Below are 121,896 nucleotides of genomic sequence, written 5' to 3' on the forward strand. Positions count from 1 at the left end.
TAATACATCATATCTTGTTGTGAGACGGAATTGAATCATTGTCTAGGCCTAATTGATCAACAGTCGCCAATTTGTATTCTATGTTTAATTGGATTGAGTTGTTCAAGCTTTGAAAAAGCTAGTTGTCCTGCTTTTAAGCCCAACTGTAACCAACTTTTAAAATTGAGATTCCTGGGCTTAAATCTACTGGCCCCAGGCTAACAGGCAACCACTAAACCTGTAAGTTATAAATGATGTAAGATCTTTCAGTGTTTTAAACTTATTCAATTTGAAGTCTGAAAACATTAAAGGGACCTTTTCACGTTTTGGTAAATTGACAAAATTAAATGATTTAATAATTTGGAGAGTGCCGTTGTTGTCGTTATGTCTTTTCATACTATGATAACTGCTTATACATATAAAGTATAAAATACATCTCAATTTGTATGAGTAAGGATGGCCGATTGGGGTAACTTTTGTATGTTTCTTTAATTTTATTCTTGTTTTTTTATGGAGCTTTTAAGATCCAATGTTTACATTTATCAATATTAAGCATTTAAAGACACAAACTGTGAAAATGTCCCTTTTAGTTGTTCACTAAAAATGCCACAAGTAAACATTTAGAACTCGTTGATTGTTTATTTGATTAAAACGTGATTTTATTTGTTTTCCTTGTCAGCGAGGTAGGTGACTTTGACGTTATTATTACTTTTATCCTTTTTTCAAATCATTAATAAAAAAGATAATTTATCACATGTCACACCTTGTTTCCCATGTAATATAACCATTACGAACATGTTTATCTGACACATGTGTAATATACTTTGTAAGCGTTTTCATTGGCTTAGTTTTTGTTCGATTGACCAATCGCATTTTATTTTTTGCTGAAATGACGATGCAACGTCAAGTGACGTCACGAAATGTAAACAATATTCGGGAGTTATTATTATGTTTGCGTAAATATTTATTTAATTTGCTCATTTAAAATCATGTGATAAAAAAGATCTGACACTCGTTGTCATTTCATACCATAATTTATTAAACTCGTCCAGGAAATTCGTTAGTAAGCTCGCCAAAGGCTCGCTTACTAACAAAATTCCTGAATTCGTTTAATAAAATATGGTATGACATGACAACTCGTGCCAGATCCTATATTTATGCTTCATTTTGGGAAAACAGGACTTAATGCATATGCATTAATTGTCATCCTAGTACCAGAGACTCTCTTTAAACGAAAAACACCATTAAATCAGAAAGCGCGACCAACTAATAATGTTCAAACCAGAAAAACAACTTCGCCATAAAGTCATTTACCTGCAGATACACACCCGGTCTCGAGTTTAAACTTTGTAAAGTATCAGATATGTTTTTATTTAAGTTATTATACAGAAACCTGATTTCAAACACAATGTATTATTCTTGAAAAGAACTAAAATGCGGTCTCCAATTAAGTGACCGTAGAAAAGACCGCAAAATGAAATATCCAATTACGATAACTCAATACCCATAGGGACCAATCAAATGGCCTTTCTCGTGGATTTAAATGACAACAGGGGTGCATTGCTTCCACGCGTGAAATCCGCAATGAACACTAATGACAAGAAAAGGTCAGCTTCCTAGCGTATTAATTATTTCCTTAGCCGGACGACGAAAGTTACGTCCGAGTTTAAGCTTAGCATTTCATCCGCGCGCGAATTAACGGGTTACGAACAGATCTTATCAGAGACGCGAGTCTGTACTGTTGGAAACACAATGTCTCCTAGTAAAAATGTCCAATATATTTAATTGACGGATGTATGGTGTTTATATCATATACAAAAATATGTTAAGCTGTATTATATAGAAATAATGGCATTCCATAATAATTATCAGGACAGGATTTCTTGTAACAATTTTCACACCTTCATTTAGAGAAAAGTTACCGATTGCTTATACAAAACAGAACACTGCATACAACATGACCCTTCACTTACAAAAAGTATTTAAGTCGAGTTCACCGCCTCAGAACTGTCGTTGTTCAACATTTTCGACCACATGTATGTTAAAAAGCTTACCGAATCTTACATTTTACTCAACAATTTTAATATTCACACACACACAAATCATAAAGCGGACAGTGTTGCCCCTGATTAGTCTATGCGGACTATACAGGCAAATCTGTGACGGCACTTTACGCACATGCATCAAGCCTCGTTTTCCTAGGGTCGACTCATATGTATTCTATTTCGTTTCGGATAAATATAGTAAAATAAGTGGTCATTTTTAGTGGCTCAATAGAAAAGGAACAGTGTTTAATAGCTCAAACATGATAGAAAACAATTATTATTCACTCATTCACATATTTTGTATGATTTATATCGAAATATTAAATACCTTTGTTTGCACCATCGGTGGATTTAGAGGGGAGGGGCGGGAGCGACGTGTTGGATTTTAGTTGGTCGCGAAGCGACCAGCTAATGTTGTTACTCAAAATTTCAAGTCGGTTCGGGTTATCTACGGAGAGCCTACTACCTGCCACAACCGCGCGAGAAAGAGTTGTATAATTTATGCAACAGGTTTGACTTCTCCAACTATATTCATTCACAAATGGAAAAATGAATATCGTGTTAAATGTAATAGTTTAAAAAGGAGCTTATATAGAAAAGAATCAATAAACAATGATTGTATTATACATGTCGCGGAAGAGATTGTTTATGAATGATTAATATTGTTTATGAATTATTAAAATAGTCAACTTTCTGCTGCGTCTTCATGATGTAGTATTTTTGCTCAGCCCATTCATAATCTGAGGCTATTAATAGATGCGGCTGCTGATAAACAAGGGAGAGTCCAATTGCACGGGTGATAACAACACAGTTGTATAAGGTTACGCTTGTTAATCTGAGGCTATTAATAGATTCGGGAAAATAGCGCAATTGTATAAGGTTACGCTTGTTTATATTCTTAATTTATACAACGTTGAACAACAACAAAAATGCTTCATAATCGCTAAAACCGAATATAACAAACAATTCAATATTACACGAATGATCTGTTTCGTAACCTCGTTCATGCTTCTACAGCGGGGATTTCTGGGAAACGTTCTTTTGTTCTCAACAGATAGCGGCGATCTTTTGTATTTACGGGTGCTAGAAGAAGGTTAAGCTTGTTTATATTGACAGTTCTCAATTTATAAAACGTTGGACATGAGTTCACCAATTACTACAGGTATACTATAGACAACCTCAAAAATGCTTTATAATCGCTAAAACCGAAAACGACGAAATATAATAAGAAATATCTTTTTAGAACGTAGTCGGCGTAACCCTAACCCTAAATAAAGTTTGAAATTTACTTTTGCAAATAAACAAATAAAATGGAAACAAAAGTTTAACGATTGGTGGGTTATTTCACTTATAAGTTGCATATTCATCGCACGAAATGTGTGTTGTAAGTGTCAACCATACATTAGTGTAAGAAGATAAAAACTATATGGGAGTGCACATCATATGTGTCTTCACATGCCTTATTATAAGTATATTTCTTCAATATCGAAATATATCGTATGTTAATGTTTGATTTAAACGCAGTTTTCATTCGACAAATTTAAATCACACTTTCAGAGCCGCGTCATGCAAAAATGGGTCTTATGCGTTTCGACCAGCGTTTGCGAATTGTAAATGGCACATTTTAGCACAATGCTTTTCGATACAAAATTGAATTCAAAATAGCAAACTTGTAAATAAGGGCAGCCTATCCAGGCGTTTAGGAACGACTTCCAGACGTGCTGAAGGAGTACGGAAAACATTGTGGTTGGATAATTTAACGATTTTCTTCTTATCGTGACACTATACTATTTTGGTAATGATTGTTTTCTCATCTTGAAAGCAAAACTGAAATTCTGCGAAATAGATTTTAACGCGTAATTGTAACCGGGCCACAATTTGTGTCGTTTGAACATTCAGAAAGTTGTACGGAATTCCTTACACTAAACAGTGCTACATCCTTTGCGCTGAGCACAGACACAGTGATGTAGCCAAAGTTCAGAGGTTTTATATCGAATCAGCCTATGAAGTATTCGAAAATATTCATGCGTGTTTGCTGGCGTTATGTAAATGTCATTAAGATGAAAAGCTGAGTAAAACAGCAACGCCAAAAAAAAGCGCATGGGTGCTCTATACCTATGTTTAGGTAAGAGTTGTTGACACCGTGTGAACTGCTAGGGTTACTACAAGTAATGCAAAAACAACAATGTACGGGTCAACATGGCTGTCTGATGACTACCTAATTCGTGAGTAAAAAGTATTGCTCGAAGATTTATTATTTATTTATTTTCATTAAGATCTTCTTGTATCTTTTGAATTAGTATATGGTGTCAAAAATCAAAAGTTTTGTAACGTGAATTTTCATCATGAAATTATATTCTTAGTGAGATAGGTGTTCGATATTCCAACAATATTCATTTAATATGATGTTGCATGCAAATTGTCTTTATATTCCGTTCTCACTGCCATTTTCATCATACTTTCTATGCTTTCAGAACGTCCAAAAAAGGCCATGTTGTTTTTATTTTGCCTAAGTTATATCTATGAAATAAATAGGATGATAAAAAGTGCACAAAAAGCTCGACCCGTGCGTTATGACACACTCTTCATAAATGTGAATAGAGTGTGTTCATTTTAAACTTGCGATTAATTTTGAAAAATGAATTGCGTCTTAAATCATACATTTGCGAACAACTTCAGTGCCTTCAGCGCTTTGATTTAAAGAACTTATTGGTATAAGTGACCCCATTCCCATCCTAAAATCATGTAGCCGCGCATGTGCTCGCAGTTAATGTCAATGTCAAACAGGACCCCAAAGTCTTTGATGTCTTCACCATTCATACAGACATTGTAATATCGACTTTTAAGTCCAACGCATCGTTCTGTAAGTCATAACTTTTTTACGGTGCAAACACACATTTTAGAAAAACATAACACATTACAATTTGACAAATATTTTTTTTCCTTCCGAACCGGAGAGTTCAAGACGAACGCTTATTGGTCATAATAAAAATAGCACTAAACTACATGACATAAATTTATTGTGTTGACCTTCGAAGATTTATTGTTATGTGTATTGTCTACACAAAAATAAAATCTAGTCGTGGTTCTTGTAAATATAGTGGTCAACGTGACATTTGACGTGTACCTTTTTAAGTCCACGTACAAAGAATTGTATTCATTAACCAAATGCTCGTGAATGCATAGACATTTCTTGGTCAAATAATTCTGGTTTGAAGAGCAGACGGACCGGTATAGAAAAGAACATTTTCCTGCCGTTTTCATCGAGAAACACAATTATAAATGAAATGTACGATTTATTTCTAAAATGATCTAACTACAACGATTTTAATTGAGTGCACTTATAAATATGCTGGCCACACAAACCACATTCGCATGTTCTAAGCTGTGAACAATAAATCTGATATTCCACGTGTGCAGCACTAAAACAGTTCTGAATTTGAGAGGGATCGTAATACATGTACATCGAAATATATATACACCGCATTCAACACAGAGCATCAATACGCTGATTACGTTTACGATTATACTTGACCTTTGATCGTCGGATAGACGCGAGTCGAAGAAAACATCAAACAATCGTCGTACGAAAACTCTCAACCGCAGTTATGTTTGCGACGAAAACATCTGCAAAAAACATTTTTTTTTAACGAGTTTTGATAAATTTAAGATCAGTGCATTTGTATTGCGTTTGACATCTGTTCACGGTCCCGTATCGCGTTATTTCAGTGCTCAACCAACACGAAATATAAGAGTGACGCGACTAGCAATAATACTTACGTGACGTGGTACCTGTATGTGTTATTACACGCGAATTCCACAGCAGTACTGTCCGAACTTTTAGTGCCAAAATATTCGTCAAATAAGTGCAACACTTCATTCACTTCCGTGTTATAGGCAAAACATAATAAAAGCGTCTCATCCGATAGATATTTTAAATTAGCGATATATATGGCCAAAATTGTTCACAAAATGACTGTGAATGTGCCTAAATCCGTCATGCTTCTTAAAAACGTTCGTACTGATCAGACATGACTGTGTTTGTGTTATGTGTTTCGAAGTATTACATGTATTCATTAAAAAGCAGTCTATTATACGGAGTACATTTCATGGTTCTTTAAAGTTGTGTTGTGGTACGATCATTGACGGCGAACAGTGATACTAGTATATAGCATCTGACACGTGGTTACCGTTCATACTATAGTGTATTGAAGGGGATTTGCTAAAAAGTGAGCCTTTGGCGAGCTAACGCGAACATTTCCTGGACGAGTTTAATAAATCATGGCATGAAATGATCTGTTGTTTCAGGTATGTTTATGTCATGTGTATACATTGGCCAAAGAAAACACAAAGAATACGTAAAAAAAAATAAGATAAAACCAGGTTGATCAGATTGCGTGGTGTTACTTGACAGTGCAACGTCATTTCAGCAAAATAACGTCATTGGTCATTCAAACAAAATGAATCTAAATGAAAATCGATAAAAAAAAAGCTAACACATGCCTAGGATACACAAATATTTGTATTTTTTTATATAAACGCATCATACTGAAATGGGTTTATGCCATATGCGGCTAGCGTAGCTCCAGCAAAGTCTTCGCAACCGTGCAGTCTGGTCAGGACCTACGCTTTCCCCTATACAGTCGAGAAAGGTTTCGTGGTCTCAATAGCGTACACGGTAGATCCTAACCAAACTCGGGTCATATTAAATAGCGAACAAGGTGCAATGTGTTATAAAAGCTTATTATATTAGCCTCATATTTTAAATTAATAATTAAAAGCATCTGTTTGTTGCTATTTACATGGTGTTGCATTTTTTAAGAAGTGGAAAATAATTGAATAAGTTTTGGAACGAATTGATATAAATTCATGTATAAATAAAACGTGCGCTTGCATTCTTAATTTGCATTTTACATGTTTAAATGTAAGCATAAACAGCGTTAAATGGCATCGACATGTGTTTGCACAAAACACGATGATTATATTCTATCATGGCCATAATGTGGGTCTCAAATTTGCGCATACAAAGTATAATACATAGATTCGTCCATGCAATCTATTTTAGCCGTGCTCTGTGAAAATGGGGTTTAATTCATGTGCGTAAAGTGTTGTCCCAGATTAGCCTGTGCAGTCAGCACGCGCTGATCAGTTACGTCACTTTCCGCTTTAATGATATTTTTCGTTTCAAGAAAGTCTCTTCTAAGCAAAAATCAAGTTTAGGCGTAATGTGTCATTCCTGATAGCCCTGGCTAATCTGGGACGACAATTTCTGCAAATGTATTAAATCCCCTTTTTGTTTGTCATTGTGACCGTCGTGAGCACATGGCAGTAACATCTACTGCCCATAGTGTTTACCTTACCGAACAAACATGCGCAGGCATGTCTTATAAGCGCCGGTTAATTTTAGTATATCAAACTAGTATGGACAATCGCTCAAAGGCATATTCGGGAAACTTAACTAGATTTGTCATTCAGTCACTTTATACACTAATGTATTATAGGATGGGGCCAATTGGCTTCCGACTAGTTTTACTTTACACACATTATTTCACTTAAAAAATCGTGAAACCAAATCATGTTATTTTGCAAGTATCAAGCGTATTTACACATATCACTTACAGCATCAAAGTGAAAATAATGCATTAATAATTTAATATACATCGCAACATTTTTCCTTGGCTTGTTTCACATTTATCAAAAGATACTGAGATACACTACGTTATAACTTATGTTTTTGATGGAGTATAAAGTTTCATCTGTTTACTTAATTTCGAGTTAACTATTACTGAAATAAACGATAACCAACCAGCCTGTTGTGGATTTGATACAGACTGATGAAGGGTTTTTCGTTGCTTTGGTCAATTTGATGTTCTTTTCGTGCCGTGTGTTTGTGCTGAAAAAAATTCAAACAATACTTAAAGATGCTCACGTGCAAGGTATTTAAAATCAAGACAAATACATTAACTATAAATGCATACTCATGATCTCTGTTTAGTGTTGGAAATGCTTTAAATTTAAATATAGAATACTCCAACAAGGTTTTAAATTCAAATAATTATTGAAACAGAACGTTTCAGTCAATTAAGCGCATAAATTTTAAGTGACCCATCACCAAAGATCGATACCCTTAGAAACCAATCGAATGGCTCCTCTCGTGGATTTAAATGACACCAGGATGGCATTTTTGTCACCGTGTAAACGTTGTGTGTGCGTAAGTTTTTCCCGCTGCAACTCACACGTCACGTTTCAACTTTTATTTCATTCACATAAACAATGCCACCGAAGACGCCGACGTGAACAAACACAACGTCGACAATGACGTCTACGAAGGTTATAGCAACGGTGACAAATGTGAAGATGATAATACGTTAACTGACTTTGTGGCGATTACAATGTGCTTTCAAAGCTTTTGCGAACAAACGAATTCTTGTCGAAAGAATTCTTGTCGCATCTAAAATAAGAAATTATTGAAGTCGTCTTAAAATTAATATATTGTGCCTGACAAGCCGTCTGTTTGTTCATATATAACTGGTACCCGATTGATGTCGATGAATACCGAGTACCTATCTTCGGAGTTTTCCCTGACTGCGCATCTACGTCTTCAGAAATATTTCCGGCGATAATCGTCAGAGCTCGTGCTTAAAATTTAGATTGCTAGAAATGCTTCCTGCTTATATTTAAAAAGGTCTTTATCGATTTTTTAATTAAAATTTGAAAATATAGCCAAAAGGGTTCGAAATCGCGCACTAAATTATTATTTTTTGACACGAGAGATATAAACGAATTTCTTAAAAGATACAGAATCAACTACATTAACCCTTTGCATGCTGGGAAATTTGTCGTCTGCTAAAATGTCGTCTGCTGAATTTCTAAAATTAGCATTTTCTTCGATTTCTTTTCAAAGAATACTATCAGAATAGCAAACAGTTTGGATCCTGATGAGACGCCACGTTCTGTGGCGTCTCATCTGGATCTAAACTGTTTGCAAAGGCCTTTAAAATTCGGTTCCCGCACTGAAAGGGTTAAGGACAACGGGGTTTTAGTTCCAATGATCAAATGTAGTTTTTGATATTGTGTTAAACTTTCATTTTACCGAGATGTGTCAGCATTCGAATTTAAGAATTGTGTCAGAAATAATCATTATTACAGATATCAAATTAATCGTGGTAAATATTTGCTCGACGACTTTAATTTTAGTATCGCTACCTGGAATTATTATAGTACTAAGTATGCGAATGTCGCGCGGTCAGTTATGTTATATTTTACCTCAAACATAGCAAAACTCTTCGAATTCTTTAGCAATCATCTCGACATTGCGAAATCGACTTTGACGTCTACCGTACGGCTATTCTGGAAGTTGCAACATGTTCACCTTAACACACAATAATACATCCATCAAAACAGACAGGCATTTAACAGGATTCCAGAACGGAGGGTTCGACTAATTGGCCAACCATAACATTGCAGTTAAATTATCTACGGTATGCAAAAGAAATATATGACATTGGCCTCTGGAGATCCGTAGTTATTTTATGGTCTACTCTTTAACTACAATCTCGTTGTGTTGTTTTTTGTCATACATATTATCCGAACCGATAATTTTCCGTTGTAGTGCACGAAGCATTCATTCACCACGCAATTGTTCCTCATTCCGAATTGTTCACCGAATCACACGTTTCACATTCAAGATAAAGACGCTATTACTATGAAGGAATTTTTATTGAGTGCATAAGCCACTGTTCTAGTCATATCAACTTAATTAAATAACTTCGACAGTTAAAATAAAAGCTCCGTAAAGAAGCTAATGTTTCCCATATGTAGCATCGCGTTATTGTTACATGTTGATTCTTTAAAAAAGAGAATATAGAGGGATGATATGACATCCGAATATTCGCGACACCCAATCCCCACAGCAACAGGGCACTAGTAAGGCTGAGAGTCGAATACTTAATTTTCGATCCCAAGATATATTGAGTATTACAAAAACGGATTATCGGAGATGCGAAACTAAGAAAACTGCAAACAGTCTTCTTAAGAATACACTCAAGCAAGGCAAACCGAAAAAAGAAATGAAAGGTAAATGTTATATTAAATTTTAGCTCTAAAAATGTCCGCATTTTGGGTATTTGCTCATGCGTATTTGCCTAACAAAATATAGTAAATGTATGGCAAAACTTGGAACAAATAACTTTCCTATAAATTTTTCGTTCGCTGCACTATTTATCAATTCATGCCATTTGAACACCGCTAACGTAGACGTGCAAATGTCGATTTCGAATAACATGTGATCTGAAAAAAATGTTGAATATCATCTCAGTATAAAACTACCTCCGATTAAATAACGCATATATTTAGAGCCCATTAAATCGACCGCACATCGCAAAACGCCCATACATATAGATTCTATACAATAATAACATGTGCACACGTGCACCAGTTTATTTGAAAGCCAAACTTTAAAATATCAGCTTATATAGTATGTATGCATTACTTTTGACAAGCTTTCGTATATTTGATCTTTGTTAGACCATTATATGGAAATCATTCTTATTATACGACTATGCGAATCCGTTTTCAAATAAATGTATCGAGTACACACTATGGTTTATAATTAAATTCAACAGTTGTTATCAACCCGTGTTTGTAAAAAACAGAGCAAGGTTTTGAACATGTCGATTTATGGTTCCGTTGATTTTCTTACTTTTCCAAAGGTTTCCAACAAACTAAAGGCGTGTTTTTGCGATGCTGATATTGTGTGCATACATTTTCTAACACTTCTAATAAGATAATAGTAAATGGGGTTAAATGGTAACATTGCCTTTGTTTCCTAACGATGTATTATGCCATTCACATTCAACAAATGCATAAATCGAGTTATTTGAGCAAATTGAAAAAGCCAATCACAAATAGAATAATAATTTAACAAGCAAATTAGCAAACTACTAATGCAGAAAGAAAAAAGGCGTACACAATGTTCCACAAAGTCATTAATATTAAACATTAGTTCATGGTTTAAGACCTGAAGCAGATATTTACTCATGTTTCGACAGTCAAACGTGTGAATCTGATAGGTAATGTACGCGTGTTTCACACAGTAATATTCATAATACACCACATTTAATACTGTTACTAATCAATACGTCGTAAACATCTACGATCACATAATGTAGCGTGTTATTATCAAGCTGTATTTCATGAACTTCAAGTCCAAAACTCCGACTCAATTTTGCGCTCTATACATACACTACGATAATAAAATCGAAGATCTACTGTGCATCTGTTTTGCTTTCACCCAACAAACCAACAGCTGCCACGGAGTTCACCACGCGATCTTACAGCGAAACGCAACCTGTCAGTGGCCAGCCAGCACGATGTTTGATAGTGACGCTACTAAAAATCATATTGACGTTGACGCTACTAACAATAATACTGACGTTGACGCTACTAACAATAATACTGACGTTGACGCTACTAACAATAATACTGACGTCGCGTGGTGCCTGTAAGCATGATTACCCGTTATTTCTACAACAGCACTGTCTGAATTAATATTTCCCGAATATTGTTCAAATAAAGGTAACGCTTCATCCACTATTAAGTTATCTCCACCACATTTTATCATGGGCGTTTAGAAAGATATCGTCCTGTTCTTAGAAATGGCCATTGATAAGAAATCGAAATAAAGAAATCTTTTTTCGTACTCTGTTTTCAACGAGTTCGTGTCCCAGATATGGTAATTCAATCCCTAGTTGCACGAAGTCATCAGTTGACGTCACGTCCGGAGTCTAGCCAAGCGTCAAACTTCCGGCATTGTCACTTTTACCACCAGAATAATTATTCATGAACATGAGCATCTGGTAATCGTTCGGCGTTAGTTTGGTTGTCTTGAACACGAACTCACTCGCGGACGGAATGGCAGCAAAGGCGTCCGTCCGTGCATATGTCCCTTTGATAGCGATGCTGTAGCTGGACTCCTTACAGAGAGGATCCCGGAAGAACACGTACGCTCCCTGAAAGGAGCGCCACCCTAGGAACGATAGGTGGCGCGTCAAAAAATGGTCGTTGGGTCTGGTTTCGGAGCACTTTGACCATTTAAAATAATACACTACTCAAAATTTGCTAAAGATAATTTTTCATTTTCACATTATCATTTTGGATTACGTTCATTTTGAATTGATATTTTGCAGATTGTGATATAAGACTGTGTGTTTTTTATTTATTTTTTATGAATCGATTTATCATTGATGGGTGACGCTGGCTGAATCTAGCTAGGAGTGAACTTCAAATTACACATACAATAACAAGTGATCCTTAGCAAATTTTGAATAGTATATTATGTGTTCACAATCATACATGACCGGCATGCTGTATAACAAAATGCTGTTAAGGAATTCATACATCTCTTTATTTTGTTAGCAACTTAAATAGAGAAAATCCTATAAAGGTGTGCGTTTTTCAATCTCAAAATTAATATAGTATAAACTTAAATTGGTATAGTATCGCATTACATACAATCTGGAACGATATAAACAATTGAGCGTAAGAAATGAACACCTGCAACTATTCGGACATTCGCAACCTCTGTTAACCTGAAACGTCACTGAACACTCCAGCCGCCATTTAATTGAAATATTGGTAGATATTCGAGAGATCACATATTTCGTACTAATGAACGAACTGAGCTATGTCGCAACCATGTAAGGCGTGCTTAATATAGTTCTTGGTTTTAGAATACAAACGCCGTTGTGGCCTTTAACATACATGTAATTACGATGAATATTATAGCCTCAGGAATGGCTACACCGTAATTCAAAACTTTCAACAGCCACTCCGCTGGCATCTCGTAAACAGCACATATCTATGCACTGTCATGAATACCCGCTTTGTGCACCTTTGATGGTGGTTATGTTTACAATTAAATTACCCACAAGAAACTCATTACAACCCAATTTACATAATTGTTACCAAAGTCATTGCACTGTCACGCATTTCAAAGACTTGCGTAAGTATGGCGTGTCAAACGTTGCAAAATTCAAATGATATATTTGTTGGATAATTTTCATATACATTTTGGATAATTTTCATATATATTTTGGATAATTTTCATAAATATGTTGGATAATTTTCATATATATATATATATATATATATATATATATATATATATATATATATATATATATATATATATATATATATATATATATATATATATATATATATATATATATATATATATATATATATATATATATATATATAATCCCGCTTAAAGTGCTTTAAGTGGAACGAAAAGGCCTCATCAACATTAATGCTGAAATTTCAATAATGATGTATGAGTTCTTTATTTAGATTATTAGTACATTTCTTTTGTATCTATTGGAAAATATTCAAAATAAAATGAGACCCTTTCCGTTTATAGAAAACCCTGTCCTTGGAAAGGGGCACCTCTCGCTATTCAATCATACCGATTTGACGGAATCAGAATTAATTCAACCATTATGATAAATGACTTGAAAAAAATTAAATGGACTTCCTCTTTGATAAGGCTGGTGGAACAATGCCACGATTCGCCGCTCTATGTGCAGCAATGTACGTATTGTGAAATATCTATTCTACCATTATTAACGAATTCACTTGTTATATTCAATGTTATTTCGGATAAACTAAATTTCGGACAATATAAAGAACAGTAATTTCGGGCTCGGGACGTGAATAGTTTAAATGTATGCATCGAGTATTAACTATTGACAATTACCAATTAACCTATATCTTTTATTTATTGAATTAATAGTCGGAATTCATTAAATATAAAAACAATAAAGATGCTAAAGACTTTGCATCACCCAAAGGGGTGTACCCATACTCCCTTACATCTAAGGACCATGCTTAAGCCCTGTGATGTTAACATAGCCATGAAAACAAACATCTCAACTCAAGTTTGAGTTTTATTTGAATAATTATTGCAATTTTAATGGACACAGGGTTGTATTAGGGTCCTGGGTTGAAAATGCTCTGAACAAGTAATAAAGATTACTAAGCACAAAAGTCATAATTTAGTTTTAAGGTATTAATAAGCTTGACGTAATCAAAGCAATATAACAGGCTTTTAACTAAATCCGTTTAATATCTAGTAATTTGGTTTCTTTTCATCCGCAGAGATGATGTCCCGAAAGTGGCCAACTACGTTGAAGTCCCTGTACCTCAGTACCTCCCAGATGACTTTAAGACCTTTCGCATGACAAGGGGTACTTTTGAAAGAGTTCTGGAGATAATTTCAACTGATGATCAGCTTCGTAGAAGGATTGCAACTGGTGGTCGTGAACAAGTTCCATTGGATAAGGACTTACTAATGACGCTTTGGCATTTGGGTAATTTAGAGACAGTAAGGTCTATTGCAGATCTTTTAACGTATCAAAGTCAACTTTCTTAGACCATAACCGAAGAATGCTGACAGTTTTATGTGACAGTCTTCTTTAAACAGTAAAATGTTGGCCATCAAACAATTACAAGCAGACTGTGATTGATGAATTTCAAAATAAGAAAGGCTTCCCTGGAGTCTTGGGGGGCAATAGATGGGACGCACATAAAAATGTCGGCACCAAGGAAAAGGTCTCCAGACTACTTCAATAGAAAAGGACACTATTCAATAATCTTGCAAGCTGTTTGTCGAGAAGACAGGCGTTTCACAGATGTGAATTGAGGGTGGCCTAGAAAGGTGCATGATGAACGCGTTTTTCGTAACTCGCCTTTATATGCTGCACTTCCCGGAATGAATCACATAATAGGAGATGAAGCTTATCCGATTTCTAGATACTTGATGACACCATTTCGCGATAATGGTCACCTTTCAAGGGAACAGGTAAACTTCAACAAAGCCTTTCTGGCACTCGTGTCCTCATAGAAAATAGCTTTGGCATGTTAAAGCGTAGATTTTGCAGACTTATGTTTATTGATATGGTGATATAGTGTTCATTGTCAAAACAGTCATTGCAAGTTGCATGCTGCATAATTTATGCATTTTAAATGCAGATGAAATTGACATTCGTTTTGAAAATGACGATAATAACTTTTTATTATTTGTACCTCAAAATAATGTCGAAGGCGTTATGAAAAGAACAATTATAACCAGGCAGTTAACGATAAAATCAATTAATAAGCTTTCGGTTTCTGTTCTTCTTGTTGAGACAATTAAGTTTGGTTAACTTTTTATATTAAAAATAATGAAATATACCAAAACAAATTGTCATTGACCATTATTTTTGAAAAATGTTTGGTTTTCACTAATACTGCTCAGTAGTCATTGTTCCCTACCGGTTTCACCGGAGGGGACTTATGGTTTGCGCTCTGTGTGTCCGTCAGTCTGTCACACTTTTCTGGATCCTGTGATAACTTTATAAGTTCTTCATATTTTTTCATGAAACTTGAAACATGAACAGATGGCAATATGGATATTATGCACGTCATTTCGTTTTGTTCCTATGTCAAGAATTCTGGTTGCTATGGCAACAAATAGACTAGAAATACTGCTGAAAATGGTGGATCCTGCAAACTTTTCTGGATCCTGCGATAACTTTAAAAGTTCTTCATATTTTTTCATGAAACTTGAAACATGGATAGATGGCAATATGGACATTACGCACGTTATTTTATTATCTTGATACATCAAACATTCTGGTCGCTATGACAACAAATATATAAAATATATATATATATATTTCTGGCAATGGTGGAGCCGGTAGGGGACATATATTGCTTGGCAATAGTCTTGTTTACATTATTTTGTAATCAGACGGTTAGTTTTGAGTCCTGATCATGCATTTATCTTCATATATTTTAATTAAAAGTAATACAAAATTAAAGTGTCCATATGTCTGTTAAATGATAAGGTATTTTTGTATCCAACAGATTTGTTTTCACATGTATGCAATTTTATGTTTTTGAAAATATGTCTATTCCTTTTAAATAATTGACTAAAAAAATATTGCTGTTCCACTTTTATAGCAAATTACATTACAAACGATAAAATATCTTTAAACAACAACAGCACCACATAACGGTGCCACGCTCGGCTGCGGGTGAAGTTTTGAATAAATTAAAGCCTGTCAGAATTATTTTTTTTAGAGGTCACAGTGACCTTGACCTTTGACCTAGTGACCCCAAAATGGGTGTGGCGTGTAGAACTCATCAAGGTGCATCTAACATATGAAGTTTCAAAGTTGTAGGTGGAAGCACTTTGATTTTAGAGCCAACGTTAAGGTTTTAGCACGACGCATGACGGCGGACGACAAGCTGTCTATGACAATACCCCGGGGGTTTCTCCGAAAACAGCCGAGCTAAAAATTAACCACAATAATAATAATATCATCCATGATTTGGAATTTGACACTTATTTCATTAAAACTTTTGAGTCAATGCAACATGCTAAAGTGTTGGAAGCTTCTTACTGCAGTGTATAGAAAATTGTTTTAAAGTTGCAAAATATATTCAGAACTGCACACAAAGAATAATTGCCTAAACGTGCATGTATTTAGAAACAAGAGCTGTCAGAGGACAGCGCGCTCGACTATTCGAGTGCTTGACAGTATAACGTAAGTCATCATGGGGTAATTGTTCAAATTATTCAATAAGGTCAAGGTAATAGTTCAGGTATATTTTCCACAATCTATTGAACATTTGTAAAGACATAAAATAAACTAATAAGATTTTATTTCAAGTTTGATAGCAATAGCTTGGGTGGGAAGTGTGGACGGTCCTTCAAAAATAAAAAAGGAAAAAAAAATATTTTTTTTGGGGGGGGGGTAGATTTTTATTTAAAATCTGATCATAAATTAAGAAGTTATGGCAATGTAAGTAAAATTTACTCTTGACCTTGAGAGTCAAGGTCATTTAAAGGTCAAGGTAAAAATGAACTTGGCAGGTACAGTACACTCATGATAGTAAGAAAATATTTGAAGGTTGAAAGCAATAGCTGTGATACTTTAGAAGTCAAGTGGATCTAAACACAAAATTTAACAAAATATTCAGTTACTATGACAAAAAAGGACCATAATTCTTACAAAATGCTTGATAGAGTTGTCTGCTCGTGTTTATAGATTTGGGTCATGTTGGTAAAGAAGTTTGCAAAATATGAAAGCAATATGTCAAGGGACATTGACAATATTTGAGGTGGTACGCAAACTTTAACATAGATTTATCAATAATATGCATATTCTAAATGGTAAAAGGGCCATAATTCTTACAAAATGCTTGATACAGTTGTCTGCTCTTGTTTATTGATTGGGGTAATGTCGGTAAAGAAGTTTGCAAATTATTAAAGCAATATGTCTAGGGACATTAAAAATATTTGAGGTGGTACGCAAATTTTAACGTAGATTTATCAATAATATGCATATTCTAAGTGGAAAAAGAGCCATAATTATTGCAAAATGCTTGATAGAGTTGTCTGATCTTGTATATAGGTTGGGGTCATGCTTGTAAAGAATTTTGCAAAATATGAAAGCAATATGTCAAGGGACATCGAAAATATTTGGGGTAGTACGCAAACTTTAACATTTGCACGCTTACGGGAACGCTAACGCCGACGTCGGGGTGAGTAGGATAGCTCCACTATATATTTTTCATATATAACAGTCGAGCTTAAAACCATTGAAACATAATAGCATATGGTTGATCTTTGTTTAAGGTATTAAGTTCAAAATGTCTTTGATGATGACATAACATATCAATATTAAGGTATTGTGTTTGTTTTTATTGGTTTACTTTCATTGAAATCCATAGATCACTTCTAATCATCACAAAGTAATCATTCCATACTTGAGCTGATGATAGAATGTTATATCTATTTTTGCTTTAAGTGTCAAATTCCATCACAATCTGTTTTAGTATCACATTATGGCTCTTTGATCCCGTCGCTCTGTTGCTGTCTTTAGCTCGACGATAAGCTGCCAAGGTGGTTTTCCATCTCCCTTCAACCTGCTTGCTATTAAAAACATTTACTGTTAAGAGGTTCGCAAAGTTCTTCCCACAGAGTTTTTTTAACAGGGGGTTATTGAACTTATCTACATTTGCTTTGTACAGTTCAAGCAGAAGCAGGGTTTGTGATCTTGTCCATGTAGTACTGGAAGTATCTTTCTGGTCTTTGGTTCTCAGACACAGACTCTAAAAAAAACATTAAAACAAATATTTAATATAGCCTTTAGATAAAACACTGGTCTGTAAGGGAAACAACTAGAGCTTTGACACAGACGTGACGTATACCCCCACATGCTGCATTGGCACAGAATATTTTGCATGCTGTCTTCACAAAAAAAGCTATTTTTGGCGATTTTTAAGAATTATTATGCCTTTATCATTTATGGATATTTTGACCTTTGAACTCTTGAATTCTTTCGATTGACACGCCGTCCAATGACTTTGATAAAAAGTAATGTACAGAGTCATTTTAAAATCTCACAATGAATGATATAGTTATGGACGGACAAGCTCATGTATGGCCATTTTTGACTTTTAAACTCCAAGTGTAACCTTGACCTTGGAGATATCAACGTAATTCTTTCACATGACAAACCTTCCAATGATTGTGAACAAATGTACCAAGTAATTTTAAAATCTCACAATGAATGACATAGTTATGGCCCGGATAAGCTCATTTATGGCCATTTTTGACATTTGAACTCAAAGTGTGACCTTGACCTTGGTGATATCGACGAAATTTTTCGCGCAACACAATGTCCAATGATAGTGAACAAATGTGCCAAATGATTTTAAAATCTCACAATAATCGACATAGTTATGGCCTGGACAAGCTTATTTATGGCCATTTTTGACCTTGGAACTCAGAGTGTGACCTTGACCTTAGAGATATCGACATAATTCTTTTGAGCGACAAACCGACTTATGATGGTGAACAAATGTACCTAGTCATTTAAAAATCTAACGATAAATAGCATAGTTATGGTCCGGACAATCATTTTGATCTTTGAACTCCAATGTGACCTTGACCTTGGAGATATCGACGTACTTCTTTCGCATGACACACCGTCCCATGATGGTGAACAAATGTACCAAGTCATTTTAAAATCTAACGATAAATGACATAGTTATGGTCCGGAAAAACTTTCGGTTTAAAACGCACTAAGTGACCCCATGACCTAGTTTTTGACCAGGCATGACCTATATTCAAACTTGACCTACACATCATGTAGATACAACTTGTGACCAAGTTTGGTAAATATCAGATGAAATTTTGTGACAGACCGACAGACAGACAGACCGACAAAGTGACTCCTATATAGCCCCCATTACCATTGACAATTAACACACATCTATAAATAATGGCAAGACATAAACACTTATCATACAAATATCATAACCCTTTCCTACATAATTTTGATCACTTTTGAGCAGGCCTTGACCATTCCTTTAAGAATCATTGTGAAAGGGTGTGGTAACATTCACTGCATGATAAGCCAACTTCTATGTTGCTTTTTAGAAAGCTGCACTTTTGGAGGTTGGTCATAAGTGGGTCATTATGCATGAGTTTATTATGTTGTAACAATAAGATTTAATTTTTATCCCATTTTCAACGCGACATTGACGTTATAATACCTTATGGAATATACTAGCCTGTATTCAACACTGTGGGATATACCTGTCACTTGCACGGACTACTTTTTACTTTACGACTGAATGATTTTTCATAATTAATAAAGTCGTAAAAACTTTAGCTTCAATATTATACGACCTTCAACCTTTAAATCTAGTCATATGACATAATTTTCCGCCATCCGTATAATGAATCAGCTGATTGATGGCGTCATAAAATGACACTTATTGCGTCATTCCCCCCCCCCCCCAAAAAATGACGATTTATTATAAACGCGTCTTATTTCACATGTACATGTACTGTATATCGACATACGGTATTTGAATTGTCAATTAATCACATTTTCCTTATTTCTTGTAATGTGCATTGTTTAAAATCTATGCATATACTTTTGACATTAAAGAATGTACAAAAAGCCATACAAATATCGCACAATTCATAATTAATCTGCAATATTTGCTATCCGATTTAATTCACGTTAAGCATAGAGCTGTGTAAAGTATAAGATGGTAAAAATAGCACCACACATGAACATTACTGCTGTTTAAATGAACCGGAGCAGTTTATCAAATAATAGCCGTTGGTAAACTCGGATGCATTTGCAGGTTTCTGCATACAAACATAATTATGTTTAAACTTGCAAAATGTTATTTGTCTATGACAAATGCCCATATTGTGTACAAGAAAATAATTTAATATATAAATACACAAAGAATGGAAAACATTCCATTACACAACAGATAAATCAATGGATAATACCAGTGTACAAAATGGGACGTTCCGAATTCCAATAGAGTACATGACGTAGCGTGTGACGAATAAGAAAGTTTAACGAGTTCATAAATTCATTTGAAAATAGTGATAGGAGGGCATAAGGGTCTTTATTTAACTATGCTAAAATAATTATTAAAGACCCTAGATGCAAAATCGCCAATTATTGAGTTAAATAGATTATTAGATGGATTTTAAAGAATAATTTAAGGTAAGATACTAGTTCGAACGTGTTTTGGTTTTTGTTTGTACTTTTGTCGTTCCCTGTTCTCGGGACTGTTTTTAACATGGGGCCATTGATGCATTTGATCACACACGGCATACCCATAACATTATTTAAAAAAAAAAGTTCTGCGCGTCCTTAAATTCGTCGTCCGAATTCGGAAAACGTATTGCCCTGCATATTAAGTCAAATTAAGTGTCAGTCGCTACAATTGTCTGTTTACTCGTCGATAGTGTACATGTAGAATCTATGTTGGCATCGACATCATTTTGTCAGGAGCAATCGCCGCCATATTGGATTTTGATCATTTTCTTTCGAAAATAAAATGAATTATATTCAAGTAAAATCTTCTTTTCGCGGTCGTAATGTGTTACAATTCGCATGCTGCGTAAAATTGAATCGAGGCATATGGTGGTATTTTTACTAGTTATACAGTTTGTGTGTGATTTATTTTAAGACTATTTAGCGTACCAGAACAAATACATTTATATCACTACGCATGGTTACATTCGTTAGATTTTAAGCGATTTTTAAGAAATATTAAAATAATTTTTAGGCTAAGGTTATTAGATCTAGTTATGTTAAATGTCACGTTGAAAAAAAATCAAATGGGATAAATAGAATACTTGGATTAGCGTTGAATACAGAGACGTTTATGTTGCTCGCCTCGAACACTGGAAGCGCTCGCCAAGGCTCGCGCTCTCGTCGTTCTAAGCCTCGCAACATAAACTTCTCTGTATTTAACGCAACCCTAGTATTCTCTATATAACACAATACAGGTTAAATGTGTGATATAATGATCATTCCTAAAAATGTATTCGTGTTATAAATACGAAGAAGGAAATTAACTCAATGAATTTCATCATCACCATGATAAATTCTCATTTTTGTCAACATACACAGCGGCATCAATCATCATCCGCTCATGGTCACCCATATTCATCATTATAATGATCCTTGTCAGCAATACTCTTAATTCAACCACCAAATTATGCATAATCATAACTATCATCAACATTATCAATTAATCAATTATCACCATCATCATTACACCCCCCCCCCGACTGTTTGTCATCCTCATTTATCATCATTATTAAAATTGTCACAATCTTAAGCATAATTATCATTGCCATGATCATAATGACCACAATCACCATCATCATTGTCACCATATTCACCATCCTAACCATCACTATCATCTTCCTCACAACTATCCTAGACATCATAAACTAGAGCTTTGTCACAGACGTAATGAATACCCCCACATGCCGCATTGACACAGAATATTTTGCATGTTGTCTTCTCATAAAACAGCGGACACAATGCTCAATGTTAAAAACGCACCAAGTGACCCCATGACCTAGTTTTTGACCCGGCATGGCCTATGTTCTAACTTTACCTACACATCATCTAGATGCAACTTCTGACCAAGTGTGGTGAAGCTCGGATTAAAACTTCTTGAATTAGTGAGCGGACACCATGCTGAATGTTTAAAACGCACTAAGTGACCCCATGACCTACGGCATGACCCATATTCGAACTAGACCTAGACATCATCTTGATACAACATCTGACCAAGTTTTGTGAAGATCGGATGTAAACAACTTGAATTAGAGAGCGGACACTTAATACGGACCGACAGACAGACCGACCGACAAACAGACAAGCTCACTCCTATATACCCCCCTAAACTTCTTTAGTGGGCGTATAATTATCCACTCATGGTCACCATTATCATCATCAGAATTATCCGTATCAGCATTACAATCCTTGTCATAATCACAATCATCATCCCCCAATAGCCTTACCTCCCCCACCACCACCGCCACACCATAACTATGAGTGCCAGCAATTGTCTTCCCTGCAATACAAAATAAACAAGCAAATCCGTTGAATTGATATCCCCCGCCAATATGCTTCTGGAGACAAAAGTGTTATATTTGACATGAAAAAGCATTTTATAAAGATACAAAGGGTCACAACAGATGGTGTACAATGCCATTTGGCGTGCATCATCCTCTTACCCATATATATAGTATATATAGAACATGTCTACACCGACGGACATTCCATGGATGATTTCCAAATAATGGGACTCGAAAAACTCAGCGGGTCGGACGAGTACCGCAAAACCATGGAACAATTGTGGAAGTCAAAACTAAGGACATACCGACCATATGGCATCAACGTGCAAGAATAAACGTTAATAAAAGGGCGCGTAAACAACGTTGACGCCGGAAATGCACGACGCCATTTCCGTTCATAATAAAACATCTAAAAATAAAAAATGGCCGCTGATGAAGACCGTGAGGTCGAAAGCTTCGGCAAAAAATAATACAGCGTTTTTGTTTAAATACAACAAGGCTAATAGAGACTTTGTTATATAACATTTTCATGATGACAACTCAAATAACGGATAACGTTGCTTTTGCGCGACTGAAGAAACTGACTGAGAAGATATGCCGGTATGACAGTCATAGACATTTTTTGAAAGAATGCGACAATGGTGAGATAGTTCCAAAAGGATTTACATTGAAGTGGAAGATGGATCTTCACACAAATGAAGAGGAAAATGGTCGCGTTGCTAAAGTCCTGCATAGAACATCACTCCACTTAATGTCGGAGGGTATTGCTGTTTGTGACCGGGTTTTGCGTGAGGTTATCAACTTGAAAAAGGAATATTCAAATAAGATGTCTTCCTCAATTACTAAACATAAATTCGAAAAACTACAGAAAGAACTGGAACAATTTTCACTTGAAACACAAATTGAACAAAGAAAAAGAAATTGAGCGTCACACACACACATTCTAAAAACAGTTTAATACTTGAAGATAAGAATGTCGCTACTGACAAACCGGAAGTGCAGTGTTACCACACCGGAAAAGGTTTAATGACTGCAGAAAGCGTCCATGTCGGCGCAGAGGAACCGGAAGTGGGATCTATTGGTTCAGAAAGACTTTCCATGCCTAACAAAAACATGCATGTGTTGTTAGACAAGCCGGAAGTGCAACGCCGCTATACAGCAAACGGTTCAACGTCTTAAAATTGTGTTACCGTCACTGAGGGACCGTCGGTCCAACCGGATGTAGTGACTAACCTGTCTAAGAAGCAACTTACTGCCTCACAAATAAGAGTTCTATCTAAGGGATTTGGAATTTGTTCCAACAAGAAGAGTCGTTGACAAAGGCAGGTTGTTGACGGACCTCACTGCATGGGAACGTCGCATGCGTCTCAGAGAATATTTCTACTCTGAAGAGAGAGACGGACATCCTAATCAAGAGAAACCGTACAGGAACAAGACGCCGTCAACATGGACTCCAAAAGCAGGCCGCGATAAATGGTTGGATGCGTGTATCAAGGCTGTAAAGGATGACATCATCAAGGGTCTCAAAAGAAGGTTTAAGCTCAATATGAGTAAATCTGAAGAATACGCTCTGAAAGAACTTCTTAACGACGATGAAATTGTCATTCGGCCTGCTGATAAAGGTTCTGGTATAGTCGTACATGATAGCACAGATTACATACAAAAATTAAAAGGTGAAATTTCCGATAGCGACACATATGCGGAAGTTACCGACGACAAAACAAAATGCAGTGCAAAACAAGGTAAAAAAGGTGGTAGACAACCTGTACAAAAGAGGTTCCATAGACAGTGATCTCTGACAATACATGACAGGGAACGATGGCACTTCCGGTAAGCTTCAAGGGAACACAAAGTTACATAAGCCAGGAATGCCGTTACGCACCATTGTGAATAGTAGAAGCCACCCGACAGAGAAAATGGCGGTGTTGCAGACTAGCACCATTGTTCAAAATAGCAGAATGATGATTAAACAATAACGGTATTGCGGGACTGGGAGGGTCGACCACCCATATACTTTAATTGTTATGTCACATCTAATACTTATCAATTCTTTGAAGTTTCGACACTCCGAATATGGTTATGGCATTTCCGGAACTCCAAATTTGGTAAAAGATATATTTAGACCGGTTGATATGGCTATATTCTATATTTTCATTGGTTTACCATTATGAATATTAATTAATGTATGTAAATTTTTGCTGAACGTTCTCTTAGAAATCGCCCAAAGCATCAGTTTGGAAAAGGCTCTGAAACAAGTGGGTCGTATTGTTTGAATTTGTGTATGTTTGGGGGGAAATTGGCAATGTTCAGTAAGTTTTATTTGTTTTGCAGTGTCTTTGTGTGTGTGTCTTGTTTTCAGTACATGTATTGTATTGAGCTTATTTTACAAATAAGTTACAACGTACTTTTTATGGATTATTGGTCAATTTTTGAAGTCTCCTAGAAGTGTATTCATATTTATAAGTAACCCTTATTTAATATGAATGGAAGTTAAGTTTATTTTCAGAATGCGTAATTGATATTTATTGTTCATTTACATGTGTAAATGTGTAGATCAAGCATGGTATGTGTTTCTTTTCCTTTTGTTATTTCTTTATAATATTGTTTATTTCAGATAACCGCAATCTTAATCGTAATCGTAAACGCAAACGTTGTTTGAATTGATGTTGAATGATGAAGAATGATTAAACGATGTATGAACTGTAATGCGCGTTATTGAGTCTTTTGACCCTTAAACGTATATCAGGCCGACTTGCATGTGGCAACTGTTTGAAAGCAAGTCGAGGCCGTGACTTTTCGCAGGAAGTGCGAAACAGGCGGAAATTGTTGAGGATCAGTTGCGAAGCCATGTGACGTCACTTCCGTCGTTTGTAAGAGACACTATGGACTTCTTAAGCAAAATACAAAAATTAAAACAACCTCTTCCGGAAGGTACGCTAATATTCTGTTTAGATGTGAAGGCCCTGTATCCAAGTGTCCCGAGAGATGAGGCCCGTGCTGCTGCTATAGACGCTTTAAACTGGCGAACGGACCCGGAAATTCCTACAGAGGACGTCATCGTGACGATGGACACTGTTGGCAAACAACACCTTCTCATTCAACGACGAACACTGTATACAGACAGAAGGGACGGCTATTGGCTCACGCCTCGGGCTGAACTATGCATCAACCTACATGGGTGCTTGGGAAGAGGAACTGTTCCGGCGGTCAGAAAAGCAACCATTCGCATACTTCCGGTTGGTGGATGATGTGTGGGGCTTATGGACGCATGGTATCGAGGCACTTAAAACTTTCCACACGCAAGGAAATGGAATCAACCCTCGCATTAAAATCGAGCTCCGCTATTCTTCAGAAAAACTAGAGTTCCTGGACACGGTGACATCAATACGGAACGGGCGCCTTCAAACCGACAAATATACTAAGCCTACCGATAAACACCTGTACCTACACAGGGATTCTTCGCACCCGGAGTCTACAAAAAAAGCTATACCGCATGGTCTGGGTGTGCGTGCGAAAAGAATCTGTTCATAGAGGTTGCCTACCGGAAGCACAGACAGGCGGTGAAAACACAGCTCGTGAACCGTGGATATGACGGGGCGTTTGTAGAGACCGAATTGATAAAGGATTACAATAAAAAGAGAGAGGACCTTTTGCGCGAAAAGACAAACTCGGAGCATAATACAAGGATTCCGCTGGTGATAACGTTTTCGCGCGCACTACCCAACATCGGCCGTATCATCCGTAGACACCTACACACGCTGCACACGACTGATAGAATGAAGGAAGTGTTCTCTGAGCCCCCATTAGTAGCCTTCAGACGGGATTGCAACCTGCAAAACATCCTAGTGCACAAAAAACACAATAGGATGTTCTTCCGAAAACCCAATATGAGCGGGCCCTGTGGGACGCAGAGATGCGCCATTTGCCCGTACATGATGAAGGCGGAATATTTCACAGATCCAAGCGGCAGGAAGTACAGCGTCAGAAACAATGTTGATTGCAAATCATCCAATGTTGTGTACGCGGTCAACTGTCGTCGCTGTCGCAGGTTCGTGTATGTGGGAGAGACCGGCGGAACTCTGTACCAGCGACATCTATTGAATCTGTCGCGTATTCGCACACAGCACAGTGACCCGGTAGCTGAACATTTTTACACCGACGGACATTCCATGTATGATTTCCAAATAATGGGACTCGAAAAACTCAGCGGGTCGGACGAGTACCGCAAAACCATGGAACAATTGTGGAAGTCAAAACTAAGGACATACCGACCATATGGCATCAACGTGCAAGAATAAACGTTAATAAAAGGGCGCGTAAACAACGTTGACGCCGGAAATGCACGACGTCATTTCCGTTCATAATAAAACATCTGAAAATAAAAAATGGCCGCTGATGAAGACCGTGAGGTCGAAAGCTTCGGCAAAAAATAATAATTTTAAATGTAGAGGATTGTCTTTAAAATGAACAAACATAAATGAACTTAGTTCAAAATCAATTCATGTACAGTATTGGTAAACATTGTTTACACAATCTGTAATTATAGTCATAAAAAAAGGTCCGCAAATAATTGTATGCATTAGATGCCTCCTGACCTCTGTGCTTCTTGAGACAGAAAGTAAAGCAAGTTTTTGTGATATATGAGCATGTCCGGCTACCCAATATTTTACCAATTACAAAACATTCAGTATTTTAAGAAGTGACCACATCACAATGTTTACTTTGAAATTAAAACAAATCAATCACTTTCTTTGCAATAAACAACTGGGAAAAAATACAAGCACATGAACATTTTTGTATTATTTGAATCCCTAATCATTAAACGTGTAATCAATCACCTTTGCAGGTTTCATTTGAAAGTAAGGAGATAAGAAAAAATGTGAATTTTGCCTCAGCACAGATAAAATGTACTCATAGGCATGTTGCCTGGTTGAATGGTCTGAAATACAAAATGTCACCACATCTTTAATCAATTATAATGATGAAATCATTTCAATGTTTAAAGAGGCTTTAAGAGCGTAAATAAGGAATTGGATGGTCAGTAAGGCTCGATTGGTCATTGTCGGCTAGGGTACTAGTTACATGTACCCCATGTTCACTTAGGCATACTTACATGTACCCCGGGTACGGTAAATATACTCATACATACCCGGTAACTTAAGCGCTTAATCGGTCGTTGTCAGCAATTATTTTTTAAATTAATTATTTTCATATTTATGTCAATTTTCTGTTAAAATGGCATCTATAATATCGAAACTCATACTCAACAAGCATGTTGATGCATTTTTTAAATAGCAGTTTGTTTCGTGTTATTACTGTAATCGGTAGCGTGTTTTTGGGGCGGGAATAAACGGGAGGCGGAAAACTACAACGGACGAGGCATGGTCAGGGGTCATAACCCCAAAAAAGGGTTAGGGTAAGGGTTAGGGTTAGGGGTCGGGTTAGGGTTAGGGTTGGGTTTAGGCTAACCCAAACCCTAACCCGACCCCTAACACTTACCCTAACCCTAACCCAAGCCCTCTAACCCCCCCCCCCCCCCCCTTGTGCAATACCATACCATGCCTCGCCCGTTGTAGTTTTCCGCCTCCCGGAATAAACAGTCGGGTACAGTCTAAAATCGGCTGGGTACGTTTGAGTATATTTACCGTACCCGGGGTATATGTAAGAATACTTTCATGTACCCGAGGTACATGTAACTAGTAACCGAGCGGACAATGACCAATCGAGCATCAGTTAGGTGGTAAGGTATATTTTATTTGACATGAATAAAATGGAAATTGAAATATTGGTAACTGATTGACAATAATCACACTTATTTATTCCAAATTTGACATAATAATTGTGTTGCTTTTTTCTAAGGTTAAGCATACCATCTGAATTCAGGGCCTCTACAAGGGCTGCAGATGCTATGATGTGATGCTACTCTCCATCAATACTGACAACAAATGTACTGAAAATACAGTTTAGCTTAAAGGGACTTCTTTAACAAATGGCAAAATCATGCTTTAAAATCGATGATACTCCAGATAAAATCAATAAAATATTGGAAGAAGATGAAATTACAGGAAATTGCATTTGAAAAACCACCGTCTTTCATGATAGAAAAATAAGCCGAAGTGTGCATATCCGAATTAATAGATACTGCTCAAACAAAATAAAAGAACACCATAATGTTACAAATAATTGCAGGATAATAAATGTACACATTCATTCTGTAGTAATGCTCCAAAACATAATATTTGTTTGCCTTTTGAGACTCAGAATTTGAAACCAAATGCGTAATCATTTTACTCACATGTCTTTGTCGGCTATGATGTTTGATGAACGCACTTAACGCTCGAAAAAGCCATATCCGTTGTTAAGTCATACCCGTTAAAATATTTCCCAGCATGCATATATATATATATATATATATATATATATATATATATATATATATATATATATATATATATATGTGAAAATTATCCAACATATATATGAAAATTATCCAACATATATATGAAAATTATCCAACATATATATGAAAATTATCCAACATATATATGAAAATTATCCAACATATATATGCAGTTTTACCACACACAAATGGAAATATAGAACATATAAATTCAAATATACCACATATATATGGATTTTACCATATATGAATTTATACAACGTATATATGCAATAATACCACACACAAATTGAAATATACAACATATATATTCAAATATACCACATATATATGGATTTTACCATATATATATGAATTTATACAACATATATATCGATGGTCACAATTTAAAATGCCGATCCTACATTTTTAGGCATTTCGCGATTTTGATACTGTGCAAAACGAAAAATCAATGCGCATATACTCCCAAAATAACGAATTAGTTAACCAATCGCAACAGCTCAAAAAAGTCATGTGATGTAATGACGAACCGCAATTGGTTGAAGTCAAAATGACGAAGCTGCAAAAAAAAGTAACCTCGGCATTTTGAGCGCTAATTGATACATACAAGTATCAATATAGCCATGTATTTTTAAGGCAAATTGACGAAACGTAAACGTTTGCTGATAGAATAATTCAATGATGTACATTTTATAGCATTGGTGAACGCAAAAAGAGATCAAAAGAATATAAAATGTTGAGGCCTTAACTTAGTAACTTGTGGCCACAACTCATAGCTTGTTCCTACAACTTATTAAGTTGCGGTCTCAACATAATAAGTTGTTCCTTCAACTTAATAACTTCTGAACGCAAGTTACTAAGCTGTGACCACAATTTAATTAGTTTTGGAAACAACTTACTAAGTTTGGACCACAACATAGTTTAACCAATCAGATAGGCCGTTTCATCTTTACCGTTTTATCACTGTTAGTACCCTTATACTCGAACTATTGTGTGTTCGGGTTCAAGCGCCGGTTTGAGCAATATCCATGTAAGCTATGGATCCCGGGATTGAGCCCCTGTCTGAGCACTTGCCTTGTTAGCGCCTGGGTTCAGGGTTCCATCCCCGGTCTGAGCACTAGCAACGTAAGCGTCGGATCCCGGTTTCCAGACCAGAAGCACTCGCTTCATAAGAGAGTGGTCCATGATTTTGGGATTCTAACCCGGGACCCTCCTTGTAAAGGGCGATTACTCTGACCGGAACTTGATTCCGGGAACCATTGCTTACGAGGCGAATGCTAGATGCCTAAGTTTTCGACGGTCCCTGGGTTCGAATCACGGTAAGAGCACTAGTCCTTAAAGCTAATTTGAAGTTTACGACGGTCCCGGGGTCCGAATCACTGTACGAGCACTAGCCATGAAAGAAGCTTTGGGTCTCTAGATCGAGCCTCGATTTGAGGACATACCCTATAAGCGAATGTTTGAATTCCTATGTGCGAATTTGTACCAACAGTGACTGGTCCCGGAATCGAGCCCCATTCTAAGTACTAGCCCTGAAAGCTATGGAACCCGGGTTCAAGCCTGTGTCTTACCACTCGCCCAGTAAGGGAAGGATCCCGGTTGCGACCCTCAGTCCGAGCGTTCGCACCGGAAGCTACGGGTTCACACAGGGACTCGAACCAAACAGCCGTCGCTAACATACAATATTGAGCACTCGCCTTCTAAGCGACCGGTTGCCGAAATAAGCACTTGCTCCGTAAGCAACATTTCCTTGTTTCGAGTCCCGGAATGAGAGCTCGCCTCGCAAGCTATAGGTGTTCGGGATCGAACGCCGGTCTGAGCACTAGCCATGTCAGCTATAAATCCCGCATTTGTTTTGTCCGGCGCTAAGACAAGGACTTGGATCAGGGTCCGTTCACTTAAATGGTAAGTACTTAAACCTGGATTTGAGCCCGGGGCACATTGCATACAGGGTGACATCTCAGGCAGGGCCTCCAAATCGGGACGCGTTACGTATGTTGCGAATGCTCAGACTGGGGTCCCAGTCGCTTACAGGGCAAGTCCTAAGACTTGGGCTAAAACCCAAAGAACCATCGTTTAAGAAAGAGCTCTCCGGCCTGGATTCGAAACCGGGAGCTCTCGCTTATGTGGCTAGTTTTCACACGAGGGTTCGAAACCTGAACCCAGTCGCTAATTTGGCGATTGCTCAGATAGGGGCTCAAATCTGGAATCCATGGCTCACATGGCAAGTGATCCGACAGGGCTCAAACTGCGGATCTATAGCTAACAGAGAAAGTGCTCAGACCGGAGCTCGAACCCGAGCACCAAGTAGTATAAGAGGTACTAATTGTGATAAAACGGTAATAATGAAACGGCCGATCTGATTGGTTAAACTTTAAGTAGTGACCTTAACTTAGTTAGTTTGTCCCACAGGTTATTTAGTTGAAGCAATAACTAGTAAGTTGTGGGGACAAGTTATGAAGTTGTCGCCACAAGTTTCTAAGCTGAGGTCTCAATTTAATAAGTTGTTCCCGCAAGTTATTAAGTTGAAGTTATAACTTAAATGAACAAATTACTAAGTTGTGGCCACATCTTAATAAGTTTTTGGAACAAGTTATGAAGTTGTAGCGTTACTACACGTTACTAAGCTGAGGCCTGACTTTTTAGCTGTCCAATTGGCCGAAGCATCACATAAATGCAAGTCTAAATGACGAAGATACATTTTACAGATGATTTATTAACTTAACGTCAAAATAATTTCATACGAACATGCTCCATCATGAGACACTTTTAAAAATGTTAAAATAATATTTATTCGATTTTGTGTAAGAAACGTTTAACCAAAATACGTCTCCTGAAAACTTGCGTTTTTGTAGGTTCGGCATTTTAAATTATGACCATCGATATGCAAATATACCACATACATATGGAAACATTGAATGTTTCAACGTTTGACACGCCATACGTAAGGACTTCTAGGACAATATTTGAGTAGATTATTACACGCATGTTGAATCGCAATCATTTCCATAATATCCTCGTTCAGGGTTATCATGAGTTTTCGTATCAAGTACTCGAATAAAATCAGATGGTCTGGTATACTGATTGGTGATCATTTTTCTGATAGAACGGAAAAACGCCCCTCGCTGAGTGTACTTTATTAATTCGTGACTGTATAACACAATCATTAAAGTTTCATTGTGTACATTGTTATAAATACATAAATTAAATTCAAATTATAGATTTCTCTTATAATTACGCATTTTTATTAAGCTATGTGCCAAAGACTATTTATGGTTTTAATGATTTTTGATACTGTATACAAAATGCGCTTAAATCTCAATTGTGCTTTTTGCGTGATTAATTCGAAAGTATAAGTGGAAAAAAATCATTCATTTCAGAAAGTGTGTGAATCATTATTATGAAGCCGGTCAATGCTAACCTAGGGTTTCATGGGCAGTGTATGTTAATGCATTCGCACCTACTGACGTCTTTGCGTCATATCCGTGCTGACGTCACCAAGAGCTCGCAGCGTTTCACATAGCCGGAAATAAATTTATCGATTCTCCTCCCTACCTTCGAAAGCTGGAGTTGGTTCATGGTGAAAGTAAACAGATTTGATTTTCGCAAGCGATCTCCTCCGCCTTTTTGCCGCCGTCTTCACGAGAATTGCGTTTCCTTGGAAACTTTAAAATGTAAAATGTACGGAAGGTTTCCACAAAGTTCACACTATATTCACTACAGTATCTCCGCATCAATATTCAGAATTCCTCCGCATTTGTATCGGTGTATGGTATGACCCTAACCTCTGTGAATTTATACCGGAACTCGAACACGCCCGGGGTTCTCCAAGACCATGTCACGCGCATTTACGTAGTGTGTCAAGTGAGTGAGGTGACTGCAGTCCACGTCGGCGTAGTAGAACAGCTGGCCGATGAAACCTGACTTCCGGAACGCGTATTTTCGAATAACAAACTCGGGTCCCGGTCGGCTCTCAACACCTTAAACAAGCATTAAAGCATTAGGTATAAATTGTTTGGGGTATTGTATTAAAAAGATATTATGGTCATTTTTCACTGTTGAATTGAGCTGAAAAGAATTTCTTTATTTATTTACTTACATTTAAGGTCAATAGCACATACACATATATGACACATAAGACACAGAAATTATCACAGATTAACATAGAATATATCACAGATATCAAGGAATTAAGACTAGGTTCTTTTTAAAAGATCACAATTTAAAAGCAACAAATAAATCGCTGTTACAGTATGCATACTTTAAAAAATATATGATTTTTTTTAACAGTAGTACATTAATATGAGCATGAATGCTGAGGACCAATGGATAACCATGATTAACAGGTCAAAAGAGTAAGTTAAAATGTGGTTACTGACCAATTATCTGCAACTCATCTTTCTCCAAGTTGTTTATAAAAATATATTTTATATTCGATACTTTACGTGACTCACCCAGTCCAATAAGCCGAAATGATGCGTAAAACAAAATTGTGTCTTTGTGTCGTATAAACGAATCTGCACTAAAACTAAATTTAGGTTCACATTGTACATGCGTGATCAGTTGTCAAACGAAAGTACGGTTGATATTCAAATGCATTATTTTTCTCTTTCCGGGATATTGTTTTAATATGTTGATGCTGCATTAACAAATTTAAGTGTATATGAAGTGAAAACACCAAAAATAAACAACGGTAGCGATAGAAAACCTATAAACTGTTAGATGCCCATAATATCACTTAAACTAACATCAGCATATTACTCCTTGTTAAATACTATCATAGCCGAACGAAAACTAATTATGACCGCTTTTACAAGCGTGGGTAAAATCGAAAAAACATTCGCGAAAATAAACATTATTTAAACAAAAATGCTACGATTTTGAAGTAATTCTTTAATAATTGTAATCGACAAGATGCAGTTCAAAACAATAAATGGAAAAGTAAATATGGTAACCTAAGCGAAGTTCACACAATTTGTTCTTGGAATCTGCGTTTTACTTTAAAAGTAGACCTGTTGCCACAACGTTATGTCAAGAAGTCGTTCTGTATGTCTGAGGGTCGTGTTGCCACAATGTCATGTCAAGACAGTGTTTCTGTATGTCTGAGGGTCGTGTTGCCACAACGTCATGTCAAGACAGTGTTTCTGTATGTCTGAGGGTTGTGTTGCCACAACGTCATGCCAAGAAGTCGTTGCTGACTGGCAGTCTAAGTTGCTATTAAACTTTGTAGGAAATCAGTACACATGAAAAAGAATTCAATTTTTGAGTCGTGTTCTTAGAAAACTGGGCATAATGCATGTGCGTAAAGTGTCGTCCCAGATTAGCCTGTGCAGTCCTCACAGGCTAATCAGGGACGACACTTTCCGCTTAAATTGGATTTTTGCTAAGAAGAGACTTCATTTAAACGAAAAATGTCATAAAAGCGTAAAGTGTCGTCCCTGATAAGCCTGTGCGGACTGCCTGTCTGCACAGGCGTATCTGGGACGACACTTTGCGCACATGCATTATGCCTAGTTTTCTCAGAACGCGACTCATATTATGACCCGCGTGGTGCAGACATGAGAAATATGCTATATGCGTCCGGCGTAACTCCAGACCAGTCCGACGTAGCTCCAGACCACATTGCTCATGTCCGGCGTAGCTCCAGACCATATTGCTCATGCGTCCGGCGTAGCTCCAGACCACATTGCTCATCCGCGCAGTCTACTCAGGAGCTACCCTGTCCGTAACCATTTGAGATTTTTCAGCGGACTATTACACTGACAACCTTTGGCATAATACCCATTTTCGCATGACACGACTCTGATTAGATTGATGTTGCTTATTGCCACAGAATTTGACATTGTCAAGTTGTGATGTGTAATTTATCCGCGCTAATGCTTGACATCGTACGTATGATTAAGCACGGCGGTTTCGAAGTTCGATAAATTGCGCAATCGTTAAACTATTCTTTTTGAACAGTTTTTATTATGTGATTCTTTAATTTAAAAGTGGGGCGGTTGAGTGACATTTTGAATGTTGCAGTATTGTAAGAATCGGAGACCAAAGTGTTTAATTTTCAATTACGCAACCCATCTCTAAAAGGTGTTCAATAGAAGGTGGGATCGGTGTTAAAAGTCTTTTAGAGGATAATTATTCAAGATTGTACTGCGTTTGAGCGGACGTTTTGTGATCGTTCAACAATTACATTTCGATGTAAAAGAGTTTAACCCATTTAAGCCTAGTGGACTCTCCCATCCATTTATTGGATCAATTTATTTCCAAAATTAGGGATGTGTATTATATTTATTTCTATATTTAGAATATTTCTTACAGAAATTCCTTTAAGCAAACAGCGCAGACCCTGGTGAGACGCCGCATGATTTTCCTAGACGCTAGGCATAACTGGGTTAAGGACCGCCAATTGCTGTCCTTGTTGCGATAAAATAATTTATACCGATAATAACCGCAAGTTACATTGGAGACTGACTACAGTCTTCTTAACTTTCGTAAGAATGGTGTGTCTGCAATGAAGAAGGCACAATACAACATGGTTCAAAGAACGAATATTTTGAACACGTGAAATGGGGACAAGTTCTGATTTTGTATCAATGCATATGTGGAGCATATTTTTAACGAAGCTAAGAGAATATTAGAGCATTGCTTACACTTGGTCCTGTATGTAAACACCGCAAAATCTGCGCGTTGTCGAGAATGTTTGTTTGTAAGTTTGTTTATTCAATGCCTTTCGTAATTGTTTACGTTAATAATCAAAAACAAACCGTACGCAACACTGGCAAAACCATTCTTAGTATGTCCGTGCACATGACAGGTGGCCATTTGTCAGTGATTTCTATTCGGACTCCGTATATCACAGAGCTAATGTGAATACTGCATGTGACAGCAACACACCTCATTAATTAGACATGTCATACACACTCATGACTATTTCATACGGTACACAATTCCGCATGTTTCGGTGTACGCATACAATCCCTAGTGTAATCGATTGTGATTAGCCTTTATAATAATGATAGTAAATTTAATGGTATACCAAAAATTCTACCTCATGAAGGGACCAAACTTAAAGACCTTACCTGTAATTAAGGCGGCTTTAATTAATTGAATTGATCATGACGTTGTTAACTTGACGTCACTCACGTTGTCGTCAGTACCCTCTACAGTAATATGTTTAAGCGTGTCGTTATAAATTCAGAGGGATCACTCAAATGTAGTGGGTAATGTGCTCTCAGTATTACTATCGTTTATTCATTAAATACATGTTTTACTACCATGAGACATGTAAAATACTTCATGCAACTTATCTGCCTAAGATATAAATCGAATATTAGTACTTACTTTGTTCAAATTTAAAACGTTGAATATTCTAATAATTCAATCATTATTATTTCAATTTGTGAAATGTTTTTGTTCTATACTACAACTTGACTTGACGTGGGTACTCAATACATTTAAAAAAATCTCATCTGGTGATTTCATTGGGTTAGCATTTGTATGCATTAATAAGTTTAGCGCATTAAACATGGAATCCAACGCAACCGCAGTAGATTGCACAGGTCACACACGGTGTTTGGTGCGCATGCCATAATTTGCTATTATTGCCAACGTTGAAGCCAAAACAATACAATTCGAACACATTATATAATAAATCAAACATTATATTCTATAATAGTCATGTTTAGTGCATAATTATTTTTCGGAAATTTATCACGCAATGAGGGGGTCTAAACGTTTTCCGTAAACACTTTTAGTAATATTGTTTCTTATGATTGTTTTGAGGGCGGGTGATGTTTTGGGCGTTGTCGTCGTGTCCTTCTTTTTAAAAATACCTGAGGCTCGTTACATGTACATCTCAAATTTGGAATGCTGGGCTTTATAGGGTTAGTTGTATATGTTTTACTTTTTTGTACATTTTTGTAACATGAATTTACGTATAGTATTAACAGTATACGACAAAACTAGTGAGTTCGTTTATTTGTGAAACATTTAAAAATATGCCTATTTATTGTAAACTAATAATACATAAATATAATGTTTAGTTATTGGGTCAGATATCATATAATCTTCATGGAGCACTAAACATATTTAAGATGTTAGATATATCTCTAAAACCACCAGAACACAACGTTACCACACACACAATATCTTTAAAGCGAGATTATACGATTTTGTCAAATATATATTAACTTATATAAAATGTCTAAAAAAAAAACTTATTAAACATATATTTCAATATTAATTAAAATAAAAGTTAAGAAGAACATGTGTCGGAAAATGCGAAATAAGCCAGATATTTATTCTGAAATCGAAAATGTCTGTACAGTCAAATTCGCCAGCATGTAAATCATGCATGTACGATGTGAATCTAAATTTAGTTTAATGGTTCATTTTAAATTCCTGCAACGATATCTATTCTAACGACACACGAACACTAACTAAAAAGACGAATGCTTCGGTTATTGTAGGAAATTATATACTAAATATCTTCGTTTCAATCGGCTCGGTGCGCTCATTTGCCTTTGCTGCATTTTATTAAATTCGTCTTCACTGTTTATTTTTTCTTGCCTTTTATGTGTTATTGTAACATATTTTATCAATATATTACAATTTAACACATATAAAAATCGTATAATCTCGCTTTAAGATCGAATACTTATGTTTGACATTTATTTCCTTTTGTCACGGATGCGGAAATGCAAAATGCTTGGAATTTTGATATCTGAAATTGTAGTTGCCTTTATTTGCCTTTGTCACAGATTTGGCAATGGAAAATGCTTGGGCGTTGTAAAGGCTGGCTCCTATGTGTCGTGACAAAACATGGGATGTATTTAAACACCATCGTATCATCCGTAAAGTACACGTTGGCATACAACCTGATGCGGTTTCCGCAACGAGTTTCTGCTGGAAGGCCATGGGAAGACCAGCTTCTTTGCAATTGAGAATAAAAGACCCAGCCAGACGTGAGGGGGTCAACCATATACTGTGCAACTACAAACGGAAAGTTTGTGATTAATTTCAAGAAAGAAAAAACAACAATATGAAAATATATACTAGGGAAGTCATGCCCTTAACAAATACTCCGAATTACATCATGTAATGAGCTTGGTACACGGATAGGTGATATACGGACACAGGGATAATCTGCTCGAGTGGCCATACGGACTTGCTAACATCTGGCTTATGCCACTTGTCGATCACTAGTCCTTTCTTAATACATCTTAGACGAGGCCTTGATATGTATTACAGATGTTTTAAAGTATAAGAATGTTAACACGTCATGTTTTATATTGCTGAACAAGCAACAGGCCTGTGTTGTAAAAGCGAATGTTGTAATATTTGATAGTTTCACATCGAAAAGTTTCGTGGATTTCTATGATAATATTATTCTTTTAATTGTTTTAGTTTTCATATGGTATTTTTATCTCAATGTTACTAATTGGGAGTGCTTGTTTAAATATATCTCTAATTGGGCAAATAATTAAGTACCTAACTAGTATTTTCTAGCATTACTTATAGATTCTATCATCGCGAGTATTTTATTAGTCTACATGCTGAGATACTTTTGTATTTTATACGAAAAATAAACCAGAAGGAATCTACGACTTCATTATATTTAAGTGTGTGATATTTCAGAAAGTTTTGCGACTGAACATTGTCTTGTTATGAAGTAAATGTTGATTTTAACTGAGATAAGGAGCTCATTGTCTTTTTTCTCGTTCCATGCATCCCAAATAACCCGTCCGATGAAACCACGACAATAAAAACCGTAAGAAGTTGAACTTTTGTATGCCTTGTGATACTTATATCAAACCATATGCGAGTTAATACATATACATTTATTAAGCTAATTCGTGCAAAAAATGGTTCTAGTGTCATATGCGGCCAGCGAGGCTTAAGACAAGCCTGCGAATTCGCCCAGTCTGGACAGGAGCTCCACAGTAAGCTTATGAGACCATGAAACCGCGCGTGAATCATGTTGCTTTATTATTAAATGTTTCTTGAAGTGTCCATTTTAATTATTTTCTTTACATTATTGAGCTTTTCTCCTAAGTTTATCGGTTAACAATTAATAAAATAATGACACTACTTACGTACACACACCACAAATATTATGTAAACTGTTTTAACATAAAAATACCTTCATATTCGCATAAGAATTAAACAGTTTACATTTCATCGATGGGCTCGTGGTCCCGAAGCTTGCAACTTGTGCGTGAGCTGTATCGAATATTTTGTTACTAGTTGCATTAAAGCGCGTGAGAACTGTTTATGCGGTATTGTTCTTTAATAGTTGACAAGGTGTAATGACTTCAACAGGTGTCCCCGGCTTAATGCGAATTCTATTCTAATTACTCGAGTCAATCACCGTGTTTCGCCGCATGTTGTCCACATTTTGCATGTCTCGTTTGTGTTCCTTTTAAAACATTTGGGTGTTTCTCGGTGTGAAGTACGGACACACGAGAGTTCATACAAGCACTTTAGGACGCATTCTATTTGAACGTTAAATAATGGCATATTAAAGTTTTACACAAATAATATAATGTTTCAATGACTCAGACCTACCACACAATGTTTGCACAGGTGAGTCGACCTTAAATGTCACGCGACAGAATCTGTTTTGTGATAATAAATTGTGGTCAGCGGTCAACTTTGGCGTGTCCACTGACGGTTTAAAAACAGCCACACACTGTTAGCGGAATTAGAATTAATATGAGACTGATATCCGAAGCTCAATACAGTGAAACGCAAACAATTCTCGAGCTGAATGGACAAACATGTACCGACATCATTTACCGTCGCCAACTAATCGCTGGCAAGTCTGTATAGTCACTGGGAAAAGCATAGGAAACGGAGTTGAGGAAACAGGTAGCGTGTCAATTCCGCAAACATTCATTTCACAACACAATGTTCTGTTTACGAATATTACTATTTGATTGTCTACATTGAAAATGCACACAGAAATCGATTTAGGATTGTTATCAATTATAACACACCAGGTATGTGAACATTGTTATGCGGATAACAATCGAGGTGTTTCAAAAAACATGTATACTTATTGTATAACAAACAGAGAAACCATCAAATTGTGTGTCCCTTACAATATACACATAAAGGAACATATCCAAAGCGCTATCAATGTGCTGGACCATATTTTTGTTATACTCAAGATACCTTTCGCCTCCACCCCCCGCCCCCTAAACCTACATCCCTATCTAACCAACCCCCTACCCTACCCTCACCCCAGTGGTTGATTAACAATGAAATGAAATGTTGAATACCGTGTTTTATTAGATTTAATAAAAATGTGTGTGTGTGTTTGCAAATCGCTTCCGAAATCTTGTCTTCTGTCGGTGTCTACATTCTCTCGGGATTGTATTAACATCATTAACACGATTAAACAGTTGTTTTGCAACTTTTGTGAGACGACTTTTCAATTTTTTAATTAATATCATGCTGCAAAAATCGGAAATGGAGGAAGACGAAGAAAAACGCACTGCATGTTGGCCGTTTATATTTGGACCATATAGGCATTTGATTCAATAAATCGTACAATAAACTTATGACAACCCAATTTACAACTATTGGATAAATAAGGGCACATAAAGGGTTTCGCAAATAACAAGAAAATATCGACATTTCCTTCTAGCTTATATGGTCCCAGATTTAGCCCTACTAATTGCAAAAAAACTAAATGATACAAATGCTACGGCGGCCGTTGGTCAACGAGTGCGTTAGGTCTTCTTGGCGCATACACGGTGGCTAAGGGCACACGTGAAGCTTTGTTTCTCTGAATTAGTCCTGGAATTGAATAACTTGACAGCAAGATACCAATTTTTATTATATGGGTTCGGAATAACGTAAAATACGATTTTATGTTAAATGGAAAAAAAATCAAGTTTGCATATGTTTAGAAACCATCTGGAAATGTTCGTAAAAATGTTTGTGTAGGGAAAACGATATCGGTACATTTTGAATATGCTTTTATGATTTGAGTTTTATCACATGTCATACCCTGTTTCCCATGTAATATAACCATCATATTACCAATGTGTAATATACTTTTTCAGCGTGTTTGATTGGCTTATTTTCGTTCGATTGACCAATCTCATTTTGTTAGTTTGCTGAAATGACGTTGCAACGTCAAATGACGTCACGAAATGTAAACAACATTCGGGATTTGTCATTATGTTTGCTCATTTAAAAGCATATGATAAAAAAGATCTGACACTCGTTGTCAGTGCATACCATATTTTATGGAACTCGTCCAGCAAATTCGTTAGTAAGCACGGCAAAGGCTCGCTTACTTACACAATTCCTGAACTCGTTTAATAAAATATGGTATGATATGACAACTCGTGCCAGATCCTATATATCACAAATATCAATTATTAGGTCGATAATATGTTTGATGCAAATGAGAAATACCTTAACTGTTGACAAATCATACAAATTCATTGCAAAACGTTGGCCTTTTCATCATTATAGGCGATAAGGCCATGTCAAAACGCTGTTAAAAAAATAGTGTTAAATAAAGTGGAATTAAATACCATGCTTATGATTGGCGTGATCACACCGAGTGATATGGTGGCAAATATTGACCGAATCATCAGAAGTATATCTCTGTTGTGTTGGGTTCAGATAATTCACTTGGAATGGGGCAATGTTCGAAATGCTTTATAAATAGTATTGTCGACGGGTTACATATCGCTATGTCACTATTAAAGGGATTTTTTCACGGTTTGGTAAATTGACAAAATTGAAAAAAAGTTGTTTCAGATTCGCAAATTTTCGTTTAAGTTTTGATATTTGTGAGGAAACAGTATTACTGAACATTTACCATGGTCTAATATAGCCAATATATGCATCTTTTGACGATTTAAAAACCTAAAAATTATAAAGCGTTGCAACGCGAAACGATTGAATAATTTGGAGAGTTCTGTTGTCGTTAAATTTTGTGAAACTATGAAGATTGCTCGTATAATGCATAAAATACTTTAACCATGTATGCGTGGCAGAATAGCCGAGCGGGCTAATGCGTTTTTACTCCAGGTTACTCCTGGACTCCGGGGGTCACTGGTTCGAGTCCAGCTGCGGCTCCTTTTTTTTCCTATTTTAAATTTAATTCTTGATATTTTAATGGAGCTTTTAAGATCCAATGTTTACATTTATCAATATAAAGCATTTAATGACTTATTTCAAAACAGGCCAAAACTGTGAAAAGGCGCCATTTAGATCACGTCTTGGATTGGATTAAACGTCAATTGTAATGATGAGACTAATTAAATACTTGGGCCGATTTTCAATGATATTTTTGTTTGATGTGTCCAACTTAAACGTAATCACATTTCAGTATAATCAATTCGCCATAAAAGAGTAAATAAGTCATGTTTTGTCTTGATATATAAGTGTTTGGATGATGTTTCATGGAATATTTAATATATTTCAAAATATAATAATTAAAAGAATGTCGGAACTGAAATATCGGACTTTAAAATAACTTCTTCGTTTTATCGTGTGATTGTTTCATTTTAATAATTGTATGATTTTAACTAATGTATGAACGAAATCAATACATACACAATAATTGTCACAACTATCATGTATATATCCGATATTTAATATATTGAAAATGACCGCTTTGACTCCTTTGACGCCCTCAGTTTAATGACATGCCTCAGTGATGGATCCACAATTTCGGGTTGTAAGGCGTAACTCATATCAAGAATACGTAATGATCATTTATGGTATAAGTTTACGTTTAACAAAACATACGCGAACTAAGACAGATGTTAGCATATTTCTAATGCTGTACATCTTTTTATTATATATCCAATAAATTTACCCAATGGGCATTCTTCATATGTACCACGTGACCGTCCAATACATTCCGGTATTGGATCCAAAAAGTCTGTATTTTTTCATAATGGACAGTTGATTACAAGTGCACTAAGCAATTGTTTTATAACGTTAAAAGCCGTTACCGAGAAAATCAAAATTAAAATCAAACAAGGAGCTTAAAAAAGGGATATAGAATAAAAAAGCTTATTAATTAGACGTTTAAACTGTACAATGCGTGAAATATTTGGACTCGAACAAAATTGAATTCATATTGGACGAGCCGATAGACTTCAAACTGTGTGTTCGTCCAAATATATCACCGTATTGTGCAGTAACACGTCTAATAACCTATACATATTTACCCGTATTTAACCTTCAAGTTCCAATAGAAGGGCGATCGAGGTAGGAAATGTAAGTGTTAATTAAGTCATAAACAATAATAAATCTGTTTTACACAATTGAGAGGGCAACGAAAATGCAAAAGCATGCATAATTCGGATATTTTATGTTTGCTGCCACCACAGATCCGTGAGTGGTCTTAAAATGCCAAAGTGCGTTCACGCAATCTGAAGAGCCTGGTCGTGTTAGATTAACGCTATCGCCGTATTAAACATTTCTCTACCTTTAAAACGGGCTCTCCGTATAACGAGCTTTCTCGTGCTGTTTAATCAAGTACTAATCCCAAAAGCACACCATAATCTTTTCAGAGATACTAACATTTTAGCATTCGCAAAACCAGAACATTGTTTACTATTACGTTTCTTTGGCTAAAACTAATTTACACCTTGGTCTGAAACCTGTCTTATATTCGGGGTAGGGACAAAATTTTACGTATAAAGCGACATTCAACTTTTTCACACATTTCGGTCCCATTTTTTCTTAAATAGTTTCAGCATGAGTTTCAATTTACGAAATAAAACAAAATGAATGTTTGTTCGGAATAAATGTTTTGTCAAGTAATTTAGAGTGGAATCTCGTGAAAACAATGTTTGTTTGACATCTCCACATTTAAAGGTGGTAACCAGATATAAACTAAATATATGTCTTTTCACACCCTGCATTAGATTTCACATTATAGATCCACTGCCTTGAGAACGAAACAAAAGTATGTCGAAACGACTGTTCCACAAACTTTGATAAAATAAAGGCAAACACGTAAGATTTAACGGCAAAAGTGTCATGCATGTACTCGAGTAAAAAAGAAACAGAATTTTTCTATCCTATAACAATTAACATATTTAATAAATAATAAGCAAACTTCTTTGCGCCCTGTATACAAAATGGTTTGTACGTGTAAAACGAAACGTATATTAATCATGTAAAGAAGTAATATCGACGTATAATTATATATTACCCTTATATAGTCTCGTACATGTTAACAATGAGACCTTTAAGTAAACTCAATCTTTAAAGAGACTGGAAGCTAAAGCTTTGATGATGACAAAGGCGTCACGAACATACCACAATGCGTTTAATAGAATGAGGCGGCTTTAGTCCCCTTTCGTATTCGTTTCGTAAGTAATGCACGAAATTAGGTTCGCATAATTGCCATACGTCACTTCATCACCTTCATAAACCTTCAGTGACGATAATCTTTAGTGCGCACCAACACGGTTGTTAACACGCCTGTTTTGTTTGAGAATATTAATTTGATACCATTTGTTGCCATACCGAACTACCGGATGGTTGCGCCGGTGACGTTCATTCGGTGGAAGTATTTTCCTATTTTATCTTGCAGGTTGATAAATGAACTGTTTGCATAAAACTACCACTTTTGTTACAAATATCGGAATAAATACGAAAATTGTTAATGCAAATGTGCCGTAAATCGCAAGAATAAATTTCGTGCAAATCGCGAATCATAAATATTTAACGGACTAATGAAGATATTTCTTCTCTAATTTTAAACGTGCATTTTTTTCCCATTTAGAAACTAACTTTTTTATCACAATTTGATTTATTTTGTTTTAACGGAATAACATTTACATCAATATGCACATCAACGAGAAAAAACGTATTAACGGAAAAAATAATCTATTAAATGTCATATTGCTAAATTTAATAATGATGGAACTGAAATCCAGAACGCCGCACAATTAAACAGCCATTGTTTACACAAAAACAACGTATAAGTATGTTCATTCGTATATAGTTCTGCAGGTATTATTTTGCGCTTTCTTCATATACAGTTTTAAAAAACTGATTTCCTAAAACTCCGATTACGGCTTTTCGAATACCTTATTTGGGAAGCAATAAGTCATTGTACCTTAAGCTGAAAATTGAAATAAATTATCTTCGAAATGGTCCTGTAATAGTGATCATTAAAGTCGAGCAAATCAATCGTTAAAGCCGTATTGTAAGACTTCCAGTCAAGTACGTTTCATGGGCTTGCGTGTGATCGACAATGGCCCAGTCCCATTCGGGTTATCGTTAGAGGCCGCGTCAATTTTTCTGCTTAATTAAATCTATGCAACTGGCCAATTAACTTTTAATTTGATTAATACGAAAGGTGTTCTTTCATACAACCTGTCTCTCTAAAGTAAATGTATTCTTCACATGTTGAACATTTCGAAAAATGTGCTTGGTTGTATGTTTTCTGTTCTATAGATATATAAAGGCCATCTTAAAAGAAATTACAACAATGTGTTTATAACACGAATCCTTTATTGTGATTTGCGTTGTTTCATTTTTCTAATACTTCCACCTATTAGCCATAATATTAAGAATGGTGCTGACAACGTCATCTATCCGGGTAAAGTTGTTGACGTATTATTCTTCTGTCAGAGGAAGTGCGTAACCAGTTCAATTAATTTGCCGAATCAATATGAGGCTAGAACCATTGCTGTTGTAAGATAATTAGTAGTTATATGTAATTGATAAATTCAGTTCTTGAATTTTTACATCTGTAAAGTGTTGGTTTTAAACGATAACAAGTGCAAATTCGTCGTTTAATTATCATAATCTTTAATGAATGGTTTTGATTTAAAAATATATTGCTTATCAATGATTAACTAGTATCCCCTTTTTATATATGATCCGTGTAATTGGCTTTGAAATGTATATGTTTAAATTAAAATTCTGGAGTGTTCGGTTGCATATCATAATTAATATAAATAGCTTTAAAGTTTTGTTATGAAATAACTGGATACATGATAAAGGAATCGCTATCAGCAGTTTACTTCAAGAGAATTAATAACATCTCACACACATAACATGTCTGAAGCTGGGGCCAAAGATATTCTTAATGCGCTACTTCAAACGCCCTTATCGTCTATTGTATCATAAAATATTCTTTCTGTGCAACCGGAAAACATCTAATTGTGAATTAAGCTATTTATTATTTCGGCCTTATCTTCATGTTATCGCGGAGACTTTAATCATCAAATTGGCCGTATCTTTGCGCCACGAAACCGATCTGTGTTTGGTGCCAAGTTTTTTTCAATTGGCCTCTTGTTTCCGTGCCTAATGAGCGTTTGGTAAAGTACATGTATCGGCGTTCTACGAGACCTAATAGCGACACACGGGCGTCCGAATGACGTATCCGTGGAAGGGTACACATGCAGATTTCCGTTAAAGAATAAGACATAAATTTATAAGATAAAAAAACACATTTATATTTTCATTTGATAACGAATAAAATACGTGCATGTTATTTGTATAAAATAGTACGGGAATGTGTGAATCTTATTTTTGAAGAACTAAAATTTTTACCATTTTAAGTTTGATGGGTTAATTTACTGCTGTCGGAGGAATTCGTTATAATCACATTATCATAGCAGAGCTTTCATAGCAACATCTATCAAACAAATCAGAACGTACATCGTGACAACTAACAAGATGATTATGAGTCTAATACATCGCAATACACGTGTAAATGGGAGAGTGATCCGGAGTAATTGAGAAACTGAACTGTGTTAATGGGCTTACGTCGGTGCACGTGCTTTAAATGACGTCGACGTATTGTGCTCGAATATTCACTCAACTGTAAAAAGTGCTAGTTTGTTATAGTTTGTGTTTGTGTTGTTGTTTGACTGTGGCAAGACAATGTCTAGGTCCGACAATATAAATCTTTCGGGGAGAACACTGCAATGCACACTTCGTTTCAACTTTTATTTCATCCACATAAACAATGCCGCAGACGACAGCGACGTGAACAAACACAACGTCGACAATGCAGTCTACGACGGTTATTGAAACGATGACAACTGCGAAGATGATACGTTAACTGGCTATGTGACGATTACTATGTGTCGTCCACGAATATATCCTATGTGACGTACCACCTTTCTGACGGTTATCTGTAATTAGCAATACTAATGAAAAAGCATAATAAACAAACGACAATCTATCATGCATGATCTAAATACATGTGAGTAATAGTAACATGTGATATCATTAAAATCACGTGACATTGATTTCAACTGATTCAAATAAAACATAATTTAAATGAAAAATAAATTCCATTCCCAAATGACTGTGTGGTTTTCTGTTACCCTTATTACAGAGTTAATTAACCAGACTTTAATATTCACCGAAACAATGAGTTTAGCAAAGTAGAACTTTTAGAAAAAAAAGTCAAAAATAATAACACAAAAAATAACCATAGAATACAAAAACAACTCACTGTACAATGCCGACTTAAATTCTCCCTCCCCCCAAAATATATATATTTCGATAATCTGAGACCACGAACCACTTGTGTCAGAGTCTTAATGTGTTCTGTGGGCTGAGCGCGTCGTTCCAATCGGACGTTAAAATAATTCCAAATAAAACCATGAACATGACTTATTTTTTTACCAATCGAATTATGGTGTAAGCCCCAGCATCAAGTTCTAAATATAACCCTTGCCAACTTTGGAGATTTCCGGGAACGCCATCACCATTTTCGGAGACTGCTTGCACACCATCGAACGATATGAAACACATGTTTTCCTATCGAAACCTCAAAGAATGGCTGATTTTTAGATTTAACATTACAATAAAGATATACATGTGTACGAGTTTCCCTTCCAACTTACCAAGCTTGGATTCTTAACGCAAATTGGTCTGGTCCGAACGCTGTAAACATCCCGAGTCCCGAAACACCGTTATATCAACATTCTGCTGGTTTGATAAATGCTGCTTGTCTTCAACGAGAGATTACAACATCGTGTAGCATCTTGAATTTCTGCAAATCGCCATATTAGAAAGTATGAACATGTAAACGAATTTTTATCATTTTGATTTATACAGCGACACATATATTTTAAAATGAAGCCATTACATTAACATGTTGGCCTATGCACAAACAATAATGTTCGTCAAACATATTAGCTTTTTAATAAAATCACCGTACCTATCGTTCAAACATATAAATAAATGTTCATGTTTAAAAATGTGATATCACTTATCATTATAAAATCCAAGAAAATGTTTAAGATTAAAATACATAGAAAGCTGCATAGAATGCGCTGTATGCAATTTTTAATGATTCATGACCCGTAGTTATTTTAAATGAACATTCTCCTTTTCTGGTTACACCCTTTATCGCGATTATTTAATCGTTTATTTCTAGTGAACCATCTGTGAAAGATACATTTCCAGAATGCAAGACTGTGTGATTCTCGACACTGTGTTACGTTTTATGTTACGAATGCAAGAAATGTTGTACTAAAAATAAGCAGAAAAAAATAGGGTGTAATTAAATACTAAAATCTAAACATTTACAATTGTGATAAAAATTATGAAGTATTTTACTATTTTCTGATTCCCTCATACCATTAATCGGCGTATTGGTCTAATTGGCACATGTGGTAATTGACATTGATATAACTGGTTTACGTGACATTCATTCTAAACAAATCATCTAACGCCATTGAGTTTAGCGTGTCAATAGACTACGTGGATAACCAAACGACGACAGCTAATTCTAATGATATAAATTATACATACATTGATTTTGTTGTAATTTCCTTTCATGAGTCGTAACTAGGCATGATTATATGATTTTCATGCAATGTATCCTAAAGTGATATGTTTTGGGACATGTTTACGTTCTTACGACTCTTTTGTTAGTCCGTACATGGTGCGTTTTGACGCTATTACTAGAAGGGAATTTAAATTAAGTGAGTGCAACAGCCACTGTTCCAGTAGTATCAACTACATGAAACAACTTCGGATTATATCATCAAAGCTCCGCAAAGATTATGATATATCCCCCTTCGTATTATTGCATGCTTCTTATTCATTTTGAAAATTAGAATAAAGAGAGCTTGCATAACATCCGAAAAGGCACGTCGCCTACTTCTCATGGCCACACGGCGCTAGTTACGGCTAATAATTTACTTAATCTTTGATCCTCGGATATATTGAGTGATATACACACGGATTATCAGAGACGCCAATCTTAAAAACAGCTTAAAACCAACTGCAAACAATTGTCTTACAAATTCGCTCAATCAAGTCAAACGGAAATACATTTAAATGAACGTTAAATGTTGCATGGTCGAGGTAGATGAAAAAGGCCGCTTTGAGTATTTGAAGATGCGAATGTTCATATCAAAATATTACTGAGAGGTGGAAAAACGTTGCATAGATAAAGTTTGTGAAAATATAAAAATACGACACTTCTCATTCAGTGCGTTATACATTATTTCTTGTCATTTGAACGCCGCTATCGTAGATATTCAAGTGTCAATTTTGAACTAATTTTAAAAAAGCTGAAACAACCCATGTCATGTCCTTAAACGATCTTCTCAACGCAGGGACGACACTTTCCGCTTTTATGATATTTTTCGTTTAAATAAAGTCTCTTCTTAGCAAAATTCTAGTATAGACGGAACGTGTTGTCCCTGATTAGCCTGTGATGACTGCATAGGTTAATCTGGGACGACACTTTACGCACATGCATATGCATTAAACCCCCTTTTCACAGAGCACCGCTCAACTGTATCAGGTTAGAAAATTCAAAACAACCGTACATGTTATTACATCCTCGAATTTGGCATATATGCAATTGATACTTTCCGCTTTAACCCTTTGCATGCTGGGAAATTTGTCGTATGCTAAAATGTCGTCTGCTGAATTTCTAAAATCATCATTTTCTTCATTTTTTTAAAAAGACCATTATCAAAATAGCAAACAGTTTGGATCATGATCAGACGCCACGTTTTGGCGTCTGATCTTGATCCAAACTGTTTGCAAAGGCCTTTAAAATTCGGTTCCAGCGCTAAAAGGGTGAACGTTTTGTTTATGTTTTAACCGATTGCAGCAAATGTAGGTGATGTTTCACAATGAAACACATTAAATATGTACAATTTATTAAAACTGTTTTTTCAACGTTCTCGTTAACAAAGCGTATACAAAGGAGGTATCTCTAGTAAACAAAACAAACAAAAATTACATCGTATAAACTGCTAATGGCGACTTACAGACTACAAAGTGATATGACGTCTTAATGACATTTTACAGATGTATGCCTATTTTGATATCTTCAACCAGTCTTCATTTTACAGCGTATTGTAGAATATAGCAGAATTGACGCAATAGCACAATTCATGTTATAACATATGTGCAGGTAAATATAAGTTGTTGTAACATGCATGGCATTATTGATAACTTAGAGACAATGACACGAACACAAAATAAGTATATGGAGATGAAAGGAAATCATTTTTTTATTGCAGTGGATCCATTAGCAATTTTAAATTGAATTTATTCCAACTTTAGTGTCTTTATCTGCTGATTATTTTAAATATTTTAAATAATATGGGCACCACTCTAGAAATATAGGGCTTGTGTGTGCTTAATTTTTCATCCTAGATAAGCATTTGCGGACTTCTTTTGGCGGGGTTTCTTGCTTTTGGCGGGGTTTCTTGGGGTGCGGCGTCATTCATCAAAGCATAAATACATTGGAAAACTCCTACTTAGCAGTAACAATAAATAGGAAATAGCTAAGACTTTGTATGAACATTTTGAATTCAAATTTGATATCCGCTAAATGGATTTCTTACACTACCCGGTAATTACAACGAAGATAGAAGCACACTTTTTAGCCTAAAAATGATTTGTGGATTCAAATAGTAACACGTCTTTTATTTAATTATGATGTTTGATGCCATTTACTTTCCACTTAATGCAAAGATCTAGTTATCTAGCGAATTGTTTAAGGCGGAAGACAAATAGAAAACACATTCACGCATAGAAAAAGTGTTACAAAATGTTCTACAAAGTCTTAAACATCAAATATTCGTTTATGCTATTAGACCAGAGTTACGATTTTACAAATATTTTGACTATCAAACGAGTCAACCTGATAGGTAAGATAAGAGAGTTTTACAAAATAATGTTCAAAATACACGTCATCTAATACTGTTACTTATCAATACGTCCGTATACAACTACGATAACAGAATGTGCCGTGTTTTTATATAGCTGTATTATGTTAACCTCAATGCCATAACTTCGAATCGATTTGTCGCACTCGTTATCCAATATACGATTATACAATTTATTTCGAGTTTGGATGATCTTCTAAAATCCCGGAATAAGTTTAAGATAGCTGTGCATCTGTATTGTGTTAATCCATCAAACAAACAACTTCCACGAAGTTCAACGCAAGATCCTTCAACGAAACGTATCATGTCAGTGCCCAACCAACACGAAATGTGAGAGTAACGTAATGAACAATAATACTGATGCGTGGTGCCTGTAAGCGGAGCTATTACCCGTAATTTCTACTACAGCACTGTCCGATTAATATTGCCCGAATATTGTTGAAATAAAGGTAATACTTCATCCACTATTAAGTTATCTCCACCACATTTTATCATTTTTTAAAAGATGTCGGCCTGTTCTTAGAAATGGCCATCGACACGAAATCACTAGGTCTTTGTCCGGTGTAAAGATAACTCTTGCTGTTGGCGAACTCTGTTTTCACGAGTTGGTGCTCCACATGAGATAAGGTTATCCCTAGTAGCACGCAGCCATCAGTTGACGTCACGTCCTGGGTCACCCCAAGCTTCCAGCTTCCTGCATCGCCACATTTACTTCCGAAATAACTGTTCATGAACACAAGCATCTGATAATCGTTCGGCGTTAGTTTGGTTGTCTTGAACGCGAACTCACTCGCGGACGGTATGACCGCCGAGGCTCCCGTCTGTGCATACGTTCCTTTGATAGCGATGCTGTAGCTGGACTCCTTACAGAGCGGATCCCGGTAGAACTCGTACACTCCTTGAAAGGAGCGCCACCCTAGGAACGATAGGTGGCGTTTCAAAAATTGGCCGTTGGGTCTGGTTTCGCAACGCTGACTGATCCACCCCCCCCCCCGGAAGTGCCACGGCGCTGTGCTGGCGACGCGGAAGTACCGGGGGATGCCTGTGTGACGCTTGTGATATCATCCTGCACACATCACATCCCTGGACCTGCAGCGATAATAAAATACTCTGTGTTGTGTTATTTAGCAAAATATTTTTAAGACGAGCATTTGTGTAATGCATAAAGTTTATTACGAATGCTTAGTTCCGGAACTGTTGTAAACGTTAAATGTGAAATGACTTGACAATGTCGATGTTAAAAGTTAACACTTATAATTATATTAAGTGTTCAACTTCATACAAAACAGTCGAGTTTAGGAAGAAAATGTCTTGCCGTTTTGCATAAATGTTGTTTAGTGTTTACTTCGTGTTCGGCAGCTGCTTTACGGAAGTAATTCATCGCTTTATGATATTAGCAACTTGTCAAAGAGTAACACATACTGAATGTGTTAACATTGATGAACTTATTAGGATGTGCGTTTTAATTCTTAATAGTAGAATAATAACAACTTAAATTGATATCATATCGCATAACGTACTATCGGACACGATATAAACAATTATAAAAGGATTAGGTATGAACATTGGCAACATTTCGAAACCTCAATTAACCCGAAACTTTACTGAACACTCCAGCGGCCATGTTATTGAATTATAGGTCGAAACTCGAGCGAGCAAATATATTGTAACATTTAGTGATCCGAGCTTTGCCGCAGCCCTTTAAAGCGTTCTAAATATATGTCTTGGTTTCCGAATACAAACGCCGTTGTCACCTTTACCATTATTACGATGAAAATTATAGCCTCGGTATAAGCTACAAGGTAATTCGAAACTTTCAACGGCCACTCCGCTAACATCTCTTAAACAGCACATATCTATGTACTGTCATGAATATCCGGTTTGTACACCTTTGATGGCGGTTAAGTTTACAATTAAATTACCCACAAGAAACTAATTACAACCCAATTTACATAATTGTTACCAAAGTAATTGCACTGTTATGCATTTCAAGGGCTGGCTTAAGGAATTTTGGTACAATGTGTGAGTTGATTATAACATGCGTGTTAAATCGAAATCAATAATTTCCATTATATTGTCGTCCCAGACATTTCATAAGATTTCGTATTAAGTACTCGAATACAATCAAAAGGTGTGTAATACCGGTTGGTGAACAGTTAACTGATAGAACGGAAAATCGCCGCCCTTGATTATACTCCATTGATTGGCGATTAACAACATAATCATAGAATTAACAATGCTTACATTGTGGTAAATACAGAAATTAAATATGTTAGTTAAACATGATTACGCCTTTCAATTAAGCTCTTTGCCACAGACCATTCATGCTTTTAATTTTTTTATATTATTCATAAAGAAATGCGCTCCGATGCCAATTGCTTTATCAATTCGAAATCATACGAGGAATAAATAATTCATTAATAATATGCCGGTATTTGTTATGTTTAAAGTTGGGATATACTAACCCACGGTTTCACGAGCGGTGCTTGGTAATGCGTTGGCACATACTGACGTCTTCGCGTCACATCCGTGCTGACGTCACCAAGATGAAGCTCGCGGGGGGTCACAGCGCCGGAAATGGATTTCTCGATTCTCCTTTCTACCCGTATTAGCTGGATTTCGTTCATCGTGAAATTAAATAGTTTTGTGCAATCGAAGTCCTCCGCTCTTGCGCCGCCGTCTTCACGAGCATTCCGTTTCCGTGGAAACTTAAAAATGTCAAATTTTCGGAAGGTTTTCACAGAGTTCACACTAGACTCACTACAGTATCTCCGCATCAATTTTCCGAATTCCTTCGCCTTTGTATCGGTATATGGTATAATTTGGACCTCTGTGAGTTTATACCGGAACTCGAACCCGCCAGGGGTTCTCCAAGACTCGTGCACGAGCCGTACCGTGCCGCGCGCAATGACGTAGTGAGTCACGTGACTGCAGTCCTCGTCGGCGTAGTAGAACAGTTGTGCGGTGAAACCTGACTTCCGGAACGCGTGTTTTCGAATAACAAGCTCGGGTCCTGGTCGGTTCTCACACCTAAAGCATGCACCAATAACAGAATTATAAATGGTTTCGGATATAGAATTAACCATCCTCAGCATGACATTTCTTGTTTATGACTGAACAAAACAAATTAAAAAAACTACTGTGTTCAATAAAATCGTCAACATTCGCGAAAATATGCATCTCTTTAATGCATACTAGTCTGGATATGACTTTGAAATAATTGTTCAATTCTTGAAATCGTTACGATGCAGTTCCAAGCAATAAGTGACAAAGCAAATATATTAACCCAGAGCGAAGTACACAACATGTGTTCATGGAATCTTCGTATTGCTCGTATGGAAATACAAATAAGTAATATGTACACGAACAGTGTTTCTGTATATCTGATTATCGCATAAAGGCGTCGTCAAATAATACATGTATAATTTAAACAGTTTTGTTGCAATTTAACTGTGTTGGGAATCAGTAAAAACTAAATTCAATTCAATATGTTATTACACGGTGCATGCGAAAATGGGAATAGTGCCATATGCGACCAGGGAAGCTCCAGACCAGTCTGCGCATCCGCGCAGTTTGGCAGGGAGCTACACTGTTCATTAATGAGAACACGAAACCATGTGTGACTTAACTGCGGACACCGTAGTTTCTAATCAGACCGGGCGATTGTGCAAGCTGGTTTTGAGCTCCGCTGGCCGCAAGCTACATTTGCCCCATTTTCGCATGAAGCGCCTATTGAAAAATATATCCTCTATATTGCCACATAACAATAAATTTCGAAACCCTTGATATTTTAGATATTTGCGCGAATACTTGAAATCGTACGTATGATACAGCACCGCGGAATATTGCTGTTCGATAAATTGCGCGAGCACTTATAACATTCACTTTGAACAGTGTTTTATCATGTGATTCTTTAATTGAAAAGTGGTGAGTTTGAGTGACATTTTAAATGATGCAGTATTGTCAGAGTCGGACACCAACGTGATTTATTTTCAATTACGCAACCTAGCTCTGAAAGGTGTCACATTGAAGGAGGGTTTGGTGTTAATGGTCTTTGGTCGGATAATAATTCCAGATTTGCCCTCGTTTCAACGGACATTTTGTTATCGTTCAAAAATTACAATTCGATGTAGAAACGTTTATGGACTTAAATTGCTGTCCTTAATGTGGTAAATGAATACATGCCAAACAATATTAAAATATTAAAGCCATGGTCAAATGGACAAATAGATCTAGTTCCGATTCGTGAACCGTAGTTCTGATTGTGTATATGTCATCAATGTATGTTTAGAGCATATTGTTAACGAACCTTAGAAAATAGTAGTGAATTTGCTAATACTTCAGTGTGTATGTAAACACAACCAAATCTGTGCGTTGTCAAGTGTGCTGGTGTGTGTTAGATTATTCAAACCATTCTGGAAAAGCAATTCTTAGCGTGCTCGTGACAGGTGGTCATTTGTCAGTGATTTCTGTTCGGACTCCGTATATCACAGAGCTAACGTGAATACTGAATGTCCAGCAACGCACCCCATTTAGACATGCCATAAACATTCATGCCTATTTTGTATATTAAACAATTCATAAATCTTTGTTTCCGCATGTTTTGATGTACGTATAAAAACGTAGTTTAATTCTTTGTTATTATTCTTTATTATAATATAAACAGTTAATGGTTTACCAAAAACACCGAGTAGTTTACTTCATGTGGGGTCCTTGCTTTAAAGCAGTCCCGTAATTAAGGCGCCTTTAGTTAATTTAATTGATCTTGACCTTCTTCACTTGACGTCACTAGCATTGTGACCCACTACATCAATATGTGTTTGTTATTAATATAGAGGAATCACTTGAATATAGTGGGTAATGTGCCGTCATTTTAATTATTGTTATTTAATTAATTGTTACTAGTACATTCACCAATGCAGGGAAAAGCGGCGTATTTTCCAAACTTCAATGGGACGACGCGACCTCTGTAAGATACTTAATTCATTTCAGCTGCCTAAGATTTAAATCAAATGCTCAGTGTGTTCGAATTTAAAATCACGGAACATTTCTAATCATGTAATCGTTGTTATGTCAACGTGTGAACTGTTTTGTTCTAATCTACAACTTGACTGACATGTGGGTACTCAATACATTCGATAATCGCACCTGTAGATTTTAATCAGTAAGCATTTGTATGCATTAATAAATTGAGCGCAGCTGGATGAAACATGGCATCGTACGCCACCGTAGAAGATTGCACGGTGAATAGGTCACACACGGTGTTTGGTGCGCATGCCATAATTAAATATGTTTGCCAACGTTGAAGCCAAAATGAACATTACTTAATACCAGGACTAAACTCGTAATTAAACGCGAAGCAGCAATAACATTGCACTCGTGAATTTTTTAATTATTGCTGTGTTCGGGCCGTTACGGAAAACGGCGAGCGATTCCCGTAGCGTCCGTCTGCAGTCGTCCTCTGCCCACGGAGCATGGTGAAGGTCACGTTATTTGACAGCCTGTGTCGAGAGACAGCCTGAAAGTATGCATTTGTTTTTGTTGACTGTTACGCAATAATACGCAAACAGTTTTGATTCTTAAATGTTATGTCAAATGTTCTGCCACTGAGCATATTACTTTTAACCCATTTGCCAGAGTAGACTTTCCCATCCTTATAAATTGAATCAATTTATTTCAAAAATTAGGGATGTCAAGTATATTTATTTCTATGTTTAGAATATTTCTTACAGAAATTCCTTTAAGCAAACAGCGCAGACCCAGATGAAACGCCGCATTATGCGGCGTCTCATCTGGGTCTACGCTGTTTGCAATGTCCTTTTTTTCAGGACGCTAGACATAAATGGGTTAATAACTATTAATATTAAGCAAACGTTTTGTTGGATGCTGATAGTAACTGATCAGTATTTACATTTGATGGCTTCTGTGGTATATAGAAAAACATAATTAAGTCAACACCAAACCGGCTAATAAGCTTTGATCCGACAATTTTCTCGGAATTTGATACAGACGTTTAACTGAAACCGTTAAGAAGATGTGATTTTTGAACTGGAATCAAATACGTTAATTTTAGTATAATTGACTGAACAAATTATTCGGTGCATCTGTATTGAAATGTGATTTTTGTACGATATTAATGCTAATATATAGCAACGAAACTATGTGTATAAATAAGTCTGTTTATTTTTATTTTTGAAGCACTTCAACAAATTGGAGGATGACAACAATCCAAGTGCACATGTATTTCTAAAACCGGCAGAAGACACCATGAGCACATACAGAATAACAAAGATCAAAGAAATTTGGGTTAATTTTTTCACAGTTGTGGCTTTATAATTCTTGGACTTTGTACAAGCATATGATCTCTTAAAATTCGACCGCAACATATGCAAAGTATATGTTAACATAATACATAATGAGCTTTTCGCAAAGGAACTGCTAGAAGGCCCATTGGAACACAAGGATCTTTGACTTTGAGAAAGCAAGACGTGTCAGTCAAATGTGAACGGGTCAAACGTTGATTTTGCCAAGACAAGCTGCGTGCACAGGGTTAAACAGAATTTAAAAAGAAAATCAACTCTCATCTGTACAGAGTGTCAAGAAGAAATTGATGTTAAATGCCTTGCAGTTGCTTTGATATCGAACGTTTTAATAACGCTAATTGATGTATTGAGCCAACATCCTTAAATATAGAGTTATGTTACAAGACTCGCCACTATAATTAATATTATAATGTAAGTCGAAAAAGTAGTCAAAGCCCCATTACTACTCAAAATTAACGAACATTTCGTACAATATTTCGTAAAATTAAGTATAACAATTAAAAATCAGTGTTCCTTATGGCAAATGTCGAAATTTCAACGCCAGATGTGGTCTGGTAAAAAAGATGTTTGTAGATACAAAATGCTCGTTTTTATTATTGTTTTGTATATCCCACAACGAGATCTATTGATATGACAAATGAACACTTTGAGTGTTCGCGTGTCGTATGAATATATATATTCGCGAAAAAAAAGATTGTGTCGCAAGTAAATAATAACGAGAATTTTGTATCTGCAATTGTGGCTATTGCTATAAGGAACACTGATTGTTGAGGTGTTAACTTTATTTTACGAAATACTTTACGAAATTTTCGTTGATTTTGAGCATTATAGAGGCTTTAATGGCACACTTATTAAGTTAAAGTTGCTGTTAGCTGTAAAAACATTAGCTAAATTAAATTGTAGTACCAAGTTTGCTTTACATCATGTTTTAAATAACAGCACCCACTCGTGCATAGAATCCCATTTAAGGACGGGACAATACAGTATCAAACTTAGTTATTATAAATGTTAAAATTAAAATAAATCTCAAGTCTTTCTTTCTTCGCTCATACTTTTGGACTAGTCGTAAAAATGAGAAATTGCTGGGATATGTATGCTGTGGTCAAAAGGTCTTTTAGCGTTTGGTGGCGTATAAAAGGAGATGGAAAGCCAGTGTGTCTATCATGTTAAAATATGTATAAATGTATAAGACAACTTACTATTCTGCCGTGTGGACAGAGCATTTTATATTTGCGAAAGCTGTTGGTATTGTTGTTATTGTTTTGTTTGTGTTGTTGTGTTTGTATTATTTGTTGTTGTTATTTGCTCCTGCGGTTTTGGAGCTATTTTTTTAAAGTGTTAAAGCATCGATGAATTGTTGAGATTTTTACCTCAGTTTATTGTATATCTAACGGCAAACATTATTTTGATTGTCATGTAATTATGCAATTAGGTAACCCCGTTTGTCTATACGAATAGTGATAAATTTCAAGAAGGAAAAACAGCTGTAAGAAAATGTATAATCATGCCCATAACAAATGCTCCCAGTAATATCATGTAATGAGCTTGGTACACGGGTAGGCGATATACGGACACAGGGATAATCTGGTCAAGAGGCCATACGGACTTGCTAACATCTGGCTAATGCCACTTGTCGAACACTGGTCCTATTTTAATGCCCCTTAGACGAGGCCTTGATATTTGTTACATATGTTTATATTACAAGAATGTTAACAATTATTTTTATATTGCTGAAGAAAGCAACAGGTCTGTGTTGTCAAAGCGAATTTTTCATTATTTACTGGTTTTAAATAGAACAGTGTTGCGTATTTATATGATAATAATATTATCTGAGTTTTCACAGAGACGTATGAGCTGTATCGAATATTTTGTTACTTTTTTGCATTAAAGCGCGTGAGAACTTTTTTTGCGGTATTGTTCTTTAATAGTTGACAAGGTTTAATGACTTCAACAGGTGTCCCGGGCTTAATGCGAATTCTATTCTAATTACTCCAGTCTATCACCGTGTTTGGCCGCATGATGTCCACATTTTGCACGTATCGTTTGTGTTCTTTTGATAACATTTGTGTGTTTCTCGGTGTGAACTACGGCCAATCGAGAGTTCACACCAGCACTAGAAGACGGTTTCTATTTGAACGTCAAATTACGGCACTTTACTGTTTGACAAAAATAATATTATGTTTCAATGACTCAGACCTACCACACAATGTTTGCACAGGTGAGTCGACCTTCAACGTCACGCGGCGGCTTAAAAAATCTGTTTCGTGATAATAAATTGTGGTCAGCGGTCAATTTTGGCGTGTCCACTGACTGTTTAAAAACAGCCACACGCTGTTTTAGGAATTAGAATTAATCTGATACTGACATCCGAAGCTCAATACAGTGAAACGCAATCAGACTCGAGCTGACCGGACGAACGTGTAACATCATTTACCGACGCAAACTGACCGCTGGTCAGTTTAAACAGTCGCTGGTTAACAGCATGGGTACCGGATAAATGATACAGATAGCGTATCAGTTTGGCAAATATTAATTTAACAACAAAATTTTCTGTACACATATATTTATATTTGAGTGTGTGCATTGAAAGTGAACTTATCAAAAAATGATTTGAGATTGTTATCATTTACAACATACAGGTGCGAGCAAACACCCAGGTGTTGCTGTATATACTTACTATAAAAAAATTATAACAAACAGAGAAATCAACTGTAGGACGATCGGAACGACGCCTAACTTATATATAATCTTTCATTTAGTTTTCGGCAGACGAATTATTCATGTTTAAAATGATGTCAGGCAGCACTATCAGAAAAAGGGGAAATGAAAAACAATGCAATTTGACCGCTTCATTATGGGAACATATTCGTCTGGGATTTAATGGAACTATAAACGTCTGATAACCTTATTTACAAGTTCTTGACTGATAATGACACTTATATAGTTAAGCAAATTACTAGAAAATATAAACATTTACGTTAAGCGGCACACTGTACCTTATATGGTCATTGATTTGTCCATTCTTATTGCAAACCATTGCCTTATGCAAATGTTGCTCCGGCTGTAAGTCAACGGGTAGGGTAGTTAATCTTCGCGCATAAATGATGACATAGGGATTTCGTGAAGCGTTGTTTCTCTGAATTAGTCCTGGTATTGACAAGCTTGACAGCGAAATGCTTATGTCTGTCTTCTGAGTTCGGAATAACGTATGAAACGATTGAATGCTAAATGGGAAGGAAAAATCAAGCTTGCATGTGATTAGAAACCATCCTTGAAATGTTCGTAAAAATGTGTGTGTAGGGAAAACAATATCGGTACATTTTGAATATGCTTATCACAAATACCAATTATTAGGTCGATAATATTTTGAAGCAAATGAGAAACACCTTTACCATTGAAAAATCTTACAAATTCATTTTAATACGGTGGCCTATTAATCATTATAGGCGATAAGGATTTGTCAAGATGCTGTTAAATAAAATGGAATTAAATACCATGCTTATGATTGGTGTGATGAAACCGAGTGATATGAGGTCAAATATTGACCAAATCATCTCTTTTGGGTTCAGATAATACATTTGGAATAGGGCAAGGATCGAAACTCTTCAAAAAGGCATTGTCGACAGGTTACACATCACTATGACAATATTAAGATCACATATTGGTCTCGATTAAACGTCAATTGTTCTAATGAGACTAATTAAATAATTGGGCCGATTTTCAAAGATATTTTTTGTTTGATGTGTCCCACTGAAACGTTATCAAATTTCATTATAGCCAATACGCCATGAAAGGGTTAACAAGTTGTGATTTGTCTTAAAATAAAAGTATTATGATGTTGATTATGGAAAATTTAATATATTTGTAAACATACATATAAAAGAATATCGGAAATGCAATATCGGACTTTATAATAACATCTTCGTTTTATCGTGTTAATATTGTTTCATTTTAACAACTGTATGATTTTAATCAATGTATGCACGAAATTAATACATTAACCATAATTATCGCAATTATCATTTACATATCTCAATATTTAATATATTGAAAATGACCGCTTTGACTCACTTGCCGCCTTCAGTTTATTGAGATGCCTCAGTGATGGATCAAGAATTTCGGGTCGGAGTGCGTAACTGATATCAAGAATACGTAATCATCCTTTATGTTATCAGTTAACGTTTAAAATAAATAGAATGGCGAGCTAAGACAAATGTAAACATATGTTTGCATTTTTTTACTTCTTTATATTTACCCGTTGTTTACCTCATAAGTTCCAATAGTGTAGCGGTCGGGTAGGTGTAGGTAGGTATGTAAGTGTTAGTTAAGTTATACACAAGAATGCATCTGTTGTTTTTTTTTACAAACTTGAGATTGCAAATAAAATATAAAAGCATGCATGGTTCGGACATTTTATGTTTGTTGCCACCACAGATCTGCTAGTGGTCTTAAAATCCAAAGTGCGTTCACGCATTCAGAAGACCTTTGTCGTGTTAGATTAACGCTATCGCCGTATTAAACATCTGTCTACCTTATAAACGGGCTCTCCACACATCGAGCATTCTCGTGTTGTTGAATTAAGTACTAATCCCAAAAGCACACCATAATCTTTCAGAGATACTAACAGTTCGACATTCTCAAAACCAGGACAGTGTTTGCTATTATGTTACTTTGACAAAAAATAATTTACACCTTGGTCTTAAACCTGCCTTGTATTTGGGATAGGGACACAATTTTGCGTAAGCGATATATAACTTTTTAGCACATCGGTGTTCGGTCTCCTTTTTTCCTAAATAGTTTTAGCATGAGTTTCAATTTACGAAATAAAACTAAATACAAGTTTGTTGTGAGTAAATGTTTTGTGAAGTAATTTAGAGCGGAATCTCGTAAAAACAAATGTTTGTTTGACATCTTCACATGAAATGTGATAACCAGATATAAGCTAAATATATGCCTTTTCACACCCTGTATTAGATTTCACATTATAAATCCACTGCCTTATGTACGAACCAAAAGTATTTCGAAACAAATCTTTTCCCACAAACTTTGATTAAAAAAAAGGCAATCACGTTGGATTAAAAGGCGCAATTATCATGCATGTACTAGCATTAAAAGAAACATAATATGGAAAATAGAATTTTAATATCACATAACAATTTACAAATTTAATCAAATCAAGTCAAATAGTAAGCATAATTCTTTGCGCCCTGTATACGAATTGGTTTGTACGTGTTAAACGAAATGTATATTAATCATGTAAAGCAGTAATATCGAAGTATAATTATATTCCCTTATAATTATGGTCTAAAACATGTTTACAATAAAACCTGTAAGTAAACTCAATCTTTAATGAGACCGGAAGCTAAAGGTTTGTTGATAACAAAGGCATGATGAACATACCTTAATGCATTAAATAGAATGAGGCGGCTTTAGTCCCCTTTCGTATTCGTTTCGTAAGGAATGCACGAAATTAGGTTCGCATAATTGCCATACGTCACTTCGTTACCTTCCGCGACCTTCAGTTACGATAATCTTTAGTGCGCACAAACACGGTTGTTAACACGCCTGTTTTGTTTGAGAATATTAATTTGATACCAATTGTTGCCATACCGAACTACCGGATATTTGCGCCGGTGACGGTCATTCGGTGGGAGTATTTTCGTATTTTATCTTGCAGGTTTGAACATGAACTGTTCGCAGTTGACTACCACTTTTTTTACAAATTTCGAAATAAATACATTTAATGAAAATGTGCCGTAAATCGCAATAACAAATTAAATGCAAATCGCGATTCATAAATAGTTAACGGAATAATCAAGATATTTCTTCTCTAATTTTATACGTACATTTTTTACCGTTGCGCAACACATTTTGTATCACATTGTGCTGTTTTGAATAGTGTTACCACGGAATAACATTTTCATCAATATTGTACATCAACGAGATAAGGCGTATTAACGGAAAAAAATAATCTATAAAATGTCATGTTGCAAATAAATGAACTGAAACCGCGTAACCCAGAACGCCGCACAATGTTCATTCGTATATAGTTTTTGCAGTTATATTTTTAAACTGATTTCTATAACTCCGATTACGGATAATTGTCTATACCAATTGCAAAGCAATAAGGCATCGTACATTAAGATGAAAGTTGCCAGAAATCATCTTCCTGTAATAGTGAAACCCAATCTTCACAAAGTCGAGCTGTTTAAGCGTTTTAATCCGTATTGTAAGACGTCCAGTCTAGTACGTTTCACGGGGTTGTGTGTGACGACAATGGCCCAGTTCCATTCGGGCTATCGTACGGGACCGTGCCAAATTTTCTGCTTAATTAAATCTATGCAACTGGTCAATTAACCTTGATTAATACGAAATGTGTTGTTTCATTGAACCTTCTTCTCTAAAGTTAAGGTATGCTCCACATTTTAAACATTTGAACATGTATTTGATATTATGTATTCTGTAATATTATTCTATAAAGGTCATTTTAATACAGATTACAACAATGTATTTATAACACGAACCATTTAATTTGATTTGCGTTATTTCATAGGTTTGCCATTTTCATAATTGTTCTACCTATTAGCCATAACATTAAGAATAGTGCTGACAACTTCATCTATCTGGGTAACGTGTGCATGTTCTTCTGTCAGAGGACATGAGTAACCAGTTCAATTAATCTACCGAATAAATATTATGCTAGAACCATTGCTGTTGTAAGATAATAAGTAGCTATGTGTATTTGATAATTTGAGTTCTCGCATTTTTAAATCTGTAAAGAGTTGATTTTAAACATTAACAATTGCAAATTCGTCGTATAATTATCATAATCTTTAATGAATGGTTTTGATTTCAAAATATATTGCTTATCAATGATTAACTAGTATCCCCTTTTTATATATGATCCGTGTAATTGGCGTTGAAATTAATACGTTTAAATTAAAATTCTGAAGTGTTCGGTTGCATAAATTAAAATTCTGGAGTATTCGGTTGCATATCATAATTAATATACACGAACATAGCTTTTAAAGTTTTGTTATGAAATAACTGGATACATGATAAAGGAATCGCTATCAGCAGTTTACTTCAAGAGAATTTACAACATGCTACACACAAAACAAGTCCGAAGCTGGGGCCAAAGATATTCTTTATACGCGACTTCAAACGCCCTTATCGTCTATTGTATCATAAAATATTATTTCTGTGCAACCAGAAAACATCTTATTGTGAATTAAGCTATTAATTCTGTCGGCCTTATCTACATGTTATCACGGAGACTTTAACCATGGCCGTATCTTTGCGCCACGAAACTGATCTGTTTTACGGTGCCAAATGTTTTCCATTGGCCTCATGTTCTCGTGCCTAATGAGCGTCGGATAGCGTACATCGGCGTTCTACGATCGCTAATAGCGACAAGCGGGCGTCCGAATGATGTATCCCTGGGTGGGTACCCATGCAGATTTCCGCCAAAGAATAAGACATGATAAATTTATATAAAAAAAACAACGTGGTTATAGTTTGCTTCGATAACAGAAAAAAATATGTGCATGCTATTTGTATAAAATAGAACGGGAATGTGTGAATCTTATTTTTAAAGAACTTAATGTTCTACCATTTTTAGTTTGATGGCTTAATTTACTGCTGTCCGAGGAATTCAGTATAATCACATAATCATAGTAGAGCTTTGATAGCAACATCTATCAAACAAATCAGAACGTACATCGTGACAACTAGCAAGATGATAATGAGTCTAATACATCAACATACACGTGTAAATGGGAGAGTGAACCTGAGAAATTGAGAATTGAACTCGGCTAATGGGCTTACGTCGGTGCACGTGCGTTAAATGACGTCGACGTATTGTGCTCGAATATTCAGTCAACTATAATAAGTGCTAGTTTGTTATAGTTTGTGTTGTTGTTGTTTTTCTTTTAAAAAGACTCTGGCAAGACTATGTCTCGGTTCGACAATACACATCTTTTGGGGAGAACACTGCAATTTACACGACACGTTTCAACTTTTAATTCATGAACACTGGTGCTAGTCTGCAACTAGACATTACAACCTCGTGTAGCATCTTAATTCTGCAAATCGCCACCTTAATAAGTATTTTTTTATCATTTTGGATTACAATGCGATGCATATATATATATATATATATATATATATATATATATAGGGAGAAAGAGGTGTGAACAACCAGATACACAGACATACAAACAGACATATATCTTCCCATTTGAGACTTCGGCGTGTGCGCCTAGCTACGGTGCAGAACGAGACATACATACTATGAAATCCCTATCCCCCAAAAAAGGATGGTTCATTCACAGTTATATATCTCGCACTTACAACGCAACACATCTCGACGTGGAAACAATTTTTACATACACAGAATGGACAATGTAACATACATGAACACTTATTTACAAACATGAAACCATAGATTTATTAGGGCAAGATCCGATAAGGATTCTAAACTACCCTCACACTATGTTAGAAACACCGCGGAAATCCGTTGGATCTAGAAGATACAGTGAAATCATGAATATATTTGTGTATTAACATGGAGATAATTATGTCACAACAACGTGATTTCCTATTTCCGGGATCTATTAATATTTACTCGTTCACAGTCTATATATACATATATATATATATATATATATATATATATATATATATATATATATATATATATATATATATATTAAAACGAAGCCATTACATTTAACTTGTTGGCCTCTGCACAAACAATAATTGTCGTCAAACACATTCGCTCTGTAAGAAAATCAACGTACATATCTTTCACATATATAAATAAATGTGCATAGTCAATAAATGTGATATCAATTATCTTTATAACATCCAAGAAAATGTTAAGGTAGCGCACCTCTAATGGGCACATATCCAAATATAATTTAATTAATTATTTTCCTAATCAGCATCATTTCACTGAACTACATGCAAATTTGTAGGTAGGCTTTCCATGCTTTTAAAAAAATATACCGATTTTTTCAAAACCACCCTCACGCTCGGCTTTTGTCCAGTTTATTTTCACCGCTGGGGTATATACAAGTTACATAATTTATTTAAATGTCCAAATATGGGCATGCAGTTGGTGTGTACAGATGCAGTAAAGGTGTTTGAAGTTTAAACAAGATGAAATAAGTATTATTTTACAGACATTTATTTTTTACAAATTTTAATCTATGGAAAAGCGCCATGAAATGTAAGTGATTTCAGCCAAGTAAAAATTGGGTCGGTTAAAAACAAAGTGTCATAAAATTCAAAATAGTATCATTTAAGTTATATTTTAAACTTAGTTTTTATAGAAACACTATATACAGCAAAAATACCAAAAACATAGACAGATTTACTTTTTGAAATAAAAATGCAACATGCATCATTCGTATTTTCAGCAGTAAATTAATCAATTTAGCCATAACGTTGTTTTAATTTTAAAATTGAAGGATGTGCATACAATTTACAACATATTTAACAATAAACATAGCTTATGTGCTATATTAAATCAAATTACGTTAGAAAAGAAATAAAACGCGTCGCAAAAAGTATGCGATGTCGGCAGGAATCGAACCTGCGCGGGAAGATCCAAAAAAAATTCTAGTCCATCGCCTTAACCACTAGGCCACGACAACTTCACATCAGTGCCACCTTAAATTAGATATCAATAAGTAAACAGGTAAAAAAGGCTTGTCAACTTTGCAGAAATCGCGAAATCGTATTTTTCAGATGATAATTGGATCAAAGTCAATATTTATAGTGAAAATAATGTATTCTAAATGAATAACTTAAACATATATCAAAATTCGAAGTTTGAAAAAAATAAAATGCATCTCTCGGAAATAAGCGATCATTGAAGATCGGCAATGATCGTAAAATAAATCGCAGAAAATCATTAGAGGTGCGCTACCTTAAAGATTTAAATTATAGAGAAAGCTAACAGAATGTGTTGTATGCATATTTAATGATTCATGACCCGTAGTTATTTTAGAGAACACTCTCCTTGTCTGGTTATACCATTTATCGTGATTATTTATTCGTTTATTCCAAGTGAACCATTTGTGAAAGATACAATGCCAGAATGCGAGACTGTGTAGTTCTCGACATTGTGTCACGTTTCGCTTTATCATTCGCCAGTAATGGTGGCTTTAACGTTATTGTAAATTTGTGGGAGGTTTTACGTTTATCTGTTCTCAAATCTCGAAATCGGTTTCGTTAATTTTTATACTAGCCTTGTATGTTTGGAGTGCATACAAATGGTGTACTTATATAAATAGAGAGAAAAATAGGGTATTATTTAAAACTAAAAACTAAACATTTATAATTGTGATGAAAATTATGATGTATTTCACTATTTTCTGATTACCACATACCATTATCACTGGTGGGTTGGTTTAATAGGAACATTTGGTAATTGAGGTTGTGATAATGGTTTACGTGACATTCATTCTGAGCAAATTATCTTACACAATTGAGTTTAGCGTGTCAATAAGATACGTGGATGAAAAAACACGAAAGCTAATTCTAATGACATAAATTATAAATACGTTGATTTTATTGTAATTTCCTATCATGAGTCGTAACTAGTCATGGTTATATGATTTTCATGCAAAGTATCCCAAAGAGATATGTTTTGTGCATGTTGACGTTCTAACGACTCTTTTGTTAGTCCGCTCATGGTGCGTTTTGTGTTATTAAAAAAATCAGCTGCTCGTGTAAGCTTCTAAGACGCTATTACTACAAGAGAAATAAAATTAAATGAGTGCATCAGCCACTGTTCCAGAAGAATCAACTACATTAAACAACTTCGGAATTATATCATCCGTAAAGAAACTAATATTTCCCCCTTCGTATTATTATATGCTTCTAATGTATTCTGAAAAAAATAGAATAAAGAGAGATTGCATAACATCCGAAAAGGCACGTCGCCTATTTCTCATTGCCACATGGCGCTAGTTACGGCTAATAATTTACTAAATCTTTGATCCCCGGATACCAAAGGATTATCAGAGACGCAAATCTTAAAAAAAACTGCAAACAACTGTCTCACGAATTCGCTCAATCAAGGTTAACGGAAATACATGCAAATGAACGTTGAATGTTGCATGATCGAGGACGCTGAAAACGGCCGCTTTGAGTATTTGAACATGAACATGTTCATATCAAAATATTACTGAGACGTGTAAACGTGGCATAGATAAAGTACGTCAAAATATAAAATACGGCACTTCTCATTCATGGGTTAAATATTATGACACGTGAACACCAGTATCGTAGATATTCAAGTGCCAATTTAGAATTGATTTTACAATATGTTGAAACAACCCATGTCATGTACTTAAAAATCTTTATTAAGGATAATATGTAGAACTCAACAATTAAAGCGACCGCACCCTGCAACAAGCTCATAAACATGTGCAGACCGCACCCTGCAACAAGCTCATAAACATGTGCAAGTCTAGAAGACGCACACATGCATCCGTGTATTTAAAAGCTAAATTTAGAAATAACAGCATAAATGATATGTATGACTTATTTTTGACAAGCGTTTGTATACTTGATCTTTATTTGACCGCTACATGGAAACAAAACTTATATGATTATGTCAAACCGTTATCCAATAAGTTTTCTTAAATATATATTTAATAGCAACATCTTTTTTTTTCACCCCGTGTTTTTTTTTAAGAAAAAAGACCCATTGTTCGGAATTTGCAAATGACTGTTCCCGTGCGTAGATTAACTAATTTATCCAAATGTGTTCTGAAAACAAAAGGCGTACAATTGCAGACGTTGTCAACACAAAATCTGTCCGCCAAGGATAACACAAAAGCCATATATCGTTTAGTTTAGATCGGATGTATAAATGGGCCTTGCTCTGTGAAAAAGGGGTTTAATGCATGTGCGTTAAGTGTCGTCACAGATTAGCCTGCGAATTCCGCACAGGCTAATCAGGGACGACACTATCCGCTTGTATGACATTTTTCGTTTAAAGAAAGTCTCTTCTAAGCAAAAATCTAGTTAAGGCGAAAGTGTCGTCCTTGATAAGCCTGTTCGCACATGCATTAAACACCCTTTTCACAGAGCCCGTCTCAAATGCATCAGGCAAGAAAATTCAGAACTACCGTACATGTTATAACATCCTCGAGTTTGGCATAAATGCAATTAATGCCTTGCGCTTTATCGTTTTCTTTAATGTTTTTTACCGATTGCAGCAAACGTACGTGGCGTTAAACAAATAAACACATTGAATGTGTACAATTTATTGAAAACTATTTTTAACGTTCTCGTTAACACAGCTTTTACAATGGAGGTAACTGTAGTAAACGGGAACAAACAAAAATTACATCGTATAAACTGCTTATGGCGACTTACAGACTACAAAATAGTATGACGTCTTAATGACATTTTACAGATGTATGTCTATTTTGACATCGTCAACCCGTCTTCATTTTACACAATTAATGTTATAACATATGTGCAGGCAAATATAAGTTGTTGTAACATCCATTGCATTATTGATAACTTAGAAACAATGACACGAACACAAAATAAATACATGGATATGAAAAGAAATCATTTTTATTGCAGTGGATCAATTTGCAATTTTAAATTGAATGTGTTTCTACTTTAGTGTCTTTTTCTACTCATTATTTTAAATTTTTAAATTATATAAGCACCACTCTAGAAACATTGGGCTCGTGTGTGCGTAATGTATCGTCATAGATTAGCCTATGCGGCCTGCTTTTGACGGGGCTTGTTGGGGTGCGGCGTCATTCATCTAAGCATAAATAGATAGGAAAACTCCTACTTAGCAGAAACAGTAAATATGCAATAGTCAAATGTATACATGTATGAACATATTGATTTCAAATTTGATATTCGCTAAATGCGTTTCCTTGCACTACCCGGTAATTACTACTAAGATATGAGTAAACGTTTGAGCTCAAACTGATATGTGGTTTTAAATAGTAACACGTCCTTTATTTAATTACCGGTATGATGTTTGATGCTATTTACTTTCAATTAAATGCATGCATCTTCAGTAGTTATCTAGCAAATTGTTAAGGAGGAAGACAAATAGAACACAAATTTACACATAGAAAGTCTTGTTCTACAAAGTCTTAAACATCAACTATTCGTTTATGTTTTAAGACCAGAGGTACGATTTTACTAATATTTGGACTGTCAAATTTGTCAACCTGATAGGTAAGACAAGCGAGTTTTACAAATTAATGTGCAAATGAACGATATTTAATACTGTTACTTATCAATACGTCCGTATAAACTACGATAACAGGATGTGACGTATTTTTCTTTAGCTGTATTCTATTAACCTCAATGCCAGAACTCCGAATCCATTTGTCGCACTCGTTATCCAAAATACAATTTATTTCGATTGTGGATGGTCTTCTAAAATACCGGAATAATTTGAAGATCTCCTGTGCATCTGTATTTCGTTAATCCATCAAACAAACAACTTCCACGAAGTTCAACGCAAGATCCCACAACAAAACTTATCATGTCAGTGCCCAACCAACACGAAATGTGAGAGTAACGTAACGAACAATAAAAGTGATGCCGCGTGGTGCCTGTAAGCAGAGCTATTACCCGTAATTTCTACTACAGCACTGTCCGAATAATATTGCCCGAATATTGTTCAAATAAAGTTAACACTTCGTCCACTATTAAGTTATCTCCATCACATTTTGGAAAATGTCGGCCTGTTCTTAGAAATGGCCATTGACACGAAATCACTAGGTCTTTGTCCGGTATACAGATAACTCTTGCTGTTATCGTACTCTGTTTTCACGATTTCGTGCTCCACATGAGGTAAGGTCATCCCTAGTAGCACGCAGCCATCAGTTGATGTCACGTCCTGGGTCACCCACGACCTGGGTCACCCCAAGCTTCCAACTTCCTGCATCGCCACATTTACTTCCGGAATAACTGTTCATGAACATAAGCATCTGGTGATCGTTCGGCGTTATTTTCAGTTGGGTTGTCTTAAACACGAAATCACTCGCGGACGGAATGACCGCCGAGGCGCCCGTCCTTGCATATGGCCCTTAAATAGCGATGCTGTAGCTGGACTCCTTACAGAGCGGATCCCGGAAGAACTCGTACACTCCTTGAAAGGAGCGCCACCCTAGGAACGATAGGTGGCGCGTCAAAAATTGGCCGTTGGGTCTTGTTTCGCACCGCTGACTGATCCACTCCCCCGGAAGTGCCACGGCGCTGTTCTGGCGACGCGGAAGTACCGGGGATGCCTGTGTGACGCTTGTGATATCATCCGGCACACATCACATCCCTGTACCTGCAGATATAATAAAATACTCGTTTGGTGTTATTAACCAAAATATTTTAAAGAATAGCATATGTGTAATGCATAAAGGTTATTACGTTTGCTTAGTTCCAGAACGGTTGTATGAGCTAAACGTCAAATGGCTTGACAAAGTCAGTGTTAAAGCACGATTCGAACATTTAAAATTATATAAAGTGTTTAACTGCATACAAGACATGCAGCAAGAAAATGTCTTGCAGTTTTACATCAATGCTGTTTACTTCTCGCTCGGCAGCTGCTATACAGAAGTAATTGATCGCTTTATGATATTAGCAACTTGTCAAAGAGTAACACACAGTGAATGTGTAAACATAGATGAACTTATTAAGATGCGCTTTTTTATTCTTAATAGTAGAATAATAACAAATTGATATCATATCGCATAACCATCGGACACGATATAAACAATTCTATAAGCAAAAAGAATGAACATTGGCAACATTTCGAAACCTCAATTAACCCGAAACTTCAATGAACACTCCAGCGGCCATGTAATTGAATTATAGGTCAAAACACAAGAGAGCAAATATATTGTAACATTAAGTGATCCGAGCTATGTCGCAGCCATTTAAAAAGTTCTTAATATATGTCTTGGTTTCCGAATAAAAAACCGTTGACGCCTTTACCATTATTACGATGAAAATTATAGCCTCGGTAAAGGCTACAAGGTAATTCGAAACTTTCAACGGCCACTCCGCTGACATCTCTTAAACAGCACATATCTATGTACTGTCATGAATACCCGCTTTGTGCACCTTTGATGGTGGTTATGTTTACAATTAAATTACCCACAAGAAACTCATTACAAGCCAATTTGCATAGTTGTTAACAAAGTCATTGCACTGTCACACATTTCAGGGGCTGGCTTTAGGACTTTTCGTACAATTTGTATTAATTACGTGATGAGCCGAAATAAATCATTCCCATAATATTGTCGTCCCAGACATTTCATAACATTTCGTATCAAGTACTCGAATACAATCAAAAGGTGTGTGATACTGGTTGGTGAACATTTACTTCATAGAACGGAAAATGGCCTCTCCTTGATTATTCTCCATTGATTGGCGATTTACAACACAATTATAGAAGTAGCAATGCATACATTGTGGTAACTACAGAAAATGAAATATGTTGATTTAACATGATTACGCCTGTCAATAAAGCTCTTTGCCACAGACCATTTATGTTTTAAATAATTTTATATTTTTAATAGAGAAATGCGCCCCAATGCCAATTGTCCGTTTGGCTTGATCAATTCGAAATCATACGATGAATAAATAATTCTTTAATATTATGCCGGTAATTGTTATGTTTGAAGGTGGAATATACGAACCCATGGTTTCACGAGCGGTGCTTAGTAGTGCGTTGGCACGTACTGACGTCTTTGCGTCACATCCGTACTGACGTCACCAAGATGAAGCTCGCGGCGGATTACAGCGCCGGAAATGGATTTCTCGATTCTCCTTTCTACCCGTATCAACTGGATTTCGTTCATCGTGAAATTAAATAGTTTTGTGCAATCGCAGTCCTCCGCTGTTGCGCCGCCGTCTTCACGAGCATTGCGTTTCCTTGGAAACTTAAAATGTCAAATTAACGGAAGTTTTCACAAAGTTCACACTAGACTCACTGCAATATCTCTGCATCAATTTTACGAATTCCTTCGCCTTTGTATCGGTATATGGTATAACTTTGACCTCTGTGAGTTGATACCGAAACTCGAACCCGCCAGGGGTTCTCCAAGACTCGTGCACGAGCCGCACCGTGCCGCACGCATTAACGTAGTGTGTCACGTGACTGCAATCCTCGTCGGCGTAGTAGAACAGTTGTGCGGTGAAACATGATTTCCGGAACGCGTATTTTCGAATAACAGACTCGGGTCCTGGTCGGTTCTTACACCTAAAAGATGCACAATACCTGAGTTATAAATTGTTTTGGATATAGAATTAACCATCCTCAGCATGTCATTTCTTGTTTATGACTAGTTTCATGACTGACCTAAACAGATTTTCAAATGTGAGTCATACTATGTGTCCAATAAAATCGCCAACATTCGCTAAAATAGTTATCACTTTTAATACATAACATTCATGATATGATTTTGAAATAATTTTCAATTATTGAAATCGTTACGATGCAGTTCCAAGCAATATCTAAAAAAGTAAATATAGTAACCTAAAGCGAAGTACACAACATGTGTTTTTGGAATCTTCGTATTGCTTGTATGGAAAATGAAACACTTTCTTGACAAATAAGTCATATTTTCACGAGCAGTGTTTCCGTATATCTGATTATCGCACAAAGGCGTTGCCATATAATACGTACATGTATATCATATACAGTTTTGTTGCAATTTAACATAGTTGGGAATCAGTAAAAACACAATTCCATTCAACATATTATTACACGCATCGTGCGAAAATTGGTATTATGCCATATGCGACCAGGGAAGCTCCAGACCAGTCCGAGCATCCGCGCAGTTTGGAAAGGAGCTATCCTGCCCGTTAATGAGAACACGAAACCATGTGTGACTTTACAGCGGGCAGCGTAGTTTCTAATCAGACCGGGTGAGTGTGCCAGCTGGATTTGAGCTACGCTGGCCACAGGCAACATTAACCCCATTTTCGCATGAAGCGGCTTTTAAAAAATATATACTCTGTATTGCCAAAAAACTAAATTTCGAAACTCTTGACTTTCAATTACGCAACTCAGCTCTGAAAGGTCTCAAACTGAAGGAGGGTTGGGTGTTAACGGTCTTTGGTCGGATAATAATTCCAGATTTGCCCTCGTTTCAACGGACCTTTTGTTATCGTTCAAAAATAACAATTCGATGTATAAACGTTTATGTACTTATAATTGCTGTCCTTAATGTGATAAATGAATACATGCCAAAAATAATAAAATATTAAAGCCATGGACACTAAATGGACAAATAGAGCTAGTTCCGATTACTGAACCGGATTTCTGATTTTTAGCTCGGCTGTTTTTGGAGAAAACCCGAGGTATTGTCATAGCAAGCTCGTCGTGTCCGCCGTCCGCGTCGTGCTAAAACCTTAACATTTTGTCAATGTTTGGAACATTGGCTCTAAAATCAAAGTGCTTCAACATTCAACTTTGAAACTTCATATGTAGCTGCACCTTGATGAGTGCTACATGCCACACCCATTTTTGGGTCACTAGGTCAAAGGTCAAGGTCGCTGTGACTTCTAAAAAAAATCTGTCATTTATTTAAAACTGCACCCGCAGCCGAGCGTGGAACCCGTAATGCGATGCCCTTGTTTTGTATATGTTATCAATGTATGTTAACGAACCTTAGAAAATAGTAGTGAATTTGCTAATACTTCAGTGTGTATGTAAACACAACCAAATCTGTGCGTTGTCAAGTGTGCTTGTGTGTGTTAGTTAATTCAAACTATTCTGGAAAAGCAATTCTTAGCATGTCCGTGCTCGTGACAGGTGGTCATTTGTCAGTGATTTCTGTTCGGACTCCGTATATCACAGAGCTAACGTGAATATTGAATGAACAGCAACGTACCCCATTAATTAGACATGCCATAAACATTCATGCCTATTTTATATATTAAACAATTCATAAATCTTTGTTTCCGCATGTTTCGATGTACGTAGTTTAATTCTGTGTTATAATTCTTTATTATAATGATAAACAGTTAATGGTTTACTAAAAACACTGAGTATTTTACTCCATGTGGGGTCTTTACTTAAAACAGTCCCGTAATTAAGGCGCCTTTAGTTAATTTAATTGATCTCGACCTTCTTCACTTGACGTCACTAGCATTGTGAACCACTACATCAATATGTATGAGTGTTTCGTTATTAATCTAGAGGATTCACTTGAATGTAGTGGGCAATGTGCCATCATTTTATTTATTGTTATTTAATTAATTGTTACTAGTACATTCACCAATTCAGGGAACAGCGGTGTAGTCATGTTAAGTACATCGTTTGTGATCATTTGTGACATTCATGCTATTAGAGGGTCCGACGTTTTCCGTTCACACTCGAGTTTTAGAAGGCTTTGGTTGTTTGTTGCGTTTTTGTTTTCCGCTGATACAAATTTTGGCTACTTGATGACTTTTTAATACGATTGATTAGATCTAAGTGGCTATCAGTGCCCTTATTATGCACATCGTTTTAATCGTTATAATTAGCATTATCATCATCCACATATAAGCATCACCATAATCAACAACAACAAAAACGTCACATAATTTTGATTTACGAAGTCTCATATTGACTATTGAAAACCTTTTTAGTTTTTAATGATAATTTCTCATTTTTATTTGTTAGCGTTAGCAGACGCAATTTTGCAAATCAGTGTGGGCTTAGCTACGGCAGGAACCGTAACCCGTGACCCTGTGTGGATAACTGCAGTAAAATTAAGCAGACGAATGCTAAAAGCATCTGCTCTGACCACCGCATCTGCCTGTTCTCACTGGTACGGTACATAGTGTGTATATAACAGCTTGTAAGACAACGTTGGCCAGTCTAGTTTTTATCATAGAAATCTGTACATTTTGGCTGCTTTCAGGGAAAACGGGGCTTATTGCAGTCAGTCGGAAGTGTAGGCTCCATTATGTCCTTCTTTTCTATCTTCCAACTGGCCTCGTGTTTGGCTAGGGAACTTCCCGGATTTGTTAAGCGGACTGTGCCCCTTGCGTCTGGCTGCGTCTTACTGCAGCTCAAGTGTGCTCAGGCGCTTGCTGCCCTTCTCTCTAGGGGGACTTTCCACCTTGGCAGCATCAAATAAGATTAGCCTGTGCACACTGATTAGCTGTATCAATGATTTGGAAGAAAACATCTCGACCTGTGTTTTAAGACACACTCTTTATACATTTGAACGGGTTGTGGTCATTTCAAACTTGCTATATATAAAACTATAACATAATTTTGAAACTTTTAAAAAATTTACAGTTTACACAACGGGCAGTTACTCTAGCACTAAGTAATGCTGGTTTGAGTGTCACTCACACTGAAGAGATTCACTTTCCGTTGAATTTCAGCGGCGTTCGGGCGTTTACGGGAACGGCGAGCGATTCCCGTAGCGTCCGTCGGCAGTCGTCCTCTGCCCACGGTGCATGGTGAAGGTCACGTGATTTGACAGCCTGTGTCGGGACACAGGCTGGACGTATACAATTGTTTTTGTTGACTGTTACGCAATTATACGCAGAGCGTTTTGATTCTAAAATGTTATGTCAAATGTTCTGCCACTGAGCATATTACTTTTAATAACGATTCATATTAAGCATACGTTTTGTTGGATGCTGATAATAACTGATCAGTATTTACATTTGAGGGCTTCTGTGGTATATAGAAAAACATAAGTAAGCCAACCCCAAACCAGCTAAAAAGTTTTGATCTGACTATTTTCTCGGAATTTGATAAAGACGTTTAACTGGTAAAATAGATGTTTATAGATACAAATTGCCCGTTTTTATTATTGTTTTGTATATTTAATTCCATTTTAATTTCCCGCAACGAGATCTATTCATATGACAAATGAACACTTTTAGTGTTCGCGTATCGTATGTATATATATATATATATATATATATATATATATATATATATATATATATATATATATATATATATATATATATATATATATATTCGCGAGAAATTTAAATGGAATTTATTGTGTCGCAAATAAATAATAACGAGAATTTTGTATCTTCAAAAATCTATGTAATCATACCACATCTAGCGTTGCAATTATGGCTATTGCTATAAGGAACACTGATTGTTTAGGTGTTTACTTTATTTTACGAAATACTTTACGTAATTTTCGTTGATTTTGAGCGTTATAGAGGCGTTAATGGAACACTTATCAAAGTTGCTGTTAGCTTTGAAAACATTAGGTAAATTAAATTGTAGTAACAAGTATGCATTACATCATGTTTTAAATAACAGCACCCACTCGTGCATAGAATCCCATTTAAGGACGGGACAAAACAGTATCAAAACTAAGTTATTATAAATGTTTAAAATAAAATAAAACTCAAGTCTTTCTTTCTTCGCTCATACTTTTTGACTAGTCGTAAACATGAGAAATTGCTGGGATAGGTATGCTGTGGTCAAAAGGTCTTTTTCGCGTTGGGTGGCGTATAAAAGGAGACGGAAAAGCCAGTGTGTCTATCATGTTAAAATATGTATAAGACAACTAACTATTCTGCCGTGTGGACAGAGCATTTTATTTAAGCGAAAGCTGCAGGTATTGTTGTTATTGTATTCGCATAAGAATTAAATAGTTTACATTCCATCTATGGACTCGTGGTCCCGAAACTTGCAACTTGTGCGTGAGCTGTATCGAATATTTTGTTACTTGTTGAATTGAAGCGCGTGAGAACTATTTGTGCGGTATTGTTCTTTAATAGTTGACAAGGTGTAATGACTTCAACAGGTGTCCCCGGCTTAATGCGAATTCTATTCTAATTACTCCAGTCAATCGCCGTGTTTCGCAGCATGTTGTCAACATTTTGCATGTATCCTCAGTGTTCTTTTCAAAACATTTGGGTGTTTCTTGGTGTGAACTACGGCCACACGAGAGTTCATACAAGCACCTGTGGACGCTTTTTATTTGGAAATCAAATAATGGCATATTACAGTTTTGCACCAATAATATTATGTTTCAATGACTCAAACCTACCACACAATGTTTGCACAGGTGAGTCGACCTTCAATGTCACGCGGCGGCTTAAAGAATATGTTTTGTGATATTAAAATGTGGTCAGCGGTCAACTTTGGCGTGTCCACTGACGGTTTAAAAAGGGCCACATACTGTTAGCGGAATTAGAATTAATCTGATACTGATATCCGAAGCTCAATACAGTGAAACGCAAACAAACTCGAGCTGACTGGACAAACATGTACCGACATCGTTTACCGTCGCCAACTGACCGCTTGCAAGTCTGTATAGTCACTGGGCAAAAGCATAGAAAACGGAGAGATGAAACAGGTAGCGTATCAATTCCGCAAAAAAATCATTTCACAACACAATGTTCTGTTTACGAATATTACTAATTGCTTGTCTACATTGAAAATGCGCTCAGAAATCGATTTAGGATTGTAATCAATTACAACACACCAGGTATGTGAACAGGTGCCCATAACCACCGTGGTGTTTCTAAATACATGTATACTTATTGTATAACAAACAGAGAAAACATCTATTGTGCGTCCCTTACAATATACACATAAAGGAACATATCCAAAGCGCTATCGGTGTACTGGACCATATTTCTTGTATACTCAAAATACCTTTAGCCGCCACCCCCTAAACCTCCACCCCCTCCCCTACCCCCACCTCGTTGGCTGATTAACAATGAAATGATGAATACCGTGTCTTGTTAGATTAAATAAAAATGTGTGTATGTATGCAAATATTCTATGAAACACTAACCGGGTTACTAAATCATGGTACTGTGCTTTTGACAATATTTCACTTCCGAAATCTGGTTTTCTGTCTACATTCGCTCGGGATGCATTTTCTTGAAAGTAACATGGTCGCGCCATTGTTTTGCAATTGTTGGGAGACTATTTTCATTTTAAATTAGTATCATGCTGCAAAAATCGGAAATGAAGAAAGAGGAAGAAAAATGCACTGCATGTTGGCCGTTTTATATCTGGACCATATAGGCATTTGATTCAATGAATCGTACAATAAACTTTTGAGAACCTAATTAACAAGTACTGTATTAATAAGGACACACACATGGTTTCGCAAATTACAAGAACATGTCGACATTTCCTTCTAGATTATATGATACCAGATTTAGTCCTACTTATTGCATAGAACTAAATGATACAAATGCTACGGCAGCCGTAGGTCAACGAGTGCGTTAGGTCTTCTTGGCGCATACATGATGACTAAGGACACACGTGAAGCTTTATTTCTCTGAATTAGTCCTGGAATTGAATAACTTGACAGCAAAATACAAATTTTTATCATATGGGTTCGGAATAACGTAAATTACGATTTTATGTTAAATGGGAAGAAAATCAAGTTTGCATATGTTTAGAAACCATCTGGAAATGTTCGTAAATATGTTTGTGTAGGGAAAACAATATCGGTACATTTTGAATATGCTTATCACAAATATCAATTATTAGGTCGATAATATTTTGAAGCAAACGAGCAACACCTTTACTATAAAAAAAATCTTACAAATTCATTGCAATACGGTGGCCTATTATTCATTATAGGCGATAAGGGCATGTCAAAATTCTGTTAAATAAATAGTGTTAAATAAAATGGAATTAAATACCATGCTAATGATTGGCGTGATCACAGCGAGTGATATGGTGGCAAATATTGACCGAATCATCAGAAGTATATCTCATTTGGGTTCAGATAATACATTTGGAATAGGGCAAGGTTCGAAACACTTTGAACAGGACATTGTCGACAGGTTACACATCACTATGACACTATTAAGGTCACATCTTGGTCTGGATTAAACGTCAATTGTGCTGATGAGACCAATTAAATTATTGGGCCGATTTTCAAAGATATTTTTTGTTTGATTGTCCCACTGAAACGTTATCACATTTCAGTATAGTCAATACGCCATGAAAGGGTTAACAAGTTTTGTTTTGTATTGATATAAAGTATTTGGACGATGTATCATGGAATATTTAATATATTTATAAACATAAATATAAAAGAATTCCGGAAATGCAATATCGGACTTTACACTAACTTCTTCGTGTTATAGTGTGATTGTTTCATTTTAATGACTGTATGATTTTAACCAATGTATGCATGAAATCAATACATAAACCATAATAATCGCAATTATCATTTACATATCTCAATATTTAATATATTGAAAATGACCGCTTTGCCTCACTTGCCGCCTTCAGTTTATTGAGATGCCTCAGTGATGGATCCAGAATTTCGGGTCGGAGTGCGTAACTGATATCAAGAATACGTAATCATCCTTTATGTTTTCAGTTTACGCTTAAAATAAACAGAGTGGCGAGCTAAGAAAAATGTAAACATATGTTCGCAATTTTTCTACATGTTTATATTTACCCGTATTTTAACCTTCAAGTTTCGATAGTGGGTTGGTCGGGGTAGGTTATGTCAGTGTTAATTAAGTTATACACAATAATGCATCAGTTTTTTACAAACTTGAGACTACAAATAAAATATAAAAGCATGCATAGTTCGGACATTTTATGTTTGCTGCCACCACATATCCGCTAGTGGTCTTAAAATTCCATGTGCGTTTACGCATTCTGAAGAGCCCGGTCGTGTTAGATTAACGCTCTCATCGTTTTAAACATTTGACTACCTTTAAACGGGCTCTCCGTATAACGAGCATTCTCGTGTTGTTTAATAAAGTACTAATCCCAAAAGCACACCATAATATTTTCAGAGATATTAACAGTTCAACATTCGCAAAACCAGAGCATTGTTTACTATTACGTTACTTTGGCTAAATTTAATTTACACCTTGATCTAAAACCTGTCTTATATTCGGGGTAGGGGCAAAATTTTAATTTAATTGTTTTTCACACATCGGTGTTCGGTCCCCATTTTTCCAAAATAGGTTCATCATGATTTTCAAATTACGAAATAAAACAAAATGAAGGTTTGTTCGGAATAAATGTTTTGTGAAGTAATTTAGAGAGGAATCTCTTGAAAACAAATGTTTGTTTGACATCTTCACATGAAATGTGGTAACTCGATATAAACTAAATATGTGCCTTTTCACACCCTGTATTAGATTTCGCACTATAGATCCACTGCCTTAAGTACGAAATGAAAGTATTTCGAAACAAATCTTTTTCCACAAACTTTCATAAAATAACACGTAGGATAAAAAAGACACAATTGCATGCATGTACTCGAGTTAAAAAAATCATAATATGGGAAACAGAATTTTACTTCCAAATAGCAATTAATAAATTAAATAAATAATAATCAAATATGTGCGGCCTGTATACGAATTGGTTTGTACGTGTTAAACGAAATGCATATTAGTCATGTAAAGAAGTATCCTTATATGGTCTCATACATGTTAACAATGCCAAATGTAAGTAAATTCAATCTTAAGACCGAAAGCTAAAGCTTTAATAGTGAAAAAGGCATCACGAACAAACCACAATGCGTCCTTTTTCGTTTTCGTTTCGTAAGAAATGCACGAAATTAGGTTCGCATAATTGCCACACGTCACTTCGTTACCTTCATAAACCTTCAGTTACGATAATCTTTAGTGCGCAATAACACGTTTGTTAACACGCCTGTTTTGTTTGAAAATATTAATTTGATACCAATTGTTGCCATATCGATCTACCGGATGGTTGCGCCGGTGACGTTCATTCGGTGGAAGTATTTTTGTATTTTATCTTGCATGTTGGAATATGAACTGTTTGCAGTTGACTACCACATTTGTTACAAATATCGGAATAAATACGAAAAATTGAATCAAAATGTGCCGTAAATCGCAAGAATAAATTACATGCAAATTGCGATTCATTGATATTGAACGGACTAATGAAGATACGTCTTCACTAATTTTATACGTATATTTTTACCATTTCCCAACACACTTTTTGATCACATTGGCTTTATTTAATAGTGTTTTCAAGGAATTACATTTTCATCAATATGTACATCAACGAGAAACATGTTGGAAATAATGATGGTACTGAAACCCAGAACGCCGCACAATTAAACAGCCATTATTTACAAAAAAAATCAACGTATTATTGTGTTAATTAGTATATAACTCTGCAGTTATTCTTTTGCGCTTTCTTCATATACAGTTTAAAAAAACTGATTTATTTAAAATCCGATTACGGATAATTGGCTAGCCCAATGATAAAGCAATAAGGCATCGTACATTAAGATGAAAGTTCCCATAAATCATCTTCATGTAAAAGTGAACCCCGATCTTCATAAAGTCGAGCAAATCAATCGTTAAAGCCGTATTGTAAGACTTCCAGTCTAGTACGTTTCACGGGCTTGTGTGTGATCGACAATGGCCCAGTCCCATTCGGGTTATCGTTAGGGGCCGTGCCAATTTTTCTGCTTAATTAAATCTATGCAACTGGTCAATTAACTTTAAATTTGATAAATACCAAATTTGTTCTTTCATAGAACATTCCTCTCTAAAGTCAATCTATGCTCCACATTTTTAACATTTTGAACATGCGCTTGAGTTTATGGATTCTGTACTATAATTATATAAAGGCCATTTTATTTTAGATTACAACAATGTATTTATAACACAAATCCTTTAATGGGATTTGCGTTATTCCATAGGTTTGCAATTGTTCTAATACCCCCACGGTGACCTGCCCCCCCCCCCCCCCTATTAGCCATCACATTAAGAATGTTGCTTGCAACTTCATCTATCCGGGTAAAGGTGTGTGCGGGTTCTTCTTCTGTCAGAGGAAGTGCGGAACAAGTTCAATTAATTTTCCGAATCAATAAGAGGATAGAACCATTGCTGTTGTAAGATAATAAGTAGTTTTATCACATGCCATACCCTGTTTCCCATGTAATAGAACCATTACATATATGTGTATCTTACACATGTGTAATATACTTTTTAAGCATTTTCATTGGCTTAGTTTACGTTTATTGACCAATCGTATTTTGTTGTTTTGCTGAAATGACGTTCCAACGTAAATGACGTCAGGAAATGTAAACAACATTCGGGATTTATCATTATGTTTGCGTAAATATTTATTTTATTTGCTCATTTAAAAGAATGTGATAAAACTATCTCATACTCGTTGTCATATCTACCGAATCAATAAGAGGCTAGAGCCATTGCTGATGTAAGATAATAAGTAGTTATATGTATTTGATAAATTGAGTTCTCGCATTTTTACATCTGTAAAGCGTTGGTTTTAAACGATAACAAGTGCACATTCGTCGTATAATTATCTTAATCTAAAATGAATGGTTTTGATTTCAAAATATACTGCTTATCAATGATTTACTAGTATCCCGTTTTATTTGATATGATCCGTGTAATAGGCTTTGAAATAAATATATTTTAATTAAAATTCTGGAGTGTTCGGTTGCATATCATAATTAATATAAATAGCTTTAAAGTTTTGTTATAAAATAACTGGATACGTGATAAAGGAATCTCTATCAGCAGTTTAATTCTAGAGAATTAATAACATTTCACACACAAAACATGTCTGAAGCTGGGGCCAAAGATATTCTTAATGCGCGACTTCAAACGCCCTTATGACCTATTGTATCATAGTATTTCTGTGCAACAGAAAACATTGTAGCGCCGTTAAATGTCGCATCGACGTTATATGTCGCAGGCTACGAGATTTGTCGCAACGTTGACGATAAATGTCGCAAGGAACGATAAATGTCGCAAATCCTACTGACGATATATGTCGCAACTTTAACGATAAATGTCGCAAAAATTTCAACTGCCGATATATGTCGCAACATTAACGATAAATGTCGCACACCTTTGTAAGTCATGTTAAAAACGAAAACTTGAAGTAAAATGACTAAAACTTTAAGGTAAGATTTAGATTACCCGACGAGGTTCTTTGAGCCGACTTCCACTAGGATGGTCAGTTTTTAGTTAGTATTGTACGAAATGGTCAATTGTGGTCAGTATTTTCCATAATTGTCAGTTGCGGTCGGTATTGTCCGAAATGGTCAGTTGTGATCAATATTGACCCAATCAATTCTTATAATTCTTGGCTCGAGTAGCCAGTTGTTGATTTCCCTGTGCTAAATGGACTGCTGTTATCAAGATTGGCCAAATGTTGTAAGATATAATAAAACTGTAACATTATTACAGCAACACAAATTACGATAAAATTGTATTGAATATTGTATGTCATCTCCGCCAGCGCTCAGGTTATCACCGCCAGCGTTAAGGTCATCACCGCCAGCGCTCAGGTCATCACCGCCAGCGCTCAGGTCATCACCGCCATCGCTCATGTCATCACCGCCGACGTTCAGGTCATCATCGCTCGTAGGTGGATCAGTTTCCCACGTTACTTGTGCTGATGTGTCTACAATTCTTTCTAATACATGTCTATTATAACCAAGGGCAACGTAATGCTCACCGGCGCCCTTTGGGTAATGTCCAAGTATTATTAGAGGGTAACGGCTTGACAGACATGAACTCCCATCCGGACAGCTCCAAACTGACAGTTTCCGTTCCAACTAGGATCCATTACGACGGGCAATCTGAATTCCGATCTCAAGTTTTCAAGCAGAGACGATTTTGTTGTAGCTATGCAATACTGTTTTCGATGTAACCGTTTCTTGTTGGATGCACCAGTTGATGTACACGTATATTGTGCGAGGTTGCTTACGTGGTACCATTTTTCTTCCGAACGGGTAGATTGTCCTGCTCGAGCAGATTCGGGGACACGATATTTAATTTTGTGCATGTTTGTTTTCATAGATCGCTTCTGTATCACCCCATCTACTTCCCATATTCTCCTATTTAATAAACCTTTTTTCTTATAGCGTAACAGCACTGAGTCTCCAATATTATAAATCGGTGTTTTGTTTGCCTTCTCTTGAGCTCTGTCGTTTCGCCTATTACACTGTAGTGTTGCGACTTTTGCGGCATCTCTTAGTTTGTTTATTAGCAGTTTGCGATATAGCTTTGAATTGTCATTATAAGGATCCCTTCCATTGTAAACTTCATGCGGTGACTTCCATGCTAGACATTCTTTTGGGTCATTGTTAAGTATACGTTGATACTCTGGTAGCTGTTTTGCCCAGTTTATACCAAAGCTATTCGCATGCGTCAAATCGTATGCAATCTTTTGCTTCAATGTTTTTATGCATCCTTTCAACTTTACCCTGACTTTGAGGGTGATAAGGGCGACTTTTGATATTCTTTATATTGAGAACTTTCAACAACCGTTTTACTTCCCCATCGAATTCACGTCCTCTATCATGCTGAATTATTTTTGGTTTACCATAGTCTGCAAATATGCGACTGAAATGTTTAGTGATTACATCGGCTGATTTGCTAGGTATAGCTCGTAACCGCACAAACCGACTAAATATATCCATTACGCTTAGAATGAATTTACACTTTTCTTTATTGTATATAACTGCATGTCTCTGCATATCGACGAGATCGATTTGAAGTATATCGTGCACAGAACTGCTGCACACATGCTTTAGAGAGGCATTGTTCGAAAACTTTGCATTTCCCTTCTGATAATCCGGCAGTTAAGAAATAACTTGCTTTATCTTTGCCTCTGAAACTCCAGTATATCTTCGTTTTAACAGATGATATAACCTTCTCACACCAATGCCTTTACTTTTATGGTAATTATGAGTTATAACTTTGCTGCATTTTGATTCACACAAAAGTTCTTTTCCCTTATAGTACAGTCGATTATTTTCAATCGAATAAAACTCTTTGTTTCTGTGAAATCTTCGCAGTGTAGATCGTTCTTAGGGTGTCCTTTCTGCAACCGGTACATGATAGGTCCCTTCCGATACCGCTTCGAACATGATCCTATACTCTGTATCGGACATTAGCCCGCACGTCCTCCAGCCCTTTGCTAGCGCCATCATAATCTGCAACAGCAAACATATCAACCTGAAATAAAGCATTAATATTATGTTAGTTAACAGCAATAAACTAAAACTATGTTAACGGTTCTATTATCTTATTGCTTTAACTAATAATTATGTTTTATCAACGTTAAACTGTTGTAATATTTTTAGAATACTTTTTTTTCGAAAAATCGCACAATACGGGAATTTGAATCTTTATTATAAGACCTTGATCAACAAGCAATAGAGCTCACTGTTTACCAAGCTTGACATAAAAGTACACTGCTGACATTATTCCAATTGAAACGTTATGGTTACGACGTCATTTCCCCTGACCTGCACCGGCCGATTATATGAGACCTTAATTGTGCGTTCCCTGATTCCATAGCAAGCGAAACGTATTTTCCCCATGCGATCGCACATGTAATAAGCATTTGGTAATACGATGGATGGACAAAGTGTCAAGTAAATTCGGCAAGTACTTTGATAATGATTGAAACACTCTAGATGCTTTGGGGCTGACCCTCGTATCCCCTTATCTCAACATTTTACAGTATTGTTTAAATTAATGTATCGCGAGACGAGCGCACTGAGTTAAAGGGCGAATACTCTTATGATTTTGTCGGAGCAGAAGTCAAAATCTGCCTCCGGGGTGAATACTATCGATTGTTTCCATTGGCTAATTTAATACAGAGCGCGTGATAACGAATTGCGACGGCACGTGGGCCAATATCCACGCAGAGTTGTCGTTCCTTGCTCTCACATACAACTCTGCGAAAGGCTCAGCCCTCCATTTTGTCTATAAAATAGATAAAACCGAACAAACGCATCCAACGTATATTTGATTGTATATTTAAGATCGCATGCATTAAATTAAGAAATATGACTTTTAAATGTACGATAAATCGTGCAAAAACTTGCAAGTTTTAATGCAACTCTTTGAAACTAATTTATTGCCCATTTACGCAGATGGAATCATTCCACGCACTTCACAAATGTAAACAATTGAACATATTTTTTTGAGTGACGTTAGGAATTGCTTCGACGTGTGTATGTATGTTGGTTTCTTAACATAAAAAACATATCAATTTTATAATAATGAATTAAGACTGATAAAAGATATCTTTTTTTTTTCTCATTTATTTTTCCATATATGTTATTTACATTGATACCAGTTACATGTTTATACATAAAACATACAACATAAAAGGCATATTCATTCAGGATTATTTTCGAGTTGTACATAAGTATATAGACATATACTACAATGTATTCATTCATTAAAGTTGTTACATATACAACATATATTTGTCAGAGTTATACAAAACACACACACGCACACGCACACACGCACACGCACACGCACACACAAACACACACACACACACACACACACACACACACACACACACACACACACACACACACACACACAATACACAATGTGTTTAGACGGTTCTTGAAAAAATAACAACATTTTAAAACATGTTCAGAGCATAATAAAAAAGTTTTTAATTATTAATTGGGATATACTTTTGGTTGACGTTTTTTTTTTAAAAATATAAAAAAATAAAACATACTATTATTGATACTATGGGCACATATGTATTCAAAGAGGTTATCTAAGTTGTATTGGTTGCAAAATATCTCACGAAGTGGATCCATTTTTGGTTATGTTTTTCAAGTTTGTTTTTAGAAAGGGCAATTTCTGCTTCTGTCTGTATTTTTATCTTAAGATAATTAAGAAAAATGTTGAAGTTTGGGATACATTTTTTTATTTTCATATTAAATATGAATGTTTTTATTAAGATTAATATAAAATTTAAAACATCGCTGTAAACCTTTTTGTCGATAATACCAAAAAAAGCCATTTCTTTGTTTAATTTTATTTCAATATTCACTTGTTTTAGAAAGTACTGCAGTTTTGTCCATAATTCTTGAATGTAAGCGCATTCCCAAAATAAGTGGTCAATTGTTTCAATATCTGATTGGCAAAACTCGCACAAACTACACTCTTTCAGTCCGCATTTTGTTAAAAATTTATTTGTTGGTATTATTCGAGATAAGAATTTATATTGAAAGTTACGCAGATATGTATCAATGGTTGACTTAAATGGAATTATATATATTATTCTCCAGTCGGTATTTTCATTTACATTCAATTGTTTTTTCCATTTCATTTCAGTAGAGTTGTCATTTGTATTTTGTGATTTTTGTTGTTTACTATAAAGTGTTTTGTTTATTTGCTTGGAATTCTCTATTACATTCCAAAACGTTTTTTCTGGCATTGTACATGTATTTATCCCTTGTGTTTGCAATATTGTTTTATATTCGTTTGGAATCGCGGATAATAGTGAATAATAATTTAAAAATTCTTGTGGATTTATGTTATATAAGTATTGCATTTCACTAAACGTATAATATGTATTTATTTGATAATTGTAAAAATGGCCAATTGTTTTTACACCCTTATTATACCAGTTTACTAGGAATATAGATTTGTTATTGATTTTTATATCTTTGTTGTTCCATATAACATGATGACATAAGGGGATATTTTTTTGTGAATTATTATATTGGTTTTTGATGTTTTGCCATGCGGTAAGCATCTCTTTTAAGAATACATTTTCTTTACTTACTTTATTTATTATTGCTTCATCTAAGTTACATTCAAATATAAGACTTGTTCCAACGTTTTTTAGTTTTTCGTGTAGCAGGAGTTTCCATTTACCATGATTATTTTTATCTAGGAATCTTTTAACCCAGCCCGCTTTTATGGCGTTCAAAAAACAATTAATGTCTGTAAGCTTAAGGCCTCCATTTTCATAAGGTTGAGTTAATCGTTTTCTTTTGATTTTGTCTGGCTTATCATCCCAAATAAATTTAAACATAGATGTTGTTAATCCATCTAATACTTCCTTTGTTGGGTTTGGGAGAACTGAAAAAGGATATATTAATTTTGGTAATGCAAAAGTTTTTATTACAGTAAATTTTCCCATTAAAGTGAGTTTTCGATGTTGCCATTGCTTTAAGCAGGCTTCAAATTCCTTAATCTTCGGCATTAGGTTTTTTTCAACATTAAGTTTGTGTTGATTGTAAAAATTCATTCCTAGCGTTTTAGCTCCATCAGATGTCCAAATAAATTTACATTCAATACAATATTCAAATTTTGAGTTTTTAAGAGATCCAATTCTCATTACTGTAGATTTTGATGAGTTGAGGTTTAGTCCTGATATTTTGCTAAAGTTTTGAAGGGTTTCCACTAGGGTTTCAAATGACTTTGCTGATCCATCATTAAAAAAAGATGCATCGTCAGCAAAAAAAGTTTGCTTAATTTCCTCGTCGTTAATTGTTATTCCTCTGATCATTTTATTGGCATTTATATAATTTGATAGTATTTCTATACATAAAATAAATAAGTATGATGATAGTGGACAACCTTGTCGAACACCTTTTTCTATTTTAAAACTTCTAGAAAGGTTACCATTGTTTATAATGATACTATTTATATCTTTGTAAAATACCTTTATCCACTGAATTAGCTGTGGTCCAAAATTGAGGTGTTCAAGACAATGTGTGATAAAAGAGTGATTTAAACTATCAAATGCTTTTTCGAAGTCTGCAAAGAATAACAGTCCAGGTTTATTGTTAATTTCAAGATATTCAATTACATCGAATATTAATCTTACATTTTCACCTATATATCGGTCTTTCATGAAACCAGTTTGGTCATAACTTATTATTTGATTCAAGACTTGTTTTAGGCGGTTAGCTATAGACTTAGTTGCGATTTTGTAATCGATATTCAATAAACTAATTGGTCTCCAATTTGCTATGTAATCCAAGTTTTTATCAGGTTTTGGGATAAGTGTTATGATGCCCTGTTTTTGTAGACCAGTTAATTCGCCATTGTCAAAAGAATAATTTATTGATTTGGTGTAGTATTCTTTTAATGTGGGCCAAAATATTTTATAGAATTCAACAGTAAGTCCGTCAGAGCCAGGACTTTTATTATTTGCCATTCCTAATAATGCACATCCACATTCATAATCCGTAAGTTTTCCTTCACATTTTGATTTGTTTTCTTCACTTAGTTTATTAATAGGAACTGCGAAGAAATCCGAAGCATTTTCTTCAATGCGATTTTGTTTATAAAGAGATTCAAAATAGTTTGCTTCTGCTTCTAATATTATGTCTTTATCTTTTAGTATTGTGTTATCTACAATCAGTTTATGAATAGTTTTCTTTTCAGCTTTCCTTTTTTCTAGGTTGGCAAAATATGCTGAATTCTTTTCATTTCCTTCGACTTGAGTAGCTTTTGATCTTAGAATGTATCCATTAATCTTTTTGTCATATATTTGTTCTAGTTCTTGTTGTTTTGTTTTTATTTGCTGCGTTATATTTTCTGTTAAGTTAGTAGGATTACATTTTATTAAATTCTGTTCTAATTCCTTAATTTCTGCAATTAAGATTTCTTCTTCCTTTTTTGATTGTTTATTCTTTATTGAACAGTATTGTATTGTTTCATTACGGATTGTACTTTTAATTAGTTCCCACATTGTGTTTGGATTACATTCTTTATTTAAATTTGTTATGTCGTTGATACTTTGTTTGATTTTGTTTTGGTATTCGACATCTAGTAAAATAGAATTGTTAAGTTTAAAGTATCCTCTTCCTTTTCCTAAAAGTAAATTATCTATATTTAACTGTACATATGAGTGATCCGTTTTATATCCAGGTTTTATGTTACATTTTGATATAAGGTTACATAAGTTATTAGATATCAAGAAAAAGTCAAGCCTGCAGAATATATGCAATTTGCAGGTAGAATGCCATGTGAATTGGGGTTTGTCTGGATGTTTTATTCTCCAAATGTCACTGAGTTCATTGGTTGCCATTAATTCATTTAGAATTTTTCTGCATTTTGTATGGGTATTAAAATTACCGTTTTTCTTATCCAGTCCTGTTAAGACGGTATTAAAATCACCACCTATAATAACATTTTTATCGGCGTTTGACAATAAATAGTTGTTAAGTTTTTGGAAAACATATGTGTCATCTTTATTTGGCCCGTAAATGTTAATAAGTGTGATGTCAATATCTTGGATTTTGATGTCTACAGCTATTAACCTGCCATTAATTATTTCAGTGAAGTTAGATAGTTCCATGTCACTGTTGGGATGTAAAAATATCCCTACACCTTCGCTATTTGACTTACATCCACTATAAACAAAACGACCGGGCCAGTCATGTTTCCATTGTTGAAAATTTGATTCAGTTAAATGTGTCTCTTGCAACATGAATATCGAGTAATTTAAACCTTTAAGCCATTCAAACACATGCATTCTTTTATCTTTGTTACCTAAACCCCTCACGTTCAACGTTAATATTGTAGTTTCCATTTATGTATTAGATAGCCCATGTTAAAGCATGAATTTTTAGTCAAGTATGTATATATTTTTTTGTCAACTGTTAATTTAATAGTATGATTATCTGTGTAATTCATAGTGTATGGTTTGTCATAAAGGAATCTTAAAAGGTAGGTTAAATGTTCAAGAGTGTTATATTACTTTATTTGACTTTATAATATAGATATCAACATTTTACTTTAGTTTTTTGTCGGTTGGGTGTCGAAAGCAAAATTTGACAAAAAACACTGGGATGATGCATCAAAAAAAAAATGTTTTGTTTTAAATATTATTTTTTCCTATTTCGTTATAAACATTTGTTTTATTAACGAAAAAGGATTTGTAATTATCTTCACTATGTAGACAGATGAATAACGTTTTAAGTGGCTATGTTTTTTTCAGATACTCTTGTGTGTATATGATGAACAACTTATAAATTAATGAAAACATAACAATAATTGAGCATTATACAGATTAAGGATTTAAAACATATTTGTCTGTGATGACTACTGTACGCGTTGCAGTCATGTTTTAGATGTTAAATGTATTGTTACTTAAGCGTATAATAAGAGCTAGCATTTTGATTAATAAAATACAAATTTATGCATTCTATAGGCTACAAGTTTAAAAGTTATGATTGTGAAAACTGCTGTACGAAAATGCATGCTTGTTTTAATTGTTACCTGTAGTTTTTAATTTTACACAGAACAAAACAAAAAAAAAAAAAGCATTTGAAAGAACAAAAAATATACAATGATTCATACCAAAATTGTGTATGCATATGTAATATGCGTACCTTTGTCTTTCAAACAATGACACGTATAAGGTTATACATATATACATAATTTTACAAGTTACACGTGCAGAGATATATGCAGTATAAAGGACAATAATGACAACGCCTTTTAAAATACGCATGCACAAGGAAAATTGACAATGACCTCATAATAAGTGTATATAATTATATGTTGTGTTATGTCTATAAACGTTTACACACGTGACAATTACATAACAATGTAAAATTACACAAAGAGTGCTTATAATACAATGTGATTTTTTTTCAGGTTTTATAACGGTTTATGCCTGATCAAGTTTATGGAATATAATAACACATATACCTTATAATTTGTATATATAGTTTTCAAAAAGTATATGTATATATTGTTTGCACATGTACTATGCGTAGATTTGTATTTTAAACAATGACACGTATACGGTTATACATATATAAATACATTTTCAAACAAGTTATACATGCAGAGACATATACAGTGTAAATGACAATAATGACAACGCCTACTAACGTGCGCATGCACTAAAAAGACTGTCAATTACTTTATAATAAGTATATATAATTATCTAGTTTTTTATGTCTATTAACGTTAACTTGTGGCAATTGCATAATGAAATTATTATTATTATCAGTTGTTATAACCGTTTATGCCTGATCAAACTTATGGAATATAATAACACATATACCTTATTATTTGTATATATAGTTTTTTTTAAAAGTATATGTATATATTGTATGCACATGTAATATTCGTACCTTTGTATTTTAAACAATGACACGTATACGGTTATACATATATAAATACATTTTCAAACTATTTACACATTCAGAGACATTATACAGATTAAGGATTTAAAACATATTTGTCTGTGAATGACACGTATACGGTTATACATATATAAATACATTTTCACACTATTTACACATTCAGAGACATTATACAGATTAAGGATTTAAAACATATTTGTCTGTGATGACTACTGACTACTGTACGCGTTGCAGTCATGTTTTAGATGTTAAATGTATTGTTACTTAAGCGTATAATAAGAGCTAGCATTTTGATTAATAAAATACAAATTTATGCATTCTATAGGCTACAAGTTTAAAAGTTATGATTGTGAAACTGCTGTACGAAATGCATGCTTGTTTTAAATGTTACCTCTAAATTTTAATTTTACACAGAACAAACCAAAAAAAAAAATTTGAAAGAACAAAAAATATACACTGATTCATACCAAAATTGTGTATGCATATGTAATATGCGTACCTTTGTCTTTCAAACAATGACACGTATAAGGTTATACATATATACATAATTTTACAAGTTACACGTGCAAAGATATATGCAGTATAAAGGACAATAATGACAACGCCTTTTAAAATAAGCATGCACAAGGAAAATTGACAATGACCTCATAATAAGTGTATATAATTATATGTTGTGTTATGTCCATAAACGTTTACACACGTGACAATTACATAACAATGTAAAATTACACAAAGAGTGCTTATAATACAATGTGATTTTTTTTCCAGGTGTTATAACGGTTTATGCCTGATCAATTTTATGGGATATAATAACACATATACCTAATTATTTGTATATATAGTTTTCAAAAAGTATATGTATATATTGTTTGCACATGTACTATGCGTACATTTGTATTTTAAACAATGACACGTATACGGTTATACATATATAAAAACATTTTCAAACAAGTTACACATGCAGAGACATATACAGTGTAAATGACAATAATGACAACGCCTACTAACGTGCGCATGCACTAAAAAGACTGTCAATTACTTTATAATAAGTATATATAATTATCTAGTTGTTTATGTCTATTAACGTTAACTTGTGGCAATTGTATAATGAAATTATTATTATTATCAGGTGTTATAACCGTTTATGCCTAATCAAACTTATGGAATATAATAACACATATACCTTATTATTTGTATATATAGTTTTTTTTAAAGTATATGTATATATTGTATGCACATGTAATATTCGTACCTTTGTATTTTAAACAATGACACGTATACGGTTATACATTTATAAATACATTTTCAAACTAGTTACAGATAAAAAGATATCATGGTATGAGACGGTTTTCTTTAATGCAGTGAATGCAATGTAACCGTCGTGCAAGAGAGTGTTTAGTATTCTGTAACCTCAATGATGAACGCTTGGAATGATCATGACATAAATGAGACGCTTTCATAACAATAGTCCGTTCTGAGCCCAACACAGAGAAATGAATGTAATGTAACCGTCGTGCAATAGATTGCACGTGGGCTTCATTAAATTAGCCAATGAAAAAACTCGAAGTATTCAGTCCGGTGGCAGCATTATACTTCTGCTCCGACAAATTCATTTAGAGTAGTCGCCCTTTAACGCTCGCGATACGTTAATTGGCGACGTCGACGGCTTTTGATTTGACGTCATAGATTTTGCAAAATTTCCGCTAGAAAATTGAATAATTACAATATATGCATTCATTAATTAAAATATATTTCGCCATAGAAAAGTAATATTTCACCGTGGAGAAGGCAGGCGATGCAAAGACGTTCCTTTTCTGAATTTAAGATTTCTAATTTTCGCATATAAATTTTATTAAAGTATGTTGAATCCAAATAGAAAATAGATAATAAAATCGGTCCTGGTCTCGATGCTTTAAGGAAAATACTAGTTGCGACAATAATACGTTTTTCTTATACATATACTTTTCATGTTAAATGCATTTTATAATAATAGTTAAACAATTTAGTAAATAAACAGTATTTATGTACCAATTTGAATATTTCGTTAAAAGACTATTGGCAAAGTCTTTATGATACAAGAAAATGAACAACCAATAATATTGCACCCGTGTTCTACGTTTTGAAGGAATTTAATGTGCGCCTCCGACAATAACAAGTAATTGTAAGCGTCATGTTTTTTCATAATCGCCATTCAAAATTAAAATATCTTTTTTAACATTAAAAATAGTCAAAATGCACCAACAAATTTCATGCAAATCACATTTACTTTATGTATATGACTTTGCAAAGCTTTTTATGAAATCAAGGTATATAAAGGTATGTTATAGTTACCATGGTTTAATCACACGAGCAATCGTGGTATATTCATGCCCAACTAAAATCAAACATAAACAATAATTACCTAAAAATCAGCATCGCTGTCTTCATGGTTCTTTCTCCAGTAAGCGTGCCAAAATGAAATCCCAGATAATTCAACTGTTGGATAAGAATACTTCATCCAATTAAATTTTATAATCGCGAATCGTGTTTGCATCTTGTAGAAACATGTCTAAACTAAATGTCAACCAGATGGACGATCTCATTTTTCTGCCATTTATTTAAGTTAATTGATTTCTCTGTTAAAATGATTGTTAGCAATAAGACTTTCGTACTGTGGCTGTCATCTGAACATCTGTAAATTTGTGATATCATTTTTGTGACATCAAAGCAGGTGCGGATCCAGGGTTTTCGAATACGGGGAGGGGCGTAGGTCAAGTTTTACATAGGGCGGGTACTTTAATGAAAAATTGTTAACCCTAAAACGTTTGATAGTAGTTTGTGCTATCTAATTCCATCGCCGAAGGCATTTTTTTTTGTTAAGCAACCTTTGGCATTCGATTTTAAGGCCCAAATATGCATATTTTAATTTTTTTTAAATCTTGGCTGATTTAAGGGGGGGGGGCGCACGCCGCTTCCGCCCTTCTTGAACCGCCCTTGCAAAGATCCGAAAACGTTCAGCGGTGCACATAAACGAAATATTTGTTTGACAACTATGAAGATTTGAATATAATCTGGTGAAATTAACATATTCAATAAATGCCATAAATATATTCCGATTTCTATGAAGAATTGTCGTTTGTATCTTATTTTTGTCAATGACAACAGTAATGTATGTGTCGTTAAAGAGACTTTTGTCAGCTACTGAACTTATCTTATCGCCGTACAAAAATATTGAATTGACACAGACCTTAGTGCAAGCCTTTATTCATATTTAGGTTGGAAAATCGTACAGCTTGTTCAGTTTACTGGTAATTACGACCGACACGGAGTCCTTGTCATTTGAGACTGATTACTGACGTTGGGTGTAAAGCCGTTCACACAGTAAAGTTAGCTGTAATCGGCGATAATTTGATTATGGGTTTAGTATCTAATGCATTACGCAGCTGCACCCGCACGACCAACCGTTTCAGAAGAGAACCGCTATTTCCTGACAGTTTTCATATAAAGGCATTGTCCTTTGCCGGCCCCACAATGAGCCAAAGAGCTGAGCAGGTACCGGTGCGATTGACGATTCTACCCAAGAATATTCGTCTTTTATCGCTGTTTTCAAAGATGGCAAAGTTGTCAGTCTCCAGCAGATAAACCGAGGGATTCACATTTTGTTTTACCCAGACGGTTCCTGTAAGACTGACCTTATATAACCAAACTTGTCGAAACGGCCTCAAACCCAAAGAAAACTTACGGGTACCTCGTTTTTCCGATTTCCGATAAATTCAAAACAAGGATTTTTTTTCATTTTGAATAAAACTTAACGTTTTTGGTCGAAAATGAATAAATATGACCGCTTCGGTCGATCTTCACCGCAGCTGACATTTATGGACAATACTGACCACAACTGACCATTTCGGACAATACTTACTAAAAACTGAGCATTCTGGTGGAAATCGACTTAAAGAACCCCGTCGGGTAATCTAGATCTAACCTTTAAGTTTTAGTCATTTTTACTTCACCATTTCATTTTTAACATGACTTACAATAGTGTGCGACATTTGTCGTTAATGTTGCGACATATATCGGCAGTTGAAACTTTTGCGACATTTATCGTTAAAGTTGCGACAAATATCGTCAGTAGGATTTGCGACATATATCGGTCCTTGCGACATTTATCGTCAACGTTGCGACAAATCTCGTAGCCTGCGACATATAACGGCGATGCGACATTTAACGGCGCTACAAACATCTTATTGTGAATTAAGCTATTAATTCTGTCGGCCTTATCAACATGTTATCACGGAGACTTTAACCATGAAATTGGCCGTATCCACGCGCAACGAAACCGATCTGTGCGCGGTGCCAAATGTTTTCCATTGGCCTCGTGTTTTCGTGCCTAATGAGCGTCGGATAGCGTACATCGGCGCTCTACGATCGCTTATAGCGACACGGGCGTCCGAATGATGTATCCGTGGGCGTGTGCCCATGCAGATTTCCGTCAAAGAATAAGACATTATACATTTATAAGAAAACAGCACGGTTATAGTTTACTTCGATAACAGAAAAAATGTGTGCATGTCATTTGTATAAAGAAACAAAACAGGTTTATAAAATAGTACATGAATGTGTGAATCTTATTTTTGAAGAACTTACAGTTTTACCATTTTGTTCATTTACTGCTGTCCGAGAAATTCGTTATTATCACATTATCATAGCAGAGCTTTCATAGCAACATCTATCAAACAAATCAGAACGTACATCGTGACAACTAACAAGATGATAATGAGTCTAATACATCGCCATACACGTGTAAATGAGAGAGTGACCCGGAGTAATTGAGAAACTTAACTGTGTTAATGGGCTTACGTCGGTGCTTTAAATGACGTCGACGTATTGTGCTCGAATATTCACTCAACTGTAATAAGTGCTAGTTTGTTATAGTTTGTTTTTGTTGGTTTTCTTTGAAAAAAATTCTGGCAAGACTATGTCTCGGTCCGACAATATAAATCCTTTGGGGAGAACACTGCAATTTACACGACACGTTTCAACTTTTAATTCATGAACACTGGTGCTAGTCTGCAACTAGACATTACAACCTCGTGTAGCATCTTTAATTTCTGAATAATAAGTACGAACATGTATTCTTATTATTTTGATTTACACTGCGATACACACACACACACACACACACACACACACACACACACACACACACACACACACACACACACACACACACACACACACACACACACACACACACAAACACACACACACACACACACACACACACACACACACACACACACACACACACACACACACACACACACACACACACACACACACACACACACACACACACACCCTCACACACACACTCACACACACACACACACACACACACATATATATATATATATATATATATATATATATATATATATATATATATATATATATATATATATATATATATATATATATATATATATATATATATATATATAATTTAAAACACGAAGGCATTACATTTAACGTGCTGGCCTATGCACAAATAATAATTTTCGTCAAACATATCTGCTCTGTAAGAAAATCACTGTAGATCTACATATCTTTCAAATATGTAAATAAATTTGCATAATTAATAAATGTGATATTAATAATCTTTATAACATCCAAGAAAATGTTTAAGATTTAAATTATAGAGAGCGCTCACAGAATGTGTTGTATGCAATTTTTAATGATTCATGTCCCGTGGTTATTTGAGAGAACATTCTCCTTGTCTAGTTTCTACATTTATCGCGTTTATTTATTCGTTTATTCCAAGTGAACCATTTGTGAAAGATACAATGCCAGAATGCGAGACTGTGTAGTTCTCGACATTGTGTCACGTTTTCCTTTATCATTGGCCAGTAATGGTGGATTTAACGTCTTTGTAAAATTGTGGGAGTTGTTACGTGTGTCTGTTCTAAAATCTTGAAATCGGGTGCGTTTATATTTATACTACCCCTTTATGTTTCGAATGCATACAAATGGTGTACTTATAAATAGAGAGAAAAATATGGTATAATTTAATACTAAACACTAAACATGTATAACTGTGATGAAAATTATGATGTATTTCGCTATTTTCTGATTACCTCATACCAGTATCACCGTTGTGTTGGTTTAATGGGCACATATGGTAATTGACATTGTGATAACTGGTTTACGTGACATTCATTCTGAGCAAATCATCTTACGCCATTGAGTTTAGCGTGTCCATAAGATACGTGGATAAATAAACGCTAAAAGCTACTTATAATGACATAAATTATAAATACGTTGATTTTGTTGTAATTTCGTTCCATTATTCGTAACTAGGCATGATTATATGATTTTCATGTAAAGTATCCCAAAGTGATATGTTTGTGTGCATGTTTACGTTCTTACGACTCTTTTGTTAGTCCGTTCATGGTGCGTTTTGTGTTATTAAAAAATGTCAGCTGCTCGTATAAGCTTCTAAGACGCTATTACTACAAGAGAAATAAAATTAAATTAGTGCATCAGCCACTGTTCCAGTAGTATCACCTACATTAAACAACTTCGGAATATATCCTCAAAGCTTCGTAAAGAAGATAATATTTGCCCCTACGTATTATTGCATGCTTCTAATTCATTCTGAAAAATAGAAAAGAGAGATTACATAACATCCGAATAAGCACGTCGCCTACTTCTCATGGCTACACGGCGCTAGTTACGGCAATTTACTTAATCTTTGATCCCCGGATATATTGAGTGATATACAAACGGATTATCAGAGACGCGAATCTTAGAAACAAATGCAAACAATTGTCTCACGAATTCGCTCAATCAAGGTTAACGGAAATACGTGCGAATGAATGTTATATGTTGCATGATCGAGGAAGCTGAAAAGGGACGCTTTGGGTATTTGAACATGCACATGTTGATATCAAAATATTACTAAGACGTGGAAAAACGTGGCATAAATAAAGAGCGTTGAAATATCACATACGACACTTTTCATTCGGTGCGTTAAATATTATTACTTGTTAATTAAACACTGCTATCGTAGATATTCAAGTTCCAATTTAGAATTAATTTTAGAATATGTTGCAACAACCCATGTCATTCACTTAAAAATCTTCTCAATGTACATGTAGCATCGTTTTTATTAAGGAATATTTGTAGAACTCAACAGTTAAAGAGACCGCACCCCGTAAAAAGCTGATACACATGTGCAATAATAGTAGACGCACACATTCATCCGTTTATTTAAAAGCTTAACTTGAAAAAAAAACAGCATAAATATTATGCATTACTTATTTTTGAGAAGCGTTTGTATACGTGATCTTTATTTGCCCGCTACATAGAAACAAAACTTATTATATGAGTATGTCAATCGGTTATCAAAAAAAGTTTTCTTACTGTATTTTATAATTAATACCAACATCTTTTTTCACCCGGTGGTTTTTTTTTAGAAAAAGACCCGTTGTTCGGAATTTGCAAATGACTGTTCACGTGTGTAGATTAACTAATTCACACACATGTGTCCTTAAAACAAAAGGCGTAAAATTGCCGACGTTGTCAACACAAAATCTGTCCGCCGAGGATAACACAAAAGCCCTATTTCGTTTAGTTTAGATCGGATGTATACATGGTCCGTGCTCTGTTAAAAAGGGGTTTAATGCATGTGCGTTAAGTGTCGTCCCAGATTATCCTGTGCAGTCCGCACATTGTCGTCCCAGATTATCCTGTGCAGTCCGCACATTGTCGTCCCAGATTATCCTGTGCAGTCCGCACATTGTCGTCCCAGATTATCCTGTGCAGTCCGCACATTGTCGTCCCAGATTATCCTGTGCAGTCCGCACATGTCGTCCCAGATTATCCTGTGCAGTCCGCACGTGTCGTCCCAGATTATCCTGTGCAGTCCGCACATTGTCGTCCCAGATTATCCTGTGCAGTCCGCACATTGTCGTCCCAGATTATCCTGTGCAGTCCGCACATGTCGTCCCAGATTATCCTGTGCAGTCCGCACATGTCGTCCCAGATTATCCTGTGCAGTCCGCACATGTCGTCCCAGATTATCCTGTGCAGTCCGCACATGTCGTCCCAGATTATCCTGTGCAGTCCGCACATGTCGTCCCAGATTATCCTGTGCAGTCCGCACATGTCGTCCCAGATTATCCTGTGCAGTCCGCACATGTCGTCCCAGATTATCCTGTGCAGTCCGCACATGTCGTCCCAGATTATCCTGTGCAGTCCGCACATGTCGTCCCAGATTATCCTGTGCAGTCCGCACATGCATTAACCCCCCTTTTCCTAAAGCATGGCCTTATTATAATTGTATCATGTTAGTACTTATATCTAGAACTACAGTACAATTAATTACATCCTCGAGTTTGGCATAGATTTAATTGATGCTTTCCGCTTTAACGGTTTGTTTAAAGTTTTAACCGATTGCAGCAAATGTAGGTTATGTTTCACAAATAAACACATTAAATATGTACAATTTATTGAAACTATTTTTTCAACGTTCTCGTTAACAGAGCGTATACAATGGAGGTAACTGTAGTAAACGGGAACAAACAAAAATTACATCGTATAAACTGCTAATGGCGACTTACAGACTACAAAGTGATATGACGTCTTAATGACATTTTACCGATGTTTGCCTATTTTGACATCTTCAACCAGTCTTCATTTTACAGCGTATTGCAGAATATAGATAGATAGATTCTTTATTTCCTCCATTCATGGAGAGCAGAGTTGATGTAATAACACAATTAATGTTATAACATATGTGCAGGCAAATATAAGTTGGTGTAACATGAATTTCATTATTGATAACTGAGAAACAATGACACGAACACAAAATAAATACATATAAATAAAAGAAATCATTTTTGTATTGCAGTGGATCCATTATCAATTTTAAATGGAATGTGTTTCTACTATAGTGTCTTTTTCTGCTCATTATTTTTAATGTTTTAAATAATATGAGCACCACTCTAGAAACATTGGGCTTGTGTGTGCGTAATGTATCGTCCTAGATTAGCCTTTGCGGCCTGCTTTTGACGGGGCTTTGCGGGCGCGGCGTCATTCATCTAAGCATAAATAGATAGGAAAACACCTACTTAGCAAAAACAGTAAATATGAAATAGTCAAATGTATACATGTATGAACATATTGATTTCAATTTTGATATTCGCTAAATGCATTTCCTTACACTTCCCGGTAATTACTACTAAGATACGAGTAAACGTTTTAGGCTAAAACTGATTTGTGGTTTTAAATAGTAAACACTTCCTTTATTTCATAATGATGTTTGATGCCATTTACTTTCAATTAAATGCATACATCTTCAGTAGTTATCTAGCAAATTGTTAAGGACGAAGACAAATAGAACACAAATTCACACAGAAAAAGTCTTACAAAATGTTCTAGAAAGTCTTAAACATCAATCATTCGTCTATTCTTTTAGACCAGAGGTACGATTTTACTAATATTTTGACTATCAAACGTGTCAACCTGATAGGTAATATAAGAGAGTTTTACAAAATAATGTTAAAAATAAACGACATTTAATACTGTTACTTATCAATACGTCCGTATACAACTACGCTAATAGGATGTGACGTATTTTTCTTTAGCTGTATTCTATTAACCACAATGCCATAACTCCGAATCCATTTGTCGCACTCGTTATCCAATAAACGACTGTGGATAATCCTCTAAAATCCCGGAATAATTTGAAGATCAACTGTGCATCTGTATTACGTTAATCCATCAAACAAACGACTTCCACGAAGTTCAACGCACGATTGTACAACGAAACGTATCATGCTAGTGCCCAACCAACACACAATGTGAGAGTAAAGCGACGAACAATAATACTGATGTCGCGTGGTGCCTGTAAGCAGAGCTATTACCCGTAATTTCTACAACAGCACTGTCCGAATTAATATTGCCCGAATATTGTTCAAATAAAGGTAACACTTCTTCCACTATTAAGTTATCTCCACCACATTTTATCATGGGCATTTGGAAAGATGTCGGCCTGTTCTTTGAAATGGCCATTGACACGAAATCACTAGGTCTTTGTCCGGTATACAGATAACTCTTGCTGTTGTCGTACTCTGTTTTCACGATTTCGTGCTCCACATGAGGTAAGGTTATCCCTAGTAGCACGCAGCCATCAGTTGACGTCACGTCCTGGGTCACCCCAAGCTTCCAGCTGCCTGCATCGCCACATTTACTTCCGGAATAACTGTTCATGAACATAAGCATCTGATAATCGTTCGGCGTAATTTTCAGTTTGGTTGTCTTGAACACGAACTCACTCGCGGACGGAATGGCCGCCGAGGCGCCCGTCCGTGCATATGTCCCTTTGATAGCGATGCTGTAGCTGGACTCCTTACAGAGCGGATCCCGGAAGAACTCGTACATTCCTTGAAAGGAGCGCCACCCTAGGAACGATAGGTGGCGCGTCAAAAACTGGCCGTTGGGTCTGGTTTCACACCGCTGACTGATCCACTCCCCCGGTAGTGCCACGGCGCTGTGCTGGCGACGCGGAAGTACCGGGGGATGCCTGTGTGACGCTTGTGATATCATCCTGCACACATCACATCCCTGTACCTGCAGCGATAATAAAATACTCGTTTGGTGTTATTTACCAAAATATCTTTAAAGACGAGGATATGTGTAATGCATAAAGGTCATTACGATTGCTTAGTCCCGCAGCCGTTGTAATCGTTTAATGTGATATTGCTTGACAAGGTCAGTGCAAAAGCACGATTCGAACATTTAAAATTATATTAAGTGTTCAACTTCATACAAGATAGTCAAGTTTATTAAGAAAATGTCTTGCAGTTTTACATCAATGCTGTTTACTTCTCACTCGGCAGCTGCTTTACGGAAGTAATGCATCGATTTATAATATTAGCAACTTGTCATAAAAGTAACACACAGTGAATGTGTAAACATAGTTGAACTTATTAAGATGTGCATTTTTATTATTTATAGTAGAATAATAACAACTTTAATTGATATCATATCGCATAACCATCGGACACGGTATAAACAATTCTATAAGCATAAGGAATGAACATTGGCAACATTTCGAAACCTCAATTAACCCGAAACTTCAATGAACACTCCAGCGGCCATGTAATTGAATTATAGGTCAAAACACAAGAGAGCAAATATATTGTAACAATAAGTAATCCGAGCTATGTCGCAGCCATTTAAAGCGTTCTAAATATATGTCTTGGTTTCCGAATACAAAAGCCGTTGTCGCCTTTACCATAATTACGATGAAAATTATAGCCTCGGTGTGGGCTACACCGTAATTCGAAACTTTCAACAGCCACTCCGCTGGCATCTCTTAAACAGCACATATCTATGTACTGTCATGAATATCCGCTTTGTACACCTTTGATGGTGGTTATGTTTACAATTAAATTACCCACAAGAAACTCATTACAACCCAATTTACATAATAGTCATGCAATGTCATGCATTTCAAGGGCTGGCTATAGGACTTTTGGTTCAAAGTGTGAGTTGTAATTTGCGTGTTAAATCGAAATCAATCATTTCCATAATACTCTCGTCCAAGACTTATCATCAGATTTCGTATCAAGTACAATCAAAAGGTGTTTTTATACCGATTTGTGAACCTTAACCTGATAGAACGGAATATCGCCGCCCCTGATTATAATCCTTTAATTGGCGATTTACAACACAATTATAGAAGTAACAATACATACATTGTGGTAAATACAGAAATGAAATGTGTTGATTTACCATGATAACGCCTTTCAATTAATTTCTGTGCCACAGACCATTTATGTTTTTCATGATTTTATATTATTCTTATATCAATGCGCCCCGATGCCGATTGTGCTTTTTGCTTGATCAATTCGAAATAATACCTGCAATAAATTCATTAAACAATATGTCGTAAATTGTTATGTTCAAATGTGGAGCATACTAACCCACGGTTTCACGAGCGGTGCCTGGTAGTGCGTTGGCACGTACTGACGTCTTTGCGTCACATCCGTACTGACGTCACCTAGATGAAGCTCGCGGCGGGTCACAGCGCCGGAAATGGATTTCTCGATTCTCCTTTCTACCCGTATTAGCTGGATTTCGTTCATCGTGAAATTAAATAGTTTTGTGCAATCGAAGTCCTCCGCTGTTGCGCCGCCGTCTTCACGAGCATTGCGTTTCCGTGGAAACTTAAAAATGTCAAATTTACGGAAGGTTTTCACTGAGTTCACACTGGACTCACTACAGTATCTCCGCATCAATTTTCCGAATTCCTTCGCCTTTGTATCGGTATATGGTATAATTTGGACCTCTGTGAGTTGATACCGGAACTCGAACCCGCCAGGGGTTCTCCAAGACTCGTGCACGAGCCGTACCGTGCCGCGCGCATTGACGTAGTGCGTCACGTGACTGCAGTCCTCGTCGGCGTAGTAGAACAGTTGTGCGGTGAAACCTGACTTCCGGAACGCGTATTTTCTAATAACAAACTCGGGTCCTGGTCGGTTCTCACACCTAAAACATGCACAATACCTGAGTTATAACTGGTTTTGGATATAGAATTAACCATCCTTAGCATCACATTTCTTGTTTATGACTAGTTTCATGACTGACCAAAACAAATTTTCAAATGTGAGTCATGTTATGTGCCCAATAAAATCGCAAAAATTCGCTCAAATAGTCACTTTCAATACATAATATTCAAGATATGATTTTAATATAATTTTCAATTATTGAAATCGTTACGATGCAGTTCCAAGCAATAACTGAAAAAGTAAATATAGTAACCTAAAGCGAAGTACACAACATGTGCTCATGGAATCTTCGTATTGCATGTATGGAAAATGAAACACTTTCTTCACAAATAAGTCATATTTTCACGAGCAGTGTTTCTGTATATCTGATAGGCGTCGCCATATAATACAATGTACATGTATATTTTATACAGTTTTATTGCAATTTAACGTAGTTGGGAATCAGTAAAAACACAATTCTATTCAACATATTACACGCGTCATGCGAAAATGGGTCTTGTGCCATATGCGACCAGGGAAGCTCCAGACCAGTCCGCGCGTCCGCGCAGTTTGGCAAGGAGCTACCCTGTCCGCTAATGCGAACACGAAACCACGTGTGACTTTACAGCGGACAACGTAGTTTCTAATCAGACCGGGCGATTGTGCAAGCTGGTTTGGAGCTACGCTGGCCACGAGTGACATAAGCCCCATTTTGGCATGAAGCGGATCTTTAAAAATATATTCTCTGTATTGCTTCACAACGTAAAATTTCGAAACTCTTGATTTTAAAGATATTTGCGCTAATACTTGAAATCGTACATATGATTAAGCATTGCGCAATTGCAGCATAATTGCGCGAGCACTTATAACATTCACTTTGAACAGTGTTTTATCATGTGATTCTTTAATTGGAAAGTGGTGCGTTTGAGTGGCATTTCGAATGATGCAGTATTGTCAGAGTCGGACACCAACGTGTTTAATTTTCAATTACGCAACCCAGCTCTGAAAGGTGTCACATTGAAGGAGGGTTTGGTGTTATCGGTCTTTGGTCGGATAATAATGCAAGATTTGAACCCGTTATAATTCGATATATAAAGTTTGGGGACTTAAAATTGCTGTCCTAAATGTGATAAATGAATTCATGCCATAAATAACGACATTTTGCAATACTGGAAACGGACTGGAGTCTTCTTATTTATCGTAATAATGCTATAATAGCAATGTAGTAGACACGATACAGTACGTTTCAGTGGGCAAATATTTCCAATATGTGAACCGGAGTTCTGATTTTGTATCAGTAATCAATTGATTTGTAGAGCATATTGTTAACGAACTTAAGAAAATTTAAGTGAATTTGCTAATACTTCGGTCTGTATGTAAACACAACAAAATCTTTGTGCTGCCGATTAAGAGTGTCCGTGCGCGTGACAGGTGGTCATTTGTCAGTGATTTCTGTTCGGACTCTGTATATCACAGAGCTGGTGTGAATACTGCATGTGACAGCAACACACCTCATTAATTAGACATGCCATAAACACTCATGCCTATTTATATATATATAAAACAATTCGGATTCCCAAATCTTTGTTTCCGCATGTTTCAATGTACATATAAAAAGCGTAATGTTAATCTTCGTTATTATTCTTTATTATAATTATAAGACAGTAAATGGTTTACCCAAAACACTGAGTATTTTACATAATGCGGAGTCCTAACATTAACCCTTTGCATGCTGGGAAATTTGTCGTCTGCTAAAATGTCGTCTGCAGAATTTCTAAAATTAGCATTTTCTTCGATTTTTTTCAAAGAATACTATCAGAATAGCAAACAGTTTGGATCCAGATGAGACGCCACGTTCTGTGGCGTCTCATCTGGATCCAAACTGTTTGCAAAGGCCTTTAAAATTCGGTTCCCGCACTGAAAGGGCTAAGACATTCCCGTAACTAAGGCGCCTTTTGTTATTCAATTAACAATGACCTTCATATGGCGTCACTTAAGTTGCGACCCACTACAGCATTATGTATAAGCGTTATTAATCCAGAGGATCATTCGAATGTGGTGAATAACGTGCCTTCATGTTAATTATTGTTATTTAATTGTTACTAGTGTTATTCAAATTTGATTCACCAATTCGGGGAAAAGCGGCGTATTCTCAAAACTACAGGGGGACGACGCGGCCCCTGTAAAATACTTTATGCATTTCAGCTGCCTAAGAGTTAAATCAAATGCTTAGTCTGTTCCAATTTAAAATAATGGAACATTTCTAATCATATAATCGTTGTTATTTCAACGTGTGAAATGTTTTGTTCTAATCTACAACTTGACTGACATGTGGGTACTCAATACATTCGATAATCGCACCTGTAGATTTTAATCAGTAAGCATTTGTATGCATTAATAAATTGAGCGCAGCTGGATGAAACATGGTCGAACGCCACCGCAGTAGATTGCACAGTGAATAGGTCACACACGGTGTTTGGTGCGCATGTCATAATTTGATATGTTTACCAACGTTGAAGCCAAAATAAAACATAACTTAATACCAGGACTTTACTCCTAAATAAGCGCGAAGCAGCAATAACATTGTACTGGTGATTTTTTTTAATTATTGCTGTGTAAAAAACACAACAACACAATTCGTACATATAATATAGTAAATCAAACATAATATTTTATAAAAGTCATGTTTAGTTTATCTTTTGTGATTATTTGTGATAATCATGCTAGTTGAGGGTCTCGACGTTTTCCGTACACACTTTTAGTTAAGAGGGCTTTGGATGATTGTTGCGTTTTCGTTTTCCTCTGATACAAAATCTAGGCTATTTCATGACTTATTAATACGATTGATTACATATAAATGTGTCTATCAGTGTCTGTAATATGCAGATCATGCTAATCGTTATAATTATCATTGTAATCATCCACCTATAAGCATCATCATAATCATCATCAACAACAACGTCACCTAATTTTGATTGGCAGAGTCTCCTATAGACTAATGGATAGCTTTTTATTTTTTAAATTATGATTGCTCCTTGTTAGTAATGCAATTATACTCTTTGAAAATTCTGTCATTTTTACAGTATACACAACGGGCAGTTACTTTAGCACTTGGTAATGCTGGTTTGAGTGTCACTCACCCAGAAGAGGTCCACTTTCCGTTGAATTTCGGCGGCGTTCGGGCGTTTACGGAAACGGCGAGCGATTCCCGTAGCGTCCGTCTGCAGTCATCCTCTGCCCACGGAGCATGGTGAAGGTCACGTGATTTGATAGCCTGTGTCGAGAGACAGCCTGAAAGTATACATTTGTTTTTGTTGACTGTTACGCATTAATACGCAAACCGTTTTGATTCTTAAATGTTATGTCAAATGTTCTGCCACTGAGCATATTAATTTTAATAACTATTATTATTAAGCATACGTTTTGTTGGATTCTGATAATAACTGATCAGTATTTACATTTGAGGGCTTCTGTGGTATATAGAAAAACATAATTAAGCCAACCCCAAACCAGCTAATAAGCTTTGATCTGACTATTTTCTCGGAATTTGATACAGACGTTTAACTGAAACCGTTCAGAAGATGTGATTTTTGAACTGGAATCAAATACTTTAAGTTTAGTTAAATTGAATGAACAAATAATTCGGTATATTGTATTGAAATGTGATTTTTGTTCGATATTAATGCTAATTTATAGCAACGAAACTATGTGTATAAATAAGTATGTTTATTTTTATTTTTTGAAGCACTTCAAATTATTGAAGGATGACAACAATCAAAGTGCACATGCATTTCTAAAACCAACAGAAGATACCATTAGCACATACAGAATAACAAAGATCAAAGAAATTTGGGTGGCCTTTATTTAATTTTTTCACAGTTGTGGCTTAATAATTCTTGGACTTTGTACAAGCATATGATCTCTTGAAATTCGACCGCAACATGTGCAATGTATATGTTGACATAATACATAATGAGCTATTCGCTAATGAACTGCTAGAAGGCCCATTGGAACACAAGGATCTTTGCCTTTGAGAAAGCAAGACGTGTCAGTCAAATGTGAACGGGTCAAACGTTGATTTTGCCAAGACAAGCGGCGCGCACAGGGTTAAACAGAATTTTAAAGGAAAATCAACTCTCATCTGTACAGAGTGTCAAGAAGAAATTGATGTTAAATGCCTTGCAGCTGCTTTGATATCGAACGTGTTAATAACGCTAATTGATGTATCGAGCCAACATCCTTATATATAGAGTTATGTTACAAGACTCGCCACTATAATTAATATTATAATGTAAGTCGAAAAAGTAGTCAAAGCCCTATTACTACTCAAAATTAACGAACATTTCGTACAATATTTCGTAAAATAAAGTATAACAATTAAAAATCAGTGTTCCTTATGGCAAATGTCGAAATTTCAACGCCAGATGTGGTCTGGTAAAATAGATGTTTGTAGATACAAAATGCTCGTTTTTATTATTGATTTGTATATTTAATTCCATTTTAATTTCCCGCAACGAGATCTATTAATCTGACAAAAGAACACTTTTAGTGTTCGCGTGTCGTATGAATATATATATATTCGCGGGAAATGAAAATGGAATTTATTGTGTCGCAAATAAATAATAACGAGAATTTTGTATCTGCAAAAATCTATGTAATAATTCCACATCTAGCGTTGCAATTGTGGCTATTGCTATAAGGAACACTGATTGTTTAGGTGTTTACTTTATTTTACGAATTACTTTTCGAAATTTTCGTTGATTTTGAGCGTTATAGAGGCGTTAATGGAACACTTATTAAAGTTGCTGTTAGCTGTGAAAACATTAGATAAATTAAATTGTAGTAACAAGTATGCATTACATCATGTTTTAAATAACAGCACCCACTCGTGCATAGAATCCCATTTAAGGACGGGACAATACAGCATCAACACTTAGTTATTATAAATGTTTAAAATAAAATAAAACTCAAGTCTTTCTTTCTTTGCTCATATTTTGGACTAGTCGTTAACATGAGAAATTGCTGGGATAGGTATGCTGTGGTCAAAAGGTCTTTTTCGCGTTGGGTGGCGTATAAAAGGAGACGGAAAAGCCAGTGTGTCTATCATGTTAAAATATGTATAAGACAACTAACTATTCTGCCGTGTGGACAGAGCATTTTATTTTAGCGAAAGCTGTTGGTATTGTTGTTATTGTTTTGTTTGTGTTGTTGTGTTTGTTTTATTTGTTGATGTTATTTGCTCCTGTGGTTTTGGAGCTATTTTTTAAAAAGTGTTAAAGCATCGATGAATTGTCGAGATTTTTTTCTCCGTTTATTGTATATCTAACGGCAAACATTATTTTCATTGTCATGTAATTATGCAAATTGGTAACCCCGTTTGTCTATACGAATAGTGATAAATTTTAAGAAGGAAAAATAGCTGTAAGAAAATGTATAATCATGCCCATAACAAATGCTCCCAGTAACATCATGTAATGAGCTTGGTACACGGGTAGGCGATATATGGACACAGGGATAATCTGCTCGAGAGGCCTTACGGACTTGCTAACATCTGGCTAATGCCACTTGTCGAACACTGGTCCTATTTTAATACCTCTTAGACGTGGCCTTGATATTTGTTACATATGTTTATATTGCAAGAATGTTAACAATTAATTTTTATATTGCTGAAACAAGCAACAGGTCCGTGTTGTAAAAGCGAATTTTTCATTATTTACTGGGTTTAAATACGTATTTGCGTATTTATATGATAATACTATTCTTTGAATTATCCGAGTTTTCACAGAGATGTATATGTCAGTTACTGAGAATACATGTATATACGTATGTTGAACTGGGTATTTAATTGTTTACATTACCAATTGTTTCTGTCATTATGAATATTTTGTTATTCTAAATTATGTTGAAAGGCTTATGTATTTTTTACACACCAAAAGGAATCTACGACTTTATGAACATTAAGTTCGTTCTATTTAAGAAATTATTTCGACTGCTCATGTTCATTTGATTAAAAAATGTATGGATGTTGAACTGGTGTAATGAGATTATGGTTTGTTTCGTGATCCACTCATCCCAAATACGCCGTCACACGCAGAAAGACGACTCATTGTGTACATTCTATAATGTGCACAGAGTAGAAAACCGTAAACAGTTGAATGTTGGCAGGCCTATTGATAATGATACATAACCATATGTTCATCAAATACATTAATATTTTAGTCGTATCATGCAGAAAAGGGTATGATGCCGTGTGCGACCGGCGTAGCTCAAGACCAGCCTACGAAATTGCACAGTCTGCCAAAGAGCTGAAGTGTCCGCTAATAAAATCATTAACCTTGCACAAATGTATGTTTTCTATTTTGATAGACGTGGCTTGTATTGTTCGTTTTAACATATTTTCTTTACGTTATCGATCTGTTCACATATAGCAGTTGGATAGTTTACAAAAAATTATACTATGTAACTACTTTCGGACACACAACACTAAATATTCAGTGAAGTGTTTAAACATACAAATACCTTCCTATTCGCATAAGAATTAAATAGTTTACATTCCATCGATGGACTCGTGGTCCCGAAGCTTGCAACTTTTGCGTGAGTTGTATCGAATATTGTGTTACTTGTTGAATAAAAGCGCGTGAGAACTGTTTGTGCGGTATTGTTCTTTAATAGTTGACAAGGTGTAATGACTTCAACAGGTGTCCCGGGCCTAATGCGAATTCTATTCTAATTACTCGAGTCTATCACCGTGTTTCGCCGCATGTTGTCCACATTTTGCATGTTTCGTTTGTGTTCTTTTCAAAAAATGTGTGTGTTTCACGGTGTGAACTACGACCACACGAGAGTTTATTCAAGCACTTGTGGGCGCTTTTTATTTGAAAGTCTGATAATGGCATTTTACGGTTTGACAAAAATAGTATTATGTTTCAATGACTCAAACCTACCACACAATGTTTGCACAGGTGAGTCGACCTTCAACGTCACGCGGCGGCTAAAAGAATCTGTTTTGTGATAATAGATTGCGGTCAGTGGTCAACTTTGGCGTGTCCACTGCCGGTTTAAAAAGAGCCACATGCTGTTTGCGGAATTAGAATTAATCTGATACTGATATCCGAAGCTCAATACAGTGAAACGCAAACAAACTCGAGCTGACCGGACGAACGTGAAACAACATCGTTCACCGTCGCCAACTGACCGCTGGTCAGTCTAAACAGTCGCTGGTTAACAGCATGGGTAACGGATAGATGAAACAGATAGCTTTAAATGAACATAACAAAAATGATTTAAGATTTTTATCATTCAAACATACCAGGTGCGCACAAACACAAGGTGTTACTGTATATACTTTCTATATAACAAACAGAAAAATCAACTGTAGGACGATCGGAACGACGCCCTTCTTTTATATAATCTTTCATTTAGTTTACCTCGCCCACTCACACACACTCTTGTGTCCCAAACAAACCCCAACTGTCGGTATCTGCATTCAGTCGAGATGCATTTTCTTTAAAGTAAAATGACATAATATATGATTTATTGCAATTTATGGCAGACGATTTATTTATGTTTAAAATGATTTCAGGCAGCACAACCAGAAAAGGGGGAAATATAAAACAGTGCAATGAAATTTGACTGTTTCATCATGGGACCATATTTGACTGGGATTTAATGGAACTATAAACCTCTGACAACCTTATTTACAAGTTCTATACTGATAATGACACTTATATCGTTAAGCAAATTGCTATAAAATATAAACATTTACTTTAAGCGGCACACTGTACCTTATATTATCATTGATTTTTCCATTCTTATTGCAAACCATTGAATTATGCAAATGCTTACCCGGCTGTAAGTCAACGGGTACGGTAGTTAATATTCGCGCATAAATAATGACACAGGGCTTTCGTAAAGCATTGTTTCTCTTAATCGGCCCTGGTATTGACTAGCTTGACAGCAAAAAAAGCATGAATGTCATATGAATAAAGTATAAAAAGATTTAATGTTAAATGGGAAGGAAAAATCAAGTTTGCATATATTTAGAAACCATCATGAAATGTTCGTATATATGTTTGTGTACGGAAAATGTTTGTGTCGGTACATTTTAAATATGCTTATCATAAATATCAATTATTGGGTCGATAATATTTTGAAGCAAATGAGAAATACCTTTACTATAGAAAAATCTTACAAATTCATTGCAAAACGTTGGCCTATTAATCATTATAGGTGATAAGGCCAAGTCAAAACGCTGTTAAATAAATAGTGTTAAATAAAATGGAATTAAATACCATGCTAATGATTGGCGTGATCACACCGAGTGATATGGTGGCAAATATCGACCAAATCATCAGAAGTATATCTCTTTTGGGTTCAGATAATACATTTGGAATAGGGCGAGGTTCGAAATACTTTTAAAAGGGTATTGTCGACAGGTTACACATCACTATGATTCTACAACGATAACATCTTGCTCGGGATTAAAAATCAATTGTAATGATGATACTAATTAAATAATTGGGCCGATTTTCAAAAATATTTTGTATGATGTGTCTCACGAAAACTTTGTTACGTTTCAGTCTTATCAATTCGTCAAAAAAGGTTAAAAAAATCTAGTTATGGTTTTATTTCATATGCATTTTGAACGAAAAATATATACCGGTAAACGAATGTCGGCGAATGCAAAATAGGACTTTATAGTAATTCCTTCGTTTTATCGCAAGATTGTTATATTTTAATAATTGCATGTTTTCATCAATATATTCAATAGATAAATACATAAACCAGAATGATCCGAGCTATCATCTCACTTCATCTGCAAATATTGGAATGACCGTGTTGGCTCACTGGACGCCGTCAGTTTTGGAGTTGCCTCAGGAATGGATTCAGATTTTTGGATCAAAAGGCGTGAACTTTGAGATCGATTTAAAGAATGCATTTTGTCACATAATCATCATTGTCCGCGTCATCATACAAATGAAAGCATATCTTTCACGTTTTTACATGTCGGGGTAGATGTGTGTTTAAATAAAGATATACACGATGATGCACCTGTTTTTTACAAAATAGCAAAGAAAATATGCACGCATGCATAGTTCGGAAATTTTTCGGCTTGCCGCCACCTAAGATCTGATAGTGGTCTTAAAAGGCCAAGTGTTGTCACGCCTGGTCGTGTTTGATTAATACGCCATTGCGGTGTTAAATTGTGTGTACCTTTAAACCGGGCTCTTCATACATCGCGCATTCTCGTGTTGTTTAATTAAGTACTAATCCCAAAAGCACACCTTAATCTTTTCAGAGATACTAACAGTTCGACATTCGCAAAACCAGGACAGTGTTTGTTGTTACGTTATTTTGTCGGAAAATAATTTAAACCTTCGCTGAAGGCCTGTCTAATGTCAGAGGCAGGGACAAAACTTTACGTAAGCGATATTCAACCTTTTCGCACATCTGTGTTCGGCTGCCTTTATTCGTAAATAGTTTTAGCAGTAGTTTCAATTTACGAAATAAAACAAAATAAAGGTTTTGTTCTGAGTAAATATTTTGAGAAGTTATTAAGATTGGAATCTCGTGAAAACAAATGTTTGTTTGACATCTTCACATGAAATGTGGTAACCCGATATAATTTAAATATTTGCAATTTCACGCTAAGTATAAGATTTCACATTATAGATCCACTGCCTCAAGTACGAAATAAAAGTTGTTCAAAACATATCTTTTCCCACAAACTTTAATGAAATAGAGACAAACATGTAGAATAAAAAGGCACCATTGTCAAACATGCACTCGAGTTCAAGTAGAATACTTTATAAATCACAAACATAAGATGGAAAACAGAATTTCATACAAAATTAATAAATACCATGTAAAAGTATTTTCACACTGTATACGAAATGCTTTGAAAGTAATTCAAACAAGTAATATCGACGTATTATACATTTTCCTTATATGGGCTCAAACATGATTACCCTGAGACCTGCATGTCTCTCTTAAAGCAGACCGGAAGCTAAAGCTGGGACGACGACCGATGCATAAGGAACATATGTGCGCGCACCATGCGCTATTGGAAAACTGCGGAATGTGGCGGATTTCGTGCCCTTTCGTATTCGTTTCGTGAGGAAGGCACGAAATTTATGTTCGCATAATTGCCAGACGCCGCTTCGTTACCTTCCGCGACCTTCAGTTACGATTATCTCTTGTGCGCACAAACACGTTTGTTAACACGCCTGTTTTGTTAATTTTGATAAAATTGATTGGATACCAATTGTTGCCATACCAAACTACCGGGTGGTTGCGCCGGTGACGTTTATAGAATGGAAGTATGTTGGTATTTTATCTTGCAGGTTTGAACATGAAAGGGTGTCCAGTTGACTACCACTACGTTTTCAAGTATCGAACAAAAATACGACTATGTTAAATGAATATATGCCCTAAATTACAATAATAATTTACATTCAAGTCACATTCCTATATATTTAACTGATATATTTATGAAGATATTGCTACTTTTATGTTATACCTAATGTTTTACCCTGACACTACACATTTTTGGGTAATAATGCGATGTATTGCGTATAAATGTTAAACAATAATTTATAACATTGCAGGTCGCACATATGGTACCTCAACAGCATTAACCATAAGTCCACACAATTTACTAGTCATTGTTTGCGAAATATATGTAAGTACATGTTTGTTAATTTGTATATATTTATACATGTATTATTTTGCGCTTGATTACATCTGATTTCTTTAAATTCCAATTACGGCTATTCGAGTAGCCCGATTGCAAAGCAATTAGGCATCGTACATTAAGCTGAAAGTTGCAATAAATCATCGTCAAAATAGTCCTGTAATAGTGAAACACAATCTTCATAAAGTCCAGCAAATCAAGCGTTTAAAGCCGTATTGTAAGACTTCCAGTCTAGTACGTTTCACGGGCTTGCGTGTGATCGACAATGGCCCAGTCCCATTCGGGTTATCGTTAGGGGCCGCGCCAATTTTTCTGCTTAATTAAATCTATGCAACTGTGAAATTAACTTTTAATTTGATTTATTTGAAATCTGATCCTTCGTTTCTTAAGTAAAATAATGCTCCTTACTTTTAACATTTTGACAAATCTGGGTGATTGTATTGTGCTCCGTGCTATATAACTATATAAGTATAAAGGGCATTTTAATTTAGATTATTTACAACACAAACCCTGATATTTTAGTTGAGTTATTTCATTATTGCAATTATTTGCATACCCCCACTTAGTAGAAATTACATAAAACTAGTGCTTACAACAATATCAATAGGGGGTAAAGTTTTTTGTGGGTTGTTGTGTAAATAATTTAATTGATTAACTGAATAAACGAGAGGTAACTGCCATTACTGTTGTAAAATAATACGTAGTTTTGTACTTGATTATTTAAGTTCTTGCATTGCATTGTCTGTTAAGTGTTGGTTTTGAAAGCTAACAAGTGGAAATTCTTCGCATAAGTATCAATAGTTTCAAATAAATTGGTTTGATATCAAACTAAAGTGTTCATCAGTGATTTTACGAGTATCCACGTTTTCATTGCCAAGATCAGTGAGATTGAATTAAAAATAAATATGTTAACAAAAAAAAACTCATTTTCATTTTTTTGGGAAATATCATAATTATTATATTGAGGCTATATAGATTTTAATGAAATTTTTTATGGATATCTGATAAAGGAATTGTTATCAACAGTTTCATTCGCAAGTAAAAAAACATATCTGAAGCTTGGACTTAAGAAATAATTTATACGCGACTTCAAACGCACCGTATCGTCCATTATATCATAAAATATTGTTTCTGTACAACAGAAAACATCTAATTGCGATTTAAAACATTAGTTCTGTCGACCTTATCTACATGTTATCGGGGAGACTTTAATCATCAAATTGGCCGTATCTTTGCGCCACGAAACCGATCTGTGTGCGGTGCCAAATGTTTTCCATTGGCCTCGTGTTCTCGTGCCTAATGAGCGTCGGATAGCGTACATCGGCGTTCTACGATCGCTAATAGCGACACGCGGGCGTCCGAATGATATATCCGTGGTCGGAAACCCTTCCAGAATCCCGTCGAAGAATATGATATAAGAAAACATTTTACATATTTTTCAGTTACCAAAATAATTTCTGTATGTTACTTGTTTAAACAAACTTTTGTAAAGGTTTATAGACAACAATACAGGAATTCGTTAATCCTGTTTTTAAGAGCTAACATGTTTTTTTACCATTTTAAGATTGATGCTTTCATATACTGCTGTCAGAGAAATTCAGTGTAATCACGCCGTAATAGGAGAGCATTAATTGCGACGTCTATCAAACAAATCAAAACGTACATCGTGACAGCTTACAAGATGATAATGAGTCCAATACATAGTCATACACGTGTAAATGGGAGAGTGACCCGGAGTAATTGAGAAACTGAACTCGGCTAATGGTCTTACGTCGGTGCACGTGCGTAAAATAATGTCGACGTGGTGGGACCGTAAAATGCACTTATTTTTAGTATGTGGTAGTATGTTATAGTTTGTGTTATTTTTTTTCGTTGTTGTTTTGTTTTTATAACATTATAACATCGTGTAACATCTTGAATTCCTGTCGTGTAATGCGCCACTGTAAGGAGTACGAACATTTAAACGAATTTAATATTTTTGATGTCTAATGCCACACATTTAATACTAGTAATCTAAAAACAATTTTACATTGTCCGCGTGGAACTACGTTCAAACAATCATTTGGCTAAAACACAATCGCTTTATAAGAAAATCAGTTTACATATCTTTCAAACATTGAAATAATTGTACATAATTTATCATTGTAATATGAATTAGGTTTATACATTCCAGGAAAATGTTACAGATTTTAATAATTCAGAACGCTACAAAACATATATTACATATATTCTATAATGATCCATGACCAGTAAATAATTTAGAAAGTTCATCTCCGTGCTTGGTATCAGCATTTATCGCGATTATTTATTCGTATATTTCAAGTGAACCATTTGTAAGTGATAAATTGCAAGAATGCGAAACTGTGTAGTTCTCGACATTTGTTACGTTTTGCTTTATCATTTGTTGGTAATGGTTGCTGAACAGTCTTTGTAAATGTGTGCTGTGTTTAACGTTTGCATGGTCTAAAAATAATAATAATCTGCTTTTCAAACAATCAATATGTGATTTATAAATATGTGTCTTGTTCTGTGAAAATTGTGCAAAATGAATGTGCGTAAAGTGTCGTCCCAGATAAGCCCTTGCAGTCAGCACAGGCTAATCAGGGACGACACTTTCCGCTTTTATGGTATTTTTAGTTTCAAGGAAGTCCCTCCTTACCGAAAATCAATTTAGGCGGAAAGTGTCGTCCTTGATTAGCCTGTGCGAACGTATATAAATTAGGGAAAACAAACTTCAGCATATGATTGTATATTTACAATTAAACATTTATAAATGTAATGTAAATTATGAGAAATTTCAATATTTGATGATTGCATCATCCTAGATTTTATCTATTTGTTCATTTATTTAGTCTGTGTTCTTAGTAATCCGCAAAACTATGTAGTTACTGGATAAAGATACAATTATCCCCCGCGTGTAGGTATAATTGGTACAATATCTAATTGAGATTTTGATAACTGGTTAAGTTGGCATTGATACTGAGCAAACCATCTTACGCAATGGAGTTAAGCGTGCCAATAAGATACGTAGATAGCCAAAAGATTAAAGCTAATGCGAATGTCATATAATTAATACGTTGGTTTTGTTGTAATTTCCGTTCGTGCGTCTTAAATAGACATGATTATATATGTTTCATGCCAAGGATCGCAAAGTGATACTTTCTATTATATATGATATATTTTGTTAACGTACGACTTTTTTGCTAGCCCGTTCATGTCTAATTTTGTATTTTATATAAACAACCTAAGCTGTGTGTGTCAAAACAAGATGTATAAACATGATTACAAAAACATAATAAAATATATTTCAAAATGTATGTCACATTTTCAAGACAATATAAAATATAATATTGATAATTAAAAAAATACAACAACCAAAATGTAGCATGGCATAGTTCTATGTGTGCAGACAAACACACATGTTGTTTATCATTTTAAGTTGGTCATAGTATATAGTTGAAGATATTGGCACTCAGAGATACAACTATAGGATCTACATTATAATTGACTTTTTAAATTAGGGAAAAAACTGGGTACATTTTTCCTTTGAAGAAATTATTACCATGTCTTATAGTGTGGCCTATTGCCACAAAAATGTGAAGATGATTATGGATAATTTATCATAAAAATACAAATTAATATAAATCTGTTTTGGTTTTAAATATACATTAAAGTAGAAATACGTGTTTTAACGCAAATAATTATACTGAAATATAATTCTAAGTTTAAGCAATTGTTATCATAATTATCTTGATGATCATCACCATTGTTATAATTTGCATTTTTATTTATTTTTGTTATTATTATTATTATTATTATTCGGCCACTGAGCTTATTACCGGAGCGGTAGTATTGTGCATACACTTTAAATCATGTAATAAAAATTCTTACCAATAACCGACAACAAAATCAGGATTAATTCCGCTCCCATGATTGAAGCTATATGCGTTCGGATTAGCACTTGTTATGAGTATTCTCACATTCAAGTTAAGTCCATTTTCATAAGTAGAATGCACATAACCATTTTAATGAATGCGCAGAAAATAACGACAATTCATTTATCACAAATGTTCTGTCAACAATTGTCTATGGCAGTAAATTTTCGCCGATGAATCAACGGTTTATTTTTACGGTGCATATAATTGTGCTCGCTTGATCTGATTTATGGGCAAACAATTCAAGTTTGCGGTAGGTAGATTTCCAGTTACACGAAAAATGAATGAAAGTGTACATCCGTGCTGTGATCGCCTCGCATTACAGAGCGCAAAACAACCAGTCATAGTGGATTTCCACCTCACAAAATACTATACCCTACTACACCCCATAGTAGGCGACAACCAAATAGCCTACTTCTAGCGCCCGTGGAAGATGTATGCGTGAAGTGCATTAGATCTGCATTATGTTTATAATGATATGGACGCGAAGGTAGTCCTATTGTATTTAAACACTTCGTTACCTAAACTCAAATTATATTTTCAAAGTTGTGATAAGAAGGTAAAACTTAGACATAACTATATAACAGGTAAGAATCAAAGTAAGGACAACTCAAATACTATGAAATATACTAACGTTTAAGTGTGAATTATATGGGTCTGAAAGCTTACTTAACATAACTTATAGAAATATTCGTGAGTTTTTACCAGATCACGAAATAACAGGCGTGTGTATATGACAGGCAAAGTAAAATACCAGAGTTTATAGGTTTCACGTGCACCACAATCAGTAGTTAGTAAAATCTTAAAATCTATATTGTGTACATGTTTTGATCAGATGAGATACATTAAACAACAGTGTTCACATTTTTATGTACACATTATAGATACATCTACTAAAACAATTAGCGGCAAATGAAGGACGTGTTCACTATTTAATAACGCATTGATTTCTCAAAACATGTATCATTATAATTCACATTGTATAAATCAGATAGCCCATGTTTATAGAATACTAAAACGTGTGTTTCCACGTTCATCCTTCCCAGTATTTACTAAGGGTTGGTGTCGGAATACAATGGACTACATGGCGCGTGATTAGGCTAGATCGCTATCACATTAATCCGCAGAGAGGTTTAAAAGTTAAAATGCTATCGTGAACATCTTAGAAATTATTACAAAACAGATTGACTCGATAGAATTATCTTAATGAGACGATTATTAGGCCGCGATAGGGTGAATCGGTTAAAAAACGACGGATATGTTTATTTAGGGCTAGCGATCTGTGATTGACAGGCGTTCGACCTCACGATTTGGCGCCGTTCTAGAACGCGCTCATTAATTTTGCGAACTCCAACAAAGTTTATTAATTAGCAAATGTCGTTGTTAATAACATTATAGACATGACACTGACAATAAATCAGCTGGACGGGAAAGACTTTTTAGCTTGTTCTACACTTGTTTCTTGCAGTCATGATCCGTGTCAATTGT

The 121,896-nt window shown here is 35.5% G+C and overlaps 1 protein-coding gene across 2 annotated transcripts; it reads right to left on the reverse strand.

The window, feature by feature from the left end:
* Positions 1-70,047: 70,047 nt before the first annotated feature.
* On the reverse strand, positions 70,048-120,758 carry LOC127858096 (protein APCDD1-like). 2 transcript variants are annotated; one of them, XR_008038749.1, is made up of 5 exons: positions 120,365-120,758; positions 108,921-109,071; positions 105,217-105,781; positions 102,354-103,858; positions 70,048-70,196 (listed from the first exon to the last, which is right to left on the reverse strand). XR_008038749.1 is itself a non-coding variant. In XM_052394993.1 (4 exons), exons 1-4 carry the CDS (start codon positions 120,402-120,404, stop codon positions 103,067-103,069), a joined length of 1,548 nt encoding a protein of 515 aa, XP_052250953.1. In that variant the 5' UTR covers positions 120,405-120,758; the 3' UTR covers positions 101,719-103,066. The 2 variants fall into 2 exon arrangements, 1 of the variants encoding a protein (XP_052250953.1); XM_052394993.1 differs by lacking the exon at positions 70,048-70,196 and having other exon boundaries at positions 101,719-103,858.
* Between the last annotated feature and the right edge of the window lie 1,138 nt (positions 120,759-121,896).

Source organism: Dreissena polymorpha, chromosome 14, assembly GCF_020536995.1.
Source record: "Dreissena polymorpha isolate Duluth1 chromosome 14, UMN_Dpol_1.0, whole genome shotgun sequence".
Classification (NCBI taxonomy): Eukaryota; Metazoa; Mollusca; class Bivalvia; order Myida; family Dreissenidae; genus Dreissena; species Dreissena polymorpha.

What these genes read in the sequence shown, in the direction of transcription:
- LOC127858096 (XM_052394993.1), bottom strand. Translation starts at nt 120,404, where the DNA reads ATGGGAGCGGAATTAATCCTGATTTTGTTGTCGGTTATTG. An exon ending in GATTTTGTTGTCGGTTATTG is followed by an intron (nt 109,072 to 120,364) that starts GTAAGAATTTTT and finishes GTATACTTTCAG; the next exon opens with GCTGTCTCTCGACACAGGCT. An exon ending in CACCGCTCGTGAAACCGTGG is followed by an intron (nt 103,859 to 105,216) that starts GTTAGTATGCTC and finishes TTATCGCTGCAG; the next exon opens with GTACAGGGATGTGATGTGTG.